This window comes from Carassius gibelio, chromosome B17, assembly GCF_023724105.1.
Source record: "Carassius gibelio isolate Cgi1373 ecotype wild population from Czech Republic chromosome B17, carGib1.2-hapl.c, whole genome shotgun sequence".
Lineage (NCBI taxonomy): Eukaryota > Metazoa > Chordata > Actinopteri > Cypriniformes > Cyprinidae > Carassius > Carassius gibelio.
The window spans coordinates 8,955,136-9,095,794 of record NC_068412.1 but is presented as its reverse complement, the minus strand read 5'-3'; the positions used below and the strand labels follow the sequence as shown (position 1 = coordinate 9,095,794).

Sequence of the window (140,659 nt, the reverse complement as noted above, 5' to 3'; positions counted from 1 at the left end):
AACATTCATGTTGTTCCAAACACTTCAAATTAAGATATCTTTAATGAAACCTTCATGCACCTTCATTGAAAGTCTAGGTTACCAAAACTTGAAAATGAATATACAAATTCATTTTTAGGCATCTTTATGAGCTTTTTTGAACTTTTTGAAAGTGTTAGCAACCATTAAAAACATCCAAATTTGTATTCTGAAAATTAATTTATAATAAGGAATAACCTGAGTGTAAGTAAATAATGACAGAATTATTTTTTCTAATTTTTTATTCTTTTTTTTTTTTTTTTTTTTTTTTTTGTGTGTGTGGGGAGGGGGGGGGACTATCTCTTTAAATGCAAGTAATAATAATTCAATTTGAATCAGAACACAGAACTAGATATCTGTTTTTTGTTTTCGGCAACATCTGTGCTTTTCAATAGACTCACCGCTGAGAGTCGTTGAAAGTTAATTTGTAAAACATACATAGGAAATATGTTCGTTTTGAGTTGAGGACTTCTGGATGAATTGTGCATGCCTGTCTGCACTCATCATTTACTATGCTAATATGCTGGGTTTGGACATTGTAGATCATATAACTAGGATTTGAAATGTGTCTGTAGCATAAATTGTTTTGTTTTATTGTGAAGATTGGCAAAGGTAGTAAAAACAAAAATCTTTATTGGAGATAATCTGTCAGTGCATAGTAACAATCCTGTGTTGCTTAGATAGTGTAACTGAAGTTTCAATGGTTTTCTATGTGCTGTCTCATTCATATTCACTCACATTTGAATGTGTCTGTTTGGATTAGAAAAATACAGCTTTCAGTGTCAGCAGTTTTTTCTCAACTATCTGAAGAATCAATAAGATACCCAGTGTTGCAGTGCAGGGTGGTGTAAAGCCACAGGCAAGACTTGGAGACAATCGCAAACTCAAGAAAACCACATTACACTGATGCACTGAACTCCCTGAGGGGAGATTAATGTCTTAGTCTACCTAAAAGAAAAGCTAGCATTGATAATCAATAATGAATCAATTGAAATTTTCTTAAAAGGGTTGCTTTCCTTATTATAAGCAATTTATACCTAACAAAAGTAGCTTAAAATATATAAATGTATGCAAAAAAAAAAAAAAAAAAAACATGTTTGAAAATGGTACCATAGAGAATTGATCTCCTTTTGTTTTTGGGTCCTAAAGCAAAACCAGAAGCATTGACCTGAGTAACATATTTTTTGAAATCTCTCCAATGAAAGAGACAACAAGCAGAGTGTTTCAGAAAAGTGCTCGTGAACATCAGCTCTCACATTTCTGTTATTATCCGAAGCGTTTTAAGGGTGTTCTCCTCGTGATGGATGTGCTGACTGTGTATTCCCCTTGGATCTTTATGATTGTAAAGGGGCACTGCACGATCTACATTAAAGTTATTCATTCATCATTGTTTAGAAGGTCTGATTTCCTCTGAGGACGGTTCAGTTTTCACATGGGAACACTACTCTGAGTCGACATGATAAACATTGGAACAAAATTACCGGATATCATGAAGCTTAAAGATGTTCGGCAATCTCCATCACTGGAGTGTGTTTTAGAGTGTGTCATTACTGGAGTGTGTTTTAGAGTGTGTCATCACCGTAGACCATCTGGCCAGCACCTCACCCGGATATTACTTGAGTCAACTTCCTGCAATTGACCGGTCTCAGTCATGTATACGTCTGCACTCCATCTCTCCACCTGCTGTTTCCAGTGTAAGAGCGAATAGGAGACTGGCAGCCCTGGAAGTGGCCCGGTCACCAGTAAAATCCCCTCTTCTTTGTTGCTGAAAATGGCTTCGGAATTACGGCAATAGTTTTGTGTTTTTCCGTGTATCACTTCCTATTTACAAGACTGAGGTGACAGTGTTCCTCACGTCTTGAAGGCAGACAGGTGTCGAGCTGTTTCCTCAGGCATTCCTCTCTATTGTATGGGCTGGTGATTCTTGTGTTTATTTAGGAAGTCCTCCTCAACATGTGCAGAGTGTCTGACGTGCTCTTATTGTCTGACAATGATGTGTCACATGCCATTATTTGTTTACATGGACACAACTGCAGTCGGAACATCTTTCAGGTGTTCCTAAGTTAAACTGCCACTGTTTTTGACACCTTTGTCATTTCCTTGAAAGCTTCTATTTTAAAATAAGGCCGGTCTATCTTTTAGGTTTAAAACACATCTGGTTGAAGCATACAGAGAACAGAAGGTTGACTCATTAAAAAAAAGACTCAAAACATTATTGTTATCATTTAATGTCTCTCTCATTACAAATTTTCTTATACCAAAAGTTTTTACCAAAAGTGACATTTGTAATGCTATTTCAGATTTCTGTTTCAGATTAACTCTTTCTATTCATCAAAAAATCCTCACCCAAAAAAAATACTAATAAATATTGTAGAAACTTAATTTTCTGTAAAGTTGCTTAAAAAGTTGCAATGATTTTTATCGTAAAAAGGGCTATACAAATAAACTTGAATTGAATTGAATAAAAGAATGATTTCTAATCATGTGACTCTAAAGACAGAAGTACAGAAGAACTTCTGAAAATTCAGTTTTGCCATAACAGAAAGTTATGTTATATTGAATCAAAAATATATTCAAATAGCAAACTTTATTTTAAATTGTGATAAAATCTCACAGTAATACTATTTTTACTGAATACTTTTTCATCACATTAATGAAGCCTTAGTGAGCATAACATACTTTCTCTTCTCAGAAGGAATAATTAGGTATTATGAAAATAGAAATGATAATATTTGAAAATAATTGATTGTGACATCACAATCATGGAAAAACTATCATAAGTTAAAATGATTCAGCACTCATTGTTAATGAACATGTCTACAGTGGATTCTGTTGAAAACATTAGCTTTCTTATGATGCTTTATTTACACCGCTAGAAGTTATTATGCATCAAAGTTGATGGTCATATCAACTACTAAATTGAAAAACGCATTTCTTTTTTCAGCGGACCTAATCTAATTTCATTTCATAGACTATATTGGGGATGAAACATTAGACCCCATGGTTTTTATTGCTTGTTCAACAAACCCACAATTTTCCTAAATATCTTCTTCCACAGAATAAAGAAAGACAGAAACAACATGAAGGTGAGTAAATGAGGATGAAACTATGAAACTAGAAACTATCCCTTTAACCCACATTTTCATATTCAAATAGCAAATGTGTGATCAAAACATCTGCACAGAAACCTTTATTTAATGACTAGTATTCCCACACACAGATGCCGCAGGACTGCAGCTAATATGAGGAAGGGTGCACTGCTTAATTATATTATTAGCAAATGCAAGAGTCATACACAAACATCTGCTCTTCTGGAGCAGCACTGTTTATTTTTGCAGTAAAATAATATTTCTTCTCTCTGCTAATAAGTTTATTCTTCCCCAGGGTGAAATGGAAGAGTTTAAAAAGGTTTGTATGCTTTATAAATACATTTACAAACCATTCTGGGTTATGATCAAAACATACCCTATGCACTATGCATGAAACATCCTGCCAGGTATGAAAAATTATTTTGAATTTATGAAATGCATGTATAGTTTAAACATATGTTTAAACGTATTTTCGCCCTTAGACTTGGATTATTACATTACTGCAAATGAAGGCACCCTGAAGGATAAGTTAAAATCCAACTCAATCTTGACTGTACATGAATAGATTTTCTCCTTTGTCATATTTTTACTAAAATGTTGTTATTTCCTGTGAGGGCTTGTTGGTCCTCATGATAAAAATTTTACTTTTAACTGACGATACCCAAAGAAATTAATTCGCTCCTCACAGGAAGTTGGTCTAATTATTCCACAAACATTTAGGTTAGTTTTTATCAGTAAAAGTAAGGTTAAGGGATAGCTGTCAGGCTGAGAGCCTCAGCATATCCCGTTTAAAGTAGGACATGCCAGAGGCGAATGCAAGGTGAAATCCATCCACTGGAGTTGTGTTTATATGAACCGCTGCCAAGCTAAATTATTTATTCAAGTTTATTTTTATGTGGGGAAAGACAACTACCTAAATAGTTATTACCACTGCCTCCAGTTGTAGAACAAGGATGGGGGGAAGGAACGGGGGAGGTGACGGTCTGTCGCGGGTCGAAGGGAAAAATGTAATGCTGAAGGGAAAGGAGGGGTGTATAGGATGATGGGTTTAGAGCTGTGGAAAGTTAATATCTTAAAACAATACACAGCGCGACCGGACGATGAAAATTTGGCAGCGGCGCAACTCCTCACCGTGGCTGATCTGGCTATTAACGGAGACAAGAGCTCCAGGGCCGCTGTGCACTTGCTGAAACACTGGATTTGATTTCCTCCGATATTGTCTGTTTGTTGTTCTACTCCTGTCTTATAATGGACTGGTCTGGTGCCATGTGTCCTAGAGGGCTGGTATAGAGGACTGGTCCCAGATGGACGTACACCCTCCGGACCACCTCTGCAGAACAGAACTTGGTTTTGGCATGGGATGTGGAGGGAGGCTTGCTGTAGAAATGAGTTCACAGATACATGCTAATCCTATTAGTTAAATCAAGAAATGAATCCAAAGTGGGTTTGTAGCTCATTAGCAGGCTGGAACTGAATGTTCTACACCTTCTCCCTCTTACATAGGCATTTATGAAATTTGAACACCTTTATCATGTTTCTCATAAAGGATTGTGCCTGTCCACCAGCATGTCTCTTGACGTATGTCAGTTGGACTTCTCAGTCACATTGCTTTGAATGTGATGTTTGATTTTCCATGACCGGTTCCCTCACATTGTGTAAACAAATAAACAGAGAAGCTCCAGGATGGCGCGAGCAGGATTGTGAGAATGGAGAGGCCTGACCTGTTTCTTAGGGACCCAATGGTTACAAATCTTTGGTTGTAAAAATCCAGTCTCTCTGTGTTTGCTGGAACATACAACTTGTATCACTTTTCCTGACTCATGCTAAAAAATGTGCCAGTTTCTGAGCCAAAAAAATTATCTTAAAAAGGATCTTTTAAATTGCATCATTAAATTGTAAGAATTAAAATGCTACACCAGAAATATTAAACCATGCTCATGTTGCTTTCTCTTGTAGAAGACAAAAGGAGTTATTGATCCAAGTCAATAATGAGTACGTAAGAAAATGCATTACTGTCTGCACCCGTTTTTGTATCTCTGTATTGTATTTATCTGCTCCCTTTGTTTCTGTCATTCTGGTGTTACGCTACACAGCTTTGAGTGTGCTGTACTACACTCACTCTGAGACTCAGAAGTCGTCTCTGTTCGAGACTCATTACAAAGAAGACAGTCATCTTATCAGAGAAACAGGACATGCCCCAGGGCATAAATCATTACAGAAGCACACACACCCCTACCCTCCTTCCGAATGTAGCACATAAATGTTCACACACTACTGCTGGTGATACTTCAGAATAAAGTCTGAAAATACACATGTAGGATCCTTGCAATTAACAGACAAAAATATATTTTGTCTGTTTGGCAGAAGTGTTTCTTTAAGCAGCTTAATGCCCCCCTTTATTAAATGTGAAATTACCTTTATTTATTTAGATTTATTTAAACTGTGTATTTGGCCAGTGAAAAAGGATCTGTTATTGCTAAAGCTGTGAAGACGTGTGTTTTCACTTAATGTTCGGCAAAGCACCTCTAACGGATTTTTAGCAAGGTTGTGATTGCACTTTTGGAGGGTTTATGCGATAATCAACAACACAACACATTTATCAAGCAGCCATTAGAGAGAAGTGGATTGGAGGGCTGGCATTCATCTTGCTAAATTGCTTCCGAGGAATAGAGGGCTATTTTACTAAAATGTATTTATCCTGCTCCCTCAAACCAACCCTGCACCACCACTACAGAACATGAATAAATGAATAATACCAGGAGAAAACAACACACCCCTGCCTTGAAGAATCTCAAATATGTTACTAGACTTATTTTAGAGGTGCTTGCTGGGATTTAGGGATTTGAAATCCTTAAACCAGAGCTATTTAATTGTGTTCCTGGAGAGCCATGACCTGCAGAGTTTCAATTCTAACAATAGTTATCAGAATTAGCTAATCGAGAGGTGTGTTCCATTTAACCACAAGTGCCTTGCGAAGTAGGTTTCTCAGGGTATTCTACCAACTTAAGAGAGATTTCAGTCTGAAGAGAGCGTACAAGTTAAGAGTGAAGGGCACTGCAAACAGCAAAAGGAATAAGGGTGCATCAATATGTCACTTAACAGGAAGTGGAGATGGAAATTTACCCACCTGCCATTACACATCACCACAATACTGCAAGATGTTTTACTAAAATAAACCAGTAGAAAAAAAGCTCAAAAAGTGTTTTTAGTTTAATTAAACCAAGGTGTGGTTTGTACACAGTTGTTTACAGGTATAAACTGTGGCAGATGTGATATTTACTTTGTGACTGAAATATGGCATCAGACCCTAGCCTCCTCTAATAGTATTATATATATATATATATATATATATATATATATATATATATATATATATATATATATATATATATATATATATATATATATATATTTGTTTGATGATGTTGCCGGGTATTCTGCATAATTGCATTAATTAATCAAGTGAAGAAAACAGATATCACATTCTCAGGGAGCAGTTAGCAATGGGTAGGTCGATAGGAAGGCTAAGGTCTTCAGCATTATTTGGTTATTACAAATAGGCATGTTTGATTAGGATTATGATGCATTCCATTTGTATTCTGAAGTTGGAAATTCCAAGATCCCAGTTGGAACTTTTAAATGGAACTCCCTCCCAAGTCAGAGTTCTGATTCGGAATTTTGGAGTAATTGCAACAACGGCAACTTCAGAATCCAATAGGGCAGCTCAGTGCATCAACAGAAGAGAAACAGTAGTGATATATTGTTTATTAGCACTTATGTTTGTCTTGTGGACATGTTACTGTGGCATTATCTGTGCAAAATACTGCTTTTTATGATTTCTTAATTGGAATACGGTCCATCTATGACTTAAGAGGTAAATGGAATGCATCATTAGAACTAAATGCTGTGGCACTACAGGAACCAAACTGAATAACCCTACCTTTTATTAAGTCAGTGGCGACCAATCCAGATTCTGGAGGGCCATCTTGAAGCAGAGTTTGGCTCCAGCTGTAATAAACAGGTGTCTTGGATCTAAACTCTGCAGGAAAGGGGTCTTGGCTGGACTGGATATACCAGCACCATGTGTTATGGGCATGAATGGTAACTAGAATCAAGGAGCTTGTTGAGAAGAGGTGTGCTATTACTTTTCTTAATTTTCTTTGATCAGACTATAGCCCCCTTCCTCAAATCTTACCCTGCAGGTCCAATGCACTGCAGAGTTTAGCTCCAACCCTGATCAAAGTCACCTGTCTGCCATTTTCGAATGATCCCAAAGACATTGATTGACACTGATTAGCATGCTCAGGTGTTTTTGATTAGGGTTAGCGCTAAACTCTTCAGGAAAGTGGACCTCGAGGTCCAGATTTGAGGATCCCTGGACTATAGCATTTAGCCTAGTGGACCATAAAAAGTGTGAAATACTACTCTGAACCTACACTGAAGAAGGGATCCAGACCATATCAAAAGTTAAAATATTGGAGACACCTCAGAGTTGGCCATGAGCATCAGTGCAGAAAATCCTAGAAACCAAACAGCCACACATTAGGAGTTGCATAATGACCTGGCAACCACCCAAGACACACTAGCATTTTAAAAGCCACTGTTGCATTAGTGAGGTAAGCACAGCTCTAGCAATTTGTTTAGATTATGTGAATACCTGGTTTATTATTATTTTTGAATAAAGACTGAATGCACAGATACTAGAAGCATCTTTCTGATTAACAATCTGAGAATCTCCAACTGACTGGGCAACCTCGTTAGAGGAATCCCAGCCTAATCCTCCCGGATTTGGGGGATTTTCCCATACCAGATGAGAAGCAGATGTCTCCGTCTCTCCCTCTCTCCGTATACTTCTTTATCTCGATCCCAGTTAACTTCCCTCACTTTGTCAATTGTCAACTTGTGTTGACGTCAAAGCATGTCCCTCTCTCTTTTGGTTTCTGGCTGTCCTTTACCCTTTTTGCTTCATTCACCCCTACACATTTCCTTTCAATTCCCCCCTTCCCTGCATCTTACTGCCTCTGTCACTATCTCTGCCTCTCAGGCCCCCTCCTGAAACAAGTCCCTCAGCCTCCTCACTCCCTGGGGTACACCAAAAGAACACAAGCACCATGGGAAGGCCCAAAGTCCCCAGAAGCTTTGTCACATGACCAGAGCACTCGCCTTTCTGTGGGAGGCATGCAGCACTGATGGTAAGGTGGAACTCCAAACTTCATGGACTGCATCCAACAGCTCCTGTACTTTCTCATGGAGCAACAAAAAACAAGGCAATTCGGTGAAATGGTCTACTTTTGACAATTCCCAGTTGAATATACTCTTGCAGAGCAAAATATCTCTGTGTTAACCCAAGTCAATTATGTTTCTGTAACTATTGTTTTTGTTGGAGGTGAATTGTGACATTCCTAAAAGAGTTTTTTTTAAATGTTTTGTAGGGGGATCTGGTAAGTACTGTAGTGTGTGGACTATACCTTCTATTGGCCTCTTGAACTCTCCAGTGCTCCAAATATCACCACCCTTTGACGCACCTACTTTTCAACACTACTTCCAATTCTGTGCGGACTCTTATGGACAGTAGCTCTGTGGCTCCTTTTGTTGAGGCCTTTGGGCTAATACTCTCGATATAAACTTATCTGTGGTTTTGCTCTTTCTGAGTGGTCACAGGGTTGCTGGACAAGCTGTCTGTAAACAAGGGGCTGGTAGAGGGAACAGGAACTCCCTATGGAGTACTATGACAAATATAGTGGGAAGTTTTCTGTGTGTGTATATTTGTGTATTAAGGGATGAGATATCTGTAACAACTGGGACGCATTATATGGATGTTTTGTGCTACTTGTGTAGTACTTTAGGCCAAAAAAAAAAAATGTTATCTAATGTTTTATGAAAAAAAAAACTTTATCATGACATGAACAAACAAACTGCCAAGTTTTGATTCCGTTTGCTAAAGTTCTAATCCCACGACTTCACACAGTGGCAAAGATTCCATGAAACAGGGCAAACCAGAGGATGTTTCATTCGGACCTTGAAACCACATCACTCCCTTACAATGAGCTGGGGGACTGGGATCTTAAACCAGGAGAGCTTGGATGCATTGGGAAACTTCTTGGCAAAACATCTGGCTCACATCTGCGTCAGAAGGATCAAGAGAGCATGGAATTGTTCCATGGTATAAATGCCGTCAGAACAGGTTCACCTACCTTTTAGATAACACTGCTCACTGGGAATTAAAGTTTTGGGAAAGGTCATTCAGAAGGTCAGACCTGTGCTCCTCCCTTAAATACACAGTTATCCCAAAAGCAATATTGCAGTTATATTGTATATTGCAATAAAATGCAGTTATCTTAAGTAGAATATCATCAGATCTCTAATAATGGTTTTAGCTAAACAGCACTTTAATGAAACAGGATGCATTGGCAAAGATAAAAGGTGAATATGGTGTTCTGACATCACACCAAGCTAAACCCCCATTACCTGTTTTCTTATTGGCTTAGGTGATGGCACTTAAATGCTAGCCAAAGGAAACACTGTGCTACACTTTTGAACCAGTATTACTGGTACTCTCTAAAAGGCAAAGTTCCTCTGTTAATAGCAAGATTTTCAGATATGGGAAGGAAAGGCTGCATACAGTGAAAGGCCCATCAGAGGGGACCGTTCTAGAAAGCACAGATCAGGGAACTTCCAAGGATGAGGGAAGCTCTTTAAGACAAAGTGAACTTCAGTGGCGGTCTGGACTGTGATTCAAACAAAACCATAAATTGTTCCTGCTACTTTGTAGATTTGTGCCATGTTCAGTCATTCTCAGCTCTGTAAGGAAAATAAGTGAGTTTATTTTTATCAAATGCGTTCTGAGAAATTCCCATGTTGTAGAAAAAAGTTTTAAAGTGAATAACTTCCGATTTAACAAATAGATAAGCTTCATTTTTGGTAGCAAAACAACAAAGCTTTGTGTAGCAAAAATCACCACCTATCTTGACCATCAGAGGTTAAGCCAGCCATAACATATTGAAAACATTTCACAATTTCAGATAAGCGGGGTACATATGTTTTATAGCAACAAGACATGCACTATTTGGCACTTAAATGTGTGTGAGAATGTAAAGTGAGGAAAAGAAATAATGAAAAGAGTGTGATACCAATCTGAGAATGTTAACAGTTTACGTCAAACATGAATGCTCATAGGCATCTGTGATGTTTGGGCAAGCTGCTAAAACTTTATCATACGCAATCTTCAATACGAAACAAACAAGGGCAGCATTTGTATTGGGATATTTTAGATTAGGGTAATTAGCTACAGTAGTTAGACAGGCTTGCTTTCTAAGAGTTGCATCACTATTGTTAACTGAGAATAAAGCCTTGTGTCCTAACTTCAATATGTAACTAACTAACTCATGAATTAAAGATATTGCAAAGCTATCTTACAGCTTTCATTCATCTGGAGGGGGCGAGAGGGTTAAAAAGGTATGTATATACTGTATGTAAAGTATATACCCTATAGTGAAAAACACATATACTTTATTGTATTTAAAATATATTAAATTCACGATAATTATACTAAAAATATTTTGAAATGTATGTACTAACTGAAAATACATTCTAAATGTAATTTTTATGCTTTCATCAAGAATGAACTTTATTTATAAAATATAAAACATTTTTTACAAATGCATTTGGTGAAGGATTAAATATATATTAATATTTAAGAAAGTACACTGGCTAGGTTCTTAATCTCCATCTACTTGTTTGAAACTTGTTAAAAGTGATTTTCACACATCCATACCCATTAACTAACTGGACGAAACCTTTAAAGGAGGAGGCTACATAACTCCAATGACATGTCCATGAATGAAGCAGTCAGTCTATCTTTACATTATACCTTCATGAGCTCTAAAAAATTCACCAACAATTGGTTTTGCAAAAATAGAAAAACCAGAAGGGAGCAAAAAACTTTTTACGGCACTGTATATATATATATTAATTTCAGTGTCATACCTGGTGCATATCTGAATTGGAGGGTAAAACATCCATAGAACTGTAACACAAGCCTATGAGTTTTTTGAGAGGTTTTCTAAGTGTTCATAGCTTGAAAGAGAAGGAAAATGTATATCTCTTCTCTTCTCTTTCAAATTATGAACACTTAGATAACCTCTCAAAAAACTTGGGTACTTTCAATCCATTAACAGCATACGATACAGAATTTTAATCAACATTTTAAACAATTTAATTATTTCAAAATGCTTAATGTGCCTGCACTTTCATATTAAAATATATAAAATATTAAAAGATAAAATACGATACAAAGCTTATTGATGATGCTTACTGTTTACAAGTAAGCAGATGAGCCCAACCTGTTTCATATTCAAGTATATGTTACTAATGGCTTTAAAGAAACACATCATCTAGGGTACTCATAATGTACTGTGCTTGTCAGGGTTATTACTCATACAACGTATAATACCAAAATGGTGTAGAATAGTGACGAAGTATGCAAAATCGCACTTAGCACACTTAGATATTAAGATATTTAACATATTTTCAATGAAATCCAAGAGCTTTCTGACCCTGCATAAACAGCAAGGGACCTACCACGTTCAAGGCCCAGAAAGTTAGTAATAGCATTGTTAAAATAGTCCATGTGACATTAGTGGTTCAAATGTAATTTTATGAAGCCACGAGAATACTTTTTGGGTGCAAAGAAAACAAAAATGATGACTTTGTTCAACAATTTATCTCTTCTGTGTCAGTCTCTGCTGCCATTAACGGGATTAACCCAACACATACTGATGTAACATGGACTATTTTAATGATGCCTTAATACCTTTCTGGGCCTTGAACGTGTCAGTTACATTGCTGTCTTTGCAGGGTCAGAAAGCTCTCAGATTTCATAAAAAATATCTCCATTTGTGTTCTGAAGATGAAAAAAGGGTGCAGTAATTAATGACAAAATGTTCCTTTTTTGGTCGAACTATCCCTTTAATATACTGGACCACACGGTCATGCCGTTAATATCATTTAGTCAGGGAAAAGGACATTTATTAGTGCTCACAGGCACTTTGCTTTACCATCAATCATCGATTTGCAGTCATATCACCCTCTGTTTTACTTCGACACCTGCAACCTCAATTAACCAAGGTATTGTTACTCATGTAGTTTTAACCAAGCTCTAGAGTAATAGAGCAAATCAGCAGCCCATGTCACACCTGGCATGCACAGGGCTTCAACTGAACCACAGCTTAACATCTCTGGAAGCACTGAATGTTGTTGATGTGGGTGCGAAGATGATGTATGTACTGAGGAGATGAGCTGGTCATAACACCACAACTACAAAGATGACTGTTCCCAGGGATAGAACCCATACAACATGTCCCCTTCCCCCGCAATATCTCATCTCATTCTCTCTTGTCATGCACATTCACGGTGCTAGGACCTCACTGTGTCGTGACTGCCTGCATTTCAAGTGTAGAGATAACCCAATAAGCCCCAACAGGCTCACAATCCCCCTCCATGGCCCTCAAATCCAACTAAGCCATCTTAAGACATTAGTAGTGACAAATGGGACTGCCGTTGAAGTGCTGGCTGCAAGCTGGTGGAACTTTGCTCTTCCTTTGCTGTTATCTTTGTGTGATAAACAGTCGGGAGCCGGAGAGTGTGCAGGCACTCAAGGAAATGCCTCCTTAACAAGAACACAGATGTTTGTACATTGTCGCTCTCCCTTTAGTCTCTCCCCCACTGAACCAGCTGCTTTTGCTATCATGTCTCTTTACATCCATTACTCTTCCTGTGCTTTCATTTTATACACTACTCAATTCCGCATTCAATTCTTTCTGGTTCTCTCACTCTTTATCCCTACAAAGAATTAGAGTCATAAGGAGCGTCAATTACATTCTTGCAATCATTAGCGTGATTCTCCCAGCCTAAGACTAAATTGTGCCCGTGTGGCGTGCGTCAGCTGATACAGGAAATCAACTGCATGAGAAGAATAAAGTAGTTGCAGAAGACATGCAAACACGTGCAAACACATGAGAAATATGATGTTGGTTTGGCTTGTTGAACGGACAAATCAGCAGATGTACAATGAACAGCTGGAAAATGTCTTGAACTGTTGCCATGGGAAATTCAATTATATACAATGAGAAATGTCAAAAACATTGCTCAGGGGAGTTTAGCATTGCATATGTGACTTTGATAACATTTGTTTTGTTATGAAAATGCTGCTTATTCCTTGAAATGCCTATAATAAAAAAAAATCTAATCTGGCAAAAATACAAAGATCGCAAATTCAGTGACATATTCAGCATAAAACAAGTGTCTCTATTACAGTGGTTCTCAACAAGTGGCCTCTTTCAAAGAGATTACATCAGTTTTTACAATTAGTTAAATTAATTTATACTAACATAATCCCAGCTGCAATATTAAAACAATAATAAAAAAATTACAGCATATGCTAAAGATTTCATTCATTTTAACGACAACAGAAGTACCAGAGGTAACTTACATACACACCAGATTAAAGAAAGGGTCCGTAAAAAAAGAAGGACATTAAATAAATAAAAAAGGTTGAGAAAGCTAGTGATTGAAAACATTAACAATGGCAAAAAATTCTAATGTTATAAACTGAAGGATGGACAAAACCCATATCTAGGGTCTATATACTTAGGGATGACTTGAGTAAACAACCAATTAACAATCATCCAAATATCCTAAAAATCACTCAGAACACCATAGCAAAGGGGTAAAGCAGGTTCTTTGGTTGAATTGTTACATAATCAGAATAAATCTCAATATCTGAGATGAGGTCTGAACATAAGCGTGTGAAATAAAAGGAAAATGTGCACTTGTTTTGACTGTCAGAGTTTTGTTTGCATGCAAACTTGTTTCTGGCAAAGCAAAGCAGAAATCAATCCAGACAGTTTATGGAAACTTCAAACAGCTCTTTTCATCTAAAAGAGGTCAAGAACCTCAGGACCAGAAGATGTTGACACTTCTTACTCTTATGAATACTTTAGATCTATTTGGATCTTAAAGCCATGTTTACACTGCAGTCATCAAAGAATTTCAATTAGGGTTTATGTCTTACTTGTGTCTCACTTGTGTGGGTTAATTAGTTTTCAACTCTACTGGAGTCCAGAAAAACTGTACCTTAGACCATGTCTAAGTGGACTCAAGTGGATGGCTTCAGACATCAACCAAACAAACCAAACTCTGACGTCAAACACACTTGAGCTCGTACCAAAAGTGCACACTAAAAGAGGCATCCACCAGAACTCAAGCAGCTTGCTAACAACTAACAACAATTTGAATGAAAGCTGACTTGGTCATTTGTGTCTTAGAAGACAACGTTCCTTCAATTTGAATGCTTTACCTTTTCATTACTGGAATAGAGGAAACAGAGGCGTGCTTGGAAGTGTCAGGGCAGATGCGGCTATTCACAAGACGCTCATCCAAACCAGATGTTTGCTCATCATAAACAAGACAAGGGCAGAGAAGAATGAACAATATTGGCTAATGCTGGGTGAATTATTTCTACTCTTAAACTTAAATGCTACTCAAAACTGCCGTCAAACTTGGACTGTCTTTGTTTAAACCGAATGACCCTCAGCCCTGCTGAATGCTCTGCCCTTGTAACACATCACTATCAGTTCATTCATTTTAAAGGTTTACCAGACATTGCAGCTTTCTTTTCCTGCAAGGAAATCATGTGACCATCTTGTAGTTGCTCCGAGAATGGATTTCTCTTTAATAGACACTTATGGGGTATTATTCACCAAAGCTAATCATTGTTGATGAAAAGAATGCATTGTTTGGTCTTTTGTTTGTCCAAGCTTCAAAATGACAACTTAATTGAAAAATAAAGAGCTTCAGAACAACTGAAAAGGTGTGTGGAAAATTAAAAAATGATAATGTATGGTGCTAATTCATTGTCACTATACTTAAGAGACTGGCTAAGATGAATTACGACCAAATACATATCAATTTAAGTCACTCACTTTATATATTGTGGTTAACTATTTAATTATATGCTTTTATTTCTGGAAAAAACTTGATTTGGTACATGCAAAATGATTTTTTTTGCAGTGTGGATGTTTTTCCAGATGCACGTTGGATGGTTCTTTTCTTTCAAGCCGCATTCTTTACACTTTTCTCACACACAAGTTTAAATTATGGTAGTAAAAGTTTGCGAACTGATTTACACACAGAATTTCCCCATTAAATCAAGGCCCAACTGTTGGAGAGTTTTAGGTTCATCTGTAGTGTATGTCTGAACATGATGTGGAAAAAATGTGATAATCAAATCTCAGACTTTAAAAAGCTGACAAATTGCCAACTCGTGAGAAACAAATCAATTCATTCCCCATAACATGCTTCTGGCAACCTGCTGAGCATCCTTGGGTTGGAGGCATCCAGTCTGTTAAGATCAAACAAAATCTTTTCTCTCAGTGGAACTGTAACTTTAGCTGCATATTTTAGTCAAAATTCCACATCCTTATAAAATATAATGATTTTTTTTTTTCATAAATAACAGAAAACTGCTCAATTCTAAAAATAAAATAAAATAATGGTTTGTTGTTCCAACAATTAATTTTAAATGAGCTTTTAATGACAGTGGACTCAGATTTAAGGTGTGGTTTTCAACTGATGGGTCGTGATCCAAAAATGGGTTTCTGTTTTATTATTATATATAGGTCAGATGCCAACATAGATAGGCTGATTGAACTGCCTCACCCTTAAAAACCATGAACTAACCTACTCAAAGTACATAAGACCCACATTAAATTTGGGTCCAACTGCAAAAAGGAAAAACATGGCTTGTGTCAACCACATGATTTAGAGTAAATGGTGAATTATTGATAGCAGAGACAATAAAACTACTGAAATTCAAGACATGTTTAGAAAATAAATATGTGAATAATTTAGAATATCACTGGGCATTTGTATTTTACAGTGATCAAATTCAACATTTGATTTTAGGCACATTTTTGTTGAATTTATATCATGAACAGTTTTGTTGGGATGAGTCCAAGAACTGCACAGTCTGGGTCTTGAAGAAAAACAGTTAAGATCCACTGGTTTAGGTGAGTTTACACTCAACCAACCTCATTCTCCTGTATCCATCTGTTCATACAGTATGAAGCCGGTGGGCTTCAGTGATGTGAGCTCCCCTGGTGCTCCCGTTTCCCCAAACAGCTGAAGAGAAACTCTGGTGAAGGACTTTCCCAACCTAACGGCTGGTTTTTATGGAGCCCCAGGGTTTCGGCTTTGGCTGATGACTGTAGCAGGCTACCAGGTGGGGACGAGCCATGAAGACGGGTAATGGAGTTACATAACAGTCCTGTGGGCTCGAAGAAGTGGCAGAAAAGACATCTGTGTCTACAGTACAGTACATGTAATGAAATTGATATTATAATGCAGTGGCGAGATTATATTAAAGGCAAAGCAATTTGTCAGCTGGAACAATGTACCTCAATTTAAAACTTGAGGTATCAAACTGGATTTAGCTGAAAAGCCAAAGAAAGCTGAAGGTTCTGTAGTTTATCTTTAAACAAAGTATCAGGACATACAAAAAAATACATGATACATAGCCACATGACGGATGGTCATTTATTTCATCTTCCTGTTGTTTAGCTATTAGAACTATCTCTGTCATCATAGGTCTGTGTATTATTCAAGCCCTCTTCTGAGAAAATCCATATTTGATAGATTCATTGTAAATAGAATAATTTGTAATTCGACTAATGTTTACAACAGAACATATAGTGCATTCTTTTAAAGTTATTTACATTTTCAGTAAGGATAAAACATTTCTTGCTGAGCTCAATATGCTCCAAACCTCTCCAAAAAAGCTTTTAGCTGAATCGCTGCTAAAAGAGACAAATGTTTTGTAGCTTAAAGCATCAATCTGGGTTAAAATGTCAGGGACCCCAATCTACACAACCTTTTGAGGGAAGTGTAATCGCCTGAAAGATGCTGCTCTTGAAGAGAGTTAGAATACATAATATGTCGAAGAATTAATGTTTAATCAGGAATGGATATATGAGAATGCATTTGCATCTGTAATACAGTTACTGTGCACTTTAGAAAGTTATGCTGCAATCCCAAAGAGACATGACAAGTACTAATTATGCAATCCTACTTAGGAAATTCAACATTTGTTGCTTCATTTATGATCTTCAGTCGGCATCAGGCTGAATTTAAATTTACATTTATTTGTTTCTGTGGGTTTGATTAATATCATTCCAGGCTTGGGAGTGGGAAATCAGTGTTGTTTCAGGACCAGCACTACTTCATGCTGTTGATACCCACTGGAGGGCAGCAAAGTAATGCTTATGGCACATTTGCTCAGTTTTGTTTGTGCATAATACCAAGGTTATTCTGCACCAGATATGTTTCTAGATGGTTCTACCATGACAATGAGATGGGAGTCAAGAGACACTTTATCCATCTGAAACAGTCTGCAAGTTTCTCTGTTAGACGATGTTATTTAAGAAAAAATATTTCTTTATTTCACATTACTTTATCTCATATTTCTTCAATCTATTTAGCTTTTTTCTTTTTCTTTATTGCACTCCCAGTAAAAAGTCTAATGACTCCCATGATCTTTACTCCAGCAAGATTATACTATTTTAAGGATTATGGACAAAACATTATTTACCAGGCTTCTAGATAACTGAGGAGATCTATGCTGGTTCATGTTCAGTAGAATGTTCAGGGACAGTTATTACATAATTTTGCATGAACTCTCATTATGAAGCACAGAAACACAATGCGTCTTATGAACTGGCCTACACTGCATGCATATCATGACTATGAAACCAAACCTCTCAGAACTAAGCGCTCAGAAATACTGAATTACACTATTAATTAAAGGTACACAAAAGATCATAATTGGAAATATGTTATACATAGAGAAATTACAGTATTTAAAACAAAAAATATATATATAATGCATATAATGCACTTTCATAAGAGGAAGACTGTAGTCATCTGAGTAACCTAATAAAAAAAATACAAGAAATGCTGTGGTTGCTGCCACATTAAGATCATATGACCAGCTGAATACTACTCTCTTTATCTCTGCAACAATATAGTTATGCTCAGTACTGAAGCGATACTGCTAAAAAAATGAACTGAGAAATTAACATTCCCTTGATGTTTTGACATATAAGAGGTCATTGCACTATAAAAACATCCTGTATGTTTCAGAATTCAAAACGTTCTCATTAATCTAAAAACAGCTTATATAGAAGCCAGTCTGCCAAACCATAGACATGTCGAGATGATCTATAAGTGGCTGTTATACGCAAGCTGCCTGCCATATTGGAAATGTCATTGCCGGTCCGTGAACACGCAATCTGCACTGCGACTGTAGTTATATGCATATATGAATATCTATGTTTTCAGTAGATAGAAGATGAAGCCATTAGCCATAGTCTAAAAACCTGTAATAATAAGTCAATGCATATTAAAAACAGAAAACAACTCATTCTTACCTTTGAAACATTCTTACCTTGGGAATTGAAATGTAGTTGTTGCATCTTGAAACTCTATCTATAAATATATATGGCCAAAATGACATGGAATGTGCCACTCTGTGATGTAATAGTTTGGACAAACACCACCTCAGAAGAACATCAACGCCTGCTTCTACATCGCTGCCGGTTTAGCTCCGCCCACTGATTCATGCATGTAGTGTAAATAACGACAGAGGCAATGACAAGAAGAAGACAGCAAGACGCTGAGCAGTGCAGTGCCAAAAAGTTGTTAACAATGCAATGCATTGGTTTAAAAAGTGTGCATCAGCTACAAGTTATCATTTATATCGTGATGCATCGTTTCTAACAAATCTGCATTGGTAAAAAAACAAAAAAACATTTATATATAATTACTAGTGGATTCGCTATACATTTATTGTTTAGAAATTGACCAATAATCTGAATATTTATATTTTATGTAGATTGATTTCTCCTCTCTAAACTATTTCTCGAGTGCATTCTCTCATCAAACTGCGATTAAAGTCCCAAACCTGACTTGAAATAACCTAACTAATCAGTCAGGGCTATAGCGGTTCCATTAATGACAAATTCAATTCACACAATCTCACTAATTTGTGAATGCTTATTCTTAAGCAGACCTTAAAGCCAGACTCTGTGTTATCCTCAGTGCATAACTGATATGTCACAGGTATATTCTTCATCTGTAAATGTTAGAAAGTCTTGCAAACATATCCATTTTGAGGTCAGGAGAGGGCAAGGCACATGAGACAAAAAAGAACATGATAAATAGACTTGAGTGCAATCAAATAGAAGAATCAAATAAAATGTACATTTTGCTAAAAAAATAATAATAATTGGGGGGGGGGGTACATTAAATGTGTCTTTTGTAGCATTTTAAACCTACATATAAAGTGTATTTTTATGATAGCAGTAACTGTAAGTAGACATATTATTTTTATTTAAATTTTTAATTCAGTGATTTTAATTTGACCCTAAATCAGACTAACTGAAATAAGCCTGGCTTATTTGGTAAACTTGTTTTATGAAAAAGGCCTTGAGGGATAAAAAGTGATCATATTTTCTTCATTGCATCATATTGCTTCAAATTGCATTGTGTTGAAACGAATCGAAATCACACTACGTCGTAAACAGGGGCAATTGCACAGTGAAAAAGCACAAGTGCAACACAAAAAATTATTGTTCTCTCACTGACACTTCTACCCTTCTTTGCTCCTCCATCTTACACTCTGTGACCTGGAATTCAACTCAAGTCCAATAACATGAAGGTCACATCAATCCTTGAAATGCACTGTAAGAAAACAAAGAAAGAGGAGAGAGAAAGCTTTCAGAGGAAAAACATGATGTGAGTGTGCACTACAAAGTTAAGTGTATGAAAAGGCAAATCCACAAGATCAATCTTAAACCGTAATTCCAGCGAGGCATGACAGAAATCAATAATCGACAGACCATCAATCATCATCAATTATGGCCTGATCTTTCCGTGAAGGACAAGAGTAAAGGTCAAAAAGTGGCAATTTCATAACAGGCCATGCTTTTGGGACGGATTAATCTGCACACATCCATTCCTCACTATTCCCAGAATGCCGGCTTTGGCAAGCAGGGAGGGAAGGAGGCCGGCCAATGACAAATGAGTTAAATTATCCCCGTCGTGAATTAGAGAGGCGCTGTGTGTAGCGCTGAGACATGCATTGCTTGTGGGAAGAAGCGATCAATAAGGGAGGCAGCGAGATGGATTTGTGAATAGTGCGTCAGGGTCCACGGAAAACAGGGTCAGGTCTTACTGAAGCATGGCAGTGTTTAATTGCATACATGAGCATAGAGCAAAATATGTAAAAAATGAACAGTATATATGTGATTTAAAAAAAATAAAAACCCTTGAAAAGCCATAGAAGGGTATAAGAGAAAACAGTTAATGACATGGGGAGATAAGAAAATGAGACAGTAGGATACAAATCTATTGATATAATTGTTAGGGACAAAGCCAGGAGAATACAGGGTTCTAAATTAGATTAAACAATTCCGTCATCAAGCCAAGAAGGTGCATTGATTGGCAAGGGAATTTATAAACCCCGAAGACATCAACAGTCTCAGGACTGGTGAAAATAAAATGCAGGAAAAGCAATGAATACAAACCCCCCTGTGTGTGCTATGGGCTCAATGCAAGCTTTTCATTATCCTTTAGATTTTAGTGTCAGCGCTGGATTGATGTATTGTACGATAAGATGGGTAAAAATTGGACAGATGTCACCACTGAAGGCTGATTGGAACATATACATGCAATCTTGTTCATATTTACTTTGCAATTGCAGTTAAGGTCCTTCTTCTAATTGTGCAGGGGACAAATGGACAGCCGGGAAACAGACAGTTGATTTGATGGCTTTTGCCCAGTGGACATGCATAATTTTGCAAGCAGATGGAGATCACATCTGATCACTGCTCTCTGTGACATGGACCAGGGAAGAAGTCGCTACACAGCATATTAGTTGCTGACTCAGCGGGGTTCTGATTTATAGACAAAATGAGCCCTGTGAAACATGAAGGTTTCATTAACCCTGTAAAGTCTGTTTTATGAAAAAAAAAAAGTGTGCAATAAAATGTGCTTTATTTCATATAATTTGATACATCAGGTTTTATGGATATCAGTTATCATTCTATATCTCCCAATAGTATGTCTAAAATTATATTTTAATGCTTTGTTTTAATGGTCAAAGCACAGTTTTTTGGGTTTTTTTGGGGGGGGAAGGCAAGATATATGTAAAGTGATGCAATACAACAATGACTGAGAATATACAGTAAGTTCCTCAAATATTCCTCAAAAGTCTGTTGTCTCATATTTACTATCCCTACATTTTATTATTATCAAAAAACGGATGCCTAAATAACAAAGTAAAGTTCTTTCAGTTAAGTTAATTTGCTTCAAAGTCATTTCAAATCTGTATGATTTTCTTTCATCTGCTAAGCACAAAATAACATGTTTTAAAGAATGCGGGGAATCAAGCAGTTCCCATTGACTTCCATTTGATTTTTTCCTTGCTATAGAAGGCAATGGAGACTGTCAGCTGTTTGGTTAACATTATCCTTTAAACAATTTTCTTTACCCTGAATCACTATGCTATGCCTAATAATTATTTATAATTTACAACTGTCAAGGCGACTTTTGTATGTGTGAAAGACAAAGAAAAACAACTTAAAACATTAAGATGCATGCAAAAGGCAATATATCAGAGATTACATAGACTGTTTTTCCTTTGTAATAATACGCAAAATAAGATCAGGAGATAAATAAATAGGAAATAAATAGGACCAAGATTTCAAGGTGACTCGGAAGCCACCAAAACTAAGTACCTAACAATTAACTTTCCAAACACAATTTTTCCTTATTTTATGATTGCAAGAAATTGCAATGAAATAATCAATAATGGATGAATGACTGTCATGTTTACAACCCATATCAAGCTAGACATAGCTGTTGGCTAATTATGAGCCTTTAGTCAAACATGCAAAACACATCTTCTTCGCAGTTTATCTGCTTATGTTGAAAATGTCTCTGTTTATGACTTCAGCTCCATTATGTGTTATTGGAAGAAGAGCATTTAATGTAAATGTGATGACATTTAAGCGTGTGATATGTGTTCGATTAATTATTTCTCATAATGTAATCCTCTAAGTGCTGGAGGTCGACACTGTTGAAAGAAGCACTCTCACTCACATTATTTGCTTTACCATCAGAGCCCACAGTAACAGCAGGCTGATAAGATGGCAAATCTCCCTGAAGAGCTGTCATGAAGTATGATTGGAAGGAGAACAGAATGAATTGCCCTGCTCCCAGCACCTGGGGTCTGTCTGCCTTTTTGGCACTGAGATAATAGGAGAACTGCCTGATGAATGTCCTTCCTGGTTTTGCAGAAGGAAGTGTGTACTTGAAAGAGTGGTGTGGTCTAAATCAACGGTCTTGCATGTTCAATTAGTTAATTAACTAATCGAGAAGTTTTTACAGTGATGGTGAGATTTATAGCGAGTGCACATGTCTCGGAATGGCACAATTGGTCAAACTGTCACGTAGACACATTGGCAGATTTGAACTGACAACCCTTAATAAAGCCATGCGAACGATATTGAGAATTTCTATTTCTAAATAATTTTCAAAATAAAGTGTGTTCAGACTGTTAAATAAATAAACTAAATCAAGCAAGCAAATAATAAATAAATTACTACATAAATAAAATGGAAAACTGACATTTTCTGCCAGGACATCAGCCATAGACTTTACGGACATTGCTGTTAAACCCAAAACACTGAAATAGAAAATAAAGGTAAAAAAACTAAACAAACAATGCTAGAAAATAATATGCATAAAAAAACTACATAAAAAATCATTTATTTCAATACAATACACTGTGCAAGAGATTTTTTTTTTAAAGGAAAAAATCATTTAAATTTTATAAACACTATCTTATACAAGAAAATGCTATTTCAGTCTTTGTGCTTCAAAATTTCGCAATTAATTCAATGTGTTACTTGCTGTTTCTTAGTAATTATTTAAACAATTTACTAGCAGTTTCTGAATGAAAATACACCACTTTTTTATGATTTTGGAAAACTTTTTTTCAACAAACTGGTATGGATGAATTCATTAATATGACTTTGGTTGGACGGCGTTAAAAAGCAATTAATATTAAAAAGCAGAGAAGCAGATTTCTTAAAATATTACTTGTTATCTGAGAAATAATATATAGGCCTATGAAATGCCATACTACATTATTACTGCTAAAACTTATCACTTATACCTTCAGTGTGTAACTTAATGTTTTTAATCTCAAATTTAGTAGTTTGAGGAGTGGTGTGCTATTATTTTATAAGCGTCATCTACTACATATGTAAATCAGTACTTTCTGACTGTTTGGAGAGTTGGCATGAGTGTTGGATGTGAATGTGTCTTATACCTTACAATCATTCTAAGGGCCGAAGATCCAGAGGTATAAAAATAGCACAGCTGTCAGAACTCACGGCAGTCTAATGGGCTCATAAGCAGTTATCCTGAAATATGCACACACTTTTCCATTTCTTAACATTAAAAGATGACTAAAAAAAATTTTCCCTCCAGGAAAAAAGTGGATCTCAAGGTCATACAAGTTGGGGAAAGAATCTGCTTTCGTAATGGAGTCAAATTCAATTTCTCAGAGTAAAACAAATCTAATTATGAAAACTCATAAGAATGTTGACAGTACGTAGAGGCCTGAGAAAGCCATTCTACTGATGTTTAAGGTTCTTCTTCTTCGAGACTAAATTTGGGCTGTATTTCCTCCTAGAATATTGAAGCTACAACCACCCATCTTGGGTCAGACCTTCAGACTTGTCTGATTCGGACTGCTATATCATCAGAGTTACGGTTTTCATCAAACGGTGATTAAAAAGTCCCAATTCTTTCATTGAGGGGGTCAAAACTTTTGTTCAATAAGATGGGTGTTTAGCTGTCTGTCACAAGCAAAGTTCAATGACTATCCTAGGACAACATGCTAATTCATGCTAACATTGTGTTAAATCATGCTAGCAACAAGCTAACACATGATCAGAGGTGTCATGCTCATTCCAAGTGAGGGGGCAATTGCCCCTGCAGATTTTTAAGCCAAGTGGATTTTGAATGCAGCTTCCAAAAAGACAAAAAATAGCCGATTCATATTTTTTATATTTATATACCGGTTGTGATTATAATGTTCAGTGTGTCATATCATCAGCTGCTACATTCAAATCTGCATTCGTTCGCTGACTGGTGCTGAGCCAGCCAATCACACACGATGCCGTTGAGCTTATAAATGTAATGACCAATCAGAGGTGTTCAGATGAGTCATCGCTAAAATGCCAGTGTTTTCTTCATGCGCTCCCTGACTGAATAGGTTACCTCTTTCTGGCCAAGTCAATCGTCAGAAACCGCAAAGAAATCTAAACTTTCAAATTTAAAGCTTTTACAACAGCTTCAAACTTTCAGGATAGGCTTTGATCACAAACTTTACTCATTCAGTTTGTTGTAGGTGGTAATTTTTTTTCAGATGAGATTAGCCTAACTCGACGGACATTTCATTTCTGAACTGCTGCAACGTACAACCACCAACGTAACAATATTTTGCTAGATTCAAGTTTCATCTGTTTCAGATCAAACTGAACAGCATTGCTCAAGAAACATGCAAGAAGCAATGTTATAGGCCTACAGATATGTCACCACATGTTTTCTGTTTGTTTGTTTGTTTGTTTTCAATGAATCTGGGTTCTTTGTTTACCCAGGAGTATGTCACATTTTGAAAGTAAAATGGGTTACAAATCCCATTTCATGTTCACTACAACTCTCCATTCCACAAACAATAGCACTTGGTTACAGTGAATTAGAGGCTTACAGTTTAGCATTATAGACATTTTAAATGATAGACATTATAGACATAATAAAAAATTATAATGTAAAACTCATTTGAGTTTGGCAACACATTGGCATTGCCTCATCAGACCTATCCTTTCTTTAGAGCAGTTACCTTCCAAGATGCCCATTTGCTGTTACTAATTCTGGCTTTTCTTGGATTGTCTTTCTCCACCTCCGTTATCTTTTCTTCTAGTGCCCCCTCATCCATCATTCCAGTAGTGGGAGAGGCAGGGGGTGTTCAGATTGACCCCAGAGACTTCTAAATATGTTACTCTGTGCTAGAACTCCTCATACCCTTCAACTAAAGGTGTGCTTAACCATTCACTAAGGAGACAGCAGCCAACAACAACATCATGTAACCCTCCTTGTACACATCTGATCCATGGGATCAAACTTCATAAATCTGATACAATTCGTGTACAGAACACTAACTCTGAATGGTATCCTGTTACCGTCCAACAATGCATGTGCCAACATGTGTGAAATGAGGCTCATTTGTGGTCTTAACTTGATTGTATGTTGTACATGAGCTGTAGAGAGGGATAAAATACTTCCAGTAATCCAAAGAATGGACCAGTTAAAACTTACATTGTATATTTAACATTATTTAAAACCTGAATGACCCATTAGTTCCTTGGTGTCTCAAAACTGATTGATACGTGTCAGAATTTAACATATGCAGCGCTTGGAACAATCAGACACACAGTTATTCATTAAATTTAACAAATCAGTTATTCGTTAGATTAACAAACATTCACAGACCCCTAACATAACACCAGACTCTGTGCCTATCAAGGCCCTTTCACACAGAGATTCCTGAAAACACACAGATAATGTGCTCCGTGATTTCTCCCGGGATCGTTTGATCATTTGCATGCATACGAAACCATGAAACCAACAAAAACATGTAGTATACATGCCAGACCAGTATGCGGCACTGTAATTCTGCAACAGAGATACAATAAAAACAGAGAAGAAGACTTGAACTGTGCACATAAACCTTGCACGTGGTGGTATACAAACAAACATGGAACAATACATGTATTAATGTGTTAATGTTAGTTAATAAAAAGACAATCATTCAGTGTTTGTTCATGTTGTTGTTGCTGTTACGCAGCGATATCTGACTAGGGTCGAGACGTGGGGTGATGACATCATCGTTTCACAAAATAAAAGGATTGGCTGTACACATGAAAACGCAAGGATGACATTTTTTTATTTATCCACTCTGGGACCCGGTTTTAAACAATAGCGGTTTCACGCTCCCAAAACACAGGATCCATTTGGACGAAATGCCAATCCTATACAAATTTTTTGCCAATACAGCTAAACGCGTCTCTGTGTGGACGGGGACCAAAAGTATGAATTCATCTTCGGATGATTCTAATTGATTATAGTGTATATTAAATGTTTATACTTATACAACATATTAGTGTTTAGTCAGTTTTTTGCATCAGCACCCAACTGAATTACATATGCAAGACAATGAGTCATAAACTTTCCCTTTCAAAAGTGCAAGTCACCATTTGCTCTTTGATGGGGAGCGTCATTTCACCAAGTAAAACATGTTCCTGGATCAACATCCTTGTTGATCCAGGAACATCTTTCCAATCATCCAATCAGAAATGAGAGATAACTTTTCAGAAAATGTCAGTTTTAGGCTTACAATCAGATTAGGTGCTTCTACACCCTTGTTAATCAGCTATCATTTCACACTGAATTTAAGAATAAATTATGGTTTAGTTTAGGTTTATGGGTAGGGACTGGGTTATGTCTGTATTTTTGGAAAATAATGTTGATCCAGGATCAACAAAAGATGTTGATCCAGGAACATGTCTTACTTGGCAAAATCACACCGACGCTCTCTTTGACCCCAGAGAGATGTGACTTCCACAAAACCTAAAAGGTTGACCCTCCTCAGTTTTTAGTCTCTTCACTCGTCTCTTATCACCTTCCCGTCTACTGGTTGCTCAGTCCCAGAGCCGACGCAGCCGCGCCTGGCAGACCTCAACACAGTTAGTCTGCAGATCTGTTAGATTTTGAGAAGATGAGGATGTGAGCTAGAACTCTTCTAGAACCCCTAAGTTTCTGTCAAGCTTTGGCCTTGACTTTCCATTCAACAAAGTTCCTAGGATCTCAGCTGATGTCTCTCTTAGCTCTTCTTCACTTTCCACATGGGAAGAAACTCCCAATCACCATCGAGTCAGATCGTCTTTGGAATCCATCACTCTGCAAACCTGGAAGAACGTGATCGCAACTCCAAACCTTGAAAATATCAAGACTTTCTTCCGAGACCGCATCCAGACACTCTTCAATGACCAAGACAATGCAAGTATGGTACATTTAATTAAATGAAACTGAGGTTTAGTATAAGCTATAGACCCCGTTGTAAAACGGTGCTGATGGTTTCACTCAAAGGTTACCTGCTTTTCCATAGCTGCATTTTCTTGTTTCTCTAATAGTTCATCCAGTCTCAATTGTTCTTCCCCCATGTATGAGTGATTTGTATATGTTTGTTTGTTTAGATTAATTATGTGTGTTAGTGCTTATATAATAATTTTTTGTGCACAAATTACACAAGTTTCTGATTCTGTCACTGCTTGTGAATAATGTCCCTTTACGATTCAGATCTGCATGCTCCAATGCATTAATACTGTAGGATAGATATTTTCTGTGGCCACGAAAACATCCTTCCTTAGAGTTGATATGAACTTACACTGAATGTTCGCTGGACAAACAGATTAGTTGATGGCTGATATAAATCATTGTAATCATAATTAATTTATATAAATTTCCCTTTTGAGCTAATTTGCTACACATTAATATTTAAATTAATTTCTCCATTGAAGGTTACCCAAACATTAAAAATGAATCCATATGAATCAATCAGCATAATCCAAGTTTTGTTATAAAACATTATCATTTTTGATTAACATTGTTGGGGAAAGCACTTTTTCTCATCTGGACTGGGCTTGCTGGTTTGTTTTTAATACCTGTATAAAAAGTTATATTTTTGGCAAAAGACCTTCCAATGCCAAAAGTGAAGTGAATAAGCCTCAGGCATAAGGAAATAAGTCGGGTTTCCTTAAAACTTTCGGTTGTGCTGCTATTCTGGATTGGCTGAAGAAAAGGACGCATGAGAAGAAAGTTCAATACTCCTCAGCAACTAAAAAAAGAAACACAAATATAATGTTTATCTAAAGTAATTTAGTATGGTTGAATTGGATCATTGAAGGTCAGCAGCAAAGGCATTGGTTAATGTGAAATTCTGCTCGTGTACGTGAACATCTTGTGATAAAGGACATTGTGTGATGAAAGTATGATGTATTCCTTTTGAACCTTACTCTATATTCATGGTATTGCTCAATGCAGTGTGTTATGCTTGATCATCTAAATATCTGCCAGACATTGCATTGCTTCATTTCCCTAAAAAAGTAACACCCCTTGTACAATAAAGTTGAGCTTAGAATGACCTGCACCACTTGTGTGACTCATTCTTTGTTCCCGGGTACCTGCTCTTCTCTGCTCAGATAACCCAACCTGAACAAAATAATATTTACGATCTCGAAGGCAAGAATATACCATTTATTCTTACAGTTAATAAAATAGATTTTTTATTATTATGTTATTTAACATTTAATTATTGCAGGTTTGCATCATATTTTGAGTTCGAATTGCACTATTTAAAAAGTAATGCATTACTTTACTATTTACTTGACAAAGTAACCTGATTACGTAACTTGTAATGTGTTACCCCCAACGCTGATGATTTACAGATTTATTGAAGGCCTTTATTCACTTATAAACATTGTTCATGGTACGTTCAAACATGCATGTTTGATGCACAGTAACCAATGAGGCCGAGTAATTGTTTGTGCTTTGAATGACGTGAGGGTGAATAATTTATGACAGAATTTTCTTTTTTGAGTGAACTGTTTCTTTAATGTCTATTCAAACATGAACTGAGCATTTCAGAGAGAACACCATATGGAACACAATGGCTAAATAATGTTTGCTCGTACACGCCATTTCCTACATTTGCAGGATTTATATTGCTCTTGGAAGAGCTGCAGACACTAAGAAGCAACATGCAATAAAGTGTAGTTTTGAGGAAGGGAAAGAGCCATTCAGGGCTTTCACTCAACTCCCCAAAGGAATCCTTAAAAGCTTTAGAATCACAGCTGTTTCGTCAAACAGTCTTTCTCTCTATCCTTGTTGTGTCCACCAGATTGCTGAACTGTACACAGCATTAAAAGGCAACACATCTGAACTTCATGGCTGGTTTGCCAAATTAAAGATCACTTCTAATGTTAAAACTCACAAATTCCTGCTGATGTGTTGGTTTAATACTTAAAACTTTAATACTACTCTTGCTTGAGACTTTAATATCAACACGAAACTAAATCTGACCCTGTTTGAGTCATGACATCATCTAGGCCATACAGGTTATTGATTATTATTAAACAATTGCCGAAACAAGATATGCAGTCATCATTTTAGGTGGTTTACCAGCTTTGTTAGCATGGCTAAGCTAATAAATCGCAGCTAGACAGCATCAGACAGTGGGGAGATGATCTATGGTGTGGATTATTTTCTAAGTCAAGCAAAATTGTCAAATCATTCATGCAGACCTTCACTCTCAATGAAGCGAAGCATCAGTTTTTGATGTCTGTCAAAGATGAAGACGATGGGCTAAGCCTTTGAATGATGCATGATTTTGAAACATTTCCACAAATTCTTTAACTTTATTTAAATGGAGGACAGCAAAAGAAATCTGCATTGAGAGACACATATACAGGAGAAGGCAGAGCAGTTGTTTCTCTGAGCAATTTTATTAAAAATATTACTGATTTTGTTGATTTATTTGTTTGTTTGTAGCCTAATGTAGCTATGCATGTTTAAAACTTATTTTATTTTAATTCAGGGATTGAAAAGCCTGTTCTTACAGATACAGTTTGGCAGACACCTTTTATCCCAAGCAACTTTTATCTTATTTTATTAGTTCTTGCTTTCCCTAAGAATCAAACCCATGACCTTTGCATTGTTAGTGCCATGTTCTGCTGTTTGAAATGTCCTTAACCCTTTCATGCATGAATTATGATAACCTCAGTCAGATTTTTTTTTTCCCTATGTGTTTTTATCGCTCTTAGGGCATGAAAAACAAGAACTGATTTTTTTTTTATTTTTTTTAAACATTTTTTTCAAAGAGTTCTTCAGATGTCCACTTGAGTGGACAGCATGCGGTTATGGGTTAAACTGAAGATATACTAAATTAAATATAAGACAATAATCAAACAGATAAAGTATGTGAATTTAACAAACTAATCAATACAACTATATCAAATCATGTGAAAACTATAAAAATATATACAAAGAATATAAATGCAAAATATTGCAAAGGCTTCATACAACTTCATACAAGTTGCACTTTGCATATCTTTGATATTAGAACATGAGGACATGATTCCATCAGAATTTTCTACAGCGTGTCAAGGTACAACTCTGGAAACCACTCAGATGCTTTTTTAAATTAGCTGATAATTCTGCTTATGTTCAAGATGGACATGCACATTTCTATCATAGCCCTCCTCTGAGGAAACCTAGCGATACGTTTTTTCAATCTCATCTGAAATTATCAGTGTTGGGGTAATGCATTACAAGTAACATGCAAAATGCATTCAGATTACTTGTTTGATGTTACAAGTAAAGTAATGTGTTACAAGTAACATGAATTACCTAATCAGATTACTTTTTGATCTAACTAGTAATTAACTACAAGTAATGTGCATTACCTAATCAGATTACTTTTTTTATATGTAATGAGTAAAGAAACACATTACAAGTAACATGCATTATGTAATCAGATTACTTTTTGATGTTATGAGTAAAGAAACGCATTACAATAACGCACATTGCATAATCAGATTATTTTTTCATTTTAAGAGTAAGGAAACGCATTACAATAACGCACATTACATAATCAGATTACTTTTTGATGTTATGAGTAAGGAAATGCAATACAAGTAACATGCATTATGTAATCAGATTACTTTTTGATGTTATGATTAAAAACAATGCATTACAATAACTTACATTACATAATCAGATTACTTTTTAGTAACATGCATTACGTAATCAGATTGCTTTTTAGTAATATGCATTACGTAATCAGATTACTTTTGATGTTATGAGTAAAAAAACACATTACAATAATGTGCATTACTAAATAAGATTACTTTTTGATCTAGCAAGTAAAGTAATGCATTACAAGTGTCATACATTATGGAATCACATTACTTTTTTCCATGTCAATGAAAATTACATTCTAATAATACAAATACATTTATTTACAGTAAAAAAAAGTCACTGCAAATTAAGTTTATAAGTTTAAAGTTTCAAAAACAATATTCACATTATAATTATGAATTGTAGCTTAAATTTAGCAATTGATGCATGACGTCCAGTACAGTGGACATGTGATTAATCAGAGTTTTCTCTCAATCTAAAATCAAAACTTGGAACATTATACTGTGATATGACTCTTAGATATATTAGATATTGCTTGATGCTGCAATATATTGTTTACCTACAAGAATCTCCTAGGATAGAAGGAATGGGTGGATATTCCGGTTGCAACTTGGCATGTCTGACTGACCCTTGGCCATCTTGGTTTGGAGGGGGAAAAAATCGAAACACAACAGTTTGCCACTTGGATGCAATTTATAGAATGATGCACCAGGGTCCAATGAAGAGGCTTATGTGCAACTTTGCCATAAAAACCAGTGCAAATTCAAGAAAATGCTTTTTTTAATAGCTGTCCACTGTAGTGACCACTATGCGTCAAAGGGTTAAAATATTTCTGAAGACAGGAAATAATGTAGCATTTAAACACAATAAACACTAACGGAGCAAAGCTCGGGGAAAAAAAGCTAGAGACCCTCAAGATTTGTAATCTAGAGTAATGTATAGGCTACTGTAGTTTCATGCAATATTTGCAAAAACAAATATGCAAAAACAATGCTGGCAATGATCTAAGCTGCTGTTCCTTTGCAGATACTGTAAAGCTAAATACTGGCTCGCTGTTAAGAAAACTGCATCTGCACTGTACTAGTGATAGGAGGCTACTTTCCCCTCAGTGTTTTCTGAATGCTGATGTAAGCGCAATGAAAGGTCAGATACCCCACCAGCTTAGCAACAGATAATCCATTTGATATTAATGAACTGGCATGTGAACTATAGATGATTGATGTTCTCATTTAGCAGTGTGTGTTTTCATGTCACATGTCATGACCACTGTGTACTGTGAATGAATGAAACCTCATCGATTTGCAGCAATCTAAGCTTTTACTGGATTTTCTTATCTTAGCTTGCTGATGCTAAATAACAGCCTTGAATTCCTTACAACCTAACTAACACAGAGCTCTTAATTTGGTTATAGGAATGCATATGGAATGGTTAAAGGGTGGTTGACTGTTTTTTTTTTTTTTTTCTAGGCTTGATTTTATTAATAGGGTACAGTCTAACATGGTAATGTTTTGTTTAGAAAAAAAAAAAAACATTTTTGATGTGACGTGACACGTGACGTGACATGACATACAGCCAAGTATGGTGATCCAAACTCAGAATTCATGCTCTGCATTTAACCCACCCAAAGTGAACACACACACACACACTGTGAACACACACCTGGAGCAGTGTGCAGCCATTTATGCTGCAGCACCCAGGGAGCAGTTGGGGGTTCGATGCCTCGCTCAAGGGCACCTAAGTCATGTTAATTGCCGGCCCGAGATTTAAACCCACAACCCTAGGATTAGGAGTTAAACTCTCTAACCACTAGAACACGATTTCCCCTTTTGAAGCTTTGATTGTGTTTACAGTGTGTAATATAACATGTGTTCATGTTTCGTGTGTAAAAAAACACAGTATTTTTCACACAATTCACCTATCTGTATACCGCTGTCATTAAAACGGGCTGATGACTTCCTTGTTCTATGAAGTCCCTCCTTCAGAAATACGTAATGAGTTCTGATTGGGCCAGCGGTTCCTGTGTTGTGATTCGACACCAGCTTAGCGCAGGCTGCCCTCCTGGAAACGCGATTGGGCTAGTTTGTGGAATAGTTTTGAGAAGCAAGTTGGCAGGATTTGTTTTGAAAACCTGGCAACCCTGATCTGAACGGACGTGCTGGAGATGTATTTATAATCACAGAACGCCTTCAAAAGAAGCGATGCGCATAAAAATTGCATTCTATTTTTATGCACAGCCCTATCATCTAGTTAACAAAGCTAAACAGCATTGCCCTTTGTGTAATAAGTTACAGAAACTGTTAAACGCACCAACTTAAATAATAAAATACACTTACCGGTTGTGGTCCATAAACAACACCTTCTCCAGACAAAGAGGGAACTGCTCCATCTTTCAAGAATAATCTTTGTGCGAATCCGACATTAAACTGAGTGAGATTGAGCAAGCCGTCCTCAGCAAAATGTGCTGCACATAGTTTTACAAGTGGATTATAATTTTCCGGAACCGAGTTAAACATAAATTGTAACCATTGATCTCTAAGTACAGCATCCCTGGGAAGCCCAAACAAAGATGATTGGACTCAGAGATACCAGCATTAAAAATAACAGCATTTCGACGACATGGCGACAAACACAACTCTTCCTCTTCTCAGTCTGATCACAACAAGACCACGCCCCTTTTTTGTGTATTCATGTGGGTGGAGGTTAGTCAAAAAACTGTTTTAGTGATGTCATTACTGCAGGAACTAGAGGGATGTAGTCCAAACTGGTTGTTTTTTGTAGGCAAATTCTGTTAAATAAAATATCTCGCTTGGCATTGAACTTTGAGCTTTAGCATTTTACAGATATTATTTATACTCTAACAACAACATGAAACACTAACTAAAGTTTAAAACATGGGATCGCGAAGAACGGGACCTTTAATAAAAAGCTTAACAGCTGAAAATGCATATCAGAGCAAAAACCAAGCCCTGAGGTCAAAATAACTGCCCGTATAGCTCAGAATCATGTTTGTGTCAAGCCACACATCTGGGGAAAAGTTCAGAAAAAATCATGCTTCATTGAAGGGTCACAAAATCACGTAGCCTTCATTATCCATCATGGAAGATGTTTGAAATATCTACAACTCTTTCTAGAGCTGGCCTCCTGGCCAAACTGAGCAACTGATGGAGAAGAGCCTTGCCTACACTGGTGACCAAGAAGCTGATGGTAACTCTAGTTGAGCTCCATGATCATATACTGTATGCAGATGGGAGAAACCTACAGAAAGACAAACATCACTGCAACACTCCACCGATCTGGACTTTATGTCGGTGTGGCGTGACACACAGCAAGAGTGGCTTATAGACAACTCTGTGAATGTCCTTGAGTGGCCCAGCCGCAGCCTGAGCTTGAACCCAGTCAAATATTTCTGAAGAAACCTGAAAATGTGCGTCTTCCCCATCCCACCTGACAGAGCTTGAGAGGTGAAGAGGTGAGGAGAAGAATGACAGATAATTGCCAAATGCCGATGTGCAATGCTTGTCACATTAAAAACCCAAAAAGACTTGAGGGTGTCAAGGTGCTTCAGTCATATAATGAGTAAATGCAATACTTATGCAATGTACTTATTTCAGTTATTAATTTTTCGTACATTTACACAGTTGTGACAGTTCTGATTTTGCTTTGTCATTATGGTGTATGAAGTGCAGATTGATGTGGGGAAAAAAGTAATTCAAAGCAGTTTAACAAAATTGTGATTAAACATACAGTCCACAGCAATTCATTTTGTAAATGCAGTGAATGTTAAAGTGACATTGTTAGTCTATGTGTGTGTCAAGTTTTGTTTTTATGGAATGTGTAAGTCAGGGGGTGCAATAACATTTGTTAACTTTAAACATTTTATATATATAATTAACTGTATTAAAATTAAACTGACAACACTAGCTTCAAGATAAATAGGCTCAGTGTTGAGTTGACTTTAAAAAAAGCAATGAGCATTATCACCAACTGCTGATCGGGATTTGGCATTTATTCCTCTAGTTTCACTGCCCTTTATCAGCCATGCATATCTCTTGTCTGAGTGGATCAATATAACCCAAAATACAACTGTCTGTTCTCTGGCACACGTTGAGGCATTATCACAATGGCTCTTTACAATCACACCATGCTGCATTTGATTAAAGCCATACGTTGCAACAATGTGTGTGTGCAAGTAGCCACACATTAAATATTCCCCAGCTCATTTTCTAACTGACCTTTGTTGGTCGCCTGGCTGTAAAATAAATGCCTTGAGAGAAAAAGGAAAAAAAGTGTGGTTTTAGGTAAGAGGGTTTTTAAAATTCCTAACCATTTGAGCAATAGTCATGATGCTTGCCTTAGCAAATACCTCCAGTGAATGTAAAATCTCCGGCTAAAACACTCTCTATAATGGTGTTACCTTTAGGGCACATAGAATATTTATTCAAAGCAGAAGGTGGCTGTGAAGATACTGACCGTGAAGGTGACCCATCAGGTCTGAGAAACAGAGAAGAGACTTCAGGTTTCAGCTCTCCTTCAAATGTCCCTGTACATGAAACCCGTGATAGCCATACTGTATGACGGATATCAAAACCTCCCAGTCGATACACATGACGTCAGAGCTCTTCAGGCATGCTATGTTATGCGTGTGGAATATTTAAATACAATAAAGAGCACGGCACTGCATTCATGAACTATTTGAATTTGTATATTTTCTACATAAATCATGTGAAGTCTGGCTGATTAGAAAGGTCTGCCTGGTTCCTTTTTGTTAAAAAGATTGCTTATCCAATACAATGGCCCTGGCGGATCTAAATATAGAGGCTTAACAGCCACCTGCCTCATTAACCATGATACCCCTGACCGAGGAACATGCTATTGGCTCCTGGAATCAATAAAAGTTGAATTTTAATCTCCTCACATTAGCGTTTTAGTCAAGTGCAAAACAAGGGCAGATTTAGAGCTGATAATTTGAGCAGAGTGGTGATCTAATGCGGTGACTTACAGAACAGAAAGGTCAGCAATGTTTAAAAGAGAATCACTGTGCCTTTTAACTGCTTTATGCCTTTTTCTGCTAAACAATTGAGAAAAATGGTAATAATGGTGATAATGATATGTATATCTATATATAGAATAATTGTTTCCGTTTTGTTTGTGATTTGATGAGTGGCATCAAATCACTCAAATTTGTTGGGACTCAAATTTGAGGTTTGGATCCTAATGGTTATCCATTTGAGTGCCAGTGGTGTATAAAGTTGCTAAATCTCGGCTGATATGATTCATCCAATTATGCTGCAGAATGTATTGTTAGAGTTTACTATAGTATCATGTTAGCTAAGTAACATGTTAATGCCAAGCTCCAAGGTCATCGTCAAGAGGGAAACTAAAAACTTTGTCCTAGGCTCATTGGAAAAACGGGTCTGTGGTGACGATTCTGCATTGTTTCTGATATTACGTTGTTTCTTGCGTGTTTCACAACATGCTCAAAGTAAAATATAGGTGGTGCTAGATAAACGTGAATCTGGCAAAGTTTTATTATGTGGTTGCATCCCAGCAGTTTGGAAATGAAATGTCTGGTGATGAATGCATTAAACCTAATCGCTTAAAATAACACAAGCAAATGTGGGGTAAAAGCGCGTGAGCTGAAGCAACCATGCCATTTTAGCTTTCCTATACAGGTCATTGAGCTCTTTTATCATGACTTGTGTTTCATGGGATTCATACCAAACTCTTAGGGGTAAAACAGTACCCTCAAAGAGACACCCTTCTTCCTTTTTTACCCCTAAAGGGTGCAAATTAGTGCCTTAGAGTAGTAAGATGTACTCTTATGGTACTAATATGCACCCTTTAAAGGGTAAAGAAAGTACAGAGGTGTAACAAGCTGTTGTACCCCATTTTGCACTTGTTTTGAGAATGTGTGAAGACCTTAGAACAAATCCCTAACCATAAGTGTGAGCAACAGTAGTAGAGATGCTTGCCTTAGCAAGGCTATTTACTTACGATCTGATGGACTGAGAAAAAAAGAATGCAGACAAGCTAAATCTAATTGAAAATGTAAGCGTAATCTCAGACCTCAGTAATTAGTCTCTCTCACTAATTTAGTTGGAATCAATGTAATGTCACTTCCGTGTCTCATTACAATAGTCTCTCTCTCTTTCTCTGACTGAATATCCTTCCTGCAGCAGCTGGAGAGACATCTCAGGCTCCAGTCACGCATTGAATGTCTGTCTGGTCTGCTTCTGGTGATGAATTTGGTTTGTCCTTCCCTTAGAGGGCAAATGAAAAAAAAAAAAGTCATAACAGGAAAAAGAAAGAAGAGACGAAAGAACAGACACAATTGCCTTAAAAAATACAATATGCACCCATACGTTCACGGGGCATTGGCCGTCTAGTGATTTATCGAGTGAACCATGTCTCTTCTCTGGGCAGAGAATCCATGGAGAATGAATAGGACAGTCATTTACGTCTAACCCTTATTATCATGCTGAAGAGTTCGTCAGTGAAGCAGTCTGTCTGACAGCACTCTTACAAAACAGTCAGAGTGACCAGACCACCACTATTTCTGATTACTGCAGTTACTTTACAACATGTGCTTACAGTCTGTGAATATTAAGTAACATTTGAAGAGTCAGATGCAAAAGTGCCATGTGAAATTTTTTTCTAAAATTAGCATTTTTATCAGGCTCGTTTATTAATGTTTAGTTATTTCACTTCAGTTGCATGGAAAATGACCTATACATTGAGTAAAATTACTAAACCTAAGCCTAAGAGCCTGATTAAAAAAAAAAATGCTCATTTTAGAAGAAAATTTCAGATGGCACTTAGAGGCCTTGGCATCTGAACTCTTCTTTTATTCTCAAAACCCTGTGTTTGACAAAACCAAAAGGTCTTGAAAAACGTTGTTAATAGCTCCAAATGTACTGCAGAAAATAACGAAAGGCAGGATTCAATATTTGAAATACTAATTATTCATTTTTGAAAACATTTGTCTAACCATATGTATGTGATTTGACCAATAAGCCTAAACAATGCAGAAAGAAAGAAAAAAACCCGATTTGGATGAGTACACTGATGTGTTTCAAGGCATAAGGAAAATATGCTATTTTTGCCCAAAGGTTTACCCACAAGACATTCTTGGAAAAACATAAAACCTTTTTTAAAACATTTTTCAAAATTCAAATTCAAAACAAATATTAAAACCGACATGAATCCAGACGGGCCCCTAATACAATTATTAAAATTAAAAATATTAAAATAAATGTTATTGCACTGTATGTTTTTCATTTTACCAAAATGTAAAAAGCTGTATTTTAAGGTGTCCATTGTATACAATTAAGTATGGAGTTACTGAACTGAGTGAGCAGGAAAGTTTGGGGTTTCAGTGTCTTAAGTTGCTGTTCTGGCCACCAAACAACCATAAGAAGTGTGAAGAATGGTAAAAGACAGAAATGGCATAGCAGGCTGGAAGGAGAGCAAATGGAAACAAAACAACGAATAGAGCAGATTGGTTTAGCCAAGACTGAGGGAAGGAAAGCTTATAGAGTCTGGCGCTGTAATTGGGCCACATATGAAACTCAGCATGTGTCCTTCTCTCACAGAAAATCCGAGAGCACCCTGAGAAAATTCTCCTCCCTATGCTGGAGATCAATTTCACACAAAGTGCTAAGGATTTGCAGCAGAACCATAGAGGAGTCACTTAAATAGACTTGGCTTATGATATTGGACTCGGTCTGGCCTGGACCTCAGCAGTTTTATGTGCACGGTTTGTGCAGGAAGCATTGGTTTTGAGCAGAGGTGCTCTAAGCTGAGACCAGCATCTCAAAACAGCATTCAGAGGCATTTCATAGTGCTTTGCTCTAGATCTGAAAGAGTGTTCTTACTTGTGTGGGAGAGGTCCAAACTGTGTGGCTAAATGGACGCAATAACACTTTTATGACAACTGTGCCTCTGTGATTATAGCTAAAGCATGTATTAGTCATTATTGTATCACTCACATTAACAATCATGAGTGGGGAAAAAATATCCCTGAAAGCAAATTCCGTGCAGCTGGCTGAATCTAATTTTGTCAGGCAAAATAGCCTTGTGGAACCATCTCAGAGCTACTTCACTCTCACTCTCAAAGCCTCATAAATATTTGACCAAAAAAAATAAATAGAGACACAGCCGCAGGCCACTGAAGTATTAAAGTGTAACATATGTACACTAAAATATAGAGAAAGCATTTCCAGCACAGAATGGACAAACACCAGCTCTTCACTTTTCTATCTCTATCTATCTATCTATCTATCTATCTATCTATCTATCTATCTATCTATCTATCTATCTATCTATCATGGAGACGTCTATTTGATGTATGCATTATGGAAGACAATTTTTAGAGCATTTGTTCATCTGTAATACATTGACAGGACGTTTCCTATCAGATGTCAAATAGACGTCTATTAGATGTCTTTATGATGTTTATGATGTAGAATGTATGTAAAATAGACAACTTACAGACGTCTGACAGATGTTCGTACTCCGCAGACGCTTTCTATATCAAACAATCTTTAACAGACATCTTGCAGATGTACAATGTGCTAGCTGGGTCTATATCCTTGTCTGTCTCAGATTTTGGGTATAAACCTTTTCTAAAGTGTTTTCCAGAAAATGTATAACACCCTGGTCACTGTCATATCCACTTATTTATGTCCATATTTTCTGTGTTGAATATTTCATTATTCAAGACATACTAAGCTCATAAACTTTGTCACTGCAATGCCTTGAAAGGCACATTGCAACATTGCATGCTAAAATTTTTCTGTAAGGAGCCCAATAGTAACATGATTAAGGCACCACCACGGTGCACTCGTGTCTCCTCTTTTGTAATAACGACGGCACTCCACTGCGCCCACTCTACCGTGATATCCAAATCTCCTTTTGAACGGGTTCTTGTTATTGATTCATTCGAACCGAATCGCGTTTGCAAATCACAGGAGTATGCTAAAACGGTGAGTGTGAAGTGGGTTATATATCCCAAAAACAAAACCACGTTTTGTAAAATCACACAATCACAATAAAATCACATTGCTAAAGTAAAAATACAATGTGGAAAAATGAATTTTACAACAAAAATTAAACGACGACAGCTGAAACGAATCAGTGAATCGTTTTATGAAACGAACCGATTCGTCCGAATGAATCGGACCTCCCAGTGCTTGCTGCCATCTGTTCGGAGCAGCGTGACGCCCCCTGCTGTCTGATGCATGAAAGGCGCTGAGCAAGTTTCACACAACCCTGAGCGACTCCTCAAAGCAACGTGTGCAGGAATTTGACTCGGGTGATGCTCTCAGCAGCGGGGTTCGTATGGTTTTCGCGTGTGACCTAAAAGCTGCCGTTTTGCCTGTGCGGAGGTAAAATGAGCAGCACGGAGATCCAGAATTCGGGAGAGGAGCCCTGCGTTCGCCTGGAGCACCTACCGGGCAAGAGTCCGCACCTAGCGGGCAAGGCGTCTCCGCAGGTGAACAACCGCTGGGATGCGCCTCAAGTGACGGCCAACGGGGTCCATGACATTGAGGACCGGATTTTACGAATCACTGGTTATTACGGCTATAAACCCGGGTACTCCAGCCACAGAAGTAAGTGTTCAAAAACACACGCAATAACAAATGCAATAGTCATGCAGTCGAGATCAAGTCACGGCTGTCTGCACGCTGTGTTGGCCTTGAACGACGAATCTATGAATAAGTATATGAATATGAATATAAAGGAAACACATGGAGTGTGGACTGTCTCATTTTGTTTGTATGGTTCATGAGTTATGTGCTTACTGCATAAATCTGAACAACACAGTCGGCAGAACTTTCTGTCAAAGTTTTGGATGTAACAGTAGCCTATAGAATATAATGTAAAATATAACAGTATAATGTGAACAGCATAGAAGTAGAAATAAAAATAAAGAATGGACAATTAAGAATAAATTAGATTTAAACTATTCAAAATGTTACAAATATGATAATACATCATATAATAATAAATTGGCCCTTTAAAAACAGTTAAACAAAAGTATTTTAGTGTCAACAAATATAAGTAGCCTATCTTGCAACTGTGTGGTAAGCTAAATACATATGGCCTTTTTTTTAACCTTTTATTGGCTTATGTTTTATGAAACTGACTTGTTTATAAATAAAGCTAAATCATACTGCTCAGCAGACTCATAAATGCAATGATTGTAAGTACAAGTAAATCACAAGCAATACACAGATGTGTGGTTAGACAAAATGCACAGGTTGAAAGACACTTATTTGTCGAACACTTATTAAAATGACAGTGTGAATGGAGTAGAGTAATGATTGGATCCTAATTATAGTCTGTGTGCCATTCCTGAATTTCAATACCTCAGTCTATTTTTATGCAATCGAAAGAGTCTTGGCACGTTACAGATGTGAGGTTCCACTGTTGTAAAGCATGCGGGATTTTAATGATTTTTATTATTGTGGCTAAGTGCACATACCACACAATGGTCAATGCAGGAGTGGTGTTGCAGCCTGTGTCTCTGGTGTGCCATTATTACACTGGCGCAGTGTGTAAGTACATGAATCATATCTAATGGATATCAGCGTGTAGTGTATGTGTGCATGCATTTGTGTGATGAAGTCCCTGAGGACGGTAGATGGTAAAGTAAACTCAGCGCTGCATTCATCTTAGACACTCGTTTTGTTACATAAGCACATCACACATTATGGTCTGTGCCAGAAATGGCAATTAAAGCAAAAAACAATGGGTACAATCTATTCAAATGGCTTTTCAAATGAATTTTCTAAAACATTTTTGTTCTTTTTACAAGTGCTTTTTACTGTTCTCAACCAAAAAATCTCTTTGAAAGTCCAAGAAGGTTTTTAGAAGATTTTTTTTTATGCGAAGGTGTCACATTGAAATGTTTCCTCTGGGACTGTGTCATGCTCACCGCTGTTTTAAGACCTGACTCAGCAGTATATGTAGTGAATTAAAGTGTCAGTCATAGACAGACAAGAAGAACAATCACCATCCATCCCGACGAACTCAACTCTGTCTGTAATTTATGTCAAAGTCCAAAATTGTTGCTTTGGAAAACTAGTTAAGTGTTTAAGGTTTAGTTAAGTTAAGGTTTCACACTAATCCATATAGTCGATTGTATATTTAATCCTGAGGAAATGGACAATGGCAAGTATTTTTTGTGATGAATAAATGCATCAGTTTAATTTGTTAAAGTCAAGATGAAAGAGCGTATGCAACCCTTTTGACCTCTTTATAAGTTTTACTGCATGAAATATGGTATTAAACAAGAAAAAAAGCGGGATTGATTGGATTGTGAAAAGTGGCCATTGACAGACCTACTGTAAATTTGAACCTAAAACACATTTTTGGAGAGGCTTTCTGACTGGGACTTGGAAGGTGAAGGTCATCCTCAAGAGCATCTCAACCATTAGTGTTTGTGGGACCTTTTCTTTTCCAGTATAAATTCAAATTCCAGGCTAATTTAATGTTTGCATAATTTTAAAAATGCATATTAAATTACATTTTAAACATGCATTTAGCAGATGCTTTTCAAAGTGCGTTCAGGCTCAACATTTTTTACCTAACATGTGTACCCTGGGAATCGAACCCACAACCTTTTGTGCTGCTAACACAATGCTCTACCACTGCGCATTGTGTATGTTTATTATATTTATTATAATTAATGTATAATAATTGCACAATTAAATATACTATGTTTTTGTATGTTTAAAATATATATTATAATAAATGTATAATTTATATTTTTAAAATATACTGGCAAATTTGCGCGGGTGACACTCATAGTGTAATATATGTGCATATTTACACTGCTGTCCAAAAGTTTGGAAACGCCCCAGGTGAAGAGGGGTTTTGGACAACGTCATCATAAATCCTTATTATTTTGTGATGACTGCATTAATAAGGGACAACACAAAATATGTAAATACTATATTAGATAAACAATGATTTCACAACATGGAAAAATAGTTATTAATAGCTATAAATAATTAATCACTAAACTGTGTTCTGCTTGGTCTGTTGTGCTCTATTGTAAGTAACATTAATTGGCAATCCATCAGTAAAGCTATAAAGGTGTGTGTCCCAATAATCCAGAGAAAAGAAACCATATATTACCCCACTGACAGGGTAACCAGCCATCATAGTGCTATGGAGGCACAGCCATCTATATTTAACAATGCTGGATGCAGGGGCGTCATGAAGAGTTTTAAGGGGGTATGCAAGGCTGAAATTTAACCCCCTTCTTGTAGATTTTTTATCTTTTTCAGTTTTTTCTTATGACACTTAGTAGGAAATTGTAAGAAACTGAAAAAGAAATGATTATTATTGAAAAAGAAAATTATTATTAAATCCAACAACAGAACAATTGCTATGGAGCCAGTGCCGCTGCTAGCCATTTTGGTGCCCTAAGCATAATTCCTTTATGATGCCCCCCACCCCGACACCAAGAAAGAAAAAAAAAAAAAGTTTGTTTTTGCCAGTGTAATTTTTTATTACCAAACATAACTCAATACCAATAACACACAATAGCAGCATCACAGTATAAAACTTAAGAACACTAAAAAGAGAAAGAAAATCTTCACAGCTTTGCCAACTTTGTAAACAGTCAACAGAATAGCAAAATAAAATAAAAAATAATAATCCAGACTTTTTTTTTTTGCTAATTCAATGTCACTTTGAATAAATTAAATTAAATAATCATCGATAAGTACTAGGGCTGTCACTTTTGTGTCACTTTTCTTATTTATTGGCATGAAGTTTCATGGCAAAATTTTCGGGGTTTTCAAGGTGGGGGTATTACTGCCAAGTTTTTACCACAAAAAAGCAAGTCGCTATCAGCTTGCAATGGTCCTTTTCATAACTCAGAATCTCTTGTACTGTAACTAGATGCGCGAATGAGGAGAATTCGCGTCTACCCTGCCGCGAGACCTCCAAACGCGCGGAAACACGTCTTTACATTGTAAGTTATAATAACATAGTTTGCTAATGCTAACATTAACTTCAGCAAGTTCGAGGCGCATTACAATTAGCAGCAGCATGCACATGCAGCACATTTCACGTACTTTCTAGACTAGACCGGACTAGACTAGGGCAATTATTAAATATCTTTCTTGTTCCCCCTTTTTTGTTACATATACATGGCTAAAATGTGCCTAATATTTCTATAGGCTAATGAAATAATACCGGCATTAAAAAAAAATAAAATCATTAGGCTATTTTTGGTGCCCCCTCAGCACTTGGTGCCCTACGCACAGTGCGTGATGCGCGTGATGCGCGTGTTGGGAGCGGCGGCGCTGTATGGAGCCATTCTTGTCTATGTCCCTGGTTTGGCAGTGAAACAGTCAGGGCGGGTCTAAGGTAAGACGGCAATGTCAATGAACAGTCGTGGGAGTGGCCTTCATCCGTGTGACATCACACAGACAAGAAGCTGTGAACGGCTTGATTTGAAAAAGGGGACATTATTTTTAAGGATTAAATCAAAACCTCTGGGTGACGTTTTTATCAATATAGGGTGGTTGTGTACACACACTCCCAACACACATTTATGTCCAAATAACATGTAAAAGTGATTTTTGCATCCCTTTATTTTTAGTAGTTCAGAATTGTACTTAAAAAGAGTTATCACTGTTTTTGACCTGTTATCTTTTATTCTAATAAATAAACTTATATGACATCAACATTTAGACACCAGTTAAATTTACACTTCTCGATTAAAATTTCAATATCACAGCAAAAAGAACTAGCCAAACAAAATTCAAACATTAGTTCACCTATCCCTTTAAATAATAAATGCTCTGTATTTAGACCAATGCGCATTAGCATCAACTTGTCTTCCTCAACAAAAACCCAGAAGAATTTTCCATTGGCTTTTGGTTTATTGCACAAAATAAGCTCTTAGACCAAAGGTTTGATTCTTAAATGTTCTGTTCATCATGACTATTGTAAAAATCAAATGTAAAGGGAGATTAGTTCATTTCCTAATGTACATTATAACTTGAAGCTACTGAACCCCAGCAGCTCCTAACCTACTCATGATGGTACTTTCATACCAGCTGGATGTAATTGCATCAGATCATACTGGATGAAATATCAGCTGCAGCTTTACAACATGCATATGCTGTCTTGCACAAGTCCTACAAAAAAAGCGTACACTCTGGAAACTTTTGCAACTGTTTGCTAATTAGCTGAAAAGCCATCAAACCCGTCTTGAATAGGACCAAGAAAGAATCATCCAGCAAAGCCTTTGACAGAAACAATCTGCTGGTGTCATCCGTTGTCTTCTGAGCTCTCTTCTGAGTCAATGTGACCCAATCATCTAAACCTCTCTGCAGCGCACACATGCCCCCCCTCCATCCCCACCCAGACCATCTCGCCTATAGAGCTATTTTTAGCTGCAGGCCTAATGGGACTCTTCTCATCTACTTAGCCAGAGAGACGATGTTAACTGTAGTCTCACTTTGGGAGCTTTACAGACTTCAGAACAGACAGATGATGTAAGTTATCGTTCCTGAATCATTAACCCAAATAAAAAATAATGTTCACCCTTTACCAGTCAGTCATTTACATGCTATTATAGTTTACTAATACTTTTCTATCTTCTTTTCCATTTTAATTTTAAAGTATTTTTTTTTTTTTATTAACTTTATAAAAAAGTCTATACAGTTTTTTATAGTTTTAGTTATTGTAGGTATTTAAAAAGGTGGTATTTCAGTTGTTCTTTATTCCATTTCAAGGAGCGTTTTTTATGATTTTACGTTTAGTCAATTATGATAACACCATGTGAAGTGCCCAATTCTTCTGGAATACACAAATTGATTTGTGTGTGTGTGTGTGTTATCAGAATAGACAGTATCAGACATTGCTCTAAAAAAGGTGTTGTTTCTAAAAAATAAAAATAAAAAATCTGAGAACATTAAAGGTCCCGTTTTTCATGCTTTTTTGAAGCTTTGATTGTGTTTACACAGTGTGCAATATAACACAGTATTTTTCACACAATTCACTTATCCGTATACTGCTGTTTTCACTGTCATAAAAACGGTCTGATGACTTCCTTGTTCTATGAAGTCCCTCCTTCAGAAATACGTAATGCGTTCTGATTGGGTCAGTGGTTCCTGTGTTGTGATTCGACAGCAGCTGAGCGCACGCTGCCCTCCTGGAAACACGATTGGGCTAGTTTTGGACTAGTTTTGAGAAGCAAGTTGGCTGGATTTGTTTTGAAAACCTGGCAATCCTGATCTGAAAGGACGTGCTGGAGATGTATTTATAATGACAGAACGCCTTCAAAAGAAGAGATGCGCATGAAATCGCATTTAATTTTTTTGCACAGCCCTAACATCTAGTTAACAAAGCTAAACAGCGTTGCCCTTTGTGTAGTAAGTTACAGAAACTGTTAAACGCACCAACTTAAATAATAAAATACACTTACCGGTTGTGGTCCATAAACAACACCTTCTCCAGACATAGAGGGAACTGCTCCATCTTTCAAGAATAATCTTTGTGCGAATCCGGCTTAAAACAGATTGAGATTGAGGAAGCTGTCCTCAGCAAAATGTGCTGGACATAGTTTTACATGTGGATTATAATTTTCGGGAACCAAATTAAACATAAATTGTAACCATTAATCTGCAAGTACAGCATCCCTGGGAAGCCCAAACAAAGATGATTGGACTCAGATATGAAAATAACAGCGTTTCAAAGACATGGTGACAAACACAACTCTTCCTTCTTCTCCGTCGGAGCACAACAAGGCCACGCCCCCCTGTTTGTATATTCTTGTGGGCGGAGGTTGGTCAAAAAACTGTTTTTGTGATGTCATTACTACAGGAACTAAAGGGATGTAGTCCAAACGGGTCGGTCGTTGTAGGCGAATTCTGTTAAATAAAATATCTCGCTTGGCATTGAACATTGAGCTTCAGAATTTTACAGATATTATTTATACTCTAACAACAACATTACACACTAACTAAAGTTTAAAACATGGGATCACGAGGAACGGGACCTTTAATGTAGACATTTGTCTGAATGTTGTTACAATAGCTAAACTTTGAAGCAAGTTACATCTGAAAACGAATTATGTTAGAGCTTAACAGAAAACTTTTTCAAGTACTTTTAAGGCTATTTTGTGTGAAATCATGAAATCAAAATGTACACTTGTCATGCAGCCACAGATAAAGCCTCAATGTTTCATGAAACATAGAAATATTAAACTAAATATCACTACACTCACATTGTCCAAGTGGTCTTTTCTCTAGATTATTGGGTCATACACGCCTTTATAGCTTTGCTGATTGATTGCCAAATAATGTTGGAACACAACAGACCAATCAGAACACAGTTTAGAGATTAATTATACGCAGCTCTAGAATTTTCAATGTTGTGAATTCATTTTTTATTTAATAAAATGTTTGCATAATTCGTGTTGTCCCTTATTAATGCAAAGTCATCAGAAAAATAATACTGATTTCTGCTGTTGTTGTCCAAAACCTTTCAGCCTTAGTAAATCTCTCGTCAGTATTTACGGCTTGTGTGTAATTGGAGGAAATTTTATACTTTCTGTGCACTCCTGTGCTGCCCCCATCTGGTCATTTGACATATATCTCTGCCCACTTCCATTGATTCATGATGATAAATTTATAATCCCACTTACTCGGAATGCTGAATCTCTCTTTCACATACATACACACACACACACACGTTTGTTTTTGTGAAAAGTGGGTTCATCCCATAGGCGTAATGGTTTTTATACTGTAGAAACTGTATATTCTATCGCCCTTCACCAACTCTAACCCTAACCCTCACAGGAAACTTTGTGCATTTTTACTTTCTCAAAAAAACTCATTCTGTATGATTTATAAGCGTTTTGAAAAATGGGGACATGGGTTATGTCCTCATAAGTCACCCTCTCCTTGTCATACCTGTGTCATACCCATGTCATTATACAGAGTTGTGTCCTGATATGTCACAAAAACAAGAGCATAAATATTGATCGTGTGCACATTTGCTGCTGTCATGGTTTGTATAAGGTTAGCATTAGGGTTGGGGAATCATCAGGTTTGAGTTCATAAAGGAGCTGCAACCCCTTTGCCTGGCCAAAAGATGTCACTCTTCTCATTTTACAGTGGTTCTAAAGAGTTCTAGTATACAGGAAAGCTAACTGTTACCGTTCCAGTCTGTGCAGCCCTAAAAGTGACTACTTGGACATGGCCATCTTTGCTCATGGCCCTTATTCGTAACAAACATTTCAGTTAAAGCATCTCCGAATCTGAATCATAATTATGAGATAAAAGTCAAAATCTTTGGTCACGTATTTGACTTTTTGTCTCATTATTGTGACTTTGTATCTCATATTAATATATTATAATTATGACTTCCTATGTCATAATTTAGGTTGACCAAAGCATGACTTTCTTTCTTATGCAGCAGAAATGGGCTTCCGTATTTGTTAACAGAAAAGTCCAGGTTGTGTCCAATCCTCTGTATAGACTAACCTTTACAATGTATTTTCAAAACGGTAACCGTGATTGGAAAGCGATAAAGACAACAAAGGTCATATATATGCAAATCACACAGCTCCTCCACTCTTTTATGGGGTTTTGACAAATTGGTTATGAAGTGTGTATAACACTCATATTGTGTGGGTGCACTATTCTCCTCTCGTCTCGCTCTCGTCTTGTAGAACGCAGCTAATAGACGCAGATAAAGGATGCAGCAGGTCTGTGGACAATGGTGGAGGAACATGGCACTGATTTAAATGACAACGGTTCTGAATGGTAGCGTCGAAGGTGGAACACAAGGGCCAGGTGTTGCTATGGCAGGACCCAAGAGGAGGGGGACACGGGGATGAAACAACGGGCATCCTGAATGGCAGGTGTCTGTTTGAAAAAGCGCTTGAGAATAAACCACCACTCAGTATAGGTCCATATTTGTGTTTTTTTTATTTTCCGTAAAGGAGGGTTTGATTATAGTTTAGTGTCTGCAGTATTTTAATAATATATCAGCAAGAGAAAAGTTAAGTCATTTAAAAGGCTGTGGTTTAATTTTCTTCTTGGCATCACAAATTATATGGAGTCTTGACACAAAATCCATCATCTAGTCTGTGTGTGTATGTAATATAAGCTTATATTTCAACGGCGGAAATATTCATCTTTCTTTCAATATTTCTGTCTTACTTTGCACGGCTGCGGTTTCTATTTTATGATTGTGAAGAGCTGTATGTACAGGAAAGATATTTATATACGTGATTGGATGCAAACTCAATTGACTAGAGGGGAAGGGTTGTATGTGTATGTGTAAAGAAACAACTCGTGGTCCAATAAAACATTTATGTTAAATTATATTAAAGTGGATCTAAAAACTATTTGGACCTTTATAAAAGAAATAAAAAATGTTTGAATGTCACTGATAGCCAAGTTCCACTGTAGGTTTCTTGTTATGAATAAATAATGTAACTACACTGTTCAAAATGTTTTTAAAGTTAAAGAAATTAGTACTTTTCAGCAAGAGACTGCATTAAATTGATCAAAATTAACAGTAAAGACTTTTAAAATTGAATAAAAATGAAATCTATTATGAATAAATGCTGTTCTTTTCTATTCGTTAAAGAATCTTTATACAAAAAAATATATCATGGTTTCCACAATAATAATAAGAAATAGTTTTAAAGCACCAAATCAGCATATTAGAATGTTTTCTGGAATAATGATGCAGAGACACACACACACACACACACACAGATTTAATTATATGTATAAACATTAATTTATCGAAAATGTTTCTGTACAAGGAAGCCTTCTGTAACATTAAGATTAGGAGTTTGTTTGTTCAAGGAGGAAATAAACATAGTGGCAGTGAGATTCATTTCCTGGCATAGTACAACCAGAACTGCTGAGCTCATCCTAGAAATCTGACTCTTCATGAAAACCTGCTACAAATTTAGCAGTATAATAAGTGCTGGCTATGCAAACAAGCTTCATTTGAGTTCAGGAGTATGCGGTGGACCACAATGCAGCACGTGTTTGTGTGTGTGGTGTTAAATCAAGCCAGCGTGAATGAATGAGAGACAGAAAGCTTTATTTTTGTGTAAGGTTGTGTGTAATGGGAGGAAACAGATGTAAGTGTGTGTGGGTGTTTTGCTAATCTAATGCATTGCTGGGACCACTGGAACAAGCATCATTGAGACATATTAAATGCAAGGCCATGAAAACCGCAGACGGGGTGTAATGCATCCTGCTCTGACCAGGCAGGCCTACTAAAGGGGTACTCGATACTTGAACTGGTCTGTGATTTAAAGACTTAGAAAGAAGATTTAGTCCAATAAAGTCCCAGCACAGCACAGCTCACACAGTAAAGCAACTTTTATGGAATAGTTCACCAAAACATAAAAATAAATAATCTCACAAGCAGCATCATTTATGACATTTCGAACATTTTTAAAGGAACATAAAAGGAGATACCTTGTTAAATGTTGTAGCTACTCCTTTCTTAATGCAAAAGCATAGTGCACTGTCCACAAAACCATTCCATAGCTTGTTTTGCATTGTTATTGTTTCTCATTAATCGTAATTATGAGACTAAAATTTATAATTATTAATTTTTTTTTGTCTGATTTTTACATATGATTCATTTGTTGGTGAACTCTCAAATTTGACTATGCTAAATAAAACTGTGCTAGTTTTTATTATTATAATTCATTTTATTTAAATGGAAATGTTGTGTCCCAAATGATGAACTATACACGATGCACTTATAATATATGTACTTTGTGCTGCATGACATGTCCATTATACTTAGTTTTTTTTAGTTAAATAAGTGCATCATCCTGGTACTTGAAGTGCACTATTTGTTGCACTTTTACTTGCACTATTTATACTGCAAAATAGCATGGAATAGTGTATAAGTACACTAATTGAGACTCACCTTTAGTTCTGATTAAATCAGATCAGTTTTTTCATTAAAAAAGAGCAGCTCCGACATTCTGCAGAATTTCTTCTTTTGTATGCCACAATAAAAAATAAAAAAAGGAATTGCGATTATGGTCAATGTATCTTTAATAATCTGGAGAAGTAGTGTTCTTTTGTGGTCCGCAGGAAGAAATACCAAATAGGGCAAGTAAAAGATTACAGAATTTTCATTTTGTCCAGATTTATTGCTAAACATCAAATATCCATATCCTAAAAGCTATTCCCACTTAAACAAAAGTACAGTTCCCAGATTCCCACTTCTTGACACTTTGAGTTATTAACAGATGATATTGAATCATTTCATCCAGGAACGCACAGAATTGTCAGAGACAAGACTTTTTATGGCATCCCCCAAGGCTCTGTACTGGGTCTTATTAGCATAATGCTACAGAGACCCAGACAGCAAGACAAGACCTCTGCTAAAGCGAGCAGTGAAGGGCCTTCAAGTGGAGCACAAGTGCTGATGAAAGAAGCAAAGAGCATGATTGGGAAAGGAGAGAGAGAAAGAATAAGAAAAAAACGACTTTCTTACTCTACTAAATAACTCATTTTTATCATACTGCCTCTTCAATCTCATGTGGCAGAGATGGAACTGACTAGAAAAATGGCGGATTGGAAAAGCAAAAAACAATGAGGAGAAAGAGAAAAAGGGGAGAGAGGCCTATGCAGCATAATTAGCTCGAGCTGCTTGGTTACCTTCCAAACACAGCAAAGGATACCCTGAGCAGGAGAAGGGGCGGGGACAGAGAGAGAGAGAGAGAGAGAGAGAGAGAGAGAGAGAGAGAGATATGAAGGGGATGATTGCATTCCACACACACTTGAAGCTCAGTCTCCCTAGGAGACGCACTATAGCAGTATGACAGTGCAACATCTACACTAGAGTACGACTGTACGATTATATGTGCCACGCTGAGAGTGTGTGTGAGCCAGAAAGAAAGAGAAGTAAATTTGTCACTTAGCAGAAAGAGAGAAATAACAGCAGGAGAAGAGCAAAGTAAAAAAATATCAAGAGAAACCAGAAAGAGACTGTGGGAGTGACAGGAGAGATGTGCGTGGGGATGAAGTGGGTTTGTCGGAGGAGGTGAGCCGTGCCGCTCATAGACACACACACACACACACATTTCCAAAAGCTCAGGACTCCTAAGGAAGGAGGAGAGGATGAAGAAACACTCAGCCCGAGTGGCCCCTCTCAGCTCCTATAGCGCCCAGGTGCTCACCTGCCCCATCTCTGAAGGTAAAACAAAATTATTCTGTGGTTTTGATTACATATAAAGAACAAATTTGTCCCCAGAAATGTGCTTATCTTAGAAAACGTTGTTTTGAAGTTCTTGAGTTAGTCTAGTCTAGTTATAGACTAGTATTATAATTAGTCTAGTAACCTTTATATGAAAATGATAGAGGTTTTTTTGCTCATTTAGATAGCTAAACTAGTCTGTGTTTGAGCAGAGATGAAGAAAGATGATGTAAGCAAGTGAAAAATAGAGATATGTACGATTAAGTTTGTAAGTTAGTATGGCGTGAAATGTGTTGAGAGTGAGTTTATGTGTGCAACCAAGTAGAAAAGGAGCTGTAATCCCCCCTCAGCAGTTTAAATCACACTTTCAATATTAAATGACATTTTATTTACTGATGATACTGTTTATTTAAGTACAATGCCGGTTTCATGTTGCTGTTGTATTGTAGTCCTTTAGGGACTTTACAGTTTGTTAACTTGACAAAAATACAATTAATTGTTTATTAGTGTTAGTTCACGGTGCATTAACTAATGTTAACATTCAATTTAAATGATAAAAATGCATGAGAAAATGTTCAAAAACATTAACTAAGTCTAATAAATTCTGTAGAATTATTGTTACTTCATGTAAACTGATGTAGTTACCTAATGTCAACAAATGAAACATTTTAGTAAAGTCTGATTACTTTACTTTTTTGACTCTGGTTGTAGCAGCAGGTAGCATGTAGCGCAGTTGCATTATGGGATTGTGTGATGTTTCTGATCACAGTTTTTAAAACTTCCTGGTTGTACTGTTATCAAATCTGAAGCTGTAGCTTTTTGACTGTTTGTTTTTGGACTGACATGGGGCGACTGAATTTTCTTTTTGACAGTAAAAAGTACAGATATAACAAGGTCATAGAAACTGATAAAATAATCAAGAAATAATAAGAACAAGAGGGTCCTCGCACCTCGGTGCTCGGGCCCTAAAAATAGTTTTAACAGCACTGCTTGATATATGTCAGCAACCCAACTACTCATCATAATTCAGTGTATATTACCAATTCCGGTTCCAAATGCCTTCTTGTAAAATGATGCTTATGAATCTCACTGCTGTAAAATAACAATAGCATTCTGTGCAGTGCAGTAAAAATATGTAGGGGCGGTAAACCAGGGATTTACCATTGATGTGACATTTCTGTGCCTCCACATCTTGGACCTGCGGTTCCCTGGTATTGTTGGTTTCTGCAGGTTGTTAAGCTATCCAGTCAATCCGCAGGATAGAAAAAAAGTCTGTCAGTGTGGGTGCACACTGTGGGGGCCCTTTTTCAGTATAAAATATGTCTAAAGAGTGTATATATATATATATATATATATATATATATATATATATATATATATATATATATATATATATATATATATATATATATATATATATATATTTATTTATTTATTTATTTATTTATTTATTACTTTAAAAAGGACATCATGTGAGTTGAGTTGTGGTTTAGCTGCATCTCTGTCAAAATTGCTCGTCAGTTGAATTGCTCGGCATCACACATTATAAATTTGCTCATAACTGACGTACTTCTTAGGGTCAAAAAATCGTGACTTTTTCTTAGAACTTGATGTTATTAGCACTGTGCATTTTTTAGCTGTACATTGTCCATAATAAATGTCTTATTGAGGGTGGCCATGCTCATGTTTGTTTAGTGTGAACACTGGCTTGTAGTATTGGAAGATCAGGTAGCTTTGTGGATTAGAAGTTATTTAATAAAGTGTTGAGGTGAAATGAGATTTATTATATTAATGCAGTTTTGTGGCTTCTCCTGGGCAGAATATTGCTATTTTGACAGCATTTACTACCAGCTCAACATCATTGAATCTACATACATTTTTGTTGGTAAGGTGAAAGTCATATGGAGCAACAATCAATAATGCAAAGTGAGGTCAGGGTCTTGTGTACTGTTCATTGAAGTATCCAAGGACTTTGGTTAATGCAGGCCTTTCCTAATGCTGTCGATTACAAAGCTTAGAATTTCAAAAGCCAACAAGACAAACACATGGAAAGTAAAAAACATTTATACTGAATTTGATGACTCTTAATATTTCCCTGAATTACAACTTCTTGAATGTGTAAGTGTCCAATAATTGTATAATTATTAATTTTTTTTTATTTTAATTAAGGTATTTTTTGCTTTATCATCAATTATTATTATTATAACTAAGGTTATGTTTACACAACAATTATGTTCTAAAAACAGAAGAAACACATACCTATTGGTTGAACATATTACTTTTTTCACATTTTTGTACTTTCAAAAAATATGGTATTGGTATTGTTTTATAGGGGCTCGTCCGGGATTAACAAAAACCATCCCAAGACATTAAAAAGTTATACATTTTGTACTGGTGGTAAACTTACCTTGGTTTGATAGTAGCTTGTGATGGAAGCGGTGTTGTGTGTGATGCTTAGTGTTGCGCTGTCTGTGATTTAGCTTGAAACATTAGTAATTATGGCAATGTTGTGCGATCTTCGGTCATTTCTGACCTGAGAGTTTTACATTTAGAATTTTTTTTTAATCGTAGCTTCACCAGAATGGTATGACTCTTGGTGACTTTATGGCACTTGATATGTGAACACACACAAAAGAAATTCAGGACAGGACTCGAAAAAGCTGAGTGGTAATAAAACAAATAGTCGCACTCATTGTCTTAAATAAATAAGACAATGAGTTAAATAAAAGGTTAAAAATCAGATCAGGCCCAGAAGGATTAAACTCTGATAAAGCATTCCTGTTCATTTTAGTTACATTTTATAGGATTTTAATGATTTGTGTTACAAATTGCCTAATGTGTTCAGGTTTGAATGTATTAAAAATAATGCAAAAACCTACACTTCAAATCAACATTTAAAAAAAAAATAAAGAAATATATAAACCTTTACAAAAAGTAGTCTTTGAGAATGCCTTAATATGCATTTAAATCCACAACCTAATAAAAGTAAACAGTTATGTTTAAAACCAACTATGGAATTTACAAGCCCGTGTGTGTGTGTGTGTGTGACATGTGTGTGACGTGTGTGTGTGTGTGTGTGTGTGTGCTCTTATTTTTGTGACATATCAGGACACAACTCTGTATAATGACATGGGTATGACACAGGTGTTACAAGGAGAGGGTGACTTATGAGGACATAACCCATGTCCCCATTTTTCAAAATGCTTATAAATCATACACAATGAGTTTTTTTGAGAAAGTAAAAATGCACAAAGTTTCCTGTGAGGGTTAGGGTTGGTGTAGGGCCGCGCGCGTGTGTGTGTGTGTGTGTGTGTGTAGACGTGCTTGCTGACCCAGCACACTATGCTAGTGACCATGGGCCAGCGCACGTCATCTTTTATTCCTGGCTTAGTGTAAATTGATCACTCTGAGTCTACAGCATAACGGATCTTGGCTTTGTGATACTAGCGCTCTTCCCCTTCAGCATACTGATGTTGTCAGAACAGCCTCAATGAAGGACAGAATGTATTCTGATTGGCTGATTTTTTGGTGCGCGCCCTGTGGTGTTGAGTTGTATGTATATCCCACTATATCTGAATGGTCTCTGTGCTTCTCCATGACCCCGTGGAGCTGTTTTTGACAGAGGCTTGTCTGTGCGAGGCAGGCAGATTTCTTACACTGTCCGGCTTTAGTGCTTCACCTGCAGGTAACTGACACTCACAGCTACTGATCGATACATCCGTACGAACCACAGAGAAACATCAGGGGCAGCCGCACGAGGACGTGTTGCTGAATTTCTCATGAATAAAACGCATCAACAAAGCAGCATTTCTTAACCCTGTCTAAAAATAGTTTGTAGTGCATGTTCCTATGTTCGACCAAATAAAAGACATGGACGTTTTTGCAGTTTTACACTGAAGACATGCTTAACATAGTGTAGACTCAAGTGAAGACTCACACTTTAAGTCAATGGTTGCTCGAATTAAGGAATTTCCAGGAATTCCTTCAGTTTGTTACTGTTGTTGTGACAGCCAACAACAGCACAGCTTGACCCTGTGCTCATTTTTATTTTCAGCAATATTACTGACGTTTCTGTTTAATTAATTCACTTGTTCTTTTTACTCCACTTTAACAATTTTCCTAAAGAGACCAGGCGTGTGTTTCCTAAAACCATCGTTAGCTTACTTAGTTTATTCCATTTAACTCTATTGTTAACAATGGAACTGGCAACCAATCCCCAGAACAGAACAGCATACTAACAGAAGTTAAAATCCATCATGGCAGCACTCGTGAAATATTAATACATGAAATATTATGAATATTACATTTGAATTTGGTGGTAAAACATAGTGTTGCACATTTTATTGGAGCAGTTTATCACTTAATTAGAAGCAAAACATTTACTAAACTGTGTAATCTGTTATAGAGACTACTGAAGAGACATATCAAAGTTTCTTTTAAATGCAAAGAATTAAAAAATACAAATAAAGCTCTGTAAGCACTTGCATTGTTTATAACACTATAAGTGTGTCCTATTGGGTAATGAAAAGTCCCAAAGTGACTAAATGTCCCCACAAGTTTTTAGGTCCCTGTGAGTAGAACGGCTTATAAATCATACTAAATTATTATTATTATTATTATTATTTATTTATAATAAAAAAAATTGAAAAGCTCTTGATGCAGAAAGTTCCCTGTGTATAATTAAGTTTATATATATATATATATATATATACACATATAAAATAGCAGAGAGTTTTCTATGAGGGTAGGCTTGGAGGATAGAAAATACAGAGGATAGAGGATAGAAAATACAGTTTGTACTTAAAAACAATTATGTCTATTCCCGTGTGTGTTTGCAAAAGGACACAGGTTCAAATCCCTCCTAGAAAAATGACAACTGTGCTTGATGCTCCATCATTAGCATACATTTTCATAATAATGCATTTTAAGGTGATGTATTTAACTAACATGCTAACATTTAAATAAGAATACAAACATGTATTTAGACAAAGTTTTAACATCCTATGAATAGAATATGTACGCTAAACACTGGTGGAGCTGCAGAACAGTGTACAGAAGAAGAATAAAAATAAGTGTGAGGGATTTCATAATCCTATTATATGTAATGAGGCAAGGAGATATAATGTGTGCAGTAATGGTGCAATACTGATCTGTGTGTTGCAGGAGAGGAGGGCTCAGAATCACATGCAGAGACTCCAGTCAGTGAAACAAGTGGAAAAGGCCCTGCATACCAGGCCTGCGCCAACACAGTGCTCAAGGTGCTGGGGGGTTTGCTGGTGGTGCTGTGTGTCTCCTCGTCCTGGGTGGGCATCACACAGGTGGTCCAGCTCACGTTCAAATCCTTTTCCTGTCCCTTTTTCATCACATGGTTCAGCACCAACTGGAACATTTTCTTCTTCCCCCTCTACTATTCTGGGCATGTGGCCACCACCAAAGAAAAACGGACGCCCATTCAGAAATTCAGGTGGAGTCAGAATGAATGGTTATGATGTGATGTGAACAGCAGAACATTTTGCAGGAAGTATAGAAGCGAACATGTGAAAATTAAACATTTACTAATTCGTATTTAGCAACATACTGTACACAGAGAAAGTTCCCCAAAGCAAGAATGGACAGCTCCAGTCCTGAAGGGCAACTGTCATGCAGAGTTGAGCTCTATCCCTAAATATATATCAAGTAATCTGGTCCCACTTTTTTATATTAGGTGGCCTTAACTACTTTGTACTTTCTTCGTACAATGTACAGTTGTATCTGCTATTAAGGTGGGATATAGGTAAGGTTAGGGACTGGTTTGGTAGGATGGGTGGGTTTAAGGTTGGGTTAAGGTGTAAGGAATGGGTCAACAGCGTAATTCTAAATCAAATTGCAGAAATTATTTCCAGATGTAATAACATGCAGGTATTTGTTTAATACACAAGTACATGAATGTATACAATAAGTGCATTTCTATCAAATTATTAATTTAAATAAGTACAGTTAAGGCCATCTAATATAAAGTGGGGCCAATAATCCTGAAAAATTTGGTTAGATTTTTCAGGTTTGATTGGGGAGTTAAACTCTGCTTTAGTGCAAGTGTCAGTAGAAACAGTTCAGTTCGATTCATGAGTAAGTCATTCTGAATGTTCCCAAACTTTTGAGGGGATTATTTTAATAATTTCAGCATTTTTTTTGTCTTGTGGACAATATCTTGTTATTATTAATTGTTAATATCTTTTATTTACAATATCTTACTCAGGACAGTACTAAATTAAATATAACATGCATTTAGTATGATCTCTCTTATTTTTTGAAAATTACTTTTCTAGAATCACAGATTCTGCAAAGGGTGCCCAAACTTTTGAGCCCCACTGCATAAAGACCAATTTTATTATTCATTTATGTTTTTGGATCTTTTTTTTAAAGGAGATTTCAGTCAGTATGTAAAAGAATGACAAGTGATAATTCAGTATGAGATTGAGGAACAGTTCCAAATCGATCTCATAAAAAATTATTTTACTAGTTGCCAGTTGTGTGTGAATTTCATATCAATTAAATGGTCAATGTACAATTTTTGGGAAAAAAACAGTAAACTTGAAGGTCCCCACTAAACTTAACCTTCAGGGGGCATATGCAAATCATACAAAAATATATAATTGAGATGCCACAAATTCTCCAAGTAGTTACAAAATGACATTAGAATTAATTCTAGTTTAATTTTTGAGTGTCATTCACATCAAAGCTTTTGTCATGAACTTTGTTCATTTGTACTTCCAAATATTTTAACTTGGCACGTCACGATTGGTTAAAAGACGCCTGAGAAACAGCTTTGCCATCATTGAAATCAAACCTGGTTTGAACTTTAACTTATTAACCTCTTAAATCTTAAATACCCCACAGATAAACTCTTGCAGATTTGCAAATCATTTGGTTACCAAACTAAACCTTCAATTTCTAGGTTAAGCCACTGGTAGGCTACAGTGCTGCATTATCAAAGTAAGAAAACAACAAAAACCTTAGTTTTTTTCTCATTTCTCTGTCTAGGGAATGTAGTCGGTTGTTTGGGGAGGACGGAATGTCTCTGAAAGTGTTTCTGAAGAGAACGGCACCTTTCTCCATCTTGTGGACACTTACTAACTACCTGTACCTGTTAGCACTGAGAAAACTAACAGCTACAGACGTCTCGGCGCTCTACTGCTGCCACAAGGCCTTTGTCTTCCTCTTGTCGTGGATTGTCCTCAAGGATCGCTTCATGGGTGTGCGGGTAAGTGGAATATGTTTAACCCTATCGCCTCAGCAACCATTTGATTATGTTTGAAGCTGAAATCTGGCAAACCGTTTCTTTGGTACAAATGATATTTGCTTTAAGAATCTTACTGAATCAATACAAATGGAAGTCAACAGCTAATCAATAAGCCTTTTTTAACTGGAAATGTTTTATACAAGTGAAATTGTGTACCAAAATGTATGCAAATTGACCATAGCGGGTACTATAATATTTACATTTATATTTATATATTTATAGGATAAACTCTAAATTATTGCCTTATAATCCTTGAGTTTGTGTTGCATTCTCTCTTCATTTTTTTATTTATTTTAATACGTTTTTGAAATCTTATGTCACATTTTAGTTTAAAAACCAATTCTCACTATAAACTAACTATTTACTTTGCATTTGGCTTAAACTTTTAATTTTCTGTTTATTAAGTATTAGTAAAGTAGTTTTTAGGTTTAGGTATTGGGTCCGTTTAAGGGATCTATTATAGACTATGGTCATAAGTAAGTGTATTATAAATATTTAAAAAATGTGATATAATAAGCTTAGTAAATCGTGGGAATTGGTGCCCAAAATTTACTTTTCTGAACTTGTCATTAGACTATCTGGAGACACTCAAATAGGCTTGGGCGGTAATACGGTAATATGGTATACCGCGGGATCTAAAAATAGCAACGGTATCAGTTCCAATACCGTCATACCGTTAAAAAAAAACAAAACAATGCACTTATATAGGAGACAATGATTAAATATTAAATATAATTTATTTAATGCCTAAAAATGTGTATGCGTGGTTGTCATCGCGTGACAACGAGACGAGGAGAAAGAGAAAGGAGGGGAAAAGATGGCGAGTTGCGCACCAAGTGACCTGGTCTCAAAAAAATTAACATAAATTCTGCAGTTTGCCAGTATTTCGGGTTTCGACCGAACGAGAAGGAAGAGGTGGTAAATAAGGATGAGGCTATTTGAAAATTGTGCCCTCACGAAAAAAGATGACTCTGGGAATATGCTGCAAAAAAAAAAAAAAAAGCCGATGCAATGGCAGGTGGTTCCGGCCGATGCAATGGCAGGTGGTTTTTTCTTAGTTCTCTAGAGGACCGAATCGGAGCTGAAATAACAGCCTACTGTTTAGAGCCAGTTACTCAAGGAGACGAGGACCCACTTCATTCATGGAAAAATGCTGACTGGTGTTTTCCCCAGATGTTGCGAGTGGCACGATAGTAGGCTAGGCAAGCACACCATCGAAGCAGGTTTTCAGCACCGCAGGTAAAGTTGTCGGTCCACAACGTGCCCTAGCGAAAAATCTTGACTAGATTGTATTTCTACATTCGTTCCTATTGGCACTGTTTATTTTTTATTTATTTGGATTCGGGTATTTTTATTTGGTTTTCATTAAAAACTATTTTGGAAAAGAAGACTGGAAAGAAGTTCGCTCATTTTTATAATCTGCTCTTTGTTATTTAAAGTTGTTCATGCAGTGTGATTTTTATGGATGGGCGTTTTTCCGCAAATATCACATTGGAATAATTTTGAGCTCACAAAAAAACTAATATTCGAATATTCGTTTATTTAAATTAAGTTTAATGAGACAGACGTTATTTTTCAGCAACATTTATTGTTTCTGTCATTTTGTCACTTACACACAATAAGCTCGAACATTACACATCGTGTTTTGTAGCTGAAAAACTTTAACAACGCAAACAAACAAAAGTATAGCCTACAGATTAAAAGCAAAAAATAAAATAAAATTAAAATAAAATATGAACAAAGAAAAAACGTAAAGCAGCCTGCCGCAATTATGCCATTAGCCTAACTTTGAAACTGTCTGCAAATCATTTTTGCTTTTTTTTTTTTTCTATTGTTTTACATGTTCTTGTTAAGAAACACAGGCATGTAAACATGATCAGGGGAAAGTCGGCTCCGTCTGTTAAAAATAAGGCCGGCCGCGGAGAAAACGCGCTCTGACTGCACAGATGTTGGCAGGACTCACAAATAATGGTGTGTTTTCATTTCACCACTGAATGGGATCCTCATCTGGTGGAATACATGGCTCCAGCAGGAACTGTTCCCACTCGTCTCGACTGGACTCTCTGTAATCATCGCTGAAGAACTGGAGAAGAAGAAGATCTTTTCCGACGAGTGGGCATTGCATCCTCTTTATCGTTGGTGACGCACCACTCGTCTCGCATCAAGGAAAATGTTCTGATAATGTTCAAAAAGTTTTTTTTTCTTAGTTCTCTCATGTTTTCATTGATAAAACCTGAGATCTTTGGGCCGAGGGTCTAGGGCAGATGCGAGAAGAGGAGTTTTCACTGCATTCTCCAAGTTAGCGGTGTTTATTCGTTGCTTGAGAGACGCCGGAACAATGTTCTTGAATGCGGTCACTTTCTGTGATTCTCCACGGCATATTTGAAGTACTGTAGAAGACCGCAGTTCTTATTCATTCATTAATTATTTTTTGCTTTCATACATCTTCAAATATGCCGTGGAGAATCACAGAAAGTGACCGAATTAGGTTTTATTGTGGACTTTTTTCCCTTTTTTCTTTTCTTTATGGCAAGCAAAAATATGTCAAAATTCGAATATCATTTTTATTTATCGAATAATTAGAGCCGAACGAATATTATAATAATAATATCTGTGCACACCCCAAGTGATTTTATTGGATTTGTGTGCGCATCTCTGCGCAAAAACTGTTCTGTATATTTATGTTAATCTAATTATGTTTGACTATTGCTATTTGTTGCTAATAAAAGTTGTTAATATTGTTGTGCATGTCATTTTGTTATTGTTTCAGTATTAGTGTTTGGTATTCAGTTTCTGAATGGTTTAGGCACAAGCCAACAGTTTGGTGATGCTGTCTCAGCCTTACGTCATATTTTTTTAATTATTCACGGTAATACCGCATACCGAGGTAAAATAGGGAGGAGGTTTGACGGTATCAAAATTTGGATACCGCCCAAGCCTACACTCAAAACAAAAAGTTATAATTGGTTTGTACTTTGTGTATGTACTTTCATTAACTCCCCAACACCCCAAAAAATAGCTTGCTGTTTTACATTATTTGGTAAGAGTGTCAGATTGATGGTTATGAAGAAGAAACAAGTGATGTGGCACACAACAGATACAAATGGAGAGTCAATGAGAATTTGTTCTTGTTTGCTTTGCCAGAAGCTGTTATTATGCTTACACCAGAGCTCTTTTGACTTTCATTGCACTTGATGTCTCAGATCTGGATGCAGAACTTTTTTAGAATCTCCTTGAAAACTATCCACCAAAAATGTAATGATGCGCACTGATATTTATTGTGGTATAAGCCTTAATCCTTATTAGACCTAACTGTTTCATAATGTCTTTGTAATCTTTTCTCTTAGATTGTGGCTGCCATTATGGCTATCACAGGCATTGTGATGATGGCTTATGCTGATGGTTTTCATGGGGATTCCTTTATGGGTGTGGCCTTAGCAGTTGGCTCCGCCTCCACTTCTGCTCTCTACAAGGTGAGTGCAGCTGAAAATAACAATTCCCAGAAGATCCTTGACAACCATTAAGACTCCTTTAGTATTGATATGCTTTTCCTGCAAAACCACTCAGGTGCTGTTTAAGATGTTCCTCGGCAGTGCAAATCTGGGCGAGGCTGCACATTTCTTCTCCACCATGGGCTTTTTCAATCTCATCTTCATCTCTTGCGTTCCCCTCATCCTGTACTTCACCAGGGTGGAGCACTGGGGCTCCCTCTCCTCTTTGCCCTGGGGTTACCTCTGCGGGGTGGCCGGCCTTTGGCTAGGTAATGTGAAATTATGGAATTACAGAAACCAATTCTTCAGACCTACTTTAAATATGTGTGTTTGTGTATGTGTGTGTGTGTGTGTGTGTGTGTAAATAATATATAACATCTACAATACTTATTAATGTTCCAGTTTTTTTTATTATTATTATTAAATAAATCTGGTTCTTTTGCGCTTTCTATTCATCTAAAAAAAAAAAAATCCTGAAAAACATGCATCTCGGTTTTCAGAAAAATTATTAAGCAGCACAATTGTTTTCAAGAATGATAATAATAATAACAATAAATGTTTCTTGAGCATCTTTGCATATTACAATGATCTCTGAAGGATCATGTAACACTGAAGACTAGAATAATGGCTTTATAAGATAATTTTATATGATCATTACATTTTAAAATACATAAAAAAATACAATAGTTATTTTAAACTGTAAGGATACATCACAATATTTATATTTTACCGTATCTTTGATCAAAGAAATGCAGCTTTCTTAAGCACGAGACAAAATAATTTTTGAACAATGGTCTATTTGTTACTTGGGTCACACTTTATTTTAAGGTCCAATTCTCGCTATTAACAAACCATTAACTATGACTTTTGCCTCAATAAATTCTTAATTTGCTGCTTATTAATCCTTAGTAAGGTAGTTGTTGAGTTAAGGTATTGGTTGGGGATGTAGAATATGGTCATGCAGACTATGTGCTTTATAAGTATTAATAAACAGCCGATAAATTAATATGATAATTGGTATAATAATGAGAATTGGTCCCTGTACTAAAGTGTTACCATTACTTGTTTAAAAAACAATAGAAAATATGTTTTTGGCACCGTAATGTTGCGCCATCTACACTACTAAATGGCAAATGCTAACCAGCTGGGGAAAAACATTAAATAAATAAAACCTTTAGTTTGTACACAAGTACTGGCGTTAAATCATGCTGACGGTTTACCACTTGATCACTGCTGATTCAGATGTGAGTTAGTGTTGTAATGGATCAAATACAACCCTTAAGTACACTTTCAAGAGTGCTTTAAGTGCTTAGTAAGTGAAAGAAATCAGGTTAGAATCATCAGTTTACACCTCGAAGTAGCATTCCTTAGATATCCAATATGTGCTGCATCAGTCTATGTACAGCATAATAGTAACCGATCCACTTATATTTACTCTATATTTGAGCTGAAGTGGAGCTCTGTATCTTTGGGGTGTTTTAAGGATAATATGATATCCATTCTCTTTTGTCACGGATCCAAATCATGTGACATTCTCTGTGTATTTGGCCACTTAGAGAGGATTGAATGACACAAAATGCTATATGGCCCAACCATAACTTAAAGTTCCTGTTTTTGATGCTCTCTCTCTCTCTCTCTCTCTCTCTCATAGTATTTAACATCCTGGTCAATGTAGGAGTGGTGCTCACGTATCCTATCCTCATATCCATTGGAACGTTACTCAGTGTTCCAGGCAATGCAGGTGTGTGAGTCTACGTTGTAAATCATTTGTACTTGAAAATTATTATAACTGTTTGAAATATGTATATTGTACAGTCATGGCCAAAAATATTGGCACCCTTGGTAAATATGATCAAAGAAGGCTGTGAAAATTCATCTGCATTGTTAATCCTTTTGCTCTTTTATTTAAAAAAAAACACAAAAATGTATCCTTTTATTGGATAATAAAAATTTAAAATGGGGGGAAATATCATTATGAAATAAAGGTTTTTCTCAAATACTCGTTGGACACAATTATTGGCACCCCTAGAAATTCTTATGAGTAAAACATCTCTGAAGTTTATTCCCATTCATATTCACAATTTTGAGCACTCCAGTTTATATACTGTTGAATATAAACATGAAATTATCCAGCCATTGCTTCCTGTTTCACAGAAATATAAAGAGGAGGGAAAACAAAGCCCAAATTCCCTTAATCATCCATCACAATGAGAAAAACCAAAGAATATATTTCTGATGTGCAGCAAAAGATAATTGAGCTTCACAAATTAGTGAAGTGGCTTTAAGAAAAGAGCTAGAGCAGTGAAAATTCCCATGTCCATCAAAAGGAGATTTTTAAGAATTTAATAAAATGTTACAAAACGGAAGAGGAGAGGACGTGTGTCTATATCGTCCTAATGCAATGTGAGAAAGAGAGTTGAGTGGCTAAAGACTCTCAAAAGATTACAGCTGGAGAATTGCAGGTAATAGTTGAGTCTCTGGGTCAGAAAACCTTATAAAAAAGATAGTCAAACCGTACCTACATCAACACATGTTGTTTGAGAGGGTTACAAGAAAAATTCTCCTAGCTCATCCAAAAACAAACTAAAGCATATTCAGTGATCAGACACGACTGGAACTTCAAATGGGACTGGCTTCTATAGTCAGATGAAACTAAAAATGAGCTTTTTAGCAGCAAACACTCAAGATGGGTTTGGTGAACACAGAGATAAAAAGTACCCCATGTGTACAATTAAATATACTGCTTTATTTTTGATGTTGTGGAGCTATATTTCTGCTGGAGGTCCTGGACATCTTGTTTATGACCATGGCATCATGGATTCTATCAAATACCAACAGGTAAGAAATCAGTAAGTGACTGACTCTGTTAGAAATCTTATAATGTACCATGTTTGGATCATCCAACCGTACAATAATCCAAACACAAACCTCAAAAACAACACAGAAATGGGTCACTGAGCTCAAAACCAAGCTTCTGCTTTACCCATTCCAGTCCTCTGACCTGAACCCTACAGAAAATGAGAGGAGTGAACTGAAGAGGAGAAGCTGGGAATCTGAAGGGTCTGGAGTGATTCTGGATGAAGGAATGGTCTCTGATCTCTTGTGAGGTGTCCTCTAACCTCATCAGGCATTATAGGAGAACATTTAGAGCTGTTAACCTGCAAATGAAGGTTTCAAATAAAAGGGTACCGTTAATTGTGGCCTATGTGTATTAGAGAAAAACATTTATTTAATTATATTTATATAAATTTCTCCCCATTTTAAATTCTTATTATACAATGAAAGGATACATTTTTGTGAATTGATCTTTAATAAAAGATCAAAAGTATTAACAATGCAGATTAATTTTCACAGCCTTCTTTGATCATATTTACCAAGGGTGCCAATATTTTTGGCCATGACTGTATATGTGCGTGTGTGTGTGTGTGTGTGTGTGTGTGTGTGTGTGTGTGTGTGTGTGTGTATAATAGTCATGTAGCATGGGTATATTTGTAGCAGTGGCTAACAATACATGTACTGTATGGGTCAAAATCGTAGGTTATTCTTTTATGCCAAAAATCATTACAATATTTAGAAAAGATCATGTTATATTTTGATATTTTGTAATTTTCCTACCATAAATATCTAAAAACTGAATTTTTATTAGTAATATCCATTGCTAAGGACTTAATTTGGACAAATTTAAAGGTGATTTTGAAAAAATTTTGCACCCTCAGATTCCAGAGATTCAAATAGTTGTATCTTGGCCAAATTTTGTCCTATCCTAATAAATCATACAGCAATGGAAAGTTGATTTATTGTTTTGTAAGCCAGGTTAAAGAGATGGGTCTTTAATCTAGTTTAAACTGCAAGAGTGTGTCTGCCTCCCGAACAATGTTAGGTAGGTTATTCCAGAGTTTGGGAGCTAAGTAGGAAAAGGATCTGCCGCCAGTGCAGTGTGGACAGGACCGGGCTAATATGGTCATACTTCCTGGTTCTAGTAAGAACTATTGCTGCTGCATTTTGGACTAACTGGAGTTTGTTTATTAAGCATGCAGAACAACCACCCAATAAAGCATTACAGTAATCTAACCTTGAGGTCATAAATATGGAAAAATCCAGTTTTCAAATGCTAGAAATGTGACTTTCTAATAAAAGATTGCTATCAAATAACACACCTAGGTTCCTAACTGATGACAAAGAACTGACAGAGCAGCCATCAAGTCTTAGGCTTAGTCTTAGGTTCTAGGTTATTACGCACAGAGTTTTTAGGTCCTATAATTAACATCTCCATGTTTTGTCTTTATTTTATTACTAAACTTCATTTTGATTGTCTTCCGGTTCCCGCCTCCTTCTTCCCACGAGAGAACTCTGTTACAGTCACCTTATGAAATGGCTCGTAATTATAGTACACGATCGTTTATTGACGTTAACCTAATGCCAAACAGACAACTTGGATATAATAACTTTAATACAATACGATATTATATTATATTATATTATATTATAGTGTATCATATTATACTTGACATAATAATATATAATATACTTTATATATTTTATATATTATGTTAGGTAGAAACTGTAAGCTTTGGATAAAAGCATCTGCTAAATGCATAAATGTATTTAAATGTATTTATTTATATACATTATAGAAAGAGAGAGAGAGAGAGAGAGAGAGAGAGAGTGACGTTATTTCCGGGTCCAATACAGCTGGTTGTCTTGTACTTCAGAATGTCATTGACAGATTTGTTCTCCCAGTCTTTGAAGCATTTCCTACATTACTTCTTTTTTTGTTGTTGTTGTTGTTGTTGTTCAGTCATTTAATTTAAATTTGTATTTCTATTTTTTCTGCCCTTTTTAATCATTTCATTTATAAATTATAAAAAATAAAGAAAGAAAGAAAGAAAATGAGTCATAAAGTGTTCAATAAAGTACTATCAAATCATAAAGGTATAATCTGCTGATTGTCCTGCAGGTGACTTCATAAATCTGTCTTCTTACGATGCACTTACGGCTTTACGATTACTCGTAGATGTACGATGATTTTCAAGTGCTACTTAAGTCACGACGGTTTTGGGAAACAGACCGTAATATTAAGATCAGTCGTACGATCATTTTTACGAACTTCTTAGGCTTACGAAGCTTTTGGGAAACTCAGCCTTCAAATAAATAAATAAATAAAAAACTAACTAAGAGAGTTTGTTCACTCAAAGCAAACAGCAGCACCATGAAAAAAATGTGGAAAGGTTGCCAAGGGGACAGTAAATGCCTTAAGAGGGTGCTTGTCTTTAAAAACAGTCTTTCAAAGTCAGTTTTTTTAAATTACGTGTGGCTTTTCTTCAGAAACAGACAGAGTGATTCATTTGTGATTTATGCTACAATCCTAATGTTTGCCTGTTTACTGCATTTTAAAGGAGTGTGAAAGTAAATTTATAACCATTTTACATTTTCATAGCCAGTAATGAGGAACCAAAGCTATTAACTTGATTTGATTTTTGTCTTTATGAGCACCAATGTTAATACTTAAAATTCATAGTTATTTTAAAGTCAACAAACAGCCACAGGATTGCAATTACTATTCATTTAAAGATTTCTCCCTATTAAGTAACAGTAACTAATGCTGAACATTTCCTTATTAATGCCATTTATTTGACTGGAGTTAATTGGTTGCTTTGCAAGGGTCAGTAATTCTCTCCCACTGAGATTTTGACAGTATGGGCACAAGGTTACATTTAAATGATAGGTTAAAAAATTAATAAGAGTTTCTAATAAAACACTGTACTGTCAAAAGAAGAAAACTTGCAACTGTTAATTACATTAAATAAGTAATACGGTTTTCACCCAAGCCTGCTTAATCTCTTATTTATGCCTAATTAATTTTATAGTTTGCATTGATTTCTTTTAGTTTTCTAAGCAATTAGCCTGAAAAATTATAAAATGTGAATAAAAATATAAAAATTTGCGATGAGTACAAATCCTCATTACCACAATGCATTTTTTTATAGTAAATTTAATTTTCATATTTTTTTATTATTTAAAATGAGTATGCCATTTAGGATAGATGCTACGGGGAAAGGTCCTTTTTTCCAATTTCTGAAACTTTTTTCAAATCACACAGTGAAACTGCATGAACATTGGTTCGGGGAGTTCAATAGAAACTAAACAATGGCGGAGCGAGCCTAAGGTGAGCAAGCCCACCCAAGCCTGCCAAAATGAGCAGGGAAACGGGCTATATGAGGCTCACTCAGGAAAACTGATTTAATTTTACTAAAGTGACGACGCAAGGTCCTTGAGAATAGCAAGGCAAAGTACACAGTACTCGTTCCTTATCTAAGGGAGCCGAGGTTACATCAGTAACCGAGTACGTTCCCTTTCGATACTACACTTGTATTGCATCAAATGCCGTTTGGGCTAGACGCTATAGACGCTACAGGGACAATATAATCACACCGTGCTATCAGGAAGAATGACAGAGTATTTTATTTCAATTTTATTTCAGATATAGCTTTAGTTATTTTAGTATAGCACGTTAATCTAAATCAACTATCTTCAGTGTGTGTGTGTGTACATACAGAGCTTCAAACTTGGCTCAACCAATCAGAATCAAGGACCGGAACAATCCGTTTTATAATTCTGTATATGAAATGTTTAGTTTATAAAATAGTATATAATTTAGTTTACATTCATTTTATTTCAAACAAAAATTTTGTTTTAGTCTTATTTAACTTTAATACTCCTGACAGGAAACCTTATTGATAGTTTGCCATAATTGTATTATTTTAATAGTAATACATTAAAGAACTTTGCTTATGGGTTTTGAACTAGAAAAAGATGTGTTTCTTTCTCCAGCTATTGATGTACTGAAGCATGAGGTCATCTTCAGCGTGGTGCGTCTGGCTGCCACCTGCATCATCTGCCTGGGCTTCCTGCTGCTGCTGCTCCCTGAGGAGTGGGACACGGTCACCCTGCGCTTCCTCACCACCCTGGCCGACAAGAAGACGGAGGAGCACGGCGAGGAGCTCTCAGAATCCAGCGTCCACACACGCAGCCGGAGTAGAGCCAATGGAGCCGTATCCATTCCCATGGCATGACCTTTGACCTGTGAATGAACAGCCAGCGATCAACACTGATCCTCCCTATGAGTATGTGGCAGTTTGACTCTATTTATATGTTAGAAAGACAAAAGAGAAGTGAAGAGGAAGGATGTTTTTTTCTTTAATAATAATCACAACATCAACCAATCAGAACACAGAAAGTCTCCGAACGATAAGAGCATGCTGTCCTGCTCTTTAATAGAGTGTTCTGAGAAGAGTGTCCCATTAAAACAGGGATATTTACTGACAGTATTTTATTTTATTTTTTATTTACAGAAGGGATCTAGCATTCTCTTCCCTGCAATCTCTATGGGAAGATACGCATCCATTCCATAGAAATGGAATTTCTGACTTTTGTCTCCCGAATGCACGACAAACCCTGCACCCCTGAAGCCCTCCGCTAGCCCCTTACCATGGAATGTATTCTGTGAATATAGACTCTGTCAGGGCCAGTTCGGCTCACTGTACACATGAATGCATTCAGAGATTGGATATGTATGTATATGATTATTTGCATTGTACGTAGTAGTATGTAGGAGAAATATATTATGCTTTAATGAATAAGCCTTTCTTTTCTTTTTATAATAAAAGACCAAAATAAAGATCTGCTTTGAAAAACGCTTGTTATTTAATTGTTCAACACCTGAAGTGTAGTGCTACAATCATGTTCTGGAAGAAAACAAAAAGATTTTTTCATTACTCAAAAGAGTGCTGACATGAGCTTTGAGATTCTTTAGTGATCTTATATATATTTAAAAAAAAATGCTTGATTCTTGGTGAAGAGTCACAATCCTGAAGATATCCACCAAGAATTCAGACAGAAATGGGAACACATGCTATGATACTCTGTACTCATCTATACTTTCAAACAACATATATGTGTGTTTCTGAATATTTTACAAAAAAATAATTAAAAAGAATTCCGCAAGGATGGATTAAAATGATTTAAAGCTACCGTAAAGACTTTCACACTGTTTCACACTGGAGTAACTTTGCAGCACAAAAATAAATAACATTTTAAAAATATGAATTAAACAAAACAATAGTAATAATAATTGTGATTTTTTTTTTTTTTATCTCACAATGCAGACTTTTAAAAAAAAGTGAATTTACTGAGAGAGTATTTCATGTAGTTTTGTGGGGAAAAAAGTCTTGATTGATATACAAACTTCAATTTCTGATTGTTATTTTTATTTTTTTATTGTGAAAACTCACACTTGCAAGTTATAAAGGTGATTCTGAGGAAACAAATAAGACTATTTCCTTAAAATTGCTATTTTATACAGTATCTAGAAATTCTGACATTATTTCTCAGAATTGCATATATCTTGCTAAATTCTGTTCAGTCATTATGCAGAATCTCCAATTTTTGTTTGACAAACAAACCAGACAGGACAGTAGATGAACGGTGGACTTGAACTTGAAAAAATTGTGTTTATTGACTTCTTGTATTACCCGAGTTCAAGCGGCATGTCAAGTTTTGTCAGTTTTATTTTATATCATGAATCTAGTTTTCTGAGTGCTATAGACTGAAGAATCAGTTTATGAGTGATATCAGCAGTTTTTTCCATCATATTTTCTAATCACAAGGAAACTGAAAAAGACAGGAAAGTGGAGGAGGAATGGTGTCTGTAAATGACACACAACGTGTAAATGACATTTGAACCTGCATCCCATGGGCATAAATGCTCTACAGGTTTTATGACCATGATACACACCAAAAGACAAAAACAGAACCCTTCATTCCCTCATTTCTCCCTGTAATAAACACACTAGGACACCTCCACAGTCCCGTGACAGCCGCTCTGTGTGAATGCATATAACGACCTTGCTTTCTTGGAAATGTAATGAGATATTAGCTGAGTGGACAGTCTGAACATCTTCAGTCCTCTGGAGAAGTCCATTAAAGCAAATGAAGCACAGAAAAGGAAGTGAGGGGTAACAGAAGGGGAGGTATAAAGAGCTCAGAGGAAGTTTTAAATCTACTTTATGGGGTTCAGTTCCTTCACCCTGGGAGGTGGCAGCAGATAGATATACAGTCATTTTTTATGGCCTATTAAAAAGTTTGGGGTCAGTAAGATTTTTTTATGTTTTCACAAAGGCTGTGCGTGTATATGGAGAAAAATATTGTAAAAACAATAATTATGGTAAATTATTACCATATATATATATATATATATATATATATATATATATATAATTTATAACTATAATTGTGCTTATTTTTCAGCATTTCTATTATAAAATAATTCTAATATTTGGTGCTCATGAAAACATTTCTTATTATTATCAATGAAAAAATAAAGCTGTGCTGATATTAATTAATTAATTTGTGAAAAAAAAATGTGATAAGCTTTTCTTTATTCTTTAATTTATTGATTATTTTATGATATTTAAATGCACACACAAACACACACATATACTGCATGCATGTTAAATGGTATTACTTCTAAATGGGTAATGTTACAGTAATTCATAATATTCATAATACAAAAATAAAATATTATCATGAAAAAATACACTGGCCAAAAGTATATATTGATTTGGTCATATATGTTTGTCACCTTTGTATACACTCAAATATATCAGCTAGATCAAAAGAAGAAAACAATTTGATAGATAATTTGATTACACAATTGACTTTTTTGGTATATATACTGAATATACTGATAATGGTATAACATAAAACAAAGCTTTCTAAGAAAACCTTTTTCTTTTCATCATTCATACATTCAGAAGTTGTAGCAAGCAGTTTTTCTTTATTTAAAAGAAAAAAAAATACAATGAATGTGCATAATTACATTGCAGTGTAATAATTGCAACCCAGCTAGGTTCAAGTTATACCTGCTGTAATCAGACAAACAGAAAACTGTCACTAATTCTGTCAGTCATCAAGCTTGGCTCCCTGAGCAGTCGTATGCCTGAGCAATCAGTGGAGAGACGGGCTTCTCACCGCCGTCCAAGCATTAACACACAGATATAAAGTAACCTGTGGGGACAGTCACCATGGAAACTTGCCTCATTACGCCAAAACCAAGAAATATAAAGCGAGAGAGGGGGGCACGCACCTGCCATTTCAACACAACTTTGCAGGAGTTTCATTTTGTACAGTTAAGCAGAACTAAGGGGGAATGATCTTTGTTTAGGTTAAGTCAAAATGTAACCGAACAATTTAACTGGATTGGATGCAAGTGGACATTTTTGAAGAGTAGATACCCTCATCTTCAGTATTACATATTTAACCAGATGTATGGACCCCTGGATACAACATTCAGATGGAGTGAGTAGTTAGGCATGGACTATACCCTGGCAAGTAGGACAAGAAATGGAGTTTAATGCAGTTCCTTTGGGAACCTATTTTGATATATAACTTACCTTGTCTGGGAGAATAAATGTACCATGGGGAACACCAACTCCAGGCCAAAGATTTGTCAAGTCGCACCATCTCACAGTCAACCAATGGAGGATGAGCCTTCACTGTTTCCAACCTCACCATGGATGCTTACTGCTGTTAAAGGTGCAGAGATGCAAGAGAAAGGGATTGTGGGACAGAAGAAGACCAACTATCTCCCTCCTTTGACAGGAAGACATAAAAAACCTAATTCTGTTCAGTTAGAACTAGGTGAGTAATGTAATCATTTACATTTGGCACTAATTATTAACAATATTATTATATGTCCGTGCATTTTGCTGCACAACACCACAGTTAATGTTTATGACTTTTAAGATCAGATTTAAACCCATTTTGATTTCTGAATTTCAGCAAAATAAAGGACCGACTGTCAAATCTACTTATGACATTGCTAAAAGAATGTTCAGACAAAATTATAATAGAGTGCACAAAAGTCTTATCTAATTGAAGTGAATGCATAGACTATAACGCTGAATTCAGGATAGCATGCTATTATGTGTTAACTTGCGAGTAAGAATAATGGCTATATGCAATTCTGAATTCTTCCTGGGTAAGCCATTTTAACAGGCCTGACAGAGCAACATTGTCTCGACCAATGATGTGGGTTTAGGGTGGGACTCTCATTTTGTTTGACCAATAGCAGATAAGAGAATATTTCAGGAAATCTGTTTAAGTTAGATTTTTACCATGCAGTTAATTTTGGTGCTATAATGGAGTAAACACTATACACTTCAGCTTTTTGTTTTTACTATAATATTTTTTTAACAACATAGCATGATCATGGGCCTTGACTTTTATTATTTTATTCATGCTTGTGTTATGTATTAAGCTTATGTCGTGTCACCAACAGGATCTCAGTGTCTGTGATAAAACTGGTCACAGCATTATTAAGTCTCATCCACCATAACCAGAAGGTCTGAACATACTGTATAGTTACTTTCAAGTAACTCATTCATTTACATTTAATTCTAATTACGAGCATTCAACTCACAGGGAAGGCAACCAACAACCCTTGCTATAGGGGCTGATCTGAATCCTTCATGCAAGACATACAAAACTGAGTCTGAGGTCTTTCAATATGTTCTTTCATTTTCACTAAATTGTTTGACAGAATTGATCATTTTAAAGTCGATTTTAAAGAGGGTAAATCTGAGAATAGCTAATACCGCTCCTTTTAATGAACATCATACATTTTGTCCTTGTCAGGACAGGGAATGGAGAGATGGGCCTGTCCGCTGCTATTCCAATTCCAGCCTGGGAGGGCGCTGTGGCTCCAGCAAAACACTACGGGTATATGTTCAAAAAATTGAAACATTCTTGAAACCAAACACATTCTTAAGATAAACAACTTGCTTGAACCTTCACAAAGTTACAGATCAATTTATTGATGCGATAGAGTTGTATAGTTTGAAGATGCATGTATCTCAAGGAATATGTCAGGTAACTGTGATTTTTCCAAGTAAGACATGTTCCTGGATCAACATTACTGTCCAAAAATAGAGACTTGACCCAATCCCTACCCCAAAACCAAACCCTGCCCATAAGTTATTCCTAAAATCAGTGTGAAATGATAGCTGATTAACAAGGGTGTAGAAGCACCTAACCCTGATCGTAAACCTAAAACAGATATTTCCTGAAAAGTTTTCCCTCAATTCTGATTGGTTGATTGGAATGTTGTTCCAGGATAAACAAGGATGTTGATCCAGGAACAGGTTGTACTTGGTGAAATCACGCTCACCAAATATCTCAACTCTGGCCCTCAAGATCCACTTTAATGCAGTGTTTAGCTCCAAACTTGATCAAACTCGCCTACCTTTAACTTTCAAGCAGTCCTGAAGACAGGGATTGGTTTGTTCATGTGTTGGATTAGGATTGGAACTAAACTCTGCAGGAAAGTGGAGAGCCAGAGTTCAGAGCCCCTGATTAACAGCCAGCTGGTTAATATTGAAAATACATCAGGACCCCTATGCAGAATATTCTCAAAGTACTGAAGCACACTGAAAAACATTGGTGTAATTGAAACACTGATATTTATCTTGCATTTTGTATAGCAAAGCATGCAAATAGTGGTGCAGTCACATAAAGAGGGGGTCTCGGTCAACTCAGGAACTGAGTTTGTGATGGTGTTTCGAGTTTAAAAGATGTATATAAAGAGGGAGAAGAGTGACAGCTGGTGAGCAGTGTGGTCCCACTAGATCTGATTACTTTGTTGTTGGAGTGGAAAGTATGCAGGGGTGCAGCCGTGTTACCTTCTCTGGGATCCATCATCATGGTACAGGGGACCAGGAGCAGATCCCTTCTCCACACTCTGGAAATCCCATGCACTGGGAGAGATCTTGCACCATCAACCAATTTACTTTCATTCTCAACTACCCTTTCCAGTTGATTTTAATTGTATATTTGTGTCACTGAAGCCATGTCTCAGTCTCTCAATCTCTAAACCAAAGGTTTGCCACTTTCTACCGAGGTTTTCATAAATGCTTGAAGTGTCATGACAAGATTTAAGCAACTACTTACAAATGCCACTTGGAATTACATTAATACATTGAGGCTATTCTTAGATGGATCACTCAAGCATTCTTGACCTTCGCAGGGACAGATGAAAGGTCTCCTGCTGGCACAGATGATGCACAGTCGCCAAGCAACAAAGAGGCGGGAAGCTCAGCAGAGGTGCTTTAGGAAAAGTGGAGGGAAACAGAAGAGGGTGTACACTGTACATTTCTTGTCGTGAGTCCCTTAGTTCAATCGTTTTACCAATTGTTGAATTGCCCAAATGGACCTTTCCATTTTGGTTGAGTACTTAACATCACTGAAGTCTTGTCTTATGTAACAGTGGAAGGAGGACAGAGGGCTTGTCTTGTCTCCAGGCCAATACAACGAAACATCTTCTGGGATAAGTCTGAAGGACAGATTCTGGATGTAAGGGAGCTGTTGCAGCCAAGTCGACAGGTGACAGACCCAAATGTGAGAGACACAATGAGTGGCAAATCACTAAAGGAAAAATGGAATTAAAAGACCAGAAATGTAGAGGCCTGCAGGGGAAGGAATGTTGTCTGAATTCTCCAAGACGCAGAACAAATCTGGACAGTTGTGACAAGAACTTTGCAAAGGAATTGCAATACAAACATGATGCTACTTTGGTATAGTTAAAACAAGTATGGACATTACTCTGGTTCCTCCATGAAAACAGATCTACGGGAAGAATGGGAAATTACCAAGAGACTTTTACAGGCAGACTCCGAAAAGCACAGTTAGTCTGAGAGGATGCAACGCAAGTGTACATGAAGGAATGTTTAAATCTAATTTGTAATGCATCTGTGGTATGTTGTCTATTACTCAGACAACGTTAACTCATCCTTCGGTTCATAAATGATAGGGAAATATGATTACAGTCGAACACTTCTAGCAAGCAAGCAGGCCATACCGGTTTATAATTCCTGTGGATTCTGCAGAATTCAAGTGCAGGTCAACAGTGCTCTACAGATACACATTAATCGTTACATTTCCAGCCAGGTGTAAATTGGAGGAGTTTAATCTGGAATGAGAGCGTAACCAGGGCTGCTGAAGCAAAGGTTGCAACATCATTACCGATTTTACAAATGTGCTTGTCCTGTGATGCTTGAGCCTATTTGAGCATCTCAGACTGCAGGGAAACACCAGTCCATCGCAGGGCTAACAAACACTCACACATGAGCGGCAGTTTATTGATTCCAATTCACCGGTCTGACATGTATTTGGATTGTAGAGGAATCTGGAGCACCTGGAGGAAACCAACATGGGGAGGAAAAACTCGACACACAATATCCTGTCGACTCAAAAGAGACTCAAACTTGGAGACCTTCTAGTTGTGAGAAGGCAATACAACAATCCCAAGAATCCCAGTTTAAGTCATTAGATCATACACCCCCTGCAACCAAAATGACATAACCTATCTCCTCCCATTACTTTGTCCAATATAAAAAGGTGTTCCATGTAATTTTTATAAGTGTATAAAAATGAAAATTTGCTTAATATTTACTCAGCCCAAACATGATGTACGTAGAGGGGTTTCTTTATCAAAACAGTTAGAAATTTTTTTTACATCACTTGCCCACCACTGGATTCTCAGTCTAACCTAAAATCCTAAGCAATTTTTTTCATCTTTGGGTTAACTATCCAGACAGATATGTAAAAGTCTTTCCACGATGCTTTTTTTTCCCCAGCCTAAAAACAGGAGGATATATTATATATATATAGAGAGAGAGAGAGAGAGAGAGATATATATATATATATATATATATATATATATATATATATATATATATATATATCTCCTGGTTTTATATATATATATATATATATAAAACCATTATGAAAAACAAAAGCTGAATTGGTTAACTTGTGAAAACGTAATATAAATAAACTTTACACTGGCATAAAACAAATGTTACACATTATGTAGTATTATGATTATGCAAAACAAATGGTGTCTAAAGACCTTAGTCAGAACATGTAAATCATTATGCTACATTTGCGATTTGACTGTAAAACAGGAGTAGATGTAGTCTGAGGACTAATAACGATCTTGTCATGTGAACTGGTCTTGTGCAGTTATGATGTTAAAATAAATACTCTGGTGGTTTTGAGTGCAGCTGCCTCCTCTTGACAACAAAACATTATTTTAACAGATATACATTAGTGTACTTGTACATAAAAATGAACATCCATGGATAAACAAGTACCTCTGATGCTATAAATAACTAAAGCGTCTACATATATCTGAGCACAGCTAATGTCAAACTTTGCCACTTTTGCTGCGATAAACTTTTTTTTTCTACTGGAGTGAGCATGGTTTAAAGGTCAAGTTTGTAATCACTGCACTACTAGCAGCATCAAAAGAAAATTAAAAAATGATGTTGCAAACAAGCTCCAAACAATTCCCCGGCCACTATTGTAGAGCCAAACATGTGGCTCTGCTTGACTGCCGCATACATTACACACATAACCTGAAATCACACAATTAAAATCAAATGGAAACCATTACATTACAAATTCAGAACCCCCAATTTCTCCTTTCAGAAAGAACAAGCTACAACATTTGCTTAAAAATCAAATAATTTATTTATAATTTTTAAACCAGGTCTTGTTGTCCACTTGAAAACAAAGAAACTTTTGCAAGACATTTTGTCACGGGTCAAAATGGGAGAAAGACGGGTGGAGAAAATTTGAATCAACATGCAAACAGTCGCTCTTTCCCCAACAAAATGGATCCATGTTTGTGGAGCCAGAAGCCAGTCAGATTAGTGTCCACATCATCTGAATATGAGATCTTACCCAGCTAGAACCTGCCAGCTGTTCGGTCTAAAGCTGTTAAATGGCCAAAACATTAAATGGACAGCTTACGCTAATGTAATCCATAAAAGTCAGATATTGGCAGTGCAAAAAAAAAATCATCGTGCCAACCACAATTTTAAACAATAAGTATTCATCCAAGCATTAAATGGTGAGGATCGCCAGACAGAAATGCATTTCTGTCCGTCAAGGTTGGCACCTTGTGAAAGGTTTTGAATTTTATTAACAGGATAGTTCACCAAAAAAAAAGAAAACTGCCATAATTTACTCACCCCAATGCAGTTCTGAACCTGTACGACTTTCTTCTTTCAGCAGAACATTAATTAAAAAACATATTTTGAAGGACGATAACTGCTTTTGTCCAATACAATAAAACTCAGTGGGATCCAATGTTGTTTCGAACCCAAGCGACTTTTAACTCTATGGACAAACAAACCTGATTCATAAAAATTATTCTAATGAAAAAACAAAGTGCACAGGTTTGGAACAATATGAGGGAGAGTAAATGATAGGAATCTAAACTATCCTTTGATTTCTGTTTAGATGAAAACTACTCGAAGGCTCTCAAATTTCCATTTTAACATCGACTGTCCACAAATCAAAAGGAATAAAGTCCTTACAAAGACAAGTTGGCTGTTGATAACCACTGGGACCTTGAAAGCAGCCCCTGACAAGTGAAAGGAGAATTGAACACAAACCAAACACCTGAGCCTTACTGACAGACAGCACACGGTCTGATGCGTCAAGGGATTACTGGGACATTACATTTCTGGGAGATGTACTATAATTTGGGCCTAAAAAATCTAACTAACAAAAAAAATGATGCAGAAATTCCACTTCCCATAAATCCATCAGCAAATATAGTTCTTAAGCGCAAATTTATAAAGCAACCCATCAATATTCTCAACAACTGAGAGCAGCAGCTCTATGGGGAACTTTTCCAATGGCAATCAAAAACGACAAATCAAACTTCCATATGTACATTTAGCAAAGCAAAAAAACTTGTTTCCCACTCCAAACTTGAAAAAACAAAAAGGTTTTCTTCCAAGAACAACTCATGAGCCAGCAGCAAAGCAAAATGGGGGTCTATTGGCAATGACATAGAAACACTTACATACAAACGTGGTTGTTAAACACAAACCCATAAAATCGCTAACCTCCGGAAACCTCCTCCGTTAAATTTTAAAACACTATAAACAATGTAATCTTGCATATAAATCAATCGGTTTCATGACTTTAAAGCAACTATTTGCATGAGTCCATTCATCAAACTGAGCTGGTGAGATCTGTATTCTGCTCTTACTGGTCCACTAACACAGTGGCGGACAAGGGAATTACATCCCATCTAATCAGTGCAAAAATGAGAAGTGCGTCCGTTTGAGGTTCATTTGTCTAGGTCAGCACATCTGAATATCCAAACATAGTCTCAGGCATCGAAAGAGAGAATCTATGATGATGACGATGACTCTGCGGGAAAAAAACAGGGAATACTCTTCTTTTAGGCCCATTTAGTAACTAATTTAGTTGTACAAAACACTCATGAAGAAGCATGGAGATTTCTGTCAGGATCACGAGTCACATAAACCAATATGGCATAATGTGAGCTAACAAGACCAACTTAAAAGAGCAGAGGTGCCTTCTGCACTGCTCCGCAGCATTCAGGTTAAAGTGTTTCTGAATCGGTTTATGTTAGTTTGTTAAAGATCAAACTTCTAAAGTGGACAAAGCTCTAATCAGTGTTCTCCATAAACATAAAATGAAACATAAAATAAACCACAGACCCCCGCACGCGCAAAAAAAAAAAAAAGCATCAGGCTACAAAACAATTGCATCCTGCAATGCTCCCATGCATCCTCTTTTAGGAAAAAAAAATGGTAAAACTAAAATTTTAGTAGTTGAGTCGGTTTAAACATTTCCATCCTTCGGTTCGTGATTGTTCGTAAAAAAAAAAAAAAAAACTGAGGTGTGGCATATTATTTACTTTCGGCATGATACTTTTAGCCGATGCCGTCCCCATGTTCGGCCCAGCTCATCTCCACAGCCCGACACATTCACGGAGGTCTTACGTCACGCTATTGACACCTGAGCATAGAAACCACCACGTCAGTGTCACATTAGTACCCGACTTTTTGTTTTTCTTTTTTGCAATAACCTCTCTTTCTGTCGCACAAAAAGTTCTTAAAACACTTTATTATGATTGGTTGAATTTTCCCTCAGAGTTTGCCCTTTGTGGCCCGGCAGAGGTCGAGTGTCTTTCTATTGATGGGAGGTCAGGTGATCTGAGCCAGAGGACTGAGGCGGAGGAAGAGGAGGCCAGAGGGTGGAGAAAGAGTTGAGGGACCCCGTAGTTTGATTTAGCGAAGCCAGAGTTTGAGCCGAAGTGCGTCCACTCCGTTTAAATAATATCTAAACAGCCGCTTGTCCCTGACAAAGCCCAGGTTCTCATAAAGTTTCAGGGCTGATTTGTTGGTGATTTCCGTCTCTAGCACCACCTACGGATAAGAACAAAGCATGAAGACATAATGGGCATAGTACAGGTTTTGAAATACACGCTTACAAGTAAAACCTAGATGAGGGAAGAAAGATGTTGTGGCATATTTGGAATGACACACTACCACATACTCTCAGTTGATACATAGCATGTGTATTTTCTTTACCCTATATACATATATATATATATATATTTTTGCTTTTAAAATGTAATTCATTCCAGTGATGACAAAGCTGAATTTTCAGCATCATTCCTTCAGTCTTCAGTGTCACATAATCCATGAAAAAGCCATGCTTCTTAGTCAAGCGTGTAGTATGAAGTATGTAGTAGTTTCCTTCCAAACAAACCCATAGTGTGAAATCTCTTAAGATGAATCTCTTACCTCATCACAGTCCCCTTCCACCATAGCATAAATGGCCTTTTTCACAAGGTTGGTGCCTAACAGAGAATAGGCACAATAATTCATAACACATCCAAAGTATAATAAATACCTGAAGAACATGGTAAATAATACAATATGTAAAAATAAACATGATTAGGCTCCTTCGACAGAGCATGGCAAACCCTTGATTCATAGCCGTTCACAGACACTAAATGTATCCATGAGCTGACACTGAAGCAGATGTGTGTCCTATAAAAAGATCTGTTCCTGTTGCCATTCTGAGATGAGGGGCTACAACGCTAGCACGGCTCTTACCGATGCCTTTCCTGCGAAATTTGGAGTCCACAGCGAGCATGGCAATGTATCCGCGACGGAACATCTTCTTATGCATGTCTAGCTTACACACAATGGCACCGACACAGTCCTTCTCCACCATCGCCTGTGACACATCACAGAAAGACCCTGCAATTACTCTTGTGGGCTGTCAACTTGGAGCAAAACAATGACAAATATCTCTATTATTAGCCTCAATCTGTGATAATTACACAACCCTGACCTTGTTGTGTTCGGAAAGATATAAATACTCTTTAACACCCCTGAATGTGTCACAGTTCAGGCACAGTCACTACAGTGGTACATTTTTTTAATAAGGCCATAGTAACCACAGGTAAAACCATGATATGGCCTGCTCCTCATTTGCATGGTTAGATTTATGCAACTATGGTTTCTCTGAAACAAACTATGGTTTTGGTTCAACTACAATGATTTCCGTCAATGTATTTTAAAAAAAATACTCTCACAAAATTATGCAATGCAGAAATACTATAGTACTAAATGTTTAACCTACCACAGTATTGGTCCAAAATGCATGATACACTTAAAGGGGGGGTGAAATGCTATTTCATGCATACTGAGTTTTTTACACTGTTAAAGAGTTGGATTCCCATGCTAAACATGGACAAAGTTTCAAAAATTAAGTTGTACGTTTGAAGGAGTATTTCTGTTCCAAAAATACTACTTCCGGTTTGTCACAAGTTTCAGAAAGTTTTTTTCGAGTATGGGTCTGTGTGACGTTAGATGGAGCGGAATTTCCTTATATGGGTCCTAAGGCACTTCTGCCGGAAGAGCGCGCGCTCCCGTATAGCGAGGCTGAGCACAAACATTTCACTGATCAGAGCGAGAGCGTTGTGAAATGTCACAAAAGAAGTGTTTTTGGTTGTCAGGGCAAGACAACCCTGCACAGATTACCAAAAGAGAAACAGCATTAAGGGACCAGTGGATGGAGTTTATTTTTACAGAGCATCAACGGAGTTGTGAAAGTGTTTGTGTTTGTTCCCTGCATTTCGAAGATGCTTGTTTTACAAACAAGGCCCAGTTTGACGCCGGATTTGCATATTGTTTATTTCTTAAGGATAATGCAATCCCAAAAAAAAAGGGTCACGATCGTGTGTTGGAACCGCATGCGCTGAGTAAAACTGCTTCAAATATCTCTGTGTTGTTAACTTAGCTATCGGTGCGTGAGCACATCAAGTAAACAACATGCGATGTTGTCATCAAACTGCACTTTCCACATGTACAGCTTAAAAAAAAAAAAAAAAAAAAGACGACAAAGTGGAACTTAGTCATTTTCCAAAACCGCTAAGCAAATATATACAGTTTCAGTACATACCACATAGAGACTGATTGCTGATGCTGCTCTTGTTAAAAATTTCAGCCTCTGGATCTGATTCTGGATCATAAATATATGCTGAATCTGACTGTTAGCCATGGTTTGTTTTGGTTGGTTTTGTCCTCACGGTGTCACAGCTTCCAAACGCTCTCAACGCAAAAGCCTACCAGCTCTCGTGATTCTTTAGCTCCGCCCACACGTCACGCCTCCAGACGCTCGTGTTTTTCCGGGAAAAATCGGTACAGACTATCTTTCTCTTATGAATATAATAAAACTAAAGACTTTTTGGAGTTATGAAGGATGCAGTACTACTCTATAGGTACTCAATATCAACAGGATATTGAGTGAAAACGAGCATCCCCCCCCCCCTTTAAAACAACAACACAGGAGTACTATGACACTTGTTGGTAGTCATCTGTTCCCAAAAAGTTCCTCAGCCCCAACAGATTAATATCATACATTTTAGCAAGAGATACAATAAAATAATATTTAGTGTTACTATAGTAGAATCCTAGTAAATATTTGAAAGGTACATTTAACATGGACTAAATCCGTTATTTTAAACAATATGACATTTGGAAAAAAAAAACATATCAAATACAATTAACAAACAGTATAAGGTGTGTTTTGGACACGGTTATTCAGGACATGTTTTTGAGCCACCGCAAGCAGCAAAATGTACATTTCTACAGTTACCATGACTGTTTATTACAGATACGGTAACATCATCATGCCCTGTTTTGGACACATACCATGGTAATATCATGATGTATATTGGAGTATCACTTAAATATGAGATATACCAAGATGTTAATTAATCAGTCAAATGTTACGCATCACTAGACCATGATTTTACATCACTGTACCACGGTCATGTTATCATTTTGATTATAAAAGCGATTATGCTGGAGACTCTAATATTGATGAAACATAATGACAGGTTAAGGACTGACTTTTGGTGCTTGTCAGTAAGTAAATCTATACTTTCTCATAACAGTTTGTTTAGTATGAACCATAATTTACAGTAAAAACGGTACATTTTCAGAAGTGGTTAATGTGCTTAAATACTAGGAGTAAAGGCAGGCCATCATTAAAATCATTTTGAATTCTTTTCTGGCTACACTTACTATAGTAACATGGTTATTTTAGTCAAGGTAACATGGCATGTGTCCAAAAAAAAAAAAAAACAATACTAATACCATCCTAATCTCGGCTGCACAGCTTATACAATATCCTCAATCAGCAATATCTTATACATCTTTTACACAGGGATGTTAGCTGTTTTGTTATATCAGAGATGTCTCTGAAGGCTTTGATCAAGAAGAACCGAATGACAGGATACATACCAGAAAGCAGAGCTGAGGCCAGTTGTGAATAAAGTACCTATAGGTGTATATGGAGTAGGGCTCAGATAAGTCTTTAGTTATAAGTCGGATGATATCAGGCATCTGGAGCTCAGACTCGTATCTCACGTATCGGATGGAGTCGTCGTGCTCCTCCAACGTTAGCCTGGACATCCCCGCCGCCGGAGCGCTGTCAGCGGCCGCCTGCTCTACTCGAGCGCGCTGCGGGCTTGGGCCTGACTCAGCCCCGTCCATCAGCGCTGCCGTAGCCGCCGAACCAGTCCTGCTACTTACATCGTTGTCCAGTCGACACGAGCTGCTCTCCGTTATCGCCATGCTATCATTGCAGTTTATCCCGTTGTTCGGTGGCGACTGGCTCTGCGATATATCACTGCATCGTTTATTTCTCGTGAAATTGTTGTTGTCCGTGTGATCACTCGGTGTCTCGCCGCCGAAGAGATCGGAAGCGGCGTTTTGATTGTCGGACGGCCGGTGTTGTTGGACGTGGTTCTGGAGGTGAGTGTGGTGGCACTGGACCCCGTTCAGCTGGGCTGTGTGGAACTGGGCGGCTGATGCATTAGGATGCACGTTGTTCTGGTTGGATTTGACTATCGCCTTATAGTCGCTGGCGTGCTGGTGTCCCGGGCCGGGGCTGATGATGTCCCGTCCGTCATCGGTGCACCCGTCCACGGGCAGTGCTGAGATCTCGCTCGGGGATGAAGGCAGTGCATTAGGCCCAGGCGGCACTTCAGCCATTCCACAGCATACAGTTACTATGTTGACAGAAAAACGGGGTCGGAATCAGCCTCTCACAGCGAACGACGGCAAACACAGACGTGCGTCCGGCTGCTGGTACCCGATAAATGTAAAAATAACGTAAAGTTCGTGGACTATCTCGTGTCTGTCCCTGCCATTACTCAATTCACTCCACACTGGCCTGTTATCTGCCGTAAAGCAGCCTGGATGATTTACGACACTATGGTCGGCGTGTGCACTAAAGGATGCTGGGAAAATGAGTTTTTTAATATGATACGAATCAGTTAGACTTCCTGCATCACTTTTCACACAAATTAAAGGCGCATTGTTTATTTATTTGTTTGTATATGTATTCCTTCATTTATTTGTTTGTTTGTTCTTTTAGGCCAACATTTACATAAAAAAATGAAAAAGAAAGAAAGTTCTAAAAAGAGCCACTAGATGGACCCATACATCAAATTATGCGGGACTTTGCCCCAGGGCACATCGTGGGTGATCATTAATGTAGAGTGTGCTCTCTTTAAAATTACTTTATATACTAGGCTACAGAAAAATTGTCTTTATGAAATAATACTCTTTAATAACTAGCATGTTGAAGTAGTAGTGTCGTCTGTTCAGTAGAACAATTCAGTAGATAAAGGTAGGTAAAAATAACTTTGAATACAAATTTAGACTACCCGATTTATTTTTTAATTACCGTTCAAAAATCCTCAAGAAGAAGAAACAGATTTTAATGGCAGCCAATGTTTTCAGAGTTGAGATAATATTATATTTGACCATGTCATTTTTTACTATGTTTGAGAATATTTTTTTTAGTAAACTGTTGTAAGTTTTCATTGTTTTTACCTGTTAGTTTTTATGTGTTCATGTAGTTTGTTTATTTGTCTGTTTCTTTATTTAACAAATAAAATTAAACCATAAATCAGTGTGTAAATTTTTTTTAAACATTTTTTTATATTTTGGTCTTAGTTAACCCTAATTCCAACATGACAAAACATCTATTAGATCAAAATGTTCTCAATCTCTCAGCTATATATTTAAATCAAAATTAGTAATTTAATTATTACAATTAAAAAATACAGGTGCATCTCAATAAATTAGAATGTCTTGGAAAAGTTCATTTATTTCAGTAATTCAACTCAAATTGTGAAACTTTTATAGTGATTTCTTCATCTGTGTTGGAAGACTTTTTTTTTCAATACAATTAATATCCAATAGGACACAAGATTGAAATAATTAGAAAAAAAGATTTAGATTATTTTATGATTCCTAATTATTGTAAAAAAAGTCCAACACTCCTGAACACATTGTTTTAGAAATACTGTATGCTGGGAATGGCCCAATTGACTCCAGGTCAGGAGCCAGTCAGACTAAAGCTCTTTCAATACAGACGCACAGAGCAAAAGAAGAGGACCTTATTGGAGACCGGCTTCAGCCGTAATATTGATCATGCTCAGTGTTCAAAGGAGGAAATCCTTGTGAGAATGCAGCCCTGGCTTGTTCTTACAGAGCAATCATTAGACGTGGCAGACGATTCTTCTCTCAGACAATGGTTTGCTTCAGTGGAGAGCTCTTACGTGGCTCCAGCTGAACCATCATCATCATCTTGCTCCATGGGAATTCACAGCCGTAACTGACAGCCAAATGCAACTCAGCGGCTATTTATACTTATGAATAAATGGCTTTCTGTCCAATGTATAAGGTGACACACAATTTATGCACCTGGTTAGGTTTATAACATTTAACTAGGCAGATACATCCTACAACATCATAGACTGCATAATTGATTTCCTATTCTAACAAAAAAAGACCAGAAGCAAAGGGTCCTTTAGTTGCGAGTTGGATGATTGGTATTTTTAAGTCTCCATTAACTGTTTTTGTCGGCCAGGAGAGAGACCGAGACAAGCTTAAGTGGGACCTCTATGGGTCACTTTGGAAACTAATTAAGAACCTCTTTGGATACCAGTCTGGTATTTCTCCTCAACAATTGCCTTCTCTCCCATCAGAATACACTCTTTTCAGCCTCACCAAACAAGCACAGGGCCAAAGTCCTCTTGTGAGTGAGCTCAAGGAGCCTCTATATAAACCAGCTGAACAGCTAATAGAGGAAACCAAAGCCTGAACCCCAGTAAACACTCGGGCCCATTCTGAAGCAAAATGAAAGAACTGTTAATTGAATTTTAATTCTTCATTACTTCTTATTAGTGAAAATGAAAGAACATTTGACTCAAAATGGTGCAGATAAAAACTTTTCTTGTGTTGTATAAAAGCTAGTTAATTGCTAAATACATATTTATGACTGGAATATAGTAATATTACATAATAAATGTCTATCAGGTTCTCTGACCAGTCATTCATTATATATCAGCCCATCTTCAGCTAAATAAAGGAGTCGTGTGCATTCAAGAAACATTCTGAGACACTGATGATCTCATATTTTGACAGAAAAAATACATTGACATGTGAAAGTCAGACTGTAAATGGAAGTCAACAGCAGCATTTTCATATGTGCCTGATCCTTGTTTAATATCTACAATGATTTATGGAGGTTATATGTGCATTAATGAGATGCCGTCACAGAACCATGAATCCAGAGGCGTCACCTGTGGAGTTCCAGATGGAATATTCTGAAGAGACCAGCTCTCGTGCTAGAGGGAAAAAGGTAGGTCAATTTTCAAAGGTGTTATACTCAACATTTGTTTTTTTTCAGGTCAATGAGCCTTCGTGTACTTATTTCAACATGCAATCATCAGTGTTATTTTACATTTTTATATATACTGTTAAAGTATTTAATATTTTGTATTAGCTTTTTATATATATTTTAATGCTGTCAAATGATTAATCACTAATTAATCACATACTATATGAGTGTGTTTAAGAAAAATGTTATGTTAAATATTAAATATATTTATATATAATATAAAATATAAATATAAATAATATTTTCAAAATATGTGTATTTCTATATACATAATAAATAAACAGAGTACACATACATATATAATGTAAACAAAACCTTTCATTTTGGATGTGATTAATCGTGATTAATCTTTTAACAGCATTAATATATTTCTATTTTGCATTTCTATTTTTTTATTTCAGTTTTAGTTTTACTAATTTTAGTTATTCAATTTAAGCTTAGTTTATTTCGGTTTTCTTCTAATATTTATATTTTATTTTTATGTTTTGGTTTCCAATTGAAAGACTCACTTGTGACAATGCGCGGTTTGGCAGATGAGTAAACCTGCACCGAGTGTTGGTCCACACATCAACCAGACAGAGTCAAATCTGGCACACGGAAATACAGCTAGGAAGAATACAGTGACAGATGTCTTAATGTCTTTTTATACACAACAAATCAGTTGATGCTGAATTCCCCCTCACTTTTATACATGCAGTGAGTCCTGTGCACAGAGGGTCTGTCGGTCCACAACAGCTCCTGAAAAATGAACGGTGCCCTCCAGTGCTGCTTCACAGGACTTTGGAAACCTCTGACCTGGGTAGGTAAAGAGAGAAAAAATAATACTAAAAAACTGAAATATCAAAATGAAATTTCACCAAAAGACATACCAAGAACCCAAACCAGTAGGTTCTTCTCTTTAGACACCTCAAGCTGCCCTGAGCTCACTTTGACCTCCACACTTCCCATTAGATTCCTGAGAAGAGGCACGTACAAGGACACTACAACAGCCAGTGTATTATTAATAATCACAATAATACAGAACCAGCTAAAGACAGACCACTACATAAAGAGCCATTATACACATCGGAGCATGTAAATGCCTGCACCCACCCTATTAAACACATTTGCAATACAGAATTAAGCTCTTACTACAGTTTTGTGTAACTTACTGGTTGAAAAATGGAATGTTTTTGACACTTTCATGGAGCTTCAAGTGTATAATCAAACAAATGCAACTCTTTTGAGCCTTCCTTTCATTAGAGAAATGCAAAAAAAGGGTTTCTTAAGCACCAAAGCAGCATATAAGATTGCTTTCTAAAGGATCATGTGACACTGAAGACTGGAGTAATGATGCTGAAAATCTTGCTTTTGGCCATCACAGGAATAAATTACATTTAAAAAAAATTAAAATAGAAAACAGCTATTTGGTATTATAATAGTTTCACAATATTATTGTTATTGCTGTATTTTTGATCAAATACGAGACTTCTTTCAGCATTTAAAAAAAAAAAAATCTAACTGACCCAAACTTTTGAATGGTACATTTCTGAGACAAAACTAGAGATGCACCAATTGCAATTTTCTTGGCCGATTCCGACTGTTTTGTAAGTGTGACCTGCTGATACCGATTTTAAAAGATTCTGATTTTCTTTTTAAAAACCATAATTGATAGCATATACAAACAAAAATCTACACTTTTTTTAATGGATTTTTTAAATTAATTTTTTTATTATATACATAATTAAATAATTAATAAATATTACAATTTCCCCAATCTGGACAAAGTTACAGATGTTATCTCACTTGAACAACTCTCAAAATAAAGTGCTCTGACTAGAAAAGTTGAACTTAAAAAAATTAACTGAGGAGGAGTTGCTGTAGGCTATATAAAAAAACAGATCTAATATCTCACTATTCTTCTTAAATTGCCCTTTTTTCACTAACCTTATTAAAAGTCTCATCTTTCACATTAAATTCTTACACTGTTTCAATTAATTTAGTTAGAAAGGAATTGTAGAGCTGTTAGCATTAAAATGAAATCAGTAGCAAAAAACTCCATCTTTCCACCGCGGGAAACACAGTTTTATGAATCTGCGGTGCCAAAAATGCATTTACACTGCACAATTTCGAATGCATAAAGAATTTCATAAGATTCATGTTTTACATATTTTTTAAACCAACTAAGAACTGTTGGGAAAAAATGCAATGCTAGTTTTACATATGAAACCAAACCAGTAGGTGGCGGCAAATGACTGCTTGAATGAGTGAGTCATTTAGTCCTTTATTCAACAGATTCGTTCAAATGGCTGATTCATTCAGAAATGTGGCAAGTGACTAGCCTGGTAATACCAGACTCTGCTACTTCACTTTGCTTCGTAGACAGAGTCTGGAATGGCATAATAGAGAAGTGTTTTCTCTCTCGCTAGGGGGCGCTTGTCTGAAGTTTAAAATCATTGGTTACCCGTAAGCCAATCAGATACGTTTAGTTATGACGTATGTATGTTATGCCCCTGTACAGGCGCATCGAAGCACAGACATCATGCATCGAACTCAAATCTATGATTGAACTTCCACTGTAAACCTGTTGTTAAACACTCTTCTTGTTCTGGCTTCAGTTTGAAAAAGAGTTGAAAGTTCTCCATAACAGAGCGAATTGCATCCCGTGTCTCGTTTCCCATTTCCGCGGTCGTTTCGGTTTTCGTTTTCTCTAACCTACAATGTAAAACTCGGTGCTTAGCATCTACGTCACGGCTCTAAGCCCGCCCTCTGTTCGTTGATTGGCCCGGCTGTTTCCAGACCGGTGGCAAACAGAAAGCTCTGACGCTGTATCAGACTGAGTACAGAAGCGAAATGAAATTGAGCGCAAGTAGGAAGTCTGACGTAGTCAGGCTAGCAAGTGACTACTGTCCTTACAAATGGTTTACAGAATCATTGACACAATTGATTCGTTTAAAAACGTGGATTCATTTAGTAAGCAAACACCGCTGTGTTGCTCGGAGACACAAAAGAGTTCTGCTGTGGCTTTGATTGGAACTATTTACAATATTGTGTCTAAAATGTTAGCCACTTAAATTTTACTTTTTGTTTATTGAAGTTCTATTGTATAAAACCACATTGCATTTGTGTTGAAACATTTTGCATTCCTAAATCACATGTTATAAATTAGTTTTTTTTACTACTGCAGTAAGCATCTTTAACTTTCTCACACACTCACTCTGGCTGCTCAAACCTCGTCTGGCACGATATAAATACATTATCAGTCAGTAAGTGGGATGTCAAAACAGACCGGCTCGGAACCGGCAGGCTGAAACCCCTCATGCGGAAAACTGTTGCCAGAATAAGCTTTACCTGTGAGGTGTAGTTACAGAGTTTGAATATCTCCAGAGGTGGTGAAAAAGGGAACTTGTGTGGCCCTGAAAAGGCGGAACCATCATTCTCGTCCACACTGCAGGCGGTAAGAATGCTTGCATCCAGAGACGTCACAGGGATGGACAAGAATGTCCTGCAGGGGCGAGCCGTTGTGTGGGAGTGTAAGGGTTACGGTCAAATTTGGCAGAACACTTTCAACGTCACACTGAAAAACATGAAGTCATAAATGTGATACAGATTATAACACTAATCACACTATACCTTCAAAGGGAACTAACTTTGCACATGACCATGCCATACACATCCCAGATGTCTTGTTGACTGCTCTTGCTGTACTGCATGGACCTCACCTTCTTGGTAAGGGCCACACTTACTACCGCCCTGCCTCGATGGACCCCTGCCTTCCATGCTGCCCCCCCCCCCCCTCCCCAGGGCTAGGAGCAACATCAGCAGGCACTGATCCAGCAGGAGTAGGGGTGTCCAGTGGCCTCCCCAAAGGGCAAACCTGCAGGAGCACAGAGGGAAGAGCAGCCAAACGGGAAGCCAGCACATCAGGCTCTGGTTTACCTCCAGGGCCACAAAGGAAATCCTGCAGGCCTGACAAAAGAGCCAAGTCCTGAGAGACTGAGGCCAGGCTGGGGAGAGGTGGCCGAGGTACAGGAGGTGCTTCCACTAGAGGAAGGCAGGCTAGGATTAACCCACCCTGGGTGACCGTGAGCAAGGGCCAGAGGGTTCTCCGACCCTGGACGTCCAGACGGAGCTCCACAGCGGGTGAGCGGTGCTGACGGGCACAGTCGTCCCGTACTTCCATGTAAGGTTTGTCTGCATCCACCAGGCCCAGCTCTGCCAGCAGAAGCTGCGGTATGACGCGGTCCACTGGAATGGCCACATACTGAGTTCCAGCCAAGGATTTGGCACGGAGCTCAACTGTTGGGAATCGCCTGAATTAAATAAACATAACAAAAGAAAAATAATAAATTGACTATGCTGGGAAAAGCATTCCAATCAAACGCTGTGCAGTTTGCATTTTTTTATTTTCATGGAAAACCCAGACTTCTTACTATGTACTGTATCACACAATGTAATGTGTTCAACTTGACTTTCAGTGAATAGGTCTGTCCCAATACCCACACCTGCAGTTTGGGCTGTGTGTGTATACTGTATAATGTAGTATATCATCAAGTATTCCATGCAGAAAATTTGTTTGCATGTTGTAATAGGTACAACTACTAAATATGACCCTGGACCACAAAACCAGTTGCAAGTAGCAAGTGTATATTTCTTGTATGCCAAAAATCATTAGGATATGAAGTAAAGATCATGGTCCATGAATATATTTTGTACAATTTTGTACCATAAATATATCAAACCTTAATTCTTGATTAGTAATATGCATTGCTATGAACTTCATTTGGTCAACCTCAAAAGGGACTTTCTCAATATTAAAAATTATTATTATTATTATTTATTTATTTTTGCACCCTCATACTGCAGATTTTCAAATAGCTGTATCTCGGCCAAATATTGTGACCGATATCTTAACATAACATGTTTAAAGTTTAAAGCAAAATAAAAGCAAAATAAAGGAACTCGCCTCTGTCATCTTATTCCCACGTGACAGCTTGTTCTTCCCGTATGCCTTCTTCTTCTTCTTCTTCAATGGATTTTTATCTGTTGTCTCACTCTAGCTTACTCACTTTTATTTAAACTCGTCTTTCCAGTCCAATTCTCCCTAGAAAACTAAACAAATATCTCCGTCCTTGGTCATTATTTCCATACGTTACTATATTATTTACATTATATTCTCTTCCCGTATGCCGATGGTCACGTGACATTTTGGGGCGTGGTCCGGTCTCTGCAACGGAGCTGACGTAGAATCAGCCGTTAAAAACTGCGCTGTTTTGAACCACTTTGTAATAGAACATCAAAACTGATCTCAGACCTGCTCTTAAACGCATAGCCCTCTTATCCTCACCCCGTGTCCTTTCTTTCTATTTCAGGTGTTACGGTTTAACTGGTTACCGTGTTATCTGGTGACCAACTTCCTGTTTAGGTCTCCGCTGCAGATGTGCTGGAACGACAGCAGCAGATTCGCCGATTCTGAAAGCACAAACTGACGTGATATTAAGTGCCTAATAAACGCAGACTTGTTCATTGCATGATTTTGATATTCTTGCAGAGATAACAAGTTATAGGTATGATCGCCCGTAGCGGCTGAAGTAAGTAGGATAAACAATAAAAATAAAATAAAGTAGACCTGTGAGGGCACGGGTTTCGAACACGCGCTAAAAGATGAGGCGCCGCGAGACGACACTCACGAACCACCGAGCCATCGATCTTTACATAAGTAGCTCCAGCTCTCTGCATTCAACACAGGAATCTTGGCGTCACATTGTGACACTGGCTGAATCAAGGAACTGTGACCGTGTTAACTTGTGACCTCTGTTTGCAAGCCAAAATCCAATTTTACTGTTGCTATAAGTTAACAATTCCAGCCAAAGCGCTTCTAATGCTGCTAAATGATTTGATACGATCTGAAAAATTACTCATCGTCAAAAATTACGAATCCCATTAATGTAAACATGCATAACAACAGCCCAACGTTTAAGTAGCTTAGTTCCATTGGTTCATTGGCAAAACACATTCTTACAGTGGCAGGCTGCCCACATACACTTCTTATTTTACAACATAAAAAAATATATATATCACCTGTCATCTATCCAAAACAACATTTAAAGTGTTACTAAATAGCCACAACTTTTAAAGAGTGTCAAAAACACTAGTAAAAATCAGGATTTCGAAATGGATCCATATCTGTTGGGACATTGTTCCCATGCAACCTCTCAGCCACAATGTCAAAATATGTAAATGACAAATTTCCAAAATCTTTCAATCAATGCTCCACAAGTTATTTTCACAATCCCTTTTATTGTAAGATACAATGGATTTATAGGTACAAGGAATTTATCTTGGTGTACTAGACATTTGTCAAAAATAAAAAGAAAACAAAATGAATCAAAGAAATGTTAATGCTCAAATCAATCATGCTACAAAAGACGGTGTACACAGAAGTGGTTCATTTCACTGGTTCATAATCACTAAGCTCATTGGTTTGACGATGCCATCACTAAATCAATGAACTGACTTTAGCTGAAAAATGACTGTTGTTCTCCATTTTCCTGTTGACACTGTAAAGCTGCTTTGACACAATCAGTATTGTATAAAGCACTATATAAACAAAGGTAAAAAACAAATTCATATAACACTTCTAGAGGACTTTTCCCTGCTTTACCACACACACACTTAAACACAAGCAGGACAAATCAAATCTTCCTCAATGGGAGGCTGACCAACACAGTTCCAGTGAAACCATAGGTCACATGTGATATTAATCTGTGAAGAATGCATGTTGCACTAGACAATGTGCCTGTGTTAACTTGTTTATCATCTATTTTGTTTAATAAAGATTATGTGAAATATTATCTATTATATTGTCTAAATGCTGGTGAAAAACCTGAATAAAAACAACACAGAACATTTTCACGAGCTTTAATGGTTGTAACGGAAATGGCCATTTGGGTTCAATCAAAACTTTGATGGTCTTTGCATGTAAGTCTTTAATGACAATTTTATGTAGTCAATTGTGCTTTGTGTCTAGTTGATTTCAATTCAGATGCATACAATCACAACCATTCAAGCAGAAAAATATGTTGCAAAGTTATTTAAACAAAGTAAATTACACTTTACAGCAAAGTAGTGCAACCTATTATAATTAAATATTGTTCCTCAAAGTGAAATGATGCATTCTGTACATCTAGTTTTGCAGTTCATAGCCAAGAAGTGTATGTGGGCAGCCTGCCACTGTAAGAATGTGTTTTGCCAATGAACCAATGGAACTAAGCTACTTAAACGTTGGGCTGTTGTTATGCATGTTTACATTAATGGGATTCGTAATTTTTGACGATGAGTAATTTCCAGATCGTATCAAATCATTTAGCTGCATTAGAAGCGCTTTGGCTGGAATTGTTAACTTATAGCAACAGTAAAATTGGATTTTGGCTTGCAAACAGAGGTCACAAGTTAACACGGTCACAGTTCCTTAATTCAGCCCGTTTCACGATGTGACGCCGAGAGTCCTGTGTTGAATCCAGAGATCTGGAGCTGCTTATGTAAAGATCGGTGGCTCGGTGGTTCGAGAGTGTCGTCTCGCGGCGCGTCGTCTTTTAGCGCGTGTTCGAAACCCGTGCCAACACAGATTTACTTTATTTTATTTTTTTTGTTTATCCTACTTACTTCAGCCGCTACGGGCGATCATACCTATAACTTGTTATCTCTGCAAGAATATCAAAATCATGCAATGAGCAAGTCTGCTTTTATTAGGCACTTAATATCACGTCAGTTTGTGCTTTCAGAATCGGCGAATCTGCTGCCGTCGTTCCAGCACATCTGCAGCGGAGACCTAAACAGGAAGTTGGTCACCAGATAACACGGTAACCAGTTAAACCGTAACACCGGCCCGGTCATGGCAGCTGGATGCAGGAAGCAATTGTTTTCAGAATAGACATTAAACAACAAGGAGCAAAAACTACGCCGTTTTAAGAAGTAACGTTATTTACGGACTTACCATTAGCTTTCTGGTGCTGGTAAATATGGCTACGACAGCTCAGTTATTCGAGGTAAGGCTGGTTTTTCTGAAGATGTCACGAAGGCTGTAATGGTCTTCGCCACAACTTAAGCTCTTTTCATAAATATGTGCGTTATTTACATTGTGTAGACATAACTTGCAGCAAACAGTAACGTTAGATTAGCACTAATGAGAAGCTGTGGTATAAATAACGTTACTCTGAACTTAGAACTTTCAATTCTCTAGACCACCTTTGAATAAACAGCACATTTGGTCTTCCTAATTTATTAAAGCTTATTTATCTGTGCATACCATTATTGGCAATTACATTTAGCTTCTTATTCATTATTATTTTTGCAATCTTAACAGGAACCGTTTGATGCTGATGAGTATATTGAGAGACTGGCTTGGAGAACACCTGGAGGAGGATCCAAAGGAGGTGCAGAGGCATTTGATCCCAAAAAGTGAGTCTCAGTATATTTATAATTGTCATAAACGTACACCACAAGTCGTTTGACTATGTTTAGCATCATCGATGATATTAACACCCTGTGATCTAAAGCTTAAATGTTTGACGTTAGTATTGTAGACAAACAATCATCTGCTTATGTATAATTTCTTGAAATTGTTAAATTGAATGGGTTAGTAATTGAAAGTCTTTGTAAAGATGGCAACCCCTTCAATACTGTACTAAAAGATGCACCTCATAAAAATTGGCAATGAGAAGCTCAGAGTGTACAGAGTTGTTATGTTGAAGCTGAAATATAAGATTGAATCATCATTTTAATTTCACGTTATAAACACATTTTGATAGATCTTGTTGTGTGCTGAGAGAGAGATGAGTGCGATGGGATCTCATAGTTTTAATTGTGCTTTACTTTTCTAAAAGATTAATAAAGTATTAGTAATCACGCTTATGCTTTTGATTGGTAGTGCAGTTTTTAGATTGTATTCATTTTCAGCTCTGCAACTAATGCATTATTTAAATTCCTTAGAAGTCTACATGCAGTTTATATAAGTGCATCCGTGCATCATATGCATTATACAAATCAGAATTATTATTATTTTATTTTTTTAATTAAAAATACAAAGGAAAATTTCATGCATTTAGATACTGGCAAGATCCTAATAGTCTTAATAGCTCTATTTAGCACATTTGATTTAAAATAATTTGACATTTTTCCAAAGTAAAGCTAAAAAGGCAAACATATCTGCAGACATATTTGGTTCTATTTGGGTCTAGTTATATATATAAAAAGATGTATACAAATATTTATTAGCCTAAACCACACTTAAACTTGTTGGCTTATAAGAAGATGATTTTAAAGAAATGGCCTATAGCACAAAAACCCCTTTTAAGGAAAACATTGCACAAATTACGCAAAATAAAAGAAGTTTAAATAGATAAAACAATAGATGTTTTTTTTTAAGATGAAGCCATATAGTTTGGACACTTTACGATCGTCATATGTTGGACATGATGAACTGTGTGAACTTAACTGACTTAAAACGTCTGTTGAAAATCACCTTGACATCAGCTGGTTAAAAGTAACTAGAAAAGCATAGTTAGTAAAGTTAGTTGGGAGAAAATGTATAAAATCATTTATTTATCATTTCAAATGCCACTTGTTTTGCCACAGATATTTAGTTTTCTAATGCAGTGGAATTCAAAAGTGTCCGAAAACTTTTCAGAGTTCCTTTTCTAATAAATGTATAATGTGGACGTAATCACAACATAGTTTGACTAGTTTGGCAGTCATTTCACTGTCAGAGTCAAAAGCATAAAAAAGACAAGAAGTTCACTTAAACACACACACACACACACAGACACAGCAAAAGTGCTTTTGACTGCCAGAGCAGAAACATCGCCCCAAATTTTACACCGAGCTCTCAAATAACCGACCATGAAGAGGCTGTTGTGAGCTGGGCAAACCATTGACTTACAAATGATGGAAGAGAACAAATTTGAGGGGAAAAGATGGAGAGGAAAAAGAACTTAAGCTGCCAGCGGCGTTTAGGGAATTACGGTGATATGAGATTATATACTCATCACTTCAGAATGTTTTGCCACCACCCAGAGAATCCAAACTTGCTGAGTTGGAGCTTTTGACTTTGCTGTCCTACAAGTTCTTTGAAATGCAGCTGACGAAGCTTTTGGTTGTATGCGTGAGGTATCCTAAATATACACACACACACACGCATGCACAGCGCAGAGAGACACTTTTTATGAAGAACCACAATTTCTGGTAACAGGCCATTAGCTGATTTGCTGCCGAGGTAAGTGCTTATGTGATCTCGACAAATAAGATGCTCTCCCTGGATGAAGCGTTTTGGCTTCACAGTTTGAGATCAGTCTCTGAGATTTTTTTCAGCGTCTATTTGGAGAAGCATTCATGAAAGATAAATGAGTCTCAGCCCAGCGTATACTGATCCCTGCCGTTGAGCTGGTTTCAGGATCTGGGAACAGAGCTTCAGGCGTTTTCGTGTGATTGGTCAGGTTTTATGTAACATTTCCTCACAGATTACATGCTAGCCGAGCTAACTTAATTTGGGACATAAGCCTACATCGCGCAAATCAGACTGTGAAATGGGCCGTTTTTCAGTCTTCTGTGGACACAAAGAGTGTTCTCTGGAACGCTCACCGAAGCCTCCGCTCTACTGTACTTCTCATGTATGAGAATGACTCCAGAGTTCTGGTTGTCAGCGATTCTCCTTCTTTTGGAAACTTGGCAAGTGACTAGTATCCACGTAGGCCGTTTGAACAAATTTCAACATGCAGTAGCCACTTGGGAAAATTATTAATTATATTGTCTGCATAACAACTAGTTTTCAGTTTAATAAAAAAATGAACATATATTTTCTGAGCATGTGACAGTCAATATCTGTAAAATCTGATGATTATGTATCCAGCATGATTCGAGTATGTGAAGAACAGCATTCTTATGAAAGCAAGACCATATGTTTAAATGTATTGACTTGTTTATTGTCTCAAATGTGCTTATTTGGTTAGGGACCTAGATCTAGTACATAATAGTTAAGAATAGTTGTTTTTAGTTTTCATTAAAATTGTCAAAATTATTAACTGAAAAGAAGGGGGGGGGGAATTGTAATAATCCAGGTTTTCAAGGTGGTCTCAGACTTTTTACTGTATGGTTTACATACAGATTACATTAACTGTATGGTTTATTTAAATATTGAGAAAATCACCAAGTTGTCCAAATGAATTCTTTGCAATGCATATTACTAATCAAAAATTATGTTTTGATATGTTTAAGGTAGAAAATTTACAAAAAATCTTCATGGAACATGGTCTTTTCTTAATATACTTATTATTTTTGTCATAAAAGAAAAATCAAACATTTTGACCCCTACAATGTGTTTTTGGCTATTGCTACAAATATATATATGCTACTTTAAGACTGGTTTTGTGGTCCAGGGTCACAAATATGATGCTGGGTAAAAACTCCATAAATGCAGTTATGCCATAAAATTCTAGGTAGTGGTGCAAAAATGCCCCTGAATGAGTTTTTTGTCTAATATTTATGTCATAGGATAAGCGATGTCACACGAGCAGCAAGCGAAAAAATAACATGAGTGCTTAACAGAATTGATGTGCATCTCTGAGCAACACTGCAGTGTTTAGTTTCTGAATGAATCTGTATTTTGAACGAATCGTGTAAACCATTGGATCAATAACCTATTCATAAACTGAGCCATTTACTTTATTCCTGAATGAATCAACCATTTGAACAAATCGAATGTATTAATGACTCATAAAGACATTTACCGCCACCTGCTGGCAGATTTAGTTTCTTTTTGGAGTATCATTTTATTTAAAAAATAAAAAACCATTAAAAGCATAATTAACCCAAAAAATTGTAATTCTCTCATAATTTACTCATGCCCCCATCATGTCCTTTCAACCTTTCTTTATGTGCCATTGTGGCCTAAACCCTTGTGTGTAATACATTTTATATTGAGTCAATACAAATTGTATCTGTAGAAAGAAATTTTATATTGATACTTTCTCATTTAACACAATAATGGCTTTAATTTATCTGGGTATTGTCACAGTCAAATTAAATTTTAGATTAATTAAATTACATATAATTAATTAGATGCAAAATTTGAATCAACTGACATCCCAATTAATAAGATTTAAAGCTCATCCATTCCTTTAATACTGAGATCATATACAGTACACCCAGAAAGGAATGTAACATGGAAAACAGTACTTTCCTTGCTCTTTTAAATAGGTCTTCAACATGCTCTGTACACACACACACACACAAATGTTTGTTTTTGTGAAAAGTGGGGACATCCCATAGGCGTAATGGTTTTTATACTGTAGAAACTGTATATTCTATCGCCCTTCACCAACCCTACACCTAACTCTAACCCTCACAGGAAACTTTGTGCATTTTTACTTTCTCAAAAAAACTCATTCTGTATGATTTATAAGCGTTTTGAAAAATGGGGACATGGCTTATGTTCTCATAAGTCACCCTCTCCTTGTCATACCTGTGTCATACCCATGTCATTATACAGAGTTGTGTCCAGATATGTCACAAAAACATGCCCACACACACACACACACACTACTGTTCAAAAGTACAGTGTTAATTTGGAATGGAATAAAAGTCTTTACTTGCACTTTTGATCAAGTGAATGCATTATGCAAGTTTTAATTTAAGAAAAGAGAAAAAACGAACTGACCTCAAAAGTTTTAAAAATAGATAATTCAGAATATGACCGCCCAGATTTATCGGCCCACCTTTTTCAGCATGCATACTGTACTGTCCATGCATGCTCAGAAATAAAGTATTGACACCAAGCATCTATTATTATCCATTACAAGGCAAACATAAATGTTATGTTTAAGCCTACTTGCAATGCTTTTAGAATAATAAATGATAGTGGTAATGTTGCATAATTATGTAGTCTATGCATGCACTGCATGAACTGTACACTTACACGTTTTAGAATACAGAAGAGTCGTGAAACTAAATTAGGTGTTGCCTGAAAGACATTAAGTGTCTTATAAGTTTAAGCATTATAAGTGGACTTCAGGGGGGAAAAATGAAAGGCCACAAACATGCTGTGTTGTATTCCCTTTAATGAGTTTAAATATTTAAAAGGCTTGTCAAGACAGAAATTGTGCTTTGCTGCCAGCAGCTCTATAATGTCATGTCTTTGGTTCCAGGTTGCTGGAAGAGTTTGTGAACCACATTGAGGAGCTAAAACTGCTGGATGAAAGGATTCAAAGGAAGGTGGAGAAGTTGGAGCAGCAGTGTCACCGTGAAGCCAAGGAGTTTGCCCACAAGGTCCAAGACCTGCAGAGGAGCAACCAAGTCAGTGGCTTTTACATTTTGCATTTATTTGAGCCATTTGGGGAGCCATGTGTTACTTCACCATGAATTAAATTACACCGGCCTATAAATGTACCACATTTAACCTTCACTTTCTTGTTATGCTTGAATCAAAGGTAGCCTTCCAGCACTTCCAGGAGTTGGATGAACATATCAGTTACGTGGCCACCAAGGTATGTCATCTGGGAGATCAGCTAGAAGGAGTCAATACTCCAAGACAGAGGGCAGTGGAGGCTCAGAGACTCATGACATACTTCAACGAGTTCCTGGATGGAGAACTGCGCAGTGATGTCTTCAACAATCCTGACAAGGTCAGATTTAGAGAGACTGCCTAGTGATACTACATCTTAAGTACTCAACTTCAGAAGCCAAGAGGACTAAAAACGTAGTGATGGAATTGCATCATAAGTTACATGACAGATTTCAGTCACTTAAACAGATTTACACTAGTTTACATTTTAAGTAACATTAACATTAAGTAACTCTTAATCTAAACGCCACACCACATGTATCACAAAACCAGTTTTAGTAAATAAATGTCAGTTATGCTTTATATCAGTATTTATTTATTGCTCTTTACATATGCAGTTTTTTTTTTATATTAAATATTATATTTCAAAGGAAACTTTACTGTTAGTTACGCAAAAAATGTTTACATTTAAAATAAACTTTTAACAGGATAAACTGAGATTCATGCTGCTATTGGATCATTGAAGGTATATGCTGTTATTATGTGACTTTGCATTACTTTGCAGAGTTTACGGCCAACTAGCTGTGTTCTTCCTTAAAGAATAGTTCAGCCAAAAATGAAAGTTTGTTCATCATTTACTCACCCTCATGTTGTTTCAAACCGGTTTAAGTTTCTTTCTTTCTTATGCTGAACACAAAATAAGATACTCTGAAGAATTTTGTAGAACCAAACAGTTGTTGGTCCCTATTGACTTCCATAGTACGGAAAAAATACTGTGGAAGTCAATGGGGACCAACAACTGTTTGATTACCAGCATTCTTCAAAATATCTTTATATGTTCAACATAAAAAATAAACTTTGGAACGATATGAGGGTTGGTAAATGATGACACAGTTTTCATTTATGGTTGAACGATTCCATTCAGAACTAAATGGTGCAACAGAATTTACAAATTAGCTAATGTTTACTTAACGCATGGGTTTTATGTTCCAATTTAAGTAACAACTTATGAACCGATTGTGCAACTCTACTCATGTCAGGCCAGACCCAGTTGATTTACTGTTGCTGTATATCCATGATTCCTATAGATAGCAGATTTGGGGGAAAACAGGACTTTCTAGCCAGTGGTCCGTGCTGAAGTTGTAACCGAAGCAACTGTTGCAACAAAAGCCGATAACATTTAGTTTGTACTCAACAGTGATGCATGCTGCCATTAGGATGCCTGAGGCTAATATATGTGGCCTGCTTAGATTTTGATGTACGCCAGCTTAATTGGAAATGCCACTTTATAAATTAATCTCTCAAGTCACTCAGTAATGATGTGACCAACCCTGGGTGGCAAGTCTTACATCTTCTGATGCTATTAGCATAAGGCCACCAACATGCTTCCAGAGAGCCATGTGGGAATATACCCGCCAGACTTTTCAATATTTCTCAAGACATACACGCCTCCAGAAGAGAAAAGAGGGGAAGTGAGAGGAGCTGCTGGTGAATAGCTGAGGGGGGAAGGAGAGAAGGGAAATGGAAGGAACGAAGGCTGGGTTAATCCCTGTGAAAGGGAGGGCCGGGCCCAGGCAGCGAGGAGACAAGCGCCGGTAAAACCCCCTACTGCTGGGAGACGGCTACATCACTTACATGGGATTTAGCTAATCTTAGCTGGGGGACAGATACTTAGAAAACCTCGGCGAGGAGAGCGGAAAAGGGATGGATCCACCTCACGGGAGCACAATAATGATGTTAGCTGAGGCAGGCAGGAAAAGGAGAGTGGGAACAGAGGATATGTGGACGGCAGGGCCTTTCGGATCGCCTTTTTCTTCTCCGCGTCCATCGGGCTTGAAGGGAGAGGTGGGGGGTTCTTGTCAGGGTCCTGTTTTTGCCTAGACCTCCTACCTGCCTATGGGGACAGATTATGGGAGGTGATTTACCGAGGGATTAGCTGTAGTCCATTCTTAATGGTCATGAGTGAGCGTGAGGTGTTTTGGCTGGGTAGCGGCTGACGGATGGGGGTTAAGGTCGGATGATGATGAGGTTCAGGTGTGCGGGTCTGAGCTAACTCTTATCATCCTCATGGTGGACCTGCAGAGTGAGAGACATACACGAGAGGGACAGATTTACCGTAAGCCGATCCCCAGATTTAAGGCTGCTGCCTCTGGCCTCTGTTTGTGTGTTGAGGTGCCTGTCCTGTAGTGACCGTATTCTCACTCTCACCATGGTCTGTTCTCATCCCAAACAGATAAAAGAAGCTGCAGACATCATTCAGAAGTTGCACCTGATCGCTCAGGAGCTGCCGTTTGATAGGTAAGCGACCTGCAGATGGATTCTTGGCCATAATGGAGGCTTGGGGAACGGTGTAATAATGTTGTGCTGTACAGGAGATCATATAAACAGCAGTGATGACATGTTGCAAGCCTAACGGCATACTTTTTTTTTGGGGGGGGGGGGGGGGTTGTGAATGCTTAGTGAAACACACAATCTTTCAAAGTGTACTCCAATTTATAGTGTAGCAAATATCATCTTTGTTCAGTATCTGTGCTGTTTCTCTCCAGACACTATAACTAGGGATGTCAATTTTCGATCATGCGCGCAATCAGTCGGCATTTAAATTAACGATCAATTTAATGATTCATTTTTAACCTTAATATTGCGAAATGCGTTTGTTGCAGTGCCATATTGAATATCATCAAAAAGTTGGTTTATTTCACTAATTCCATTTCAGAAAGTGAAACTTGAATATTATTTTCATTCATTACACACAGACTGATATATTTCAAATGTTTATTTCTTTTAATTTTGATGATTATAACTTACAACTAAGGGGACAAAAAGTCTGTGTGGAATGAATGAATATAATATACAAGTTTCACTTTTTGAATGGAATTAGTGAAATCAACTTTTTTTAAGATATTCTAATTATATGACCAGCACCTGTAAGTTACAGAAATGACAAGATGTGCAAATGCCACTCATCTTTCTCAACTGAATGAAAGGGGTTTTTAAGTCTAAGTAAAAGACTAGTAGCAGAATTGTAAAATGAATCGATGGGATTAGGATCATTTTATAAAATGAAGAATGTAATGCAATGTACTTACCTTTGGGATCATTATACTCTGTTGGCTGTTTCATGTCCTGTCATGGAGACTGCTGAATGCATCTTTTTATATGGTTATTTTATCTGAGATCTACAAACCTGATTCCAAAAAAGTTGGGACACTGAACAAACTGAGAGTATAATAGGAATGGAATAATTTACAAATCTCATAAACTTATATTTTATTCACAATAGAATATAGATAACATATCAAATGTTGAAAGTGAGACATTTTGAAATGTCATGCCAAATATTGGCTCATTTTGGATTTCATGAGAGCTACACATTCCACAAGAGTTGGGACAGGTAAGAGGCTGGAAAAGTTAAATGTACATATGAGGAACAGTTGGAGGACAATTTGCTACTTATTAGGCCAATAAGTGGCAGTGTCTCTCAGAAGTCAAGATGGGGAGAGGATCCCCAATGCTACAGCGAAAAATAGTGGAGCAATATCCGAAAGGAGTTTCTCAGAGAAAAATTGCAAAGAGTTTGAAGTTATCATCGTCAGTGTTGGGTGTAACGCGTTACAAAGTAACGCGTTACTGTAATAATATTACTTTTTTCAGTAACTAGTAGTGTAAGGCATTACTCGTCTGAAAATGGTAATATTATTACAGTTTTCCCAAGCTAGTTACTTGCGTTACATTTGCCAGTAGCACCTTCATCACACACAAGGCACACAACACAGAGAACAGAAGGGAAGGGAAGGAGGGCGTGAATGGAACAGTGATTGGTCTGGGTTTGGCACGAGGTATCATTTACCATCACTGATTGGTCGACAGCCGGCAGCAGAGCGGCACGCTCAGACAGATGGGGAAAAATGGAAGCGTCAACAACGGCAAGCTCTTTTTCAGAGGAAGGTTCCCAGCAACAGAAAGCTAGTTTCGACGGGTGGCGATTCAGTAATTATTTTGTAGGAGTGCTCCGATCACGATCGGCCGCTCGTTAATGCGCATCTCAGTAAAGCCGGTTCTCTAAAGCGGTTTATTCCATCAGGTGCGTGAACCATATGTTCATACAACCGTGCCAATAAACGCTGAAAATGAACGTGGATTTGCGCATCTTCTCAGTTAATAACGGCTCTGTGTAGTAACAGCTGCTCTATGTGAAATCACGCACCTGATGGAATTAACCGCTGATTAGAGAACAGGTGTACTGACGAGCAGTAATATAAGTGAGTTGTGTAAACAGTGATTTATGTGACTTCAATTATTTCTTATTAAACTGAAATCGAAAAGTAAAAAGTATTTTTTGGAAAAACCACATCCTGGTGTTAGTCTTCATATGCTGCTGAATAGTGTTAACACGGATATAGAAAAATAAGGAGTGCAAGAGATTGATTCCTAATGTCAGTTTATTTTTAATTAATACTACAGTAGTTCGGTTCCCTTTACATCTTTAACTACCCGTTAATTTATCAATTGAATGGGTGACCTATCCTCATTAATAGAGCAAACATTTGCCCCCCCTGAGAGAATTGGCAGGAGCCGCCACTGATAAAGACCCTAAAGAACACTCCTCCTTTGTATGTTCTCCCTCCATCTGATGCATCTCAGGCAATCATAGAGTAATTAAGAAAAAAAGATGTAACTAGTAATATAACTAGTAATATAACTAGTTACTTTCTCCAGGGAGTAATAAAGTAAAGTAAGGCATTACTATTTTTGAGAGTAATATGTAATATGTAATATATTACTTTTTTGAGTAACTAGCCCCAACACTGATCATCGTCTATAGTGCATAATATCATCCAAAGATTGAGAGATTCTGGAACAATCTCTGTGCGTAAGGGTCAAGGCTGGAAAATCATACTGGATGCCTGTGATCTTCGGGCCCTTAGACGGCACTGCATCACATACAGGAATGCTACTGTAATGGAAATCACAACATGGGCTCAGGAATACTTCCAAAAAACATTGTCGGTGAACACAATCCACTGTGCCATTTGCCATTGCAGGCTAAAACTATAGGTAAAAAAAGAATCCATATCTAAACATGATCCAGAAGCGCAGGCGTTTTCTCTGGCCCAAGGCTCATTTAAAATGGACGGTGGCAAAGTGGAAAACTGTTCATTGATCAGATGAATCAAAATGTAAAGTTCCTTTTGGAAAACTGGGACACCATGTCATCCGGACTAAAGAGGACAAGGACAACCCAAGTTGTTATCAGCGCTCGGTTCTGAAGCCTGCATCTCTGATGGTATGGGGTTTCATGAGTGTGTGTGGCATGGACAGCTTACACATCTGGAAAGGCACCATCAATGCTGAAAGGTATATACAAGTTCTAGAACAACACATGATCCCATCCAGACATCGTCTCTTTCAGGGAAGACCTTGCATTTTCCAACATGACAATGTCAGACCACATTTGGTGCATCATAAAGAGGAAGAGGCGACAAAGAAGTCCTAAGACAGTTGAGCAACTAGAAGCCTGTATTAGACAAGAATGGGACAACATTCCTTTTCCTAAACTTGAGCAGCTTGTCTCCTCAGTCCCTAGACGTTTGCAGACTGTTATAAAAAGAAGAGGGGATGCCACTTAACTTTTTTGAGATGTGTTGATGCCTTGAAATTTTAAATCAACTTATTTTCCCCTTAAAATTATACATTTTCTCAGTTTAAACATTTAATATGTCATCTATGTTGTATTCTGAATAAAATATTGAAATTTGAAACTTCCACATCATTGCATTCTGTTTTTATTCACAATTTGTACAGTGTCCAACTTTTTGGGAATCAGGTTTGTAAACAAAAGGTCAGACATTTTTGTTGTGATATTCTCTCACTGATCATCTGTAGTGTTTTGGACTGGGGGAAAAAGAAATGTTTTCATTTACCTCTGTTCTTCTCTCTTTCCCATGCTTGTTTTCCTTGTTACGTCCTGATTCAGATTTTCTGATGTCAAGGCCAAGATAGCAAGTAAGCAGCAGTAGACTAAACAAGGCAACATTTGATTTTACATAAATTTGAATTACATATCGGCTAAATATGAAGTGTAAACATAAGCCCTGTGTTTATTTGAAAGGTAAATATCATGACCTTGAGCGTCAGCTGATCCAGGAGTTCACAGCAGCTCAGCGAAGGGGAGAGATTGGGCGCATGCGTGAGGTGGCTGCAGTCCTGCTACATTTTAAGGTTTGTTGGGAGAAACAGTGAAGAGCCCTTAAGATCGTAATAGTTTTATTTCGGACATTGATATATAATGTGAAATTATTATTTCTTATCTTATTTGTTACAGGGTTATGCCCACTGTGTGGATGTCTACATTAAGCAATGCCAAGAGGTACCAGACTGAGACTATTTAGTGTTTCTGTTTTATTTATCTACCAGGAGAGAACTTTATCTTGGGCCCAGTGTTTGCACTGTTATGCAACCTGTGACTTTTGGTGTTTGTAGGGAGCGTACATGCGGAACGATGTGTTTGAAGACATTGCAATTCTGTGTCAGCGGGTTAATAAACAAGTTGGAGAGGTTTTCTGCAGTCCAGAGACTGTCATGGCGAAACTCATTCAGAGCATCTTTGAGAATAAGATACAGGTTCGTAACACATCTACACATTAACAAATGGTATGTTTGGGTGAAATTTTGCCTGGTGTGTGATTTTAAAAAAGGGATGGGGGGCAGAAGATTCATCTAGGAATCAGGTTATAGTACAAACTTCCCAATAAACAACTAACAAGAACATAGTAGCAAACACTATCAAATATCAATGCTACAATGATCAATGCTGCAAAAACATCTTGTAAATAGAAACATGATGGTGCTTAAAAAACACAAACAAAAATACATGTGAGAATTGCTCAGGGTGTCTGTTTTATGATTTTAGGCTCATGTCAAAGAAAGACTAGATGAGACCCGCAACTCTGATGTGGAGCAATACCTCAAGAACCTCTATGACCTCTATACACGGTATCAATCAGAATTTCATTATTATTAATTATTACAATTGTTGACATCAAACACTGTTTTTGTCTTGTCCGAAATGGTTCAAATGTCCAATCAGTGTGCTTTACTGAACACCAGGTTCGTAACCCTTTTGTTTTTAGGACAACGGCACTGGCTGCTAAACTCTCAGACTTTAACTTGGGCTCAGACAAGCACACGTTTCTATCTAAGCTGATAAAGAATATATTCTCCTGTTACCTGGAGAGCTACATAGACATGGAGCGACAATATCTGCAAAACCGCAGTGGCATGATTCTTCAGCGCTTTTATGACTCCAAGAACCACCAAAAACGACCTGTAGGCACTGGAAGGTGAGGAGGCGCTGCTTGATTGGTTTTCCCATTCTTTTTCCAAAGTTACTCTGAAAACATAGAGATATTTTGTCAAATACATGTCTTTGATAGATTTCTTGCCATTACTGCCATCTCTTTTACACATTTTGACAGCATCCAGGAACTTAAAGAGAGGATCAGACAACGCACTAACCTGCCTTTGGGACCCAGCATCGACACACATGGAGAGACTTTGCTCTCACAAGAGGTTGTAGTCAACCTGCTGCAGGAAACCCGACTTGCCTTTGAGAGATGCAACAAGGTATACGCATTTTAAGCATTGCTTTAATACAAAAACATCGCTAGGCTTTTGTTTCTGTTGGAAGTTGTGGGCTGTAAACATTAGCATGATAGACGCTCTTTCTGTTATTGATGCAGTTGTCAGACCCAGCAGATCTACCAAAAAATGCCTTCTCCATTTTCTTGCTTTTGGTGGAGTATCTGTGTGTGGACCATATAGACTATGCCCTTGAGATTGGGCTGTCAGGTATGATAAACACTGTCTACAACACAGAACAGTTCATAATAAAGTGTTGCACAATAATGTTATTACAAGTTTGTCCAAATCTACGTAACTAAACTGAAAAGGTTGAAAATTAAATTTGAAAAAACAGGCATTAACCGAAAAAAAGAAAAAAGTTACTGGAAGATTATTGCAAACTTTTTACTAACATTATGGAGAAAAGCCCAACTCAAGATGCAAAGCCGAACACAAGGCACAGGGCATTTAAATGAAAAAAGTTAAGGCCCGAGACATTTTTAAAAGATTGAACTTATTTTAACTTAACATGGCTTTCTAAAATGGTTAAAAAATCTTTTGTGAATGTAGGTAATTCTAGGTATGCTCTGTTCTAATCTATTTAATCAGATAGATATTGCTCTTATTGCATTAGTCTGAAAAGGAATCAAAATAAGTTTTAAAAAAACATCTCCATGAACCCATGAGAAATCATAGAAATTAGTTATTTACATATTAAGGGAGACCAGAGACTGTCTACTACACAAGTGTATTTCCTTTTTATCCCTTAATATAAAAACTAAATTAAAAACTATAATGTACTGAAAAACATTTAGGCTATTACAGCCTTGGTTTAAATGAGTTTTTTTTTTTTATCTAAAAATGTTTTCTTTTTTAGTGCAATATTGAAAACCAAATGAAACTCATTAGATGTGTAATTAATTTACATACTTGTAATTCTACACAAATATTTTTTTTTTCAGAGTGGTTGGTTTGTTCAGCTAGTCATGGGTTACATGGTTTATGTTGAGGTTGTTCTATACATGGCGACCACAGGAAGAAGATTTCTTCACCCCCGAGTGTGTTCTGGTGTAACTGTGCACCATTAGGTTTATGTACTAAACTATTAATATGTGTAAGTGAACCGTTTTGCGTTCACAAAAATCAAACCAAAGGAATCAATGAGAGTTCTCATTGACTGGATTTCTCACTGCAACATTGTGATTTTGTTCAGGAGTTTAATATAATCATTGTTACAAGACTTGGTTCCACTTCTCATCAAACACATCAAGTCAAGTGACTGAATCTCAAATGGACTTGACATGCCGATCATTTCTTTTTTGTCCTTTGACTTGCACAGCCATCCCGTCTGCGGATGCCAAAAATGCCAACCTTTACTTTCTGGATGTGGTTCAACAGGCCAACACAATCTTTCACCTCTTTGACAAGCAGTTTAACGATCATCTTATGCCTCTTATTAGGTAAGTTTGACCGACTTTGTCTCTTTGTTTCTGGAACCGCTGGCTGATGCCTTTACGATTACATTTGTTTGAACTCTAACCCCTGTAGCTCCTCTCCTAAACTGACGGAGTGCCTGCACAAGAAGAAAGAGGTGATCGAACAGATGGAGGTGAAGCTGGACACCGGGATTGATCGGTTGGTTCAGAACTTCAGAAAACTCTGTTTAATGGAACCTCGTCTTTATCAAAGTGTGTCTTTGACGACTTCATTGCCATTAAAGGCGGTTTCTGTGACCTTTTCTTATGTTTCCTTGTTTTTAGGACACTAAATTGTATGATAGGCCAGATGAAGCACATCCTGGTGACTGAGCAGAAGAAAACCGACTTCAAGCCCGAAGACGAGAACAATGTCATGATACAGTACACTACGGTAAGAACTTGTACTCTGTAATAATTGTCTTGTGAATCTTACATTAGCGCAATGAACAGATTCTCTGAATAACGTTAAGATACTTTAGAAGTATTTTTAGTATTAATAGCCATATTCTGTCTGATCTTTCCTGTGTTCTTTCTTCAAGGCTTGCTCAAAGGTGTGTGCCTATGTGAACAAGCAGGTGGAGCGTGTGCGGCGGTCCATGGATGGTAAGAACGTGGACACGGTCTTGACCGAGCTGGGAGTGCGGTTCCACCGGCTGATCCACGAGCACCTGCAGCAGTTCAGCTACAGCTCCATGGGTGGTATGCTGGCCATCTGTGATGTGGCAGAATACCGCCGCTCCGCCAAAGATTTCAGAGTAAGGAGAGGTCAAAGGTCTTTTTTTGGTCTTTGATTACAAATTTAAACAGTTTACTTTTTTCTACACCAGATTTCATGTGTGGTGATGTCTTAAATATATATAAAGGCCTAAACACACACACACACACACACACACACTAGCCACTTTATTAGGTACACCGGGTTGGACCCCCTTTTGCCTTCAGAACTGCCTTAATTCTTCATGTCATAGATTCAACCGTGTGTTGGAAACATTCCTCAGAGATTTTGGTCCATATTGACATGATCACGCAGTTGCTGCAGATTTGTCTGCTGCACATCCATGATGCAAATCTCCCGTTCCACCACATCCCAAAACTGCTCTATTGGATTGAGATCTGGTGACTGTGGAGGCCATTTGAGTAAAGAGAACTCATTGTCAAGAAACCAGTCTGAGATGATTTGAACTTTGGGACATGTTGCATTATCCTGCTGGAAGTAGTCATCAGAAGATGTGTAAACTGTAGTCATAAAGGGATGGACATGGTCAGAAACAACACTCAGGAAGGCTGTGGTGTTTAAACGATGCTCAATAGGTACTAAAGATGCCCAAAGTGTGCCAAGAAAATAACCCCCACACCATTAAACCATGACCATGAGCCTGAACTGTTGAGACAAGGCAGGATGGATCCATGCTTTCATGTTCTTTACACCAAATTCTGACCCTACCATCTGAATGTCGCAGCAGAAATCAAGTCTCCACAGACCAGGCAGTGTTTTTCCAGTCTTCTATTGTCCAATTTCGGTGAGTCTGTGTGAATTGTAGTCTCTGTTTCCTGTTCTTAGCTGACAGGAGCAGCTCCTGGTGTGGTCTTCTGCTGCTGTAGCTCATCTGCTTCAGGGCTTGATGTGTTGTGGTTATTTGAGTTACTGTTGCCTTTCCATCATCTCTATCCAGTCTGCCCATTCACCTCTGACCTCTGACATCAACAAGGCATTTTCGCCCATACAACTGCCACTTACTGGATATTTTCTCTTCTTCGGACCATTCTCTGTAAACCCTAGAGATGGTTGTGCGTGAACATCCTAGTAGATCAGCAGTTTTTGAAATACTAAGACCAGCTCTGTGTTGCACAAATATCCATTCCACGATCAAAGCCACTTAAATCCCTTTTCTTCCCCATTCTGATGCTCGGTTTGAACTTCATAAAATCATATTCACATCTAGATTCCTAAATGCAGTGAGCTGCTGCCATGTGATTGGCTGATTAGCAGTTTGTGTTACCAAGCAATTGAACAGGTGTTCTTAATAAAGTGGCTGATGAGAGTATATGTATAGATATATGTAAATATAGTCCTGCTTGAAGGTTTGTGATTCCTTGAGAATTTTGTATATTTCTGCATAAATATGACCCAAAACACAATCAGATTTACCTCAAAAGTAGACAATGGGAACCTAATCAAACAAATGAGAAAAAAAAAAAAAAAATTATATATATATATATATATATTAGTTACACTTTATTTTAGGGTCCAATTCTCACTATTAACTATGACTTTTGCCTCAATTAACTCCTTATTTGCTGCTTATTAATAGTTTATAAGGTAGTTGTTAAGTTTAGGGTAGTGGGTAGGATTATAGATGTCATGCATTATATGTACTTTATAAGCACTAATAAACAGCCAATATGTTAATAATAGACATGCTAATAAGCAGGTAGTTATTAGTGTGAATTGGACCCTATACTAAAGTGTTACCATTTTATATATATATATATATATATATATATATATATATATATGTGTGTGTGTGTGTGTGTGTGTGTGTGTGTGTGTGTGTGTGTGTGTGTGTGTGTGTGTGTGTGTGTGTTTATTTATTTAGAACAATAATCCAATATTACATATCTGTGAGTGGCAAAAGTATGTGAATCTTTAGGATTAGCATTTAATTTGAAGATGAAATTAGAGTCCATCTGTTTTTCAGAGTTGTCTTAAATCAGTGACATGACTATCAGATGTCAGTGTGTTCCCTGTTTTATTTAAAGAACAGGGATCTTGTGGAAGTGTATTATGGCACAAATAAAGGATATCTCTGAAGACATCAGAAAAAGAGTTGCTGTTGCTCATGACACTAGAAAAGGTTACAGAACCATCTCTAAAGTGTTTGGACTCCACCAATCCAGACATACTGTGTTCAAATAAAGGAAACTCAAGACTATTGTACCCTTGTATTGTACTTGACCAAAAAAGATCACTCTAAAAGCAAGAGTTGTAATAGTCCACAAGATTGCAAAGGAACCCAGGGTAACTTCTAAGCAACTTAAGGTCTTTCTCACATTGGCTGATGTTAATGTTTAGGAGTCCACCATCAGATGAACACTGAACAACCATGGTGTGCGTGACAACAGTTGTAAATTGTAAAATAACATTGCTGCATGTCTGTCTGTCACGTGGACAAGCCATAGGGTTAGTGGAGAAATCTTTTGTGGAACTTTTTGTTTTAAAGGAGAAGTGTTATGTTTGGAGAAAAGAACAGACTGCATTCAAGCATAAGAATCTTAAACCATCTGTGAAACAGGGTGATGGTCGTATCATGGTTTGGGCCTGTTTTGCTGCTTCTGGGCCAGGATGGCTAGCCGTCATTGATGGAACAATGATTTCTGAATTATACCTCAACAGTGACCCCAAGCACACAAGTCATTTCACCAAAGAATGGTTAAAAAGAATAAAGTTAATGTTTTGGAATGGCCTAGTCAAAGTCCAGACCTTAATCCAATTGAAATGTTGTGGAAGGACCTGAAGCAAGAAGTTCATAGGAGAACCCACCAACACCACAGAGTAGAAGCGGTTTTGTACTGAGGAATGGGCTAAATTCCTACAAGCTGTTGTTAATGACTGATCAGCGGTTACAAGAAACGTTTCGCTGCAGTTATTGCTGGAAAAGGAAGTCACACCAAATACTGAAAGCAAAGCCCCTCACAGATACAGTATGTAACACTGGATCATTTCTCTCTATTAATAAATGACAAAGAATATACTTTTTTTCTCATTTGTTTGGTTAGGTTCTCTTTGTCTACTTTCAGGACTGATCTGATGATGTTTTGGGTCATATTATTCCAGAAATATAGATAGTTCTAAAGGGTTCACAAACTTTCAAGCACCAAGAGGTTGTAATGTTTCTTTGTTAATGGTCATTGGTCAAAAATATATGCAATTAATTACTGAAAAATATTGCTGCTTAATATTTTGTGTAAATTTGGTTACACAAACATTCATTTAATACTTTTAGATTTAAAAAAATTATAATTAAAGAAATTAATAATATTATTTAGCAGGAATTCATTACGTTGATAAGAAGAGACAAAAACAAACATATAATGGTGGAAAATATTTATTTTTCAAATAATTGCTAAGAAACTGAAAAAACTGTTTGTGTTGTTTTTGTGGTTTTAATTAAATTGAATTAAAATTAATTGCCAATAATCTGCAACCAACCAGTAATGAAATTTCTTAGAAAATAGTCAACCTCTGCAGGAAAGTCAATATTTATGTGATTTATTTTCATTGATGAATGGATAATTTCAACTATTTTTACTTTTCCAAATATAAGTACAAACGTGTTCACTAACAGCTGCATGAAAATCCTCCACAGGTTCCTCTCGTGCTCCAGCTCTTCGACACGCTTCATGCTCTGTGTAACCTCCTGGTTGTGGCTCCGGACAACCTCAAACAGGTGTGCTCTGGAGAGCAGCTGACCAACCTCGACAGGAACCTCCTCCACGCTTTCGTCCAGCTGAGAGTAGACTATCGCTCAGCCCGACTGGGACGCCATTTCAGCTAATGACCGGCAGGGCTGCCAACAGAACTGCCATCCGTTCAGAGCTGCGACAAACACAAGTGGCCAATCTTGAGTGGCTTTTGAACCGTCTTTGTCTATGATTCGGTGTCAAATTAAACTTTGAGCATCCGTTTCCAAGCCCAACATTTCCCAGGTAGCTCAATTTTAAGTTCTGCGTTTTGTTCTATATGCAGGTTTTAATGCGAGCGTAGTGCTTTGCCCATATTTTGTTTATGATATCATTTTAAAAGGATATATAATGAAGGTAGAGAGCTGTTTTGTACATTTTTCCCTGTGTCTTCGGCTTCTAATAGAGAGAGGATGATCGTCTTGAATAGATGAACTGAGGTGGGCCACTCAAATGATTCTGCCACTGGATTTGGGTGGTCAAGAGACTCATTTTCATTTGCTTTTATTTTGATTGTGCCAAATCCATCCTCTGTGGCTCTACTTGGAGTAACGGGGGTGGTCTCCACACTGCTCTGGATCAATGAGTTTGTCCAGCTCATTTCACTCAGGCTCTTGTGCACACATAGGGCTTCAAAGAGAAGACAATTACTGTTTTGAGCTGAACAATGCAGATGTTATACAACTGTTTCCATGCTTTGAAAGCTAATTTAGTTCTAAAATCATTTCATACTCTTAGAATAACATCTTCAATGGTTTTAAACATGAGTGCATCAGAATTCTGTTAAAAAATAACAATAGAATCAGTGGTTTCACTTCCATGCGCCCGACAACCTGCAAAACTGACCTTTCCAATGCTAAAATGTAACTTGATACATGAACAACAGTTATTTTGGAGACGTAAATGGAAAATATTGCATCCGTGCTAACAGCCTGCTGTTTACTAAAACTGAAGTAAAATTTGCAGATATAGCATTAACATATTTAATAAAATAAAATAAAAATACACTAGGCAAGCAGCATTAATAGTTGTTTCAAAGGGCTCGGATCACATATTGTTGTTCTTATTTTGGAACCTTTAATGCAAGACACTTTCATCTGACAGGGATGTGTTGAATGCAGTAATGTTATAGGAGTAGTTTAACCCTTAACCTCTGATGAAGAGGCAGGGGTCAAGATCTTTGACCTCTAGGAATGACTTAGGTGTGTTAGACTATTAGAAAGGATTGGATGGTCTGATGTTTGATTCCGTTATACTGTACTGATTTCAAAATTGAATTTATGTTAAAATGATGCTATTGTTTGTACAAGCTGCTCATTATAATCTATTTCCAAAAATAAAATGTGTGAAACAATGTGATGTTTTATTGATGGTGGTTCCAAAGCCAGAGGGTTTTTAGCCTACTATTATGCAATACATTTAATTTCTAAAATCATATCTTAAATTAAATAAAACATGATCCAAAAAAATAATTAAATAATGAAGTGAACATATGGATGAATTTCAAATATTTTCACTACTTTAGTTTGAGCAGGTGTTGACATTTCTGCAGGTTTTTTTTTCCTTTCAGCCATGTGTTCTAGTAATACAATTTTAGTTGTTAATCAGTTTATAAATATATATATATACACACACATTTTTTAAATCTATTTTTCAATTTTGAATAAAAGCATGATTTAAAAAAATGACTAACATCGCATTCGGAGATTTCAATAATATTGTTGTTCATTTTCCAGTCTATATCAATCTGTAGTGATAAGTGAAAATGTATTTTTAATGAAGTATAGCCTACATGAAGGAGAATATATATTCTTCTTGGAACAGACTTGATAAGTCTTTGAAAAATAGACTCTTCTCAAGGACTCATCGTGTATTCTTAGCCATGAAGGTTTAGGATAATGTCTTCCCAAAGGAGGAAAATTATTCCCGCGACTTAAAAGACAAAATGGGAGAAAACTGCTCAGCTAAACCGCCCAGCAGTGTTAAAGATGTGTGCGGTCGTCACGGCCAGGAAAGGCCGAGAGAGATAGCAACGCTTCAGAGCTGAACTGAGCCTCTGTTTTCACCACAGTGTGCCGTTCCTACAACGGCAAACAGGCAAAGTTAAACAGCACTATTAATTAGGCTAATATGAATATGATCACTGCCAGGGAAATTCAATTCTCTCAGCCCTAATCACAACTGGATAGCTTGTAAAAATTATTTTGTTAGGCCCTGGTGCAAACAGCGCGGCCTTTTCCAAACATTTGAGAACTATTTGTTTTGCATGGCGATTAGCGTTTGCTGGGAGCGAGCGAGCGCGCGCGCGGGGAGCGGGCGGCGGAGAGCGATAGGCTCCCGCGGGAACGACTGACTCGAGCTCGGGCGAGTGTGAGTGAACGCGGCCCGCTGCTGTTGTTTGTGGAGGTCTGTGTGTTTGAGCAGGTGGCGAGGATTAGCGGTGCTGTCAACACTGAACGCTGGATAAAGCCTCTGCTCACCCTTTCCTCGGTCTGCTCATTAGAGCTCATCATTTTACCATTTCACTCTCGAAACACGTATCTGAAGAGGTAAGGCTCGTTTGGGGGAAGGAGAGCGTTCACAGACGTATCCTCATGTGGGATGCTGATCTTTCTCCAGTTGTGGATCATATGGATAAGTATCCAAAAGTTGTTAAAAGTCCAAGCCTACTTTTTTTCTCAATTTTTTGAACACTTAAGTTAAATTGATAAACTTTAGGACAATTCTCCATTAGCATTAAATGTTAAACTTTTTTTTTACATTAGCTAGTAGCCTATTTTAGTCCTCTGAGACCCAAGCCACATGTTTTTTTTTGGCATTTGGGTTTTCTTTTACATTTGTTATGTTACAGTTTAATAGTGTTTAATAACAGCAGCAAGGAATTATGACAAATGTCATCTAATGATTTCAGTGGACAAGAGTATTATCTGTGAATGTCAGTTTTGGACAAGTTATCATATATGGTGTAAATGTTGTATTATTATTATTATTATTTTATTGTTTTTAATATCCAAAAATATTACCTTTTATATTTTTTATAAAACCACCCTGAGGAATATTCACTGGAATAAATAGCTCTTTCCTATCATATCATATTTTTGTACACACTTTAGGGTGCATATAAGATAGTTGTGCTTCAATTTAATAGGCATTTTATGTAAATTACTGTTTGTTTGAGATCTTTGGCACAGAGATATCAACTTGTATTAAACACACATGAACCCATCTTTCTTATGAAATAAATTAGCATTTGCTCCTTGATTTAGATTATTAAGAACTGTGTATGAACGTGAGAAACAATAGTTATGAATACCATGAGTATATTAATGCTTTTTATAAATAATAATAAAAAATTGCATTTTTTTCAAGGGTAAAGTATCATATCAATTTATATATTTTATCAATTTAAAATTTTTCATGTAAAAACATGCACTGTACTGTTGCCTGCAAAGGACATTGATTCGCAGTCTTGCAAAGTAAAATCATATTCTAATATGAACACTCACAAAAGGGTTATTTACCAGACACTAAATAATTATAAAAAACAAATTCTAGTTGCATAATAATATATACCACTCTATTAAAAAAAGAAAAGAAAAAAATTATGTCTTATACAGAGGACAAAAAAAGAACTGATATAAAAACCTTTGTTAGTTTATTAAAACTTTAGACAAAAATAAACATTAGTTTTATGTTTTGTGTTGTATTTTAAAGATCAGGCCCAAACAGTGCAAAAATTGTAAATTAAATTCTGATTGCTTGTAATGTGATCTTTACAATAATTTTGTTCATATTGACAATTTAGAGAGCTTTTTTCTGGGTAAAGAGCCTTGTATTAACCAGACATACACTTCCCATCCTCATGTTGTTGTTTCTCAGAGTTAACTTTTCACTTCAGTTTTCTGATCCCCCATTTGAAAACTAAAAGATCAAACCCATCTTAGTGTTCCTTGGTCATGTTTTAACTGTAGCTTGTGGTTACACGAGCCTTCCCACACACTTAATTAGTTCTTAAACAGTAAATCCAGCATTGTTGCAGTGTTATTATTCGCTCCCACCACCGTCGGTCTGGTCCACGCTGCCTCCAGTGCCCTCCAGTGTTGTGACAGCCCCCAAATCCCAGCTTGAGCGCATCACTCTCTCAAATCGCCCTCTCTCTGCCTCCTGGAGCAGTGACAATACAGCATTACAGCACTCAATCCATGTCAACAGCAGCTTTGCTTAATGCCAGCTCAAAGCTTTTAAGCAAAATCTTCACCTAATGATGCTGAACGATTAGCCCTTTGCTCTTATACCTGTCGATAGACTCGTATCAATTAGTGTTTGTTTGTTGCTGTATTGAGGTGAAGCTCTTGCACTTTGCTATATTTGAGCTCAAGGTGCACGACTGTACAGTACATTTACAACTTGTTTTTGTGTGTTTGTGTGTGTGTGTATTTATTCAATATTGCTGCTTTGGAAATTTAAGAGCGATTAAAGAGTCAAATTCTTGCCATAAGGAAACAATATTTAATATGAATTAAATGTTTAGCTCAGATTGGATTGCCGTATCAATTCTGTTGCACTTTTTCTGCAGGATTTGTCTTTTTGTGTTCATGAGTATTTTGTGTGTGTGTGTGCAGATGTTGTGCATCCTTCTCCTGTTGTGAAGCAGATGTTGCCCTCTGTTTTTACCCACCTCTGCACCCTTTATCCCATGCCAAGTCCCAAGAAGCAATGTGAGGGACACAACGGAGAGGTGAAAATCCAGCAGAATAACAGGTGAATCTTGGGTAAGGATGGTGTCTAATTTGAATGTTATTTTATTTGACATGCGTCACATTTTTGTCTTCATGCATTTAAAACTCTCTCTATTTAAAACTTGAAGACGTTGTAATGCTGATAGCATTTCCATTTTACTCAAGTTCAAGAGTTCAACTATATCATATGCTCAGTTTTATGTTGACATTTCAGAGGCTCAACAAGACGTATATTTTTATTCATTAAGCATTTTTTTTCAGTAGTTTATTTACATGTTTTTAATGCAAAATCATCAAATGCACATCAATGCAATTAACCAGTGTCCATATATTTTAAGAATTTTCATACATTAAAAATATGTATTAATATTATATACTATGCATAATATAAAATATAGTTTTGTGTAGTATTATAAATAGTATTATTTTCCCCATTATTTAATAATGATGTCCGACTATTGCCTGAAGGTAACTTTAAAATGATCAATCCAGGTTCAATACCAAAAGCAAACCCACTTCATTTTCCATTTTCTGTATAATGTGTTTCTTTGATCTGAAAATAAAACAATACATGGGATATTTTAAGGTTCTTGGCACTGAGCCTGTCTGAAAACCAGAACCCAAATGGTGCTCTGAAACGCATACAAGCGGAGCTGCTCTTTGGGCTCTGAGCCTGCAGTAAACTCGATGGGAAGGCAGAGGGCAGTAGTGCACTAGAGCAGGCCCCCAACGAGCCCTCTCTCCCACACTCACTCTTTCACAATGGAAGTGCGCCTGAGGATGGGGGGGGGGTGGAAGTGTTGCTTTTTTAGGTCTATAAGCCCGTATCCCTTAATCCCTCGCCATGATTGACAATCATGATTTAGGGTATATGGTGTCCCATTCTAATCCAGCAGCACTGCTTTCATTTGCATACTTGCCGTGCGTGGCCTCATTTTCAGGGGAGGCATACTGCCTGCTGCCTTTGTAAGAGATGCAGAGAGAGAGGAGAGGAAAAGAGGGAGAGAGAGTGAGAACAAAAAGGGAAATAGGAGATAGAAAGAGAGCTGAGAGGAGAGAGAATTTAGAAAAGAGAGTTGGCTGGCATTGAGGAGAGAGAGAGAAAGAGCAAGGGAGAGAATGATGAAAATTAGATTAGAGAGAGAGAGAGAGAGAGAGAGAGATTAGAAATTGGGAATGTTTGTGTATGTCTGCCAGGAGTGAGGATAACTGTGTGTGAGAGAGACAGTGTGTGTGTGTGTGTGTGTACCAAAGTCAGTCTTTGCCATCCAGCCACTTCAGTATCTCTCAATTGCCCTCCAGCTCTAAAGATCCGTCCCAAGGCACATCGCGCAGATGAGAGGGAGACGAGGAGGAAGGCTAAATTAGCATTGACTTAATTAATGAGGCATTTGTGATAACAACACAGAATGTCATATGACACCTGCAAATAAAAAATGCGATTTAAAACTAAATTGTAACCTTTGGAAATCAGCTGTGCTTAGATAGATACCTAATAGCTAGAGAGAAGGGAGCACGCCAAAAAAAAAAAAAAGTTGTAAATCTGACCACAATGAATGCACAATATATATATATAAAAAAAATGAAATCATTAAAGGCACAACCAATAGTACCTGACCTTGATTTTTTGTGTATATGTTTTCAACTGCCTTCCCTAATGCATTGCAAAAATGTCATATGCCAAGTCTTGTTTTCATACATTGAGAACTTTTGTAATTTTGTATGATATCATTTATGTGCAAAGGGAAGGTCAAACATTTACAGTCCAAACATTCAAACAGAAGGTCAAACATTTACAGTCCAAACATTCAAACAAAAGGTCAATCATTCAAACAGAACGTTTTGTTGTGACAGATTTATCAATTTAGGTTCACTGCAGTTTGAATAATAAAATCTAGATTTGGACTTTAAAACATCAAGGAATCAGTTATTCAGAGATATCAGTCAAATATCTTTGTGCCCAAGAAAAGATAAGAAGCAAAAAAAAATAATAATAATTAAAACTATTAAATAAGTAATTTAATATAGTCTATAATAAGTTGTTTTAATATTTTTATATTTGTTGATTTATGTATCATGATATTTGGTCAAACAACAATGGAATTAAAAGCAATATGATACAGTAATCAAGTAATAATGGGCAATATAAATAATTATATGATATTAAGAAATAATAAAACTAATTGTTATAATTAATATTGTATTTTTATTTATTTATTTATTGAAGATGATCTTTGGTCAAACAATAATGGAATTGAAACCAAATATAATGTAATAGTAGCAATGATGTGATATGAACAATTATATTATTAAATAATACACAATTATAGAATTATTATAATGAATATTTATTTATTATCTTTGGTGAAACAAAGGAATTCGAACCAAATCTACTAATTATTAAATAATGGCAATGCACGTAATTATTATAATAAATATAGCTTTTTATTAATTCATTTTAATAATGCTTTAGAATTAATATTTTATATTTACATATGGTCGAATAACAATGAAATAAAAAAAATAAATGAACGTACTGAATCAGTGTGTGCCCTGATGAAGGAAAACCGATATGAGACACTTTTCACTGTGTGTGTGCGTGTGTGTGTGTGTGTGTGTGTGACAGAGAGAGCAGGTGAGTGTCTTGCAGATGCTGTAGTAAGTATGATGAATCTAATCTGATTATTATCTGTCTAAGCTTCGACTTCCCGTAACTTGTCCAGTGTTTACTAGACTAAGCGGTTTCAATTCTCCGTAGGACTATCCACACGCATTAACACTTGCCCAATTTGTTATTTACTAAAACCGAGTCTGTGTGCGTTTGCATTGTGTGCTTGTGTTGTGTGTGCGCATTATACAGCATATCTCTTGAGTCTGAAAGAGACATGGGGGGGAAAAAAACTCCACTTATTCCCCCATTTTGAGAAATTAAACTCTTGTACTTGATCCAGCTAACAGGATTTTCTTAAATTACTTTATAAAAGACCATCTTTTAACTTCCCTCTCTCACATGCAATCCATTCATTAGTAGGTCTGCCTGAAGGGCCTCCCCACATCAATTGCTTGGGTTAAAGTTACAAACTTAGGCAGCTCTGTGATGCTCAGCGCTCATGGTGGTTTGCAGAGGCGGGAGCTAGAATTATTAATTTCTCAAGTATTAGAAAAAATAACGAGATTGAATTAAGAGTATTGGCCCTCTATTATCCTGGGCGGCTAGCCTCGGGGTCCGACTGTGGTGGAGGACATTATGCAAATGCTTCTTCTCTATATCTTCTCTCTCTCACTCTCTCTCTCTCTCTCTCTCTCTCTCTTCTGTGCCTCTCATTTTTTAAATTCTGCTTTCTGAATGAAAGTCATAGGAGCAGCAGGGGACAGTCCTTGTGTGTCTCATTTCTTCACTTCTACCTGAACTTCATACACTTTATGAGAACAGAATACTCTGTTTCTTCCCATCTCTCCTTCTCTCTCAGTTTCTCTAATCTTAGAGCAGGATGAGATTTTGACGGGTCCCGTAAAAGAGAAACACGGCCTGTTCCTGTCATCCCAGCCCTCTCTCTCTCTCTCTCTCTGAGATGCTGATGCTCCTGCAATCTCTGGATGTGAAATGAGAGAGGATAATCTGCATCTATGTCTGTGTCTGTCACTGTTTCCTTTTCGCTCTTTTTTTTCTTCTTTCTCTCTCTTCAGTTTCACTCTGACAGCTGGAAAAAGCTCTCAGCTCGAGCACATTGTGTTGCTCGTCACTGCTCACATAACTTACTGTATTAACGAAACTTTTTGTTTTCCAAATCAACACTGGAATGACCGGTTTTAGAGTTCGCCATTCAACAGAGTAGCTTTAACAGTGCTGCACCCTTAAAATCAAACCAAAAGTTTGACAGCTTGATGCTGTGATGTCATGTACTGGAGAACCTTTTTAATTTTCCACGATGTAATAGAAAAACCTGTTCCTCTAAAGTCTTAGGCTTGTCAAATAACTTGTTTTTTTTTCATTCAAATTAACAATTACAAAGATGACAAAAATGCACACAAACAAGTTTAATTAAAACATAGTGTTGATGATGATGTGATGCAAAAAAAACATCTAACAATTATTTCAAATAATAAAAAGAGTCAATAATGTGCAGCAATGAGCTGAATAAATACTGGTAAATGACAAATGCACAACTGAACTTGAACTAGGTTACATGTCAGTCAGAATATGGAAGTCATATTGTGAATATGCTCTTTTTGTAACAATTCACTAAAACATGAATATTATGATGCTATTTTGGGAGTGCAGGTTTTCACAGTTAAGATAGTTTTCGTTAAATGGTGATATTAATATAAATAAAATATAATACATTTATGTATTTAATTTATCAAATGTTGAAATATTAAGTTACATTTTTTCACTTCTTTGAAGAAACAAATTTTCATTTTGCTGAGTACAAGTACAGAGCCAATGAGATGCAGTTAAATATTCAATTAAAAAAGGATATTGTGATTAAAATAGAAAGAAAATTAACACAGTAGTAGAAATTAACACCGAGGAGAACTTTTTTAGGTTCAGGAAGGGCTTGTCATAAAAGTTCTTGTGATGCCAGGAAAAGACCACATAACCCCCCCACCCACCCAAATCCTAAATCAGGAACTATCAGGAGTGCAGGTGTACGCTGATTGCGCAAAAAGCCATGTCAAAAAATATTTTCTCCACGAACATGGAAAACGGCGATATCGGCATTGAGCAACCTGTTGTCTGCAGCGTTGCGTTCTTTTCTCAGCCTTGATGATATTTAACACTGCAAGTTGTCATTGGAAATTTTGTCTGATTTTCATCCAATCACGTTAATTGTGCATTTGCATCTCCGTTATCATGAAAACCCACGACACAACCACAACAAAAACACCTGTGAAAACAACATCCTCCTTTCACCGATTGTTGATGTTTGTAAATATCACAAATAAAGACGCCACCGTCAGCCACTTTTTTCCTGCAGTAGAGCGACCAAAGGGGGAAATTGGTTCTGTAGGAACCACACTGCTGGCTAGTTCCTAGAACTATGTGCTGCAAAAGCCCTTAATGGAAAAATAACTTTTTTTAAATCTCCAAATAACAACACAGTCAACTCAAGAACCCTATAAAGTGTATTACATTTTTTTGAAACTGGCTTTAACCAGTGCTCAGGGTGTTGATGTGCAGATGGTTGCTTGGGTGTTTTTTGGTGGATGCTAAGTAATTGTTTGCTTGGCAAAGTCAAAAGAGCCCAGCGCTAGTTTTGTTATATTTTGGTTTCTCGATAGGATCATTTCTTTTAGGTGACAGAGTTTGAGATTCTCCTTTCCACTGCAGGAACATAACACTGAAGTAGTCTGAATTCAAAATGAGGAAAAGTATTCATCTTTATCACAGTATGCAACAACGGTGATATCAAAAATTTATTTTCATAAAGCAAACTGTGAAAAGTAAGAGATTAACTGTTTGCTTACTGTTTATAATCTGTTCTATATATCATGCCAGTACAGCAAGTAAAGATTTAAATTACAGCATTCTGATTATGGCAAATTTAAAATCAACATGCCCTTTATTACATCACAACTCGTGTGTCACCTAGAATTCTGAGTTTTCTACTTGTAAATATGACTTTATCATTTATGTACTCATAACTCATTATTATGATTTTCTGACTCCCCTTGTAGGGCACATAATACTTACGGCTATAATGCTTAACCAAAAAAGTATGAGAAATAGTAGCAGTGAAGCTCCTTGGTTTTAATAATACAGTACAGCCGTACAATGATAGATAACAAGAGGAGGTCCGAGATGTATCAGAGTAGCCGTCCTGGTGGAGTTTAGGATGAGCTGGCAGTGCGCGGGTCTCTTCCACCTGCTTCAGATGAGAGGCGAATAAGTACGGACAGATCTGATGTCAGTAAATATTAGCTTTATGCCTGCAGCTACATTTGTATGTATATGTTTCCTTGATTCACTGACAAGCTGATTGCATATTCAGAGGCAGATGTTTCTGGTGTGGTAGAGGATGAGATCGGTGGGGGGGGCTCCTGTTAGAGGAGAAGGTAATTGGCCCCCAGGCGATGGCGGGTACAAAGAGAGAGTGCGAGAGAGGCAATAGCTCTCGTCCTCCGCTCCCCCTCAGTCTCTCATCTCTGGTTCTCTGCAGATCTGATAAAGATAAACGTGTGGCAAACGTGTCATTTGATGAAGGAGGCTCCGGGCAAACACGGGCGACATGATGAGCCTGTGATCTGCCTGCATGAGTGTCAGCAGGAGACGGGCCAGAGATCTCAATCCAGAGCCTCGCTCTCACTCTCCAATTCTCTGAGTCTCTCTTCTCCTGTACAATTGATAGTGCTGTTGTGCATTAAAATCAGATGCATACATTTATTTCAATGTTTTTTTTTCCAAGTTCCCTGAGTGAGATCCAAATGTGCCACATATTATAAAAAAAAAAGAGTATTAATGCAGAATAATGTATAAATATATTTCGTTCACTGTTTCTTGCTGGTGAAACGATCTTCCTAAATGTAACCATCCCTAACTTTTTTCTCTCTCTCTCTATTTAGACTGTACCTTACAACACAGTCGAGAAGATCTGTCACTAAGTTTAATTTTCAATTTTGGTACAGTGTTGTATCATCACCTGATGTAATATGTGCCATCTGGGAACGGAGGCAAACCCAGCTCAGAACAACTGGTCCATAGCGTACTATAGCTTTTGCGTAGAACAGGAAACAGGAAGCACCAAGGAGGAAGTTGCAATCATGAGCACATTTTTAGATTACCTTTACAAAATAAATTGTGTGCTTATATATTTGAGAGACAAGCTAGAAGAAGCTTTGTCAATGGAGTGTGTGTATATGTGCGCACACACACGTCACCCAGCTTTGAAAGCCAAGTCCCCTGGGCGAGGGCTGTGAAGAGCTCGAATGAGACATGCACAATCAGTTCCACTCTTTAAACCTCTCTCAGAAGCATATCTACTACCACAGCTCTGTCTTCACAGGCCTCTCCATCAGTTAGTGGGCTGTGAGCTGGCACACTGCTCTGGCATATTCCTCCTAGTCTCAGTGAGGTGCAGATGGAGACCCTTTTACCTTATTATCTCTCCTTATTATTGTTTTGATTGTATCATTACTCAATTCACACATTTTCGTCTTAATTTCTACTGACAACCTCTATTTGTTTATTGTTTCCTCTTGGGGGATATATCTTTGATTTTCATCTGTCTTTCAGGGATTGGTCACTTTATCGGTTTTCTGTCCTCGTTCTGCTTTAAATCTCCTAAGTTCTTTATTTAGCGAATGCTGCGTTCTTTTGAAATTGGAAAGTCTGGTGTTGGAGTTTCTATTACATGTGATAGAAGTTTAAAGAGTACGTTGTTAAAAAAAAAGTTTCTGCAGATTGGATTGGCAAATTCGTACAAGCTAATTATCAGTAGACAAAAAATTAATAAAACAGTTTGGAAAGTTTTGGAAAATCTTAGACGGTATATACTATTCTAAAGGGGAAAAGTGTGCATCTGATACAAGTTGGAATTTGTGTGCAACATGCATTGTTTCTAACATATTAGCATCAGTAAAATTGCATAAAATTGCAATGAATTGCATGGCTTTTTTTTTTTCATGTAGCATAATGGAAATGATCATCCATAGTAAAGACTGTATGTCTATCCTTCACAGCCTACCTTTTATCCCCATACATTTCAGTATGGTATCTTTCCTTCCTAAAGTCTATTATCCATCTTTACACAGTTGGATTAAACTGTTTTTTTTCTGGCATTTCCACAGATAACAAATAACTGTTTTATATCTAGAATGTATAGAATGAGAATTAAAACATAGCCAGGTGTACCTACAGATGATTTAGGTGCCTTGAGTCCCAGTGAAGTTTGGCAGGTTGCAGTGGACCAACGCTATCTCACGGCCAATTCGTATGTATTTTACGAGGTGGCTTATTCGTACGAATTTGTACGACCTCACTCGTATGATTTTATACGATTTGTCTAAACCCCAGTGATGGTTAGGTTTAGGGGCGGGGTTAGGTGTAGGTCATTCGTACAAATTCATACAAATTGTGCAACTCGTAAAAAACGTATGATTTGGCAACAATCGTATGAATTTGTACGAGTGTGGACGTACGAATTCGTACGAATAAGCAACCTTGTGAAAAATGTACGAATTGCCATGAGATCGGGTTGAGTGAACTGATTCTAATGTGACACAGAAAAAATGTGAGGAAATAAATAGTGCTATTAACGGCCTGTGTATTATAAAGTGATTTGTTCATTAAAGCAAATTGTGGCATTGTAAGTCCTTGCAACATTGCCAAGCGACATGTCACATGACCAGTGGTGCCATTAGGCAGAAACACGAGCAGGTCCATTGGGATGCTGACATGTGTTTAGGGGTGGTTGTGGGAGGAGGGAAGGGTGGTGCATTTGGAGGGTGCCTCTCCGGGGGTCACCATGTTTGACTCTTCCCACAATCCCCTTAGAACAAAGGCGTCATTGACAGGAGGAATGTGCCAGGCCACCAGCTAACATGCTAACACCCTCCTCGAGCTCCCTCCCCCTTAACACACGGGGTCTAACCAAGTGATTAGTTGGGGATTAAAATATTTGCTGTGCAAATACCTGCCATGGCTGTCCGAATCAACGCCACAGCGTAGTTCAAAGACACTAGTTGAACTCGAGCGAGACCTCCAAACTCATGCCTCAGACCCACCCCAGACAATTTCTCAACTGACCTCTAGACGTCTGCCAAGACATCTACTAATGCCTGTAACATAGTCATTTTTGCAACACACAAAAATTCACCCCAAAATAAACTTTCAGACATCTTTTATTTACTGTCATGTTGTTTCAGACCTCTACTTGTTTCTTTCTTCAGTGGAACACAAAAAAGAATGTTGGTTACCATACACTCTAAATTTTTTATTTTTTGTTCCACAGAAGAAGGTAAGTCACTTGCAGTCTTTAGCCAACGCTCATTTAGGTTGGCGAATAAATCTTGAGAATTAGCTGTTTTAAAATAATCTCAGGATGTATGTTTGCGCTACAAAAGTTTTGGGGTGTATATAACCTTCACTCTCATTGGCTCTCTGACCAAGAATACATGACCTTTTTTTTTTAATTCAAGGAATTAAATGCACAACAGTCTTTCACAGCATGTGCAGAGGCTTTTTGTAGTCAGATTAATTTGTACACAAACTGGATTGAAGGTGCAAATTTCATAGGCATATAAAGGTGCACTGTCCATTGGCCAGTTTTGCATTGTGTTCGGCACCTTTGGCACTAGTCCGACCACCATCAGCGGCTTTTTGGGTTAATTCAGCATTGAGAGAACACACTGATTGGCTGTTCAGCTGATAAAAACTATTTTGTAGCATAACAAACTCTTCTGTATAACTAAAATTGCTGGAAGCAGCTCTGGGAGCCGTACACATTCAAGTTAAAAATGACCGCATCTGCTCTTAGGTTAAAACGTAGATGATTAGATTTAGAAATGTGACCACAGCTTTTACAAAAAATATCTGAATTTAGTCCTTTTAATCAGATTGAAATAAAATGCACAAGTATGTATTGCTTTAGTGTGACTCAATCTAATTTTTACAGTGCATGTAAGTGGACTTAAAGAGTCAATATAACCTCATGGAGCTTTTATATGTGGAAACTTTTAGCACAATATATTTGGTTTTAAACAATATTGTAATCAACATTTTTTTGTTTTTTTTTGTTATTACAACCAGCTGTTATTTAACAAAGAACTTTGTTAAAACTAATTGCTTGTGCATGCTAGATGCCAAATGCTTTATGACTCCATGGGTTGAAACAATGCTGACTGTATACACACACACAAAAAAACACACAAACCCCAAACCACAACCTGTGCCTACAACAATGTGACCTGTACTTTTTTTTTTTTTTTTCGCAATCATGTGCAGTTCTTTTATTAAGGAGCCCTAACCCCTATGACTCCAACCTTTAGTATTATATTTAACCTCCAGCAGTCATTTGGCACCAGTTTCTCTTGATTTTCGTCTGCCTCCCTCCACACACCTTTTCATCACGCTGCATTTACTTATGTACAGCTGGTTGTTGAAGCAAAGATTTAATTACTTTCTGTTAAATTAATTTGCAAAGGAAAATAAACAGGCTGGTGGTAGGTCTGGGGAACAAAAGGCAGTGAGATGCTGGGAGCGAGAGCAGAGAGTGAGCGTTGCTGAATGAGGCAAGGCACGCAGGGAAAGAAAAAAATCAACCGGGCTCCGACAGGTTTCAATTAAACAGACCCCTAGCAGCTCAGACCAGTGCTACCTGCAGCCCTTCAGAAACTTATTGATGCAGTCCATATAAACATCAATCACTGTCAGGCATCGAGGCCGTCTTGTGTTTGTTCACCCCACACCGTGGTGACTACATGTGCATTTATTAAGATGTTAAGTCCATGTTTTAATCTTTTAGTCTGCAGTGTTTTAAAGGGATAGCTTTGTCATTATTTACTCACCCTCATTTATTTTGAGGCTTTCATTCTTCCGTGAAGCACAAAATAAGCTATACTGGTCACTCGTTTCCATGAAATTACAATTAATGCTTTCAGACTTCAAAAAGCTCAAAAGCACCATATACATATCCTAGCTAACAAGTTGTGCACTATATTCCATGTCCCTAGCCTTGTGTAATAAACAGGCCCTTATTGACATTTTTTTTGTTGTTTAAAAACGATTTCAAGTTTTCCTTTCTCTTTGGAGTGTTACATGCTGTTTGTGAATAGATAAGATCCCTAAAGTTGCAAAGACTAAAGTCTCAAATCCAAAGAGATATTCTTTATAAAAGTTAAGACTCGTCCATGCTCTCCTAAAATGCCTCGTTAAAACACGCCCCACATGTCTACATCACTGCGTGGGAAGATTTGCATAACACCGCCCAAATGTTCACACAAACAAAGGTGTAACTTTGATTCTCGCTGTAGTATTGTTGGTGCTGCCGCCATGTCATGGAGAAGCTGTGTTTCATTGTGAAAGCGAAATTACTTTGTATGGTCTTCAATAAAAGAGGACATAACTAGAACTCAGTGGTTAAGTTGTATTTACAGCATTGTTCCAGAACAGTTCAACTCAAATAATCTGATGTGTGCGACACATTTTACGGCGGACGAGGACTGTTTCCTGATTCTGCGAGAGTTGCCTACAATGCTGGTGTTCTCACAAATAATGCTGACTCTCAGTCTGTAAGCATGTTTTCATATTTAAAGGATTTGCCACTGACTATTCAAATGTGAGTTTCGAGCAGTGTAGAGTAGTGCTAGTTGTTTGTCATCTCTCCGAACACAAATGCAGACATGGTTTTATGTGTATATATATATGAACAGATTAATTTTATTTTGAGGTCAGCTTTTTAAAGTAGGATTTTTCAAGTTTTAATGTTGTACAATTGTATATTGTATGGACTATATCATTCGTAGTGGTACCCTTGAGTGCATACATACAGTACACCATTTAGTTGGATTAGATTTTTTATTACAAAATAGTGTTATTGAGTCACAATAAACATAGAAGTAGCTTTTGCAACGAGATCATTCCTGCAGATGTAAGAGGAAATTGTCTCATCCCTTGTTACATATGGTTAAAATCTAGGGATAAGATGGTCTGAATTTCTTGACTATATATTTTGTATAATGTATTGTACTGTTCATAATGCATTTGCATAATGGTTTTATATGTTGTGTTTGTTCAAAATCTTTTCTCTGAGTTGTCCATCAGGTCTTGGTTAATTTGTATTTGGCATTAGCATGGCTTTGAGGTTAGTGAGGTGAGTCAGCACTATGTGCAAGGCCTGTTTTAATGCCTTATTCTGGACTCACTCCAGGGCTTTTAAGAATACCACTCCCCTCGTCGTCTTTCATTCATCACTGCTGTGGCCACACATGTGCCGTACTCCATATTTAGAGCATTTTCTCTGTACTGTTGGAGGGAGGTGATGCCCATGTCAACTCAATTATTCTCCGGTGACTTGCTGCTGCCTTACATACTGTGCATAAAAGGAAATGTATTTATGCCTCGCATGCTACTTTAGAAAATGTACAGTCGTGATGATAAAGAACAATGCAACTGTGCAATAAGTAACTCTTTTTTTTTTTCAAGTTGATCAGTTTCCAATATTGATTTAGTGGCATCATGCCAGGAACTTAATTTTCCAACTTCATTTGTTATATACGCTCATAAATGTATGACATTAATATATCTTAATATATTAACTGAAAAAAAATCTTATATTTATATATCTAATATTTACATGTTATATTTTAAAATATATCTTACATTATGTTTTGATTAAATTTCTACATTAAAAAGGATGTGTATATCAGAAACCGATACAAATTGAAATATTTATGTTTCTGGCATATGTTCTTGCCAGTGGAAATCTTTAAAAAGTATTTCCAGTGCAAAACGACAGACAGGTTTTCACTACATATGAAATAAACATCATGAAAGTGTTTAGCTGTCACATGACTCGAACAGCTTCCGGGTGGTCACAGTTATGTCTCTCAAGTATGTCTGCCCACCCACAGAACGTAGGTGTTGGTAAATGAGTGGAAAATCTGGATGGGGAAAACAGTGTGTGTGATTCTGTGTAGCCCTCAGCAGTCTAAACCCATTATGCTACCTCCATAAGATCTGTGTGATGTCAATGTAGTGGAGGTGGTTTGCCAACAAATCATCTTTTTCCCAAGCATCATGTTGGTTTGAGTATTTCAACTCACTCCAATGTAAACAGTCACGTGTACTGTGGCACAAGTACACAAGATGATGCCCATGAATGCGTACTGTACATGTACTATTTAACACCTCCAGAACTGACCAACAGGTATCTACTCACTGGGCCAGTACAGCTTAGTCACCAACACATTATGAGTGTCAGTCAGGGGTAGCGAAGCATAGCATGTAATCTATAAGTGGGGTGTGTTTTAAAAGAACCCCATGAGCTCTCTTAATCACTTTATCAAATTGTAAGATCAATAAAGCTTAGTGTCTCTAGACTGTGTTTTATTATAGATGGGTAAAATAGAGACAGGGTACTCGGGAAACACAATTCTTGGCAGTTGTGCATTTTTTGCACTAAAATGAAGTAGGATTAAATGGGTTAGGAGGTTTGCTGCTTTATGGAAGTTCAGCGTGGATCCCTCGGGCTTTGGGTCATGTGATGATTACTGAATGAACCCTGTGACCAGCTGCAGGGAATGTTATACCATATTAATTTACTCATTTTAAATATGTAGCATTAATGATGCCTTAGATTAAAGCATTATTATTTAACTTATTTGGTCAAAAATGGCTTAAAGGTATTACAAGAATATGCACTATTAGTATTTATCAATTAGCAAATCACCAGTTGAAAATATCTTGAAGATTTTGTTTCTTTATAAGAACTAGAAGAACTTTTTAACCTTTGTATTTAACATAAGTCATCCATATTTTTTTAGAGGTATATATAAAGCAAAACAAACAAAATGTTCTAATCAAAGTGCTACATTCAGTACGTTAGAGTGTAATAGTGTTTAGTTTTGTCATTATTGTCTGATTTGATTGCACACCAATTTTAACATCGCAAGAATGCTTTTTTCAACTAAAATTTGATAACACACCACTGAAATCCCTTGTTTCAACTGAAGTGTGCTCAATTATTCCCACTTTAATTAACAGTCAAGTTCCGGAAGACTAGAAATCAATTCAGCTTCTGTTGATTTGTGTTCCTTTGTAAAATATTTTCTGTTTCAGTGTTTTCTATGATCTATAAGCCCTGTTAAGAAATTGAAAATTTTCTGGTGTGTGCTAAAGAGACAAAAAGAGAGCGATAGAGGACAAGAGATATACAAACTGAGAGAATGTGATGCCTGTAACTGTGGGTGGCATTGAGGAGCAGGCTTCCCTAATCTGCTGTGCCTCACTACACCCTAAACAAGGATTAGACACCATGGCCAGGCCTCATGACTGCCCTGATGCCGTAGCACACACACAGACCGCATTTGTGTTTGCGTCAAATTCTAATCCATATTAAATAAGTTTACACAGCCTTAACAAGGCTTTTGGTGACAGCCCTCACTTCTCCTAGTAGATGTTATACATTGATGCTGAGGTAATTCCCACACATGTAAAATTATTTGGTTGTCTAGAAAGTTAATTCACTCATTCAAGTTTGATGAGAGATGGATAGCCTGGAAACTATAGTTTTGAGGAGGTTTGAGTTCACTTTTTAATAAGTCTTGATAGAAGTCTGGATCTTCTCACTAGACAATTTTAAATGACACAGATCAAAAGTTGACTTTTTTTTTCTGCACACACATTTGATGCTTTACCGAGGGGAAAATAATGTTGCATGTGCCCATCAAAAGAGCCTCGAGTTCGAAGATTTGTGTTTTCTGTGAAAAATGACTTGTCTTGAGTCATCAGCTCAAGTCCAAGTAATAAGTAATTGCAACAAAATCAAAGTGAAGTCTTCAGAATTCTAATATTTACCAAGTCAAGTCATCAAAATTGTGATTTGAGTATCACTTGAGTCCACATATGAGATAGATGCACATACAGATAGATTCCCTCAAGGGGAAAATTAGTTAACTAATGCATCGCTTTTCCCATCCTAGTTAGTAAAGTGTAATGGAAGAATTAATTGCTTTTCCTGCAAGTATTCGAACCATGTGGAGAGGTGCAGTCCTGATAGAAAATAAGTTCTCCTGGAAGAGTGAAATCCTCCCCATGAGAGCTATTTGTCAGGGTGTCTGCCTACTCTCTTTGCCATCGCTGTTCGGTGTAAATATTCATGAGGATTTGAGCAGTATAAATAGCAGAGGTGTCCACACTGCCACAACGCTCTCTATCTATGCAGAGAAAAAAGACGGCTTAATGGGCTTATTATGAGGCACATTACATCACCAATGCCCAATTAAAAATCTCCATAAGAGGAGTGGAGGCAGCTTATGCTGGTAAACTTTGAACAGTGTGCTTTAAAAGTTGCAAGTGAAGGCATCTTGTGACTGTGAAGTTGAGAGTGTGCTCAAACGACTGATGTTATTAGAGCCCCTTAAAACTATAAATAAGTACAACCAAGGTCACTATTTGATTCTAGAAGGAATAGTTTGTGATTTTATGCTGTCCATGTATGGTAGTTGCAAACATCTCGTGTCGGCAGGGATTGATGGGTAGTTGATGATGCAGGCATTAAACAAAACAATAAGTCAATAATTCTTGGTGTCGTTTAATATAAGATTTACAGCTTGTTCTATAAACACCTTCTGAAATATAAGCCTTAACATTGTTCAGTAGTCCAATGATGTTACAATCAACATTCAAAGCTGTAAAGTTCTGGATGTGTGGAGAAGCAGGTAAGATTTAGAAGATAAAGAAGGCGGGGCCATGCAGTGTATGTAAAGTTAGGTTAATAGGTTTTGTAGGGGAGCTCGACAATCACCTAGAATGTACGACACACTTCTGAGAACATGTCATGGATGCCTGCAACTTGTGTTATAAACAAATACAGCTGCAATGGCAGGTGGGCAGGTGTGCAAGAGATGGGAGCGAAGATGTAGAACAGCAATCTCATGATGAGTCCAACTCTGATAGCGAATGGAAGATTGGGCTCAGTCAGGACCTAGAAGACGACAGGAAAGACATTCTGGAGGGCAAAAGTCAGCAGGCAGTAGCAGCAGGCAGCCCCTAAGGACTGGAAGCACCCTGTTCTCCCAGGCCTCCCCTCACTGGGTGCTGGTCCAAATGCAGATGTGGAAAAGGGAGAGACAATCGGGCTGGGCAGCACGGTGGGCATGAAGGGAGGGAAATGGGGAGAGAGAAAGAGAGGGGGAACAAGTACCATCCCCGCCGCTTTTTATCGCAGCCATTGATCGTGGCATGTGTGCATTGATCCAAGTCGACCATCTGCTAGAGTTAGATAAGCATGTGAGGGTCTGGGCATTGTACTGTCACTCAGAGAGAGAAAGAGAGAGGGAGAAAGTGAGAGATGGGGAAAAAAGAGGGAGAGAGACGGCGAGAGATTAAGCAGAGAAATAGTGAGACAGTGCGAAAGACAGCGAGAGAGAATGTTAGAGACGGAAGAATAAAGAGATAGGGTAGAGTCAGCGAGAGAGGAGAGAAGTGATGATGATGGGGAGGGAGGGAGGGATGGATGGATGGATGGGGGTTTGCTTCTGCTGCAGGGAATTACGGAGGAAGGATTAGCCTCTTCACTCCCAGGAAACTGAATTTTAAATGGCTGTCTCCTGGCTCTTTCCCTTTCTCTGTCTCTTTCTCTCTCTCTCCCATGCTAACCCTACCCCCATAGTGCCGCTTTCTCTCTGAACTGTATCTCATCAAATCAGTACCTCATCAGAGTTTGGATGCCATATGTTCCAAGTGATGGAGTCACTACCATCACATAACATCACATTTATCCTGAAGGTCTACTGAGTCATCCACGTTTCCCCTAGACTCTTTGTCTGTCTCCAGGTCTCAATTCTCCCATGTTCAGTGCTTTGCATGTTAAATAATGACTATCCCTATGTAATCTATCCATCATGGCGCCATCTCATTTGTTCTCTGGCCTACTCTTGTCTTCTGACCTCTTTCAGTTAACTTCAAATTCATTCACATTTACTAGACCATTGATGTGAACTTAACCACTGGAGCCGCTACAGACATTGAGGAGGATACATCTCTACAAAAGTCTAAATAGTAGTTGCCAGTATAGGTTCTTGAATGGTCAATTATTCAATTATAACATTTGTTCTAACCCAATCTTGGATCTTTAGTTATAACCTTGATTCTAAAAATATTAACCTTCTCTTGTTCACCGTTAACAACAATTTTGCCCAGAAGGAAATCTTCCAATTCTGAACATGTTAACTTTATACTAGTTACCTCTTGTAAGATCCCTTATAATTGTAACAAAGGTAAAGACCTAAATACCTCTAAAGATGACAAGTTTTTTTGTTGTTGTTTTTTTATCATTTGGGGCGTTTCTTGGTTTCTAAGGAAGGCCCCCTCTTTGCCGTTGTTCTGGAGTCTTATTTGGAAGATGAATACTAAGGTTTTGAGGGAGTCCCGCAAGAATACCCTGTTGCCAAGGACCCCACAAAAGAGCAACAACAGCTTTCCGAGGGACATAAGGTATTCTGCCACCCACACCTCCTTTAGCCTTCTCCGCCCTGTCCTTCCATCCCACACTCCATTCTCTCTGTTATGGCAACTTTTTACTTCACTTCATTTTCCTCTTTAGAATGTGCACATTGGGGTCTGACTCCCGGTTAGGACTGTGCCATTGTTGAGGTGTGTTTGTGGGGTGGGGGGGTCCATTGGGTATGGGGGATTAGCGAGGCCGGTTGGATCATTTTACAGCCGCCAACCCCTCTCCCGACCAGACCTGTGGACAATGGGGATTAAACTTCTCTTATTCTTCCCCCCCAAATCGACAGAATGACAAAGACGGTATTCCTCTGGGCCTTTTAACACCGGGCTGCACAGCTGAAGTTACGGTCGGGGGTGGCTAGGGACGGCGAGAGAGGGTGCGAGGGCGCTTTGGACAAAATTAATCCTATGGAATTTTCTCCCTTCCCTCTCCTTCTCCTGCTCATTGCCAATGGAGATTTGTGGCCCCTCTCTGCTATCTTGCCCCACCAATCATAATGAATGAACGCACACATACACACATGTAAGTTGGTCAAAGGGACACAAGAAGGATAACATTGATGCCTTGTTCCATGTTTAACACCTTAAAAGACAAACTGGCAAATGCCAGCCAGGAACACTTTGAGTAAAGACCAATAAAGATCAACGTGAGCTGGTGTGGCAGCACAGGCCGAGGTGTCAATAAGCTCGTTTGCCAGTTGACAGTGATAGGTTTAATTAAGTTTCTTATACACCGGTCTCCCGCTGGACATCCACTTAGTTTAATCACCATATGCCATTCAGAGGCGGCCTACACGCGTAATAGCCTTTTGAGTGCCTCTCACATCACTTCCACACCATTGCAGCTTGTTCCCACTGTATTTTTGATGGACAGGAAGTGCAGCATGTACTGCAGGTATAATACATTAATTATTTCTTTTCTATGTCTATGAGGGTTATTTGAACCAACATCCAGAAAAGGGGGGGAGGGGGAGGGGGGGGGGTTAAAAAGACAAGGCAGCTTTGATGATACCAATGGTTTGACATTAGTGCAACATTCAAAATGAGCATCACATTACACTGGAACCTTCTGCTGTCGCCCACAGTAAATTAGGTAAGGTAATCTGACCTGTTGATGCTTAGGGTATTGTACACTAGCTCTTAGTGTAAACATTTGAATTCATCCTGTTTTTCAAACTCTGGTGTGTACCTGCAAACCATATCTGAGTCCACTTAAAAAGGTGGTCTAGAGTAAGGTTGATGTGTATGGTTTACCACTAATGTGAACTCAGTCAGCCTAAATCGTATAAGTGAACCTGCTATTTATGACGTATGTTGTGGTCAAATTGTGTGTATGTGTCTGTGCTCACTCACTTTCCTGCGCGACTGATACACTGCAAGATGAAACTCTCATTTAACTGTCATTTAGACCAAGCAATCTAATCTAAGTGTGAAGGCACCCAAAACAACTTTTAGTTACTTAAAGGGATAGTTCACCAAAATATTTTAATTGTGTCCATTACAAAGTTGTTCCAAACCTGTAAGTCCTTCATTTATCCTTGGAACACAAACTAACATATTTCTGATAAATTCTGAGAGCTTTCTAACCATGCTTAGACAGCAAAGTATCCACCATGTTCAAGACTCAGAAAGGTAGTTTGGACATTGTTATAGTAGTCCATGTCCATCCTTGGTTCAACCTTAATTTTATGAAGCTACGATAATTTCTTTTTTTGTGCGCAAAGATAACCAAAAATTATGACTTTATTCAACAGTTTCATTTAATTTTTTTTTAATTTATTTTATTTAATCAGGAACGATGCACATTCATAGTATATACAATATGTAAAATGTGCCAGATTTAGCAAACACTGGCTAATTTTCACCCATAATGCCTTTTGGCAAATTGATTTTAAGGACAGGAAGAAAATATAAACAGAATATTAATACACCAAATTAAGAACAAGGAGAAAATATGAAAACATAAGGAACAAATAAACAGAAATTACAGACTACTGTACCATATTCATAAATCACTATAAATGATCTCAAGTCTAATGGGTCAATAACCATATTTTCAGCTTTTTGGAGAAACCACAGTGTCCTGTTAACTGTTTTAATTCTTTCAGCCCTACTGGGAGTCTATTCCACTCATGTTTTCCTCAACAACAAAAAAAAGATAATTAACCAAAGGTAGTTCTTCTAAATGGCACGTTACAGTCGCCTCTAATACTGGCACTTGTATACTGTCCTGTTATCTGATCAATGTTATCCTTAAGAACAGGTGCAGCAAAACCATTTAAGAGCTTAAAAATAAGTACCAGATCAGCAAATTTAATCGAATGTTCCCAACTTAAACTAGAAAACTTAGTTCATATGTTACAATGGTGAAAACAGTTTTTTTTTTATCCAAGACCTTAAGAGATTGTTTGTAAATCATTTCAACTGGTTTAAGAAAAGACCTACATATTTGAGTCCAGGTAGTCATAACAATATGTGATTTGAGGATTAATCATTAAATTCATGAATAGAACCGCTTCTTCATTGGTCAGACTATTTTGGATAAATCTGAAATCTGCTAAATATAATTTCACTATATTAATCACTTTCTTCTCATATTTTTAAAAGAACATTTTATAATAATCCTAAATATTTAAATTCATGTACTAACTTATATTTTCACATGGCTATAAGAAGCGTTAAACATGGACGCACGTGCAGTTGCCGTACTGTATTGAAGCTTTCATCAGGATAAAACCGTATATTAAAAGCTAACATAAGAAGTAGCATTTACAAATATGAGTGTATCTAAAAGTATGAGACGACAACAAACAAAAAAACATAGGCTTAACATTAAAAGCCGTGCTTGCACAGGTTCTGCACAATCCACTTTAATGATATCCTCTGCTACTTAATTGGGCTCAAACTAATTAGCAATATTAACAACGTCATTGTTTACAATACAACTGGAGCACAAGCCACTGAGGTGAGGGGTGGGACATTTAGATGAGGTTTAGCCAATCACAACACTGAACTAGCTAAAAGAAGGAAATGATCAGTGTATTTCTCAGAGAAAGGACAGAGCGGTGTGGAATACAAAACTAAGCATTAACATATTAGACTGCACCCCATAAACACAATCAAGCCTTGAAAAAAGATACCCCTTTAAGATATGTGATTATTTGCTCCACTAACCATTTTTCAGTGACTTTCGACATTACAGGGAGAATACGTGTTGGCCTATAATTGCTCATTTTTTCTCTTCGTTTATGACACCGTGACGCATGCGTGTGCATTACTTTGCTTGTAAACAAGGCTCAGCCATCTGGGCTCCTGTGTCAGCAGTTCTACACACATGCGTCATGATAACGTGTCAACTAACACGGAAGAGAAGAAATTGTTGAATAAAGTTATTTTTGTTTTCTTTGCACAAAGAGAGTATTCTCATAGCTTCATAAAATTACAGTTGA

The 140,659-nt window shown here is 37.1% G+C and overlaps 3 protein-coding genes, 1 long non-coding RNA gene and 1 pseudogene across 6 annotated transcripts; 3 read left to right on the top strand and 2 right to left on the bottom strand.

The window, feature by feature from the left end:
• Positions 1–40,308: 40,308 nt before the first annotated feature.
• slc35f4 (solute carrier family 35 member F4) lies at positions 40,309–70,735 on the top strand. Of its 2 annotated transcripts, XR_008157911.1 has the most exons (8): positions 40,309–40,660; positions 57,435–57,735; positions 59,292–59,511; positions 62,898–63,023; positions 63,118–63,310; positions 64,693–64,782; positions 69,873–70,165; positions 70,394–70,735. XR_008157911.1 is itself a non-coding variant. In XM_052581293.1 (7 exons), exons 1-7 carry the CDS (start codon positions 40,441–40,443, stop codon positions 70,112–70,114), a joined length of 1,392 nt encoding a protein of 463 aa, XP_052437253.1. In that variant the 5' UTR covers positions 40,309–40,440; the 3' UTR covers positions 70,115–70,735. The 2 variants fall into 2 exon arrangements, 1 of the variants encoding a protein (XP_052437253.1); XM_052581293.1 differs by having other exon boundaries at positions 69,873–70,735.
• Positions 70,736–78,605: 7,870 nt separating this feature from the next.
• Positions 78,606–85,706, bottom strand: naa30 (N-alpha-acetyltransferase 30, NatC catalytic subunit). The gene is made up of 4 exons (XM_052581292.1): positions 84,749–85,706; positions 82,049–82,172; positions 81,734–81,789; positions 78,606–81,352 (listed from the first exon to the last, which is right to left on the bottom strand). The coding sequence occupies exons 1-4, from the start codon at positions 85,499–85,501 to the stop codon at positions 81,215–81,217; spliced, it is 1,071 nt and encodes a 356-aa protein (XP_052437252.1). The 5' UTR covers positions 85,502–85,706; the 3' UTR covers positions 78,606–81,214.
• Positions 85,707–87,909: 2,203 nt separating this feature from the next.
• LOC127976005 (AP-5 complex subunit mu-1-like) lies at positions 87,910–93,886 on the bottom strand (annotated as a pseudogene).
• A 1,709-nt stretch (positions 93,887–95,595) lies between these two features.
• Positions 95,596–116,654, top strand: LOC127976688 (exocyst complex component 5). The gene is made up of 18 exons (XM_052581291.1): positions 95,596–96,229; positions 96,547–96,641; positions 101,381–101,528; positions 101,663–101,857; positions 103,970–104,034; positions 107,714–107,742; positions 107,849–107,958; positions 108,062–108,106; positions 108,220–108,360; positions 108,650–108,732; positions 108,870–109,079; positions 109,215–109,362; positions 109,479–109,587; positions 110,699–110,819; positions 110,908–110,994; positions 111,120–111,228; positions 111,377–111,592; positions 115,205–116,654. The coding sequence occupies exons 1-18, from the start codon at positions 96,203–96,205 to the stop codon at positions 115,391–115,393; spliced, it is 2,127 nt and encodes a 708-aa protein (XP_052437251.1). The 5' UTR covers positions 95,596–96,202; the 3' UTR covers positions 115,394–116,654.
• Positions 116,655–117,631: 977 nt separating this feature from the next.
• Positions 117,632–138,057, top strand: LOC127976687 (uncharacterized). Of its 2 annotated transcripts, XR_008157909.1 has the most exons (4): positions 117,632–117,847; positions 119,921–120,059; positions 137,058–137,192; positions 137,498–138,057. It is a non-coding gene; the product is annotated as an uncharacterized LOC127976687 (long non-coding RNA). The 2 variants fall into 2 exon arrangements; XR_008157910.1 differs by lacking the exons at positions 137,058–137,192; positions 137,498–138,057 and adding an exon at positions 126,199–126,352 and having other exon boundaries at positions 119,921–120,070.
• The last annotated feature ends 2,602 nt before the right edge of the window (positions 138,058–140,659 follow it).

Coding starts and splice junctions, on each gene's coding strand:
- LOC127976688 (XM_052581291.1), top strand. CDS start 96,203: ATGGCTACGACAGCTCAGTTATTCGAG. Junction 96,642..101,380: donor GAGGCATTTGATCCCAAAAA/GTGAGTCTCAGT, acceptor CTTTGGTTCCAG/GTTGCTGGAAGAGTTTGTGA. Junction 111,229..111,376: donor TCATGATACAGTACACTACG/GTAAGAACTTGT, acceptor TCTTTCTTCAAG/GCTTGCTCAAAGGTGTGTGC.
- slc35f4 (XM_052581293.1), top strand. CDS start 40,441: ATGAGCAGCACGGAGATCCAGAATTCGGGAGAGGAGCCCTGCGTTCGC. Junction 59,512..62,897: donor ATCGCTTCATGGGTGTGCGG/GTAAGTGGAATA, acceptor CTTTTCTCTTAG/ATTGTGGCTGCCATTATGGC. Junction 64,783..69,872: donor CAGTGTTCCAGGCAATGCAG/GTGTGTGAGTCT, acceptor TTCTTTCTCCAG/CTATTGATGTACTGAAGCAT.
- naa30 (XM_052581292.1), bottom strand. CDS start 85,501: ATGGCTGAAGTGCCGCCTGGGCCTAATGCACTGCCTTCATCCCCGAGC. Junction 81,790..82,048: donor ATTTCGCAGGAAAGGCATCG/GTAAGAGCCGTG, acceptor ATTCTCTGTTAG/GCACCAACCTTGTGAAAAAG. Junction 81,353..81,733: donor TGGAAGGGGACTGTGATGAG/GTAAGAGATTCA, acceptor TCTTATCCGTAG/GTGGTGCTAGAGACGGAAAT.